The 144179-nt window shown below is 42.1% G+C and overlaps 2 protein-coding genes and 1 long non-coding RNA gene across 6 annotated transcripts; 2 read left to right on the plus strand and 1 right to left on the minus strand.

Annotated features, from left to right (window-relative positions):
• Positions 1-2947: 2947 nt before the first annotated feature.
• MCTS1 (MCTS1 re-initiation and release factor) lies at positions 2948-21578 on the plus strand. 3 transcript variants are annotated; one of them, XM_035008128.1, is made up of 8 exons: positions 3402-3891; positions 4430-4582; positions 5137-5234; positions 9742-9875; positions 12793-12860; positions 13851-14141; positions 15255-15316; positions 17618-21578. In XM_035008128.1, the coding sequence occupies exons 1-6, from the start codon at positions 3878-3880 to the stop codon at positions 13930-13932; spliced, it is 549 nt and encodes a 182-aa protein (XP_034864019.1). In that variant the 5' UTR covers positions 3402-3877; the 3' UTR covers positions 13933-14141; positions 15255-15316; positions 17618-21578. The 3 variants fall into 3 exon arrangements, with proteins under 3 accessions (XP_034864026.1, XP_034864019.1, XP_034864011.1); XM_035008120.1 differs by having other exon boundaries at positions 13851-15316; XM_035008135.1 differs by lacking the exons at positions 3402-3891; positions 15255-15316; positions 17618-21578 and adding an exon at positions 2948-3270 and having other exon boundaries at positions 13851-14059.
• Positions 21579-26071: 4493 nt separating this feature from the next.
• Positions 26072-29613, minus strand: C1GALT1C1 (C1GALT1 specific chaperone 1). 2 transcript variants are annotated; one of them, XM_035008147.1, is made up of 2 exons: positions 29493-29613; positions 26072-27448 (listed from the first exon to the last, which is right to left on the minus strand). In XM_035008147.1, exon 2 carries the CDS (start codon positions 27441-27443, stop codon positions 26487-26489), a length of 957 nt encoding a protein of 318 aa, XP_034864038.1. In that variant the 5' UTR covers positions 27444-27448; positions 29493-29613; the 3' UTR covers positions 26072-26486. The 2 variants fall into 2 exon arrangements, with proteins under 2 accessions (XP_034864038.1, XP_034864044.1); XM_035008153.1 differs by lacking the exon at positions 29493-29613 and adding an exon at positions 28284-28704.
• A 231-nt stretch (positions 29614-29844) lies between these two features.
• Positions 29845-57004, plus strand: LOC118012525. The gene is made up of 5 exons (XR_004679736.1): positions 29845-30124; positions 40737-40894; positions 51011-51143; positions 55184-55301; positions 55409-57004. It is a non-coding gene; the product is annotated as an uncharacterized LOC118012525 (long non-coding RNA).
• Positions 57005-144179: the final 87175 nt, after the last annotated feature.

Genomic DNA, 144179 nt, shown 5'->3' on the forward strand with positions numbered 1-144179 from the left:
CCCTTCATAACTACTAATTGCATGAATAAATGAAGTTCATTATTTTAATTTTTTAAAGATTTCATTTATTTATTTGAGAGAGAGAGAGATAGCCAGAGAGAGTACAAACAGGGGGGAGGGGAAGTGGGAGAGGGAGAAGCATGCTCCCTGCTGAGCAGGGAGCCCCACACTGGGCTGGATCCCAGGACCCTGGGATCACGATCCGAGCTGAAGGCAGATGCCCAACTGACTGAGCCACCCAGGCACCCCATTATTTTAATTTTTAAAAAGACTTATTTATTTATTTTAGAGAGAGAGAGAGCATGAGCGGGAGGGGCAGAGGGAGAGAGAATCTTCAAGCCGACTCGGCGCCCAACGCAGGGCTCAATCCCATGACTCCGAGATCATGACCTGAGAGGAAACCAAGAGTAGGATGCTTAACCAACTGCACCACCCAGGTGCCCCATTATTTAAATTTTTTTCATTATTTTAATTTTTGAAGAGGTTTAGGTTGGGGTGTTTCTTCTTTTATGATATATTGTTTGTTATAGCAATGATTTATTTGAGGATGAGTCCTTTGTCAGGAGCAAACCCCCAATTATAACCTTGGAAAAACAAAATCCACTTTATGATGATACCATTTACAACACAAAACCAGGAGCACGTTGCAGTGAAAATCAGGCCCTGCTTATGTATTTGTGTAGGTGGGTTATGAATGAAGGTATTCATGCACACATACAGAAGTAAATACCTCATTAATACTAATGACCTAACTTGGCATTTGTCATAATTCAGATTCAGTTTCTGTGATCATCTGAGTGTATGAAAGTGGATTAAAATATGTATGTACATGTTGCTATGTATCTATTCCCATGCATATACGATTTGTCATAATTTGGATAGAATATGCATGATTTTATTTTATTATTATTATTTTTAAAGAATTTATTTATTTATTTGACAGAGAGAGACACAGCGAGAGAGGGAACACAAGCAGGGGGAGTGGGAGAGAGAGAAACAGGCTTCCCGCTGAGCAGGGAGCACATGTGGGGCTCAGTCCCAGGAACCTGGGATCATGACCCGAGCCGAAGGCAGACGCTTAATGACTGAGCCACCCAGGCGCCCCGTGCATGATTTTATTTTTATTTTTTTTGTGTGTGTGTTCCAATAAAACTTTATTTGTAAAGAGAGGCAGATGTGGCCCACTGGTCCTAGTTTGCTGGCCTCTGCCCTACACAATATAAACACGTCATCTCCCCCACTTCTGATGTATCTTCTCCTTCTCCTTCTCTTTTTTTTTTATTCTTATGTTAATCCCCACCGTGCATGATTTTATAGAATTAAAAGTTAGCTATTATTTCTAGCACTGCCAATATTCAACTTTTTAATTATTACGTTTCTCAAACAATTTCAAGAAAGTAGAAAGTCCATCTAGGTGTTATTAATTCTGGGGTCTATCAGGTTAAATTTTATTCACTAGTGGAATATATAGTTACTACTATGCTGTTAACATGTACGGATTCAATGGGGTCTTTTTTCCATTCATCTCAAGCTACTTAATAACTGTTTATTGTTGTTATAATGTATTTATTGTTACATGGCAGGCTCCCAGGGTGATGTGCCAGATGAAGAAAGCTGTTTGGCAAGAAGCCTGACAGTGTAGCACCAACCACAGCTTGGGGTCTGGGCTTCAGTTTTGCATGTTCATAAACTCAATATTCTAAACGTCACAGAGTTGATTGATGCTGGGAATGCGGATTCATGCTAAGGACATTCACAAGAGACTGATGTATAAACCAGAATGACAATTCATTTACAAAGACAAACAATTGTTCATGAGGATTTGAATTGAAAATAGCAAATTTGGGGCACTTGGGTGGCTCAGCAGTTAAGCATCTGCCTTTGGCTCAGGTCATGATCTCAGGTTCCTGGGATCCAGCCCCCCCTTGGCTCCTGGCTCAGTGAGGAGCCTGCTTCTCCCTCTGCCCACCCCCCCCCCAGCTCATTCTCTCTCTCTCTCAAATAAGTAAATAGAATTTTAAAAAATGGCAAATTCTTGTCAGGGAGATCTTCATGGGAAACCAAAGTATAATCAGAAGATTGTCCCTACTACAGAATCAAGGCAAGGTGAGTTAGTTGTACAATTCAAATACATAATAGCGTTTGTTATGATTGCTCCAGACACCCATCTCCCCAATATAGAATATTTGCTCCCTGGAGAGAATGGTGTATTTGTTTTATAGGTGAGTGCTCATCCACTCCACTGCCTGGGTGGTGCCTGTTTGGTTAGGTTTTGTATTTTTCTATGGTTTCTTTGCTGATCAAAACTTTGGATTCGCTCTTTTTAAAATTACACTAGTAAAACGTGTTTCTTTAACTGTTATCTCTTCAGTCAGATTAGTCTTGTATAGCTTGCCTAGAGGCCATTCTATCGTCAGGGAAATTAGCTCCCTTGAGTTATAGCCCAACTTGTAGGTATGGTGAGGCAGGGGACAGCAACCTAGTGAATAATTCTATGGGAGCACCTCACTGTGGCTGGTGAATGTGGTTGTCAGATCAAAATACCGGATGCCCAAATACATTCAGATAACAAGGAAATTTTAAAGATATAAGTATGTCCCAAATATTGCATGAGGTATAGTCATACTAAAAATATATATATTCATTGTTTATCTGAAATTCAAAGTTAACTGGATATCCTGTATTTTTGCTTGCTAAACCTGGCAAGCCCAGGAATACATTAACAAGATGCCATGAGGCTTGCCTGGGTTCACGGTGGTCGGTAAGCACCGATCCACTCGGTTGTGTCAGGGAACAAAAATCGTTCCCATCAAAAACTTGCTCAGGTTAATAAGCAGGTAGCAACCAAACACGGAATACTCTTGACCCTTTGAGGAACCCGTAACTGACGCAACTGCCATAAATGCTGCCTTGATTGATTACCCCACCCCCTTCATTCTTCTCTTCCTGCAGCTAGAATGATTGCTCTATCTATCTCTTCTTCCTTCTCTAGTCCCGCCCTTCCAAGTCTCTCTGGAGGGGGAATCGGTAGCCCAAAAAGGGCCGGCAAAAGCGCCGACGTGTTCAGAGGAGCGGAAGTAGTCAAATTTCATTGAGAACCGTAAAGTGCGGCTGGCTGGCTCCCTTTCCGGATAACGACAACAGCTCCGACTGTCAGTGCCGGCCTTCCTCGTGTTAAGAGGGTCTGCCGGACCCTTGCTAATTCAATTTTTTCCCCATTCCGGGCCCTTCCCTATCGTCGCCCCCTTCACCTTGGATCATGTTCAAGAAGTAAGGACATGCTGTGGCCTCCATCGGCTGCTCACAAAGGTGGTGGGGGTGGGGGTGGGGAAGAGGGCGAGAGCAAAGATCCTCTTTCTCTCTCCCCCGCCCCTGCCATCCTTACTCCCCAAGGTCTTCTATAGTACTATGCTCTCACTCGCAACTTGCAACACTGTAGCCTTTCCATCCCTAATCTTCAGTCGGGTTTTGATCCTCCCACCCTCATTTTCTTTTTCCTTACCCCTCTTTCTCTTTTGCCCCCTCTCCCAATCCTATCCCTATTCCTAGGGTTCTACCAATCACAATCTTGCACCGTGATTTAAGGGTATATCCTCTTTAGCTGAGAGGAGAGCCCTGCACTCACTGCCATATGTTTATTAGTTATGAACTGAATAAGGGAAGGCTTGACTTCCTGGGTCATGGCAGTGAAGGAGTCTGGGTGACAGGAAGCAAGCGGCCTGTCATGCCTATTGCCTAGCTGCCAGATTAACCTTGTCTTGAAAATAGCGTGATTGCCCCATAGGCTATTCAGTGTAAGGAAGACAAAAATTCTTTGGGAACCCACCTAGTGGGTTTACCTTCCAGACTTGATAGACGCAAAAAGCAAAGGGGGAACATGGGCAAAGGAAGGTGGGTTTTGTGCATGACATTTTGAACAAAAATAAATAGAGATCTTAGAAATCATCGTCATCATCGCTTTAAAAAAAAATCTCAGCAGATTACATAGCCTAGCAGGGGTCAGTTTTCTGTGTTATATTTGGGTTGGTCTTTCGTGTCTCAGCGCCCGAGGGTTTTTTGTTTTGTTTTACTTTGTTTTTTCACACGGGTTTTGTTAGAGGTGGGAATCTGTTTCTTCCTAGGTAGAATTGAGTAGGGTTTTCCAGGAAAGACGTTTGTGTAGCTGATTACAGATTATAATGTGAAATATGCCTCATATTCAACCCCTCCCCGCCCCCCATTGTGTATACATGACAGTTTAATATTGTATTAAGACACTGGTTTTGTGCTGGACAGAATTAAAGGGAAATGGTATTTTAAAAGACAATATTTCATAATTATTTTAGACATCTAAATACTTGGGAATAGATGACTAATTAAAACAGTATCTTTAGCTATTTTGATATGTCTGCTTAGAAATGCCTTTTTTCTTGCAAAAATCATTTGACAGATTTGATGAAAAAGAAAATGTGTCCAACTGCATCCAGTTGAAAACCTCAGTTATAAAAGGTATTAAGAACCAATTGATAGAACAATTCCCAGGTATTGAGCCATGGCTTAATCAAATCATGCCTAAGAAAGATCCTGTCAAAATAGTGCGATGGTAAGTCTTTATTTTTCTCTATATAGAGCTCAGAGTAGCTGAATATTGTATGATTAGATTGCACTCACAATAAATGGAATTATTTTCACATTAACCATCGGTAGATTAATTATAGGAGTAGATAAATAGAATAACTCTAAAACATCAGTATTTGTATTTTCAAGTGTTTCTCTGTGTTCCTGAAAAATGTGACTTCGTGTACTGATTGTTTTATTAAAGAGTTAAGTGTTTTTATTCAGACTTGAATTTAATTTATTTCAGTTTGTACTGTAGATATTTGTTTATTGAATTAGCTAACAATGAAATTAAAATAATAAAATGTGAAATAAAATTGTAGTAGGTCATAATCGTCTTTTTTTCCTCTACTGGACTGGTATGGTAGGTGAAACAATTTAAACAATGCTTTTTTGCCTGGATATTTAATGAAGTTAAACAGAGGTTACTGTATCTTTGTATATATATGTTTCATATTTTTTGTTATTTAAAGGACGTTTGGCATATTCATTTTTGAAAGAAGATATCTAACTTGGTACTTTGTGACATTTGTCTTACAGCCATGAACATATAGAAATCCTTACAGTAAATGGAGAATTACTATTTTTTAGACAAAGAGAAGGGCCTTTTTATCCAACCCTAAGGTTACTTCACAAATGTAAGTCTTGTTAGAAAATATGTATTTGGGGATATGGAAAGATATAAAAGGAGTTGAAAGTGACTTCTGGTAGTTAACTTATTTATTAATACTAGGTGATATGGAATATAAAACTAAAATGAATCCCCATCTTGTGGTAAATCTGAAAAATGCAAATTTTCTTATTATGCATTCCAGAAAGGCCAAGAAAGAACATTCATTCATTCATTCAGCAAATATTTATTGAACTTACCATGTGTCAGGCACTGAGCTAGCTACTTGAGAATATGATGGGAAGCAAAGGCAGACATTGTTCCTGTCCCTATGAAGCTAACAGTCTAGTTGGAAGAATAGACAACAATTAGATAATTACACGGATATATATTCACAAACTGTGATAAGTGCTGTGAGCACTTCCTTCTTTTAAATTTGTATCTAGATTTGCCTCATGGAGATAACTCTATATAAGGGAAAGCATTGGCTAATTGTGGGAGTCCCATTATTGTTAGTTGAGTGCCAAGGTCAGGTGTTATAAAACGAAATAATGTTTATTACATACTTAACATTTGTATATTGTTAGATCGAGTACGTTACAAAAGAAAATCCAAAGGAGATACAATCCCCATGCACAAGAGGTTTTCAACTGTGAAGTTAAAATTTCTGCTTTTCAAACCAGTGTATTTCTGGCATTCTAGCTAAGAGGCAGAAAGGAAGGGAGCAACTGGAGGGCTCTGTAGATGGTAGTGGTAACTTAATGAGTTTGGTTTTTGTTAAGAGATCATTTTTGAGTTACCTGGTGGAGTGGAGGTCTGGAGCCGTAAGGCAAGTCTTAAAAGAGGTGAAGCACTTTAATATTTAGAAAGGATTATTTACAATTACTTGATTAAGTATTGATTTCCTCAGGTTAAAAAAGTACAAGGGAGAGAAACTAAGTCCTGATGCAATGGGAAAAGTTTAAAATGAAAATATTTTGGGGCGCCTGGGTGGCTCAGTCGGTTTAGCGACTGCCTTCGGCTCAGGTAGTGATCCTGGAGTCCCGGGATCGAGTCCCGCATCAGGCTTCCTGCTCAGTGGGGAGTCTGCTTCTCCCTCTGACCCTCCCCCCTCTCATGTGCTCTCTCTCATTCTCGCTCTCTCAAATAAATAAAATCTTAAAAAAAAAAATAAAATAAAATGAAAATATTTTGGTGACATTAGGACATTTTGATGACATTAATTCCTACTTAACTAAAAGAGGACAAAGACAAAATATTCAGATGTATTGCATGAATCTAGATTGGATCCTGGTTTGAAAAACAAAATTCAAGCCCTCCTCCCCTGCCTCAAAAGTTATAAAACACTTTCTTAGACTCTTGGGGGGGGAATTTGAATATGGTTTGGGTATAAGACAATATTGTGGAACTATTGTTAAGTTCTTAGTATGATAATAGTATTGTGGTTATGTAGGAGAATGACTTTATTTTTAGGTGATATGTACTTATTTATAGTGAAGCACTACATCTGAAATTTCAAATGTTGGAGGACAAAATGTGTGTGCATAGATAGAGACAAAGCGGGTAGAGCAAAGGGTTAAGGAACAGTTGTTCAATCTAAGTGGATGGTATCCAAGTGTTCATTGAACTATTCTTATGGTTTTCCTGTATGTTAAGCCTTTGCATAATAAATTGGAAGAGAAAAATGTTCCTATTTAATAATATTTTGCCAGGAACCAGCCTTTTGGACATCCTAAAGTTATTGATGTGCAAGAAGCAGGGTAATATAGTGGTTAAAACCATACTTGGAGTTAGGTACACCTGGGTTCAGTTCCCACTGCAGGTCATTTTTGCCAAGCCATTTAAACAGGTCAAGTCACTTAACTTGCTTAAGCTTTATTGCCTTATCTTTATTTTTTTTTAAAGATTTTATTTATTTGTCAGAGAAAGAGAGCGCATGAGCGCACAAGCAGGGGAAGTGGCAAGCAGAGGGAGAAGCAGACTCACTGCTGAGCAGGGAGCCCAATGCGGGACTCAATCCCAGGGCCCTGAGATCACAACCTGAGCCGAAGGCAGACACTTAACTGACTGAGCCACCCAGGCGCCCCTATTGCCTTATCTTTAAAAATGGATATATTGTCCCTGCGTCAGTCTCTGTGCTTAGCTCTGAGTCTCCTTGGAATCCTCTCTCTTTCCTTCTCCTCCTCCCCTGTGCGCGCTCGTGTTCTCTCAAATAAATAAGTAAATAAATAAATAGAATCTTTAATAAAAAGGATATATTGTATTATCTCCCAGGGTTGTGAGGATTAAATGAGACTGTGTATATAATGCATCTAACACAATGCTCAGAACACAGCAATGGCTCAATATATGGCAGCCATTGTAATAATGTACTAATTGTTCAAAAAATGTCCACTACTATTATGTATTACTGTCATCATCATCATTATTATTAAAGGGCAGGTATTAATGAGGATGGAGAACTAGAAAACAAATTATGTATAAATGCATTCGTTCAGGTTCCTTTTTTTCAGTAAGATGTTTAAATTTGGAGCCCTGTTTAATTTGTAGTCTTGGTAGGAAGAAGACTTACTTGTTCTCTGATTAGTGGGAGGGCTAGTGGTAAGACATTGAAGTGGATAAATTTTACCAGTTATTATTATTCCCAGAAAGCCCTGAGAGGTCTAAAAAGTTTTGAATCCTTCAGGGATCCTTTACTTCTTAAATTATGAACTATTAGTAGACACACATACACACACAAAAATAAATTTTTTGAGATTACAAAAGGAATTTATGTTCATTCTAGAGAGTTGGAAAATAGAGAAATGAAATCATCTGTATTTCCATGACCTAGAGATAACCATGGTTGGTATATCGGTGTCTTTCTTTCTTTCTTTCTTTCTTTCTTTCTTTCTTTCTTTCTTTCTTTCTTTCTTTCTTTCTTTCAGAGAGAGAACACAAGCAGGGGGAGGGGCAGAGGGAGAAGCTGACTCCTCGCTGAGCAGGGAGCCTGATGCAGGGCTTGATCCCAGGACCCTGGGATCATGACCTGAGCTGAAGGCAGAAGCTTAACCAACTGAGCCACCCAGGTGCCCTTATTGGTGTATTTTCATCAAATTATTTGCTATAATGTGTGTGTATAAATGTGTGTATTTTTTCCTTTTTAAATTGGGCTCTCCATTAAATAGTTTTTAATTAATAGAGTTTCTTTTTTAGGACAGTTGTAGGTTTACGGAAAAATGGGGCAGAAAGTACAGAGTTCCCATATACTTCCTACCCCCCTTCCCTTGTTATTAACATCTTATATTGATGTAATGCATTTGTTATGATTGATGAACCAACGTTCATTCATTATTATTAACCAAAGTCTATAGTTTACATTAGGGTTCATTCTTTACATTGTACATTCTGTGGGTTTTGCCAAATGCATAATGTTATGTATCCACTGTTACAGTATCACTATGTACTATCATAGTATCATAAAATAGTTTCACTGCCCTGAAAATCTTCTTCTTCACTTCTTTGTCCCTTCCTCCTCCCCCTCCCCTTCCCCTCAACCCCTAGCACCCACTGATCTCTTTGGTGGTTTTTTTTTTTATTGTTTTTTTCCTCTTAACATTATATTATGAACATTTACCAGGGTATTACATAGTCTCCAAAAATATGGTTCTATTTTATGTATATTATAGACATACCTTAAGTCATTTATCTCTTTATTGTTGGACATTTAGGTTGATTCCAATTTATTTCTATTATAAAGAGTAGTACTGCAATGAATATATTTCTACCTAAATATATTATATATCTCTAATTTTTTCATAGGATAAAGTCCTAGAAATAGAATTACTGAGTCAAGGAGTTTGAACCTTTTCAAGACTGTTGATACATGTTGCCAAGTAGTCCTAAAGAAAGATTGTACCCAATTATAAGCCTTCTAGCAGGATATAAGAATGCCAGTTTTCCTACATTAGCACTGGGAATTACTTCTGTTGAAAATATTTACCAATGTGGGGACACCTGGGTGGATCAGTCGGTTAAACATCTGCCTTTGGCTCAAGTCATGATCCCAGGGTCCTGGGTTCGAGTCTTGCATCGGGCTCCTTGCTTCTTCAGAAGGGAGCCTGCTTCTCCCTCTGCCTGCCGCTCCCCCTGCTTGTGCTCAGCCTCTCTCTATCTCTCTGTCTGACAAATAAATAAAATCTTTAAAAAACATTTACCAATTTGATAAGTGAAGGATGGTGTTTCAGTTTCATTTTGCATCTGTCAGAATACTGTAATTTGGGGGAAAAATTTTTTTTAAGATTTTATTTATTTATTTGAGAGAGAGCACAGAGGGAGAGAGAGAGGTAGAAGCAGACTCCCCGCTGAGCAGAGAGCCCAATGCAGGGCTTGATCCGGGGACCCCAGGATCATGACCTGAGCCAAAGGCAGACACTTAACCAACTGAGCCACCCAGGCGCCCCTGTAATTTGGGGAAATATTTGTTCACGTCCTTTGCCATTTTCTATTGAGTCATTAGTCTCATTAATTTATGTAATGTATTTCTTTTCTTCTAGATCCTTTTATCCTGCCACACCAGCAAGTTGATAAAGGAGCCATCAAATTTGTACTCAGTGGAGCAAATATCATGTGTCCAGGTTTAACTTCTCCTGGAGCTAAACTTTACCCTGCTGCAGTAGATACGATTGTTGTATCCTTCCCAGGCTGTAACTGTTGAAAAATGTATTCACAGTATTTTTGTCATTACTAAAAGATCTTTGTCCAAGAGAAGATTAGATGTACTTTTTGGAGGTTACTGTTACTGTTTTTTTTTTTTTTTTTTAAAGATTTTATTTATTTATTTGAGACAGAGAGAATGAGAGACAGAGAGCATGAGAGGGAGGAGGGTCAGAGGGAGAAGCAGACTCCTCGCCGAGCAGGGAGCCTGATGCGGGACTCGATCCCAGGACTCCAGGATCATGACCTGAGCCGAAGGCAGTCGCTTAACCAACTGAGCCACCCAGGCGCCCTGTTACTGTTATCTCATACCTTTCTGGTTACATTTCACAATGTGGGAAATAACATCATTTCTTGAGACTAAATTTTGTCCCATCTTAGAAGTTAAATGGGAACAAGTAATAAAAGAGTCCCAGCTGCATTTCAGCCCACTTATGGCCCAGGGTTATCAGACTCAGGACACAGTATAAAACTGGATTATTGGGGTGCCTGGGTGGCTCAGTTGGTTAAGTGTCTGCCTTTGGCTCGGGTCACGATCCCGGGATCAAGCCCCGCATCGGGCTCCCTGCTCAGTGGGGAGTCTGCTTCTCCCTCTGCCTCTCCCCCCCAACCCGGCTTGTGCTTTCTCTCTTGCTCACACTCTCTCAAATAAATAAATTAAATCTTTAAAGAAAATAATAATAAAACTTGATTATAAATGGAGAGGATATGTATGATATGATTCAATCACTTCTTTGGACATCAGCTTGCTACTTTTACCATTGGCTTACCCATCTACACTGAAGTAAAAGCACTCAAAAGGGAAAAGAGCTTAGGTACCAGGTAGAGTATTAGAAGTGGGTAGTGGGAAATATGGACAATTCCCAACTTTAATTTTAAAGTTCTTTTTTTTTTTTTTTTTTAGAGATTTTATTTATAGATAGAGAGCACAAGTAGGCAGAGTGGCAGGCAGAGGGAGAGGGAGAAGCAGGCTCTCCGCTGAGCAGGGAGCTGGATGTGGGGCTCGATCCCAGGACCCCAGGATCATGACCTGAGCCGAAGGCAGACGCCTAACTGACTGAGCCACCCAGGCACCCCTAAAGTTCATTTTTAACTTGGCTCTTTGGGCCTCAGAACATATTTTCTCCAAGAGAAATGTTTTTCAGGTAGTCCTTAAAACTCATGATGTGGCTGAATAATTGTGCATTATTTTCATTTCTAGAGCAGTGGTTTGCTATATTCTAGGTTAACTAGGTTTTTGTCAACTATCTGGACAGGAGGATATCTTTCCTTTTGTCATAGATAAAGTGGCCATTTGCTTCAGGTTGAGAAAATACTTGGTAGGAAGAGGGAAATCACTGTGGAGTGGAAAGGCCATTGGAGTGGGTTTAAGAGTGTGTCCCATGGGCGCCTGGGTGGCTCGGTTGGGCGACTGCCTTCGGCTCAGGTCATGATCCTGGACTCCCAGGATCGAGTCCCACATCGGGCTCCCTGCTCGGCAGGGAGTCTGCTTCTCCCTCTGATCCTCCTCCCTCTCATGCTCTCTGTCTCTCATTCTCTCTCTCGCAAAAAAAAAAAAAACACAAAAAAACGAGTGTGTCCTGTACTCGAAAGGACAATATCCTCTGTTGTGGCGGTTATATTTAAGGGGTAGTATAAAGTGTCGGTTTATATCTTAGGAACAGCTTCTATTGACATAGATACTGGTCACATAATAAGTGCTCAAATATTTTTGGAACATCAGATTGAATGTATGAATTGAAAGTACGATGGAGAAGATGGAGAATAGTATTCTGTAAGGACAGGGTTTTTTTTTATGTTTATGATTTTTCTAAGTGTTGTAGGTTAATAGTTCTGGAGTTTCTCTTAAATGGAAAATTTTCCTAGTACCTAGCCTTTGCTTTTTAAATAATTTTTATTTTGAAATAATTTATAGACTTTTAGACAGTTGCAAAACTAGTGCAGAGAGATACTGTGTACCCTTGAACTTTTACTTTGTAAAATATGTACTGCAATGTTTAACATTTTATTTTTTTTTTAAGACTTTATTTATTTGAGAGAGAGAGCGTGCGTGAGAGAGCATAAGTGGGGGTAGAGGCAGAGGAAGAAGCAGATTCCACACTGAGCAGAGAGCCCCACGCAGGGCTTGATCCCAGGACCCTGAGCTGAAGGCAGACGTTTAACCGACTGAGCCACCCAGGCGCCTCACAATGTTTAACATTTTAAATGCTTCAAGTGATAACCAAGAACATTTTGGTTGTTCTAGAAAGGTTGAAACTTACACTGAGTTCTTAAAGATAGATTGGGGTATAATTATTATTTTAATGTGTCTATTACATAAAACCACCATTCAGTGATTAAAACATTAGAACAATTCATATGTATTTATTTCACAGTTTTTAATACATGCAAGAAATTTTATCTCCTTTTTCGCATGACTTACTGGTTTTGCTGGCATTGGGTTATAGTATTAGCATTTAACTTTTTTAAAAAAGATTTTATTTATTTGACAGAGAGAGACACAGCGAGAGAGGGAATACAAGCAGGGGGAGTGGGAGAGGGAGAAGCAGGCTTCCCACGGAGCAGGGAGCCCGATGCGGGGCTCGATCCCACTGGGATCATGACCTGAGCCGCAGACAGACGCTTAACGACTGAGCCACCCAGGCGCCCCAGTATTAGCACTTAACTTAAAAACCAAGAATGATAATTAGATTCATTCATTTAGCATTTGTTGAATATTTACAATGTGCCTACAGACTCTGCTAGGTCCCTGTCCTCAAGGAGTGTTGATGGTCTGGGTGAGGATACAAGATGGGTTGAAAATGGCTTCACTAGTAATGTGATCATTGTCTGAACCCCCCTCTCTAAGGCATTTTGATAGATAAATAGTTTTCTTAGCTGTGTGTTTTCAGGCAATCATGGCAGAAGGAAAACAGCATGCTCTGTGTGTCGGAGTCATGAAGATGTCTGCAGAAGATATGTAAGTCTCATGTTAGTCCCCCTAAGCTTTTGAGGTATGGGTCACCTACTCAGAAAGCATCAGAATTACAGATGAAATTTGCTCTCATTCATACCACATCCTACAAATATTTAAGCACAGAAGCCTCATTTCTGATTTTTCCTAACTCTTAGGAAGCCATTGAAACCTATTTTGCCTCTGGGATTGCATTCTTTCTTAAGCACTCTGAAAAGAACTGTGTGCCAACACAGCTGTTTTATATGTATGTATGTGGTATTTTAGGAACTTCTTATTTAGTATGACTTAAATTGGGTGGGAGGAAAGATGTTTTGCTGTTAGTTTTTTTAAATTTTTTAATTTTTAAAAAAGATTTCTTTCTTTTTTAGAGAGAGAGAAAGAGCAAGGGGGGGGGGGACAGAGAGAGAGAGGGAGGGAGAGAATCCTTGAGCAGACTTCTCACTGAGCACGGAGCCCGACACGGGGCTCAGTCCCAGGACCCTGAGATCATGACTTGAGCCAAAATCAAGAGTCGGCCGCTTAACTGAGCCACCCAGGCACCCTGCTGTTAGTTTTTAAAACAGTGACATAGTTCAGTACCACACAGTGTTTATCTTCTGTTTTGACTTGGTGGTATAGAATATTAAGGAAATATTAAAGATATATTACCAAAATATAGTCAATATACTGAAAAACTTTGGAACTCATTTGATTACCAAATTATTCCTGTTAATTTTGTTTCACAGTTAAGTGTAACACTTTGATGTTCTCCTGGTATGGTGACATCATTACTTTGTTTCTATAGACTAGTTAGATCACTAGAATCACTTTAAGACAGGAACTGCAGCAGAGTAATGTAGTTTAATGTAGTCAATAATGTTAATGTAATATAAATAACTTCCCTACATGTGGCTCAATAATTGCAAAATAGCAATGCACTTTGAATTATATTTACCATAAGTAAGCCTATAAAAATTCATAACAATATGTTTATATGCTTTTTCCCTTCTATAGTGAGAAAGTCAACAAAGGAATTGGCATTGAAAATATCCATTATTTGAATGATGGGCTGTGGCATATGAAGACATATAAATGAGCCTCGGAAGGAATGCACTTGGCTAAATATGGATATTGTGCTGTATCTGTGTTTGTGTCTGTGTGTGAGAGCATGAAGACAATACCTCTGTGGTTATGCTGAATAAATTCAACAGATGCTAAAATTCTGTTGGCTTCAAACATTATTTTAATTTCTCTTAAAGTCAAGTTTAAAATTGGGTAGCGAACTTGGACATTAAGAGGTATCTGGTAAGTACTCAAACTCAGACAACTTGGTGTCCTTTCTTAGGCTAATGATGTAAAATGAAGGGCAGGACTTGGTAAATGAACTTGATAGTATATGGCTGGCCCCCAGAGAATCTGACTACTTAATGGGGCTGGAAGCTAGACTGGGAATTTTCTCCCATTACCCCCTGGAAATGCCCCTTCTCTTTTGTGTGTGTGTTTTTTGTTTGCTTGTTGTTGTTTTTAAACTTTTCATTATGGAAAATTCCAAACATATATGAAAGTATGTGGGGAATAGTATAATGGATCTTTTCTGTATCCATCACCCAGCTTCAATTCATGGCAAATCTCACTTCATCTGTATCTCATTTACTCCTTCCCACCCCACCCCACTCCCCAGTTATTTTGAAGCAAATCCCAGATATATCATTTTATCCATACTTTAATATGTATCTTTAAAAGATAAGTGGGTTTTTTAAAAAAAATCATCATACCTAAAAAATTTAACTGTTTCTTAATATGATCAAATATCTGGTTCAAATATGTGACAAGTGAACTTGATTTCCTCTTTTTTTATTCTTTAACCATTGGTTTGCTTGAAATTGGTCCCAGACAAGGTCCATATATTGCATTTGGTGGTTGTTTGTTTAAGTCCCTTAAGTTAGAAGTTCTCCCTTTGTCTTTTCCCCTTTAAATTAATGATTGAAGAAATCTGGTTGTTTTGTCTTACAGAGTTTTCTCCCCCATTCTGGATTTTGTCAGTTTCACTGTAAAGTAGTTTAACTTGTTTTTATGCCCCCCGCGTAACCCATAAACAGATAGGCTTGATGAGATTCAGGTTGAATTTATTTAGTGCCCTGTCTTGAAGCTGGGTAAACTCATGCTACACAGATGCTTAGAACTTCCAGATTTGGGTCCTCATGGTATCCCCCAAAGAACATGTATCTCCTATCATAAGTGTTATATGAAGGCCATGGACCTATTTCAGTAAGAACAGTAAGCTGTTTTGGGAATTAAATGAGAATTAAATGGGAATTTATATAGTGACAGTAGGTATTTCTTAATAACCTTGCTGTTCTAATGTCTCATTTTCATTTGGTTGTTTACAAATATATGACATGTGATTTTATTTTTCAGATGGATACAGACATTTACAAGATTGTGGTGACCCATGTTACAGTTAGAAGGTGGTGAGAAAGGTGAGGGTGGATAGTAAAAAGAGAGAGACCATTTGGCTGGCTGTTGCAGCTGGGCCCCCAAGATATAACATGGGTGAAGGTTATTGATCCAGGCTCTGACCCTCAGACTGAGAAACTATTTCCCACTACTGAAACTTGTAAGACTTGAGGAGTCCCACATTAGAATGTGAATGTGTTAATTTATGGTGGTAAGTCTGCTTAGGATACACAATCAGTAAACAGGAAGTTTCTTGGTGAACATGAATAAGAGTAAAGGAAGGTTGAAATTTGGGGGAATATTTCATCTGGGCTGGTGTAAGGCTTAGAGAATTTTTCCTACTTCATCATTAATTAGAATGCTTATGTCTGCCACAATCTTTCTTTCCTAGCCTGTAGAGGAACCCTGATATTTTTACTTCCTATATTCTTTTTAAGTTCTATGTAGAATATTTTCCTTTGTCATGACAGTTATATTCTACAACTTGGTATATTGTTATATTTTACTATTTATTCCTGATGGATAAAAGTGTAGTCTCATCAGTGACCCATTTATAAATCATCTTTCAGGGTAGGTTTCTTCAACAGTCTCATTTTGTGCTGACTTACCAGTTTCAAATTCAGATGTCTCCACTTGAGGGATGAGGCACCCTATTTGAGGCCTGTATCACCTTACATTCTTAAAAAGAGAATATCTGAGTCACTGATGTCAAAACCAGACTTTGAACATCTAGTTTTGGTACTAAGTTAATGTTAATCGACCAAGATTGCCTATGGAGTGTTAGCAATGAAAAACAAAGCACACACATATTAGAGTAGTTAAAACCTTTAATTGCCTGGTTTCTGAAATAATTTATCCTTATTTCTAACCACTGTTAACAGTGGGTGTAGGGAATACTTTAAAAATATTTAACACCATCATCTGTGCTTGTTTTTCCTACTATGCTGAGGTATAGTGACTGTTGCCTTGGTGATGTGGACTAAATATGTATGTTTTCTCCTTCCCCTGGGTCTGAGGCCTCAGGTCATGGTGTTAGTCAGGGGTGTCACTCTACACTGGGAGCCTGGTCAGTGTCTCAACATTAGGTCATGCAGGAAAGCCAATTCAAAGAGGTTAAACTAGCATCTCAGCCTCTTGAGGTCTTATGCTTTAAGGAAACCTGGTCTACCCACATTCCTGAAAGTAGGAATACAGGGAGAGCCTGTTTTCTCTAAGGCAATGTATCTTCAGTTCATTTTTAGTTTCAGAATTAACTTTGTGTCAAGCCTGCCTATAATGTAGCCATTTCTATGTATCTGACATACTCAGCCAAGGTCAGTTCAGCTCAGTGAACATTTTTTTTTTAAGACTTTAATTTATTTATTTGACAGAGCACAAGTAGGGCGAGAGGCAGAGTCAGAGGGAGAGGGAGAAGCAGGCTCCCCGCTGAGTAGGAAGCCCAATGTGGGACTCGATCCCAGGACCCCGGGATCACGACCTGAGCCAAAGGCAGATGCTTCACTGACTGAGCCACCCAGGCGTCCCCTCAATGAACATTTATTGAATACCTGCTAGGTTCTAGGTGATGTGGCACAAAGATGAATAATACACAAGTGGCCCTTGCCCTTAAGGAGCTTCCAGGCTCGCGAGTAAATTTATATTTTTAAAAATCTGGGTAATGGTGACAGCCCAATACCGATTTATAAAGCCACTGGGAATTACTAATACTTTTCCAATTTCGGTCACCAAACTTTGCAAATTACACATGAGCTAAATATAAAAATATTCCTTAGATTGTATCCAATGTGAGAAGGTTAAAAACATCCAGATGTCTTGGAGTTGCAATGATTCAGCATTCCAACTCAGATGGCTGACCCATTGTGCAGTAATAGAAAGGCCTGATCAGCCCTCTTCTAGCAGACTATTATAGTGGTTTGGTGGTGGTCTCTTGGCAGCTGCATTTTTCCTTTTCTTTTTTTCTAATGTTCTGGACCCAAAACAGACAGCTGGATTTATCCCAGGGGTAGTCATGAACATTTCCAATTCGAGGAATTTGATAGTCCCCAAACAGAAGGTCATATGCCATTTGTCAAACAATGATTATATCCAGCCAAGTTCCTCCTTTGGATACAAATCAGCTACTGAGGATACGGTACTTCTAAGCATAGTACTTCAAAAAATATAAGAATGGCAAATGACTCAATTTGCACAGGTATTTCATTACAATAAGTATTTTACTTTTTTGTTGTTCATGAGAATAATGTAGCAGTCATATATTAATGGGAATATGAAATGAATGTATGCCCAAACAAAATGTGGTAAATATTTTAACTTTGTTTATCTAGGTTCCTTAATTTTGAGAATATCTCTCTCAAGGCTCTTCACGAAACTCAAAATGTTCCAATTTCTAAAGGAGTATCCACTAGAACTGACTTATAATGAAAGGAAAAAAATGAAAATGTATGCATCCTATGTCAATATAACCATCACTTCTGAGGTCTCAAGCAATCAGAAACTTACTCAAGTAAGAATTAGGCCATTAAAATATATTTGGAAAGCCCTTCAGAACACTTATGTTTAGAATGTTACTAGTTGTGTTAAGGCAGTAAAAATTAGATTAAATATAATTGTTCTTAATATCCCAGTCTCTCAGCAATAGTTCCTAAAGAAGTCATGCCTGTCAACATGGAGACTAATGCATGTAAATGTATACTTTGTATTGTATGTTTTTATATTTTGTATGTATACCTTATACTTTTTATAGCAGGTAAAAGAATGAGTACATATAATGAACCATAACACTAATTTGTTTAATATTGTATTAAAACTAATTAAAGTACTTGTAAAGGACTACAACTCCATCAGAACAGGAGTGAATAATGTGATTGAGAACCAGTTTTTAATCTGTGTTGAGACTATTAAGCATGCAGGTTGGTTCGTTGATTGGTTGGTTTGCTTAAGAGGCTGGCCTCCTGGAGAATATAATTTATGTATGGGAAAACATACAGGAGATGATTCACTGGAATTCTCCTAGTAATACCCTGTTCATCCAAACTACTTAGTACTATTAATTTTTGTCTCCTGGAGTGAAAAATGAAAGGACACCAAATTTTATCCTTGAACACTTGGAGAAATAAAAGATCAATTAGTGAAATAATTTCTAATTAAAATCCTAATTGTTAACAGAGAATGACATGCTTCATTATTTTTCAATTCTAATTAAATGGGTTATCTTACACATTTTAAAATCTTTTTAAAAGTAAAACAAATTATGATTTCCACATCCTATTTTTTATTGCTCTTGTTCCATTCCTCAATTTTAAAGTACTTTAATTTCAGCTAATATGTGAATAGAGGGAACTTTTGGGGTATAATCATTCACTCCCTTCAGGTTCATTGTAAGTGTTCCCAGAACTCTACCATAGGGGGAAATAACTCTAAATTTAAAAGATGCACAGATTAGTTTTCTTTCCTTCTAATTTTAATTTTTTATCACAGGACATGATTGTGAATGATAACTGAACTTTCATTTAATCTGTGGTGAAATAAGTAATTTCTATTGATTTTCACAAGCATGTGAGCAAAAGACTGTTTTAATAAGCAATAAATCATGTAAGCACTTGCTTGGAAGAAGTGCCATTTCTCCCAACATATGCCTTGAAAACAAATCAAATTCAGTTCCCTTTTTGCCTTGGGGAAAGCCATATTGGGGAGACTTTTGAGGTCGGGCAATCTGTTTTTATTCTTCCCACTTTCTATTTCAAAAGGGGGCACTGTCTTTGTCACCAAATGCTGGGGTTGTCCTTCTATGCAGATGCATGATGAAACCCTGAGGCTTGGAAACTTGCACACTAATGAGATGATTTTGTGATGAAACTGCATGTTGGATTGATACTGCCCGTGAATGAGCTTAAATTTGAGACAACTTTTAAAAGGAGCAGTGCACTTTCTTCTAGTTTTGCTTCCCTATCAGCAGGGCTTGAAATGTCTGTTTCTGCATACAGATGTCTTACCAATAATTTTTCTCATGATCTGAACGATTTTGTATGTACTTCTTGGTCTGGATTCTGTTTTCATCAGGTCTAATGCTGATGAACTCATTTTGTAAAGCCAAAATTCACTGTTCCCTTAGACATCTGGACTAGATTGGGCAGGATGAGGAGGATGGGAGGAGAGTCCTTTTCGCCCTGTAGGCTCTGGAAGGTTTCTTGGAGAGTTGACTTATCCAGGATTAGGAAAAAGTACGCTTTTGCCTGACTAAGATATTTCTAAAAGTTGCTTGTGTAAGCATTTTAGATTTCAGAAAGTTCAACCTGAAATGTATGTGAATATAGAGTAGAAACAGTTTCACTTAGTGGGATAACCACTGTCTCTAGCCCGTCAAGTTAATGTGTCTCCTAAATGCTTTCCAAAAGTACAGGACTAGAAAATATTTTTCACTGGCAATGCTTTATTCTGTTTTAAAAATGGTAGGGGCTAAAAGTCTGGTAAAAACTCGGACACTTATACTGTACTGATTTTATATTGTGACTTACAAGGTACAAATTTTGTATTTTGTAAAATATTTTGAAAGAAGTCTACAAAGTAATTCCTCTTTCTTTCTCCCAAATGTGGAAGTCTGAGAGAAGGCACATGGCCCCATAAGTTTCTGGATGTTGTCAAACCCAATTCTCTCTGAACTACCAAATGCCCAGATACATTTACTGGGAATGCAGGAGTCTCATTTAAGCTGTGGTTTTTGCCTATGTAAAGAGAAACATCTTGATTAAAGTGTGAGGAGAGAGAAACCATACCGATTTGGGCAGTTTGGGCTCAATAATGTCTAATTTGCTGTGCAAGGGGAACTTGCTCTAAGTTAATGTTCTTAAAAGCAACTTCTGAACTTCTCCTCAAGAAGTATTTACTTTATAAAAAAACTGTTTGAGGAAGAGCTGTTTTATTGCATGGCACAGATTAAATGTACAGATGTTATCTTAAAACTTAAGGAGTTCCCTTATGAATTTGAATATTCAATACCAGCTGTTATTCACGTCAACATTTTAATATTTTACCATTTAGGTATTTAATAAAAGGGATTGGTGCATATTTAGCTGTGTAAAGTGTTAGTTAAACTTGTTCAGGTGGCTGAGAAGGAGAGGGAGATAACATTCCTGGAGCACCTACTATATGCACAAGCTCTACTTCCAGTATCTTGCTTCATCTTTAGTATGATTCCATGAGGTAAATTTTAATTCTCATTTACAAATGAGGAAACTAAGGCACCTGAGGGGTTATATAACTTTCCTGAAGATACATACAGAATTGGGATTTGGACCTAGGTCTGACTGCAAACCCTGTTTTGCAGAAAGTCTCCCTTCACATTTCAGAAAATAACCTCAGCCCACAGTCGTATCGCCATCTTTATTTCTGGGTTATTGGAGAGGAGTCTAAGTTGGCCACGCCTCTGATCCACAGTGGGAAAATAGAAGTAGGATTTGAATGTGGTTAAGAATGGGCTGCTTGCACAGGGTCTTATTTGTGCTTCTGAGGGAATGTTTTCCTGCTTCCCTCTTCATCAGTGGGGTATATGGAGAGAATCTTTTGAAACTGGACTCAGTCCTGAGGGCTGAACTTTTTCTATTGGTCACCTTCAAGCCAGGTGACTTGTAACCATTTAAAGGTTATGCCATTTAGGAGCCTTGGCTGATAACGCCATTTAGAAAAGGATATAAGGGGGAGAGTTAGTTAAATGGCGGAGATTATAGGGTATAATGTGCAAGGGCAGGGCTAGCAGCTGCTTTGTGACTATCAATATATCCAAAAGATAAATGGGGGAAAGGAGTAGTGAATATTAAAATTAATGACAGGAGCAGTTTGGTTCAGTTATAATCTAAGGAGAAAAGCTGAGGGGTCTAATCTATGTATTGCTCCAGATGCAGTGATTGAATTTTCAGAAAGAAGATCCAGTGATTTAATTTTCAGAAGGAAGGTCTAGTGATTGGACTCATGCAAGGAGATGGCCTGGGCCTGCTAAAAGTCAGGTTGCAATTTCCATAGCATTCAAGACAACCAGAATAATAAATAGGACTTTTAGAAGGAACTTAAAGTTTTCTCCCATTTCACATATTAGCCTTGGGGTGGGGGGTGGGGGTCTTAACATTTCTGAAGTTGGTTAGACCTGTGCTGTAACTCTAAAATACATACTGGATTTCAAAGACTTAAATAAAAAAGTAATGTAAACTATCACATTATTTTTTTTTTCTGCTGATTACATGTTGAACTGACAATACTTTGGATATACTGGGTAAAATAAAATACTAAAAGTAATTACACCTGTGTCTTTACCTTTTTAATATGGCTACTAGAAAATTTAAAACAACACATGCGGTTCACCTATTTCTGTTGGATGGCACTGGAGTGGAGACTGGGCAGTAGTCCCTGAAGCTTCCCTCTAGTGGTGAGTGCCTTAGAGATGTAAATATGGAAAAGGAGATTCCCAACGCCAGTACTCACTCTTCCATCAAGCTAGGACCAGCCTTTCCCTTTTCCCGTCACATCATATGGGGCTGGGTGTTTTGACTATTAGAACATCCCTGTTTATTCAACACTTTGAGTGCCTATGTGGATGTCTCCTAGTCACTCACTAGATCAAAGCATTCCATTTTTCTTTTTCTTTTTTTTTTTTAAAGATTTTATTTATTTATTTGAGAGAGAATGAGAGACAGAGAGCACGAGAGGGAAGAGGGCAGAGGGAGAAGCAGACCCCCCGCCGAGCAGGGAGCCCGATGCGGGACTCGATCCCAGGACTCCAGGATCATGACCTGAGCCGAAGGCAGTCGCTTAACCAACTGAGCCACCCAGGCGCCCAAAGCATTCCATTTTTTAAAAAAAATGCAAGCCCATCCCATTCAGGACATCCTTATTCCATCACTCCCATCCATCCATGCATCCAGTGAAAATCTTGAGTCTTATTTTTAGGTCCTGCTCTTCCTGTTAAGGCTTTTGCCAAATTGCCAAAGCAATAGCCTAATCAAATGTGGCCGTTCTTGCATGGAATCAGTGAAAACAACCAAGGAAATGAGAATTATGTGGGTTAAAATATATAGCATTTATCAAATTGAGGACTTTTTAACGCAAAAGGACCACCATATTCTTTTTTTTTTTTTTTAAGATTTTATTTATTGAGAGAGAGTGTGAGAGAGAGAGAGAGCACATGAGAAGGGGGAGGGTCAGAGGGAGAAGCAGACTCCCCGCCAAGCAGGGAGCCCGATGCGGGACTCGATCCAGGAACTTCAGGATCATGACCTGAGCCGAAGGCAGTCGCTTAACCAACTGAGCCACCCAGGCGCCCGGGACCACCATATTCTAATAATAAACTATAGCTTGTTCTATTGCTCATGCAGAGCTTTCATGAAGTGATTGTTTTGACTCCCTGTACGAACTGTATGAGTTTGGGCTCCTTTTGCTTTCACAAAATACCAGGCCTAGTGTTGAGCTCATAGATAAAAAATTTATACAAGGAATATTATAGTATACAGGTGCCATACAAATAAATTTGGATTTATCTTTTTAAAAAATTTAAGTAATCTCCACACCCAACGTGGGGCTCAAACTCACGACCCCGAGATCAAGAGTCTCACGCTCCTCCTACTGAGCCAGCCAGGAACCCCAGAAGTGGATTTATCTTTCTTTTAAAAAAATTATGGTAGAGACCCCAGATATATACCATCATTTCATACTTTCCAAACAAGTAGTTTTCCCATTGCTCTTTAAATATTTTATCCTTGATGATACTAGAATTATTGAGTGATTATTTTTTAATGAAACTTTGGGGGACTCCTTTGTGGGGAGGTTGGCAAACATTTCTGAATTTCTTTGTATGCCAAAAAAGCGCTCAACTTCTCCAAACACAATGCTCTTCACATAACCACTCAGACCTTCACTGAATTCATCATTCCAAGTCAGCTGGCACTAAAAGGAACACAATATTCTTAACAAATGAAGGGGAAATTAGTGGTACGTCATCACTAGACTCTGTACTGTCAGTAAATTTCCTAATACAGGTGTGCCCTGCTTTAAGAAAGCTCAGTAGATGGGTTTAAATGCATTACAGAAAAATCTGGCCATTATAAATCAGAATGGATACACAAGCAACCTTATAGCTACATAAAAAAAAAGCCAAGGGGTCTAATCTATATTTTCCTCCAAACCCAATGTTTTAATTTTGAGAAGGAAGATCTAGTGATTAAATTCACACAAGGAGATGGCCTAGGGCCTGTGAAAAGTCAGGTTGCAGTTTCCACTGCATTCAAGATATACAGAAAAATAAAAACAACTTTTAGAAGAAATTTTAAATTTTCTTTTTTAAAAAAATATATATTTTTTATTTATTTGAGAGAAAGATAGAGCTACAGGCTGGGGTGGGAGGGAAGGCAGAGGGAGAGGGAGAAGCAGATTCCCCATGAGCAGGGAGCCTGACGTGGGGCTCAATCCCAGGACCCTGGGATCATGACCTGAGCCGAAGGCAGCCGCTTAACTGACTGAGCCACCCAGGCACCCCTAAATTTTCTCTCACATCTCATCCAGTGGCTCTCACACTTCTGGAACTGGTTAGACCTGTGTTGTCCAATGTGGTAGTCACTAGCCATTTGTAAAATATATTCACAACCATGATTAATTTCCATTAACCTCCACTCTTTGCAATTCTTTCCCCAGTAACAGAGTGAGGTTAGGGTTACAGTTTTTGGCTACTGAATGCACAGTGACCAAATCTGTAACCAGGACCCCAATAGTACTATTTTCTGTATTACTGAATCAGATTTTATCTACAAGACTGGGTACAAATAAATTCAAAGAGACAGCATATTAAGACAAGTAACATTTTATAAGGGAATACTTGTGTATAAAAATACAACCAAGAGCATCAATTTGGTTCATTAAAAAATTTTTTAAAGATTTTATTGGGGCGCCTGGGTGGCTCAGTTGTTGGGCATCTGCCTTCGGCTCGGGTCATGATCCCAGGGTCCTGGGATCGAGCCCGACATTGGGCTCCTGGCTCGGCAGGGAGCCTGCTTCTCCCTCTCCCACTCCCCTGCTTATGTTCCCTCTCTCGCTGTGTCTCTCTCTGTCAAATAAATAATAAAATCTTAAAAATAAATAAAATATTTATTTGAGAGAGCATGAGCAGGGGGTGGGGGAGGGACAGAAGAGGGAGAGGAACAAGCAGACTCCCTGCTGAGTGGGGAGCCTGACAGAGGGCTAGATCCCAGGACCTCAGGGTTGAAGCAGACGCTTAACTGACTGAGCCACCCAGCTGCCCCTTAAAAACATTTAATCTCTACACACAATGTGGGACTCAAACTCACAACTCCAAGATCAAGAGTTACTTGCTCTACCAAGTGAGCCAGCCAGGCACCTCTGAAGAGCATCAATTTGGTTTAAAAAACAATTTCTACCTTAGCACCCACCAGGAAATCAAACAATGGAATGCATTCTCTGATATATTTATTACAATTATACCTCGATACACTAATGTAATTGGTTGTGATAAATGCATAGTTTTTTTTTTTTTTTAAAGATTTTATTTATTTGAGAGAGAGACAGAATGAGAGACAGAGAGCATGAGAGGGAGGAGGGTCAGAGGGAGAAGCAGACTCCCTGCCAAGCAGGGAGCCCGATGCGGGACTCGATCCCGGGACTCCAGGATCATGACCTGAGCCGAAGGTAGTCGCTTAACCAACTGAGCCACCCAGGCGCCCTAAATGCATAGTTCTTTAAAATATATTGTTGTTGGGGCAAGGTGACACTTATAAATTGGGTGTCACATTCAGGGAGATGCTGTTTATCATTGTACTTACACTCACCATGACCTGATCTGTATTAGTTGCATCTGAGACCACGTATTAGAGTGCTTGATAAAAAGGTTTTATTATTTTTTAAAATTAATAATGCTTCATTTTAACCAAAAGCCCCACTAAGGAAAACCAGGTAACTTTTTAAAAAGCGCTTTATGCACTGATGACCAATAATTTGAAGCCTGAGGCCCTCTTGAGGAAATTCTCTTTTTGGTTTGCAAAAGCTGTGGGAGACCATTAACAGCATGAGGCCAGTTACAGGAAATAGTGATCTTTAAAATGTCATGGTCTCACACCCTATGGGGGGGGGGGTTATGGATTTGACTTAATAGAGCATGTGCAGGCCCAATTATAGGACAAATCAGCAGCAAGTATTTCACACATTTATAAGCACAAGAGCTACTGTACTCACCCCTGGATAAAGCTTCTGGGCAGGCACTGAAATTAGGCAAATGGTATGGTAATCCAAGGTGAATGGTGAGGTTAAGGCCTCCACATCCCAAACCGCTGGATATGATGCAACTATGAATATGGGGAAAATCTCAGATTTTGAACAGGTAAACAAAGACCAGACTCCACTCAGGTAAGTAAAACTGCCAGACTATCAAAACAAGTTCTTGAAAGGAGACTTCCACAGAACTCATTTGCCTAGCAGAAGTAAAGAAATCTCAACTGATAATAGATTCTTCATAGTGACCACTCCAATTTCAGTGTCTGCACAGAGAAGTAGAGAGTTAAGACAACTTGTGTATGCTGAGGAATGCCACTAAATTAGCTCCTGGGAGAATTATTAACCTTTATAGGTAATTTTCACTTTTTCTCTCAGGGACAGAATTCAACTTTCACTTTAACATTAGTTGGGAACTAATTTCCTTTGTTGCTTGGTCGTGTATTTTGAGAAAGCAAATCCATGGGCACTTGCAGAGGCTTAGAACATATACCAGCATTACAAGTAATGGAAACACATAACTGAAAGTTTTACTTTAATCACAAATTCACAACTAGAGATTTTATTTGCATATCTTAGAAAGCTAAAAAGACATGTTAAATTTTTTAACCGATCAGCAAAAATATGTGCCACAGATTCATAATTTAGGATTTATCACATAAATATAATATTTATAAATATATCTTTTATTTGCAAAATTATCATTCTTAAAACATTTCTTTCCAACATGTTTGAAATTGTCACGTGTTTTAAGGAAAAAAACCCCACCCTCTTTAAAAATGTACCACTAAACTTTAATGTGCAACTAAACCAGTGCCACCAAACTAAAAAAGAAAAAGAAACATACTGTTGTGTTGGATATGTAGTCGTTACTACAAATAGTGACAATACCTGTCCTAGACGGTGATCGTATACATGTTTTTCTTTCACTTCTCAGTCATTGTCAGAACCATTTGGAGGTAAGAAAACCAATGCATCGTGGAAAATATGCCCAAATGCCCTAAGACGGTATACCCCATACATCATCACATGCATCTGATTAGGAGTCAGTCCATTAAAAGTAACAGCCGTATCTGAACAGCATCCTTCAACCACAAGGTTGGGGTGATTAGTCATTGCCTCTTTAATAAAAAGCCCAATGGATTTGGTATTAAATACATCTTTTCCTTCAGAATCTTCTGCATTTTCTGCAAACACTCCAGCATATTTCAGGCAGACTGCTAGCTGCTTATCTTCAGATATCTTCCAAATCATCCCTCCCTGTTCAGGACACTTTTCGGGGATACCGAGGAGGCTGTTAAGTCTTTTCATTGATTCTATACTTAAGACGATGCCTCCTTCTACACTCACATATTCAAGGTCTCCAGATTTTATACTGTGGCCTAGATAGAAAGGTTGTGATGGATCCTTTTTTAACAAAAAATACTTTAAGTTTTCAATAATAGCAAACGTAGTGGGGCGTGCAAGGAAGAACCAGTTGTATTGGTCTCTATATTTATCAAAGGCATATTTGTAAGCTTTCCTCATCATTAGCCACATGTCATCTGTTTCCATGTTAATTGACTCAAACACTTTAACATTTTCAGAACTGAAGAACTCTGCTTTGTCACAGTGTTTGGTCCAAGTCTCCCTCACTGCAGCCCAAAGACTCACATCTTTGGGTTTTACAAGGATGATACAGTATACCCGAAAGCTCTTACTGAGCTCCATACGTTCATCCTCTGAAATTTTCAAGATATCTTCTTTATTAGGCGCTTGCAGGTGATGATGCTCATGCTGGTGCATTCTATTTCCATGACCAATCCTAACGTGTCCTAGCATAGTGATCAAGGCACAGAAAATGCTTCCGAGCATCACACCCTTCAAAAATGAACTGCTTTCAGAAAGCATTTTTCCTATAAAAAAAGAAAAAGATCCTTAGGATACTTAATAGAGAAGGATTAGTCTAGCAATTTGATTTGGTATACCTTATATACTTACATTTTGCTCTTAACATTAAAATAAAGTTCCCAAGTTTGAAATCAAGTTAGTTGCATAGAGTACCAATACCAAGAGGTCTAAGGATCTTTAGCTTCCAATGGTATCTGATCACTGTTCTGTATAAACTGGAACTTTACAACACCTCTATGCACTAGAACTTTCTGGGAGGCCATTTTGCACTTCATCTATTAATTAACTAAATAATAAATCAAAACATTAACCCTAGAAACCAATGTTACAGAGGTTGTCAGTCCATCATTCTCTCAAGGAATTTCATTTCAAAGCTTGCATTTATATTATTTAAATACTTCCATAGATGTAAATGGACTTTACATCAAAACCTTAAATTGAACAGATAAAACCACCTACAATTAGCAAATCACCAATGGTATCTGTGCTGGCATTTCTGTTCTCAACCTAGTGCTTTATTTAACTGATGGCTGCTGTCTTTAGGTGTTTGAGTACATCACAGCAAATTTCTTGAGATTGATACCGTACATGTTAATATTACTCTTTCATTCCTAAGACTAAATGGTTTCCAATACAGTATCCCAACCAACTAATGTTAATAAAAGCCCATAATGAAAATAGTTAAATTATCTGGATGAGAACTGACTCAATATAGGCATATCTGGGGAACCATTAATGAACATTTTTATTTCCTCCAAAGGCATTTTCTTATTCTTTGGGGAAGTAAAAAGGGAAAAGTCTACACTTTGATTTCAATTAGAAATTAAAAGAAAAGCCAACCTTAAGTACAACTGTTGAGATTTCCCAATCTCCTCTGTATCTCCACAAGGAATGTTCTACTGAGCTACTTAGATTTTTCCCTTTGTCTCTTAAAAGTTGAAAGAAACCTTAGAAGCTACCTAATATCATTTCTCTCATTTTACAGATAGGGAAAGAGAGGGTCCACAGATGTTAAGTAACTGACCCAAAGTCACACAGTCAGTGGTAGAACTGAACCAGAAATCAGAGCTCCTGATATCAGTGCAATGCTCTTTCTATTACAGAATAATGATCTGAAGAGTGCTTCTACTCATATTGTTGAAAATTTAATAGATGAGTTACCGAATAACCTTGTTTTCCTACAAATGAAAAAAAAATGTGGAATCTGTTAATCATAATTGACATTTTGCACCCACCTTATCATCCTGCTATAAAGAAACCACCCCTTGGTCTTCTTCTAGAGGAAACGGACTTTGACTTCTATTAGAAGGCCAAGGTGTGGAATAGCTTGGCAGAATAATTGCTGAGTGTGGGTGGAGTGGGCAAAGAGGCAGGATGGTTTTCCTGTGTCACTCACAGAACTTGGTACAGAAGGAAAAGAGAACTAATAGGAAACAAGCTCTGTTTAATATCGGAATTACTAGATGCACTCTAAAAGTAATTTATATAGGACTTTGATTATTTCTGGCCCACATATGATAATTCACACGTGTCTCCTAGCTTGAGAATAGCATGTCAGAATTCTTCCTGATGGGGATACTACTCATGGATCATATGCGTAAATTACTCTTTTTCCATTGGAGGGGGGGGCAAAAAATTGTAACACTGGAGTTGTACATGATAGGATATTTGGTGCAGAGGAGAGGGAAACTTAAAACTGCACATGGGCACAAATGAGGCAAAAACTACCATCGCAGTGGTTTCTGCGATGGCATCTTTTTAGAAGGTGAAGGTAGTTAGGTGGAGTATGGAAGAGGAGAACGAAATGGAGAACAAAAATGAGAGGGAGGACGTGGTCACCTCAAAACCCCACTGAGGGGCCAAGGCAGCGCCTCTACGCAGGCGACTCTCACTCTCCCCCACTAACTACCGCTCCCACTGCACCTGCCCGGGTACCCCGCGTGAAGCCTGCTGGGACTGGGCCAAAGCCCAGGCCTTCCCCCAGGAGAGGGGCGGGGTCGGTCCGCTCCCGGGTCGGCTCAGGGTGCGGGCCGACGCCCCAGCACTCACCCGCATCTAGAACGGCTCAGAGGCGGGAAAGCGCAGCCGCGCACGGCTTTCCTCTCACGTTCGCGCGCCACCCGGTTACGCTCCTGGTCGGGCTGCTCTAGATGCAGGGGGTGTCCTCTCGTTGGTTTCACTAAAGGCGGGGAGGGCCAGGAAGTGAACGCCGCGACCGCGCGGGCAGCGGGGAGGAGCCGTCGGCCCGTGCTGACGTCGGAAGGGCCCGCACGCACGCCGCGCTCCCTTATTCCCCGCCTCCTGCTGAGTTCAGAGAAGCGCGTCTTGCTGGCGTGACCCGCGCGCTTTCCTGTACCCAATGGGAGGCATGCGTGCGTACGACCCGCTGACACCTCCCACCTCTTCCCCTTCTCGGCGTGGAAACCGCGAGAGCGAGGTAGAGCATTACTGCTTGCCGCGCTTGTGTCACGTTTCCCAGTAGTTTCTCTAACGTGCTACTGCATCGTTGCATCCTCATATCGATGAGGAGGGTGCGCCACCCAGTATTCCTGGGCTGGGACCAAAATGCAAGCCACTGAAACAGTCCTCGAATTATGAGGGCAAGGATTTTCTATGGTTGTTGGAATGGCATCTGAAGCCCCACTGACTGGAATCCAATCCTGTCTTCACCGCGTCCTTTGGTATGCTGGGAAAGTTACTTCACCTCGTTATGCCTCAGTTCCCTCCTTTGTAAAGTACAGAAAATATCACGGTAGTGCTCATAGGAGATAAATGAGAGTGCATAGGACTCCATTAGTAAAAGACCAAGCACAGAGTAAGCATTCATTAAATGTCGGCTGTTATTATTATTCATCCCTATATCACTAGCACCTAGCCTGTGCCAGCAAGCAGTAGACAGTACATACTTTTGGAATTTAATGAAGGTTAGAGCTACAGATGACCCCAGGACCAGAAAGGAAAGGAACTTCTTAAAAGCCACACGGTAATTAATGTTGGAAGTGGGACTAGAATCCAGGTTTCCTAATTACAAGTGCAGAACTCTTTGTTAAACACGTGATCTTTTAAAAATTCTTTTTTTTTGTAGTAGCGAGGTTTTTTTTTTTTTGCTAAAAAATACAAATTTCCCCAAATATTTAAAATGTACTGTCACTAGGTTCCATCCAAATAACACTGAGTGGTGACTTTCTTCGGGCCTGAATTAAAGATAAATGTTTGAGTATTGACAGTGACCCAGTTTAAGTAGACTGAAGGTTTCGGGAAGCACTGAAACAATGAACAAATAGATTTTAGCCAGTTACTATCCTGGCAGTACTATGCTAAATTCTGGAGTTAGAGGGGTGAGCAAAATTGGCCCCCTGCCTTCATGGAGTTCTTAGTCTCTCAGGGAAGAAAGACAGTGAACAATTCGTTACAAATAATTATAATGGTAGTATGTTCTCTGAAGGAATACAAAAATTTTAGAACTGGAAAGGAACTTAAGACTGTGGAGTATCTCCACTATATTTTGTTAAATACTAGATATTGTCATTGTCACATATATAATAAGTATATATGTATGTATATATGTACATATATAGTTGAGTGAAACACGTTGCAGAACAATGTATAGTATGATTATATTTCGGTGTAAACAAAATTTTACATATGTGATCTGTTTGTATGAGCAGGGAAAGTTGTGGAAGACTCAGCAGGCTGTTAATATTGATTATATCAGGAGGTTGAGGTGGAGGTGATGAGCTTTGTCTTTATACATCCTCATAGTGAATTGTTTCACTGGTTCTAACAAGCATTTGTTACTTTTGAATTTGAAGAGTAGCCAATAAAGGGATCTTCAAGATTAGAGGGACAAAAAGTAAAAGAGGAAAAGTTACTAATAAAAATACCTTTTGGGGGGCACCTGGGTGTGGCTCAGTTGGTTAAGCATCGGACTCTTGGTTTCTGCTCAGGTCATGATTTCAGGGTCGTGAGATCGAGTTCCTCCTCGGGGAGTCTGCTGGAGGTTCTCTCCTCCCTCTGCCCCTCCTCACTGCACTCTCTCTAAAATAAATAAATCTTTAAAAAAAATACCTTTTTGTTTTATTATTTTATTTTTAAAAGATTTTATTTATTTATTTGGCAGAGAGACAGAGAGCACAAGCAGGGGGAGCAGCAGAGGGAGAGGGAGAAGCAGGCTCTCCTGAGCAGGGAGCCCGACGCGGGGCTCGATGCAGGGCTTGACGAGGGGCTCGATCCCAGGATCCCGGGATCATGACCCGAGCCAAAAGCAGATGCTTAACTACTGAACCATCTAGGCACCCCTAGGCACCTTTTTAAAGAGTGCAGAGAACCAGTCTCTCCTTGCAAAAAAGGACCAAGAAAGGACAGATTGAAATGGCACTCAGAATTCAGAGACTGACAAGATGACAATTTAAAATGCCACTTCCTGATAAGGAAGGACCAAACTGGAAGTACAGCTACAGGATGCTCTGAAACAATAAACCATGGGATTTCTAATACCAAGGCACTGTTAATTGGAGGTTGTTGGAGAACCCAGTTCTCTACTTAAAGCAGAGCTGAAATATATTTAGCATTTGTAGTGAAGTTAGTAAGATGATTGACTTGTAGTTAAATAATTTTAAAAATGCAATTACCTATTTATTTTAAACAAAGATTTATTTATTTGAGAGAGAGAGAGCGAGCGCACGAGCCAGCATGTGGCGGGGAGGGGCAGAGGGAGAAGAGAATTTCAAGCAGACACTGAGCATGAAACCCAACGCGGGGCTTGATCTCAGGACCCTGAGATCACAACCTGAGCAGAAACCAAGAATCAGATCCTTAACCAATCATGCCAGCCAGGCACCCCTAGGTGATTGCATTTTTAGAACACCATTCCACATTGTAGCCCTAATTTAAAAATACATGCAATTAGTATCTATTAAAATTAAGAATATTTATACTCTTGGCCCAGCCAACGCACTTATAATCTCTCCCAGAAATTAAAGCACCAGAATGTAAGGCTAAATGTAGAAGGGTAAATGCATTGTTGTCTATAATAGCAAAGGTGGGAAACATCCATCAATAAGAGAAATGGTTGAATTAATTATAACATATCCATATAGTGGGATATTAAGCATAAAATAAACAGCTTATTTCACGTACCTACACTAAACACTTCACTAAACACAGTAGCCTGCCCCTTGTGCAGGAGATTGCTTTGGAATTTGGTTGTCCTCATGTACCCAGCACTTAAGGCAACACTGCATTTAAAATTGACAATACTGCATTTTTTATAAAGACCTCCTGTCAAGTGCATGCATTATTCAGCATGAGAAGTCATAAATTTCTAGTAACTGGCGATTTACTTGCATGTGAGCACTCAAATTTTCAAAATCTGTCCAAAGGCCTTTGGGAAATTAATATAGCTTTCCACAGCAGTTCACTGGAATAGTTAATATTGAAGAAAACCTAAGGTGGATTGTTTTCCGCATAACATCTTTTTGGAGGGTTAAAGATGTCTTATGTGTTTACCCAAATTAGGTACCTGTAATGTATGTACCTCTTCTGCCCAGACTTTCACAACTGTTCATCTTCAATAAACAAATTCCCTTGTCTGGGCAAATTCATTATTGTTTCCATTTGAGTATAGTTTGGTCCCTAAGTGAATCTCATTTGTGTTTTCAGGTATATTCATGCTTGTAATCTCATTTCCAGAATGTTTTTCCATTTGATGGCCATCTGAGAGCTTTCTTAAAAAAAAAAAAATTGCCTGCCAACAGATACGTATTAAGTATTTACAGTATGTCAGTCACTGTGCTAGGTATTGTTTCTTTTAAAAACTTTTATTGGAAATTTTAAACACACACAGAAATAGAAAAGTATAATGAAATCACATGTACTTTTAAGGAAGCTTCAACATCATGAGTTCACAGCCAGTCTTGTTACATTTATATCCCATCCACTTCCCTCCCTTCCAAATTATTGTGAAGGACCTTCAGGACATCATATAATTTCATCCACAAACATTTCAATGTGTATCTATAAAAGATAAGAGCTTCTTTAAAAAAAAAAACCCACAATACAGCTAGACAACTAAAAAGTTAATAATTTCTTAATATAATCAAACATCTAGTGAGTGTTCAGATTAGTACATTTCTCAGTCCTTTGTGTTTCTTATAAATGGTAGTTAGATCTAAAGTAGGATTGCCAGGGTGCCTGGGTGGCTCAGTCGGTTGAGCGTCTGCCTTCGGCTGGGGTCATGTTCCCGGGGTCCTGGGATTGAGCCCTGCATTGGGCTCCCTGCTTAGCAGGGAGTCTGCTTCTCCTTCTCCCTCTGCCTCTCCCCCCTGCTCGTGCTCTCTCTCTCTCTCAAATAGGTAAATAAAATCTTTAAAAAACAATAAAGTAGGATTGCCAGATTTAGCAAATAAAAATACAGGATACCCAGTTAAAATTGAATTTCAGATAACAATGAATACTTTTTAGTAAAAGTATGTCCCAAATATAATGCATGGGACATATTAAATATTGCATAGGACATGTTTATACTAAGAAAATTATTTGTTGTTTATCTGAAATGCAACTTTAATTGGGTTTCCTGGATTTTATCTGGCAACTGTAACCCTAATCTAAAAGCTTTGTTTGATTCAGGTTCGGTTTGGGGGCGGTGGGGTGCAAAACTAACTTCATAGATGGTGGATGTGTGCTTCATTCAGGAGCCATATAATGTCTGGTTGTCTCTGTGATGATAGCTGCATGGATGCTTAATGCCTAGATCTGTAATTCATTAGGGTTATGGTATGGTGATCTTCTAATTTTTCAGGCATATTTTTTTCCACTGTTTTTTTTTTTTTAATTTTTTTAAGCTCTAAGCCCAGTGTGGGGCTTGAACTCAGGACCCTGAGATCAAGAGTTGCATGTTCCATGGACTGAGCCAGCCAGGTGCCCCTCAAGGCATACTTTTTTTTAAGGGACTAATTTCTTTTTTTTTTTTTTTTTAAGATTTTATTTATTTGTCAGAGAGAGAGAGAGCACAAGAAGGGTGAGCAGCAGGCAGAGGGAGAAGCAGTCTCCCCATTGAGCAAGGAGTCTGATGCGAGACTCAATCCTAGGACCCTGGGATCATGACCTGAGCTGAAGGCAGACGCTTAACCGACTGAGCCACTCAGGCGTCCCTCAAGGCATATTTTTTAAAAAGATATTGTTTATTTATTTATTGGGGGGGCACGAGTGGGGGGAGGGGCAGAGGGAGAGAATCCCAAGCAGACTCCTGCTGAGTGTGGAGTCCAGCACAGGACTCGATCTCACAACCCTGAGATCATGACCTGAGCCGAAATCAAGGGTCAGACACTTAACAAACTGAGCCACCCAAGTGCCCCTTGAGACATATTTTTTTTTTAAAAGATTTTATTTATTTGAGAGAGAGAGAATGAGAGAGAGCACATGAGAGGGGGGAGGGTCAGAGGGAGAAGCAGACTCCCTGACGAGCAGGGAGCCCGATGCGGGACTCGATCCAGGGACTCCAGGATCATGACCTGAGCCGAAGGCAGTGGCTTAACCAACTGAGCCACCCAGGCGCCCTCGAGACATATTTTTAAGAGGAACTTTGATGTAGTGATTAAGAGGTCAGGTTTGGGCATAGGAAAGACTTGGCTTGAGCTTTGGCTCACCTGTTTCCTAGCTGTGTGACCTGGGGCAAGTTCATTAACTCCTCTCAGCTTCAGCTTCCTCATCTGTAAAACAAGGCTCATAATAGTACCTACCTCATGATTTTGAGGGGATCAAATGAGTTAAGGTATGTGGAGGATGTAGTTTTTTAAAGATTTTATTTGTTTATTTGAGAAAGAGAGTGAACATGAGCAGGGGGAACGGGCAGAGGCAGAGGGAGCAGCAGACTCCCTGCTGAGCAGGGAGCCCAACGTGGGACTCCATCCCAGGACCCTGGGATCATGACCTGAGCTGAAGGCAGACTCTTAACCAACTGAGCCACCCAGGTGCCCCTATGTGGAGGATTTACAACAGTGCCCAGCAGATGATAGATGCTCATTAAGAGCTAGCTAGTGTGAGACTTGAAGAATCATGGCCTTTAAAATTCAGCATTTTTTTAATATTAGAACTTAACCCTCCATTCAACAGTTAAGTTATAGTTTCACATTAATAAAAACAGTAAAGGTTTATTGAGTGAATAGCCTCTCATATTTGTCCAATACTTTGCAGTTAAAAAAGGCCTTCTTAGGGGCGCCTGGGTGGCTCAGTTGGTTAAGCAACTGCCTTCAGCTCAGGTCATGATCCCGGAGTCCCGGGATCGAGTCCCGCATCGGGCTCCCTGCTCGTCAGGGAGTCTGCTTCTCCCTCTGACCCTCCTCCCTCTCATGCTCTCTGTCTCTCATTCTCTCTCTCGCAAATAAATAAAATCTTAAAAAAAAAAAAAAAAAAAGGCCTTCTTCACGTGCATCCATTCTCATTGATCCTTACAAAGCCTTTTAATGGGAAGGACTGGTCTTATCCGTTTTTTACATCTGAAGAATGTTAGGTTTACAGATATGATTTGCTTAATGTGTAACATAGCTAGAAAGTTACACAGTAGAGCAGGGACTGAGTCTTAGCCCAAGACTCTTTTATTTTTTTAAGATTTTATTTATTTATTTATTTGACAGAGAGACAGAGAGCACACAAGCAGAGGAAATGGCAGAGGGAGCAGGGAGCCTGACTTGGGGCCTGATCCCAGGACCCTGGGATCATGACCTGAGCCGAAGGCAGACACTTAACCTTCTGAGCCACCTGGGTGCCCCAGCCCAAGACTTTTGTGATGGAAAACATTAAGTGGGCAAAATTGTGTGGTCCTCCCTCTGTGCAGTGCTTTCATTTCTTGGCTCCAGTGACATCACTATCTTGTTTTCTTTTCCAACTTTTCACTTCTTTCTCAAACTACTCCTATCCCCATCCCAGGAGGCTCTTTCTTCTCTTCCTGAATGTAGTTGTTCCCCAAGGTTCTATCCTTGGGCCATTTTTATTGCTATATTCTCCTTCTATGGTATCTACTCAGTAGCTTCATTTATTCAAATAGCTTCATCATTCCCTCTGGGAAGATGATTTCTAAATCTGTATTCCTGGCCTCTACCTCTTCATTGAGTTTTGGACCTGAAATTTCAGTTGCCTGCTTGGTATGTATACCTGGCAGTTTTAGACAGAATCTTACATTCAATGGGTCTGTTTATCTGGATCCTGATTTTAACCAGTCAACTATAAACAAGGAGACCGTTGAGGAAATTTGAATACTTACCGATGACATTAAGTATTTGATGATTAATTTTTTTTAGGTAAGATAATTGTATGTGGCTATATTAAGAGTATCTTTTAGAAATACATACTGAAGTGTTTATGGATGGTATCATGTATCTGGGATTTATTTCAAAATAATCCAGTTGGGGAAAGGAGGAATAGGTCGGATATTGATGAAACAAGATTGGCCATGAATTGATAATTGTTGAGCTAGGTAATGGGTACATGGGACTTCAGTATCCTATTTCCTCAATTCTTCTCTATGTTTGAAAATTTGTATTATAAGAAATTTCAAGGGGTGCCTGGGTGGCTCAGTCGGTTGAGCGTCTGACTCTTGGTTTCAGCTCATCTCATGATCTCAGGATCCTGCGATCGAGCCCCATGTCAGGGTCCACACTCAGCTCAGAGTCTGTTTGAGATTCTTTCCCTCTCCCTCTCCCTTCCCCTTTGCCCCTCCTCCCACTCTCTCTCTTTCTCAAATAAATAAATAAATCTTTAAAAAAAAATTTAAATATTAACTAGGTCCCAAGCCAAATTGATCAACCTTGCCTACGTCCATCTCCTGACAGTCATTTTCCTATTAATGTCCCTTATCTTCCCAGTCACTTACTATGAAAACCCAAAGCTCTCTTGGTCTCCTCCTCCCTGACCTCTGCACCCAATCAGTTGGTAAGTTAGCCTGAAACTCCCCTCACAGTGAATCCTGTTTATTCTTTCCTTTCCATTCAAACTGCTACCATTCTACTAAGTCTTTCATTACTTTTTGCCTAAATTAGTGTCATAGCATTCATAAATTTCTCCTCATTTCCGGTCCCTCCTCCTTTGGTATATGTAAAGCATCTAGCATAGTGCTTGGTACTTAGCCCCTTCTCCCTTTTTCCTGAATTGTGAATTCATCTTCCTTACTGCTGCCTGCTTAACTCTATGATAACATCTCCCTTCCCTGAGGAGACTGCTCCTCTCTCTTCTTTCAGCATTGCCTTTCTCGCTATCCCTCCTGGATCCTGCAACCTCACTGCTGCCCCCACTCCACCCCAGCTGCCATGCTTTGTGGAGGAAGCGTGGTGTCTGAATAAAGACTGATTTCTCAGTTCCAAAGTTAGATACAAGAGCAGGATTTTTCCTAGCTGTAGGTGAGTGGGCCTTTACATACAGACAAAACAGGCATACTAAGTGTGAGTAAAAGAGAAGCAGGTTTTAAAGCTGCCTCTCCCCCCTCCCCAGCTCAGTGTGGAAGAAAAGGGCAGATGTCCAGTCCAGAGGGATCAGCAGGGTCAGGTAAACGGTGATGGCAAAGAAGGAGCTGGGTGGGTAATATTGCAGCAAGCCAGGGGCTTCTTGAGGAAACACAGCTTGCCTAGTCTGGCCAAGGGAGGAAAAGCATGAACTGCCTCCATTGGATCTCAAAGGGGCAACGTCAGCAGTGTGGATTGGGTGAAGGTCATGTGGCTCAGGCCTGTCTGAGGAAGGTGGCTATAGAACTTTTGCTTTTGGTAGCCTGCCTGGGTGTATAGTTCTGTCTGTTTGGGCGAGCAGCAGCCAGGCATCCAGGGGCTGGGCTGATCAAGCACAAGGGATTTTCATCCTTTAAAAAGAAAATGCTATAAGTCAATCACATTCTTACATTTTAAGCATAACGCTTGCGACTAAAACCAAACTGCCGTATTATAATCAAGATGCATCCGCCTATTTTATATTTAAGGCCCACAGGCTTCAACTAATTTAGGGGACCATCTGGTGAGAAAGAGAGAAAGTCTCATTACAAAGTGGCATTTGTTTGCAGGCTGAGGCCTCAAAGTAGATTGTCTTGGGGACCCCGACAAATGTCCTGTGTGAGTGCCCAGTGCTCCCAAGCCTACCGCTTAGGTAGAAAGAGCACAGCTTTGGATTCAGGTAAGATTGAATTCCTCCTCCCAGCATTCACAGACTGGGTGCCTGGAGCCACAGGACTTCTGAAGTTTGAGTTTCCTCAGTTTCCTCTTATGTAAAATGGGAATCCTCAGTTTCCTCTGATGTAAAATGGGAATCCAATTGTACCTGAAGTTGTTGGGAAGATTAAAGGAGATAAGTGTCAGAGGCAGCCCAGAACTATTGCTTCCTTTCCCATGACCCATAACTTAGTTCTCCATTTTACTCCCTCAGAGCCTTGCTCTTCTTGCCTTCTTTGCTTAATACCCACTTTCTCATGCATAGACATGGCATGCTTTTAAACAGATCTTTTTTCTTTAAAGATTTTTTATTTTTTATTTGACAGAGAGAGAGTACAAGCAGAGGGAGCGGCAGGCGGAGGGAGAGGGAGAAGTGGGCTCCCTGCTGATGTGGGGCTCAATCCCAGGACCCCGGGATCATGACCTGAGCCGAAGGCAGACGCTTCACCGTCTGAGCCACCCAGGCGCCCCAAGTGTAGTATCTGTTCTTATCAGTTTAAACAGATCTTTAAAAAAAAACAGATTTATTTATTAGAGCACGTCCACATGTGTGCACAAGTGGGGGGAGGGGCAGAGGGAGAGAATCTTCAAGCAGACTCCCCTCTGAGCACAGAGCCCAACGGGGGCGGGGGCAGAGGGGGGCTCCATCTCAGGACCCATGAGATCATGCCCTGAGCCGAAACCAAGAGTCGAAAGCTCAACCAGCTGAACCACCTAGGTGCCCCTAAACAGATCTCTGAACAAAAGATATAAAAAATAAATTTTGTTCTAATTCTGTTATTTGTTCACCTCTCCAGAAGGTAAAGAGGTGAAATGGAATTGCCCTGGGATGCACGGGTCAGACAGCAATTTTGCCTCTTCTGCAGCATGCTGAACAAATGTATTCTCAAAGCCTCCCTGTCCTATGTTCCCGTAGTTGAAAGGAGACAGGATTAGATCATTAGATCAGTTAGCTGGGACAAATGCCGGTTGCAGCACAGGGGTGGGAGGAGGGGGAGTTGGGGAGCGGGTTGGTTAGAGATGGGGAATCTGGGAATGGGGATGCTTTTAGATTCTAACTAGATAACCGCTCCTGAGGTGGCAGCTTTATTTCAAGTGAGACTATGAATTTGGCTGTATTCCTAGTGAGAGCCCAATGCTCAAAATTTCCTCTAAATCAAGAAACAAAATTAAAAAGTGATGATGGAGATTGGCAGAATGTAATTGCTGAAGCTGAGTAATGGGTACCTGGAACTTAATTGCATTGTTCTCTATACTTTCATGTATATTTGACAATATCCAAAATTAGACATTTTTTGTTTATGTGGCAACTATGGGACAACAGAGGTGACTCAAGAACTGGGAATTTTGACTGTCATGTCAGAAAAGCTAGTAGAAGATATTTGGACCAAAAGAATTCCTTAGAGGAGATGTGATTTCAATAACACTTACCTAGTTAACTGGATTTATTTGAAGGATTAAATAGCATGCAGATAAAATATTCGGTGGATGTAATATAAATTGACCTCATGAAACTTTTGATAAGATGTCACAACCACTGTTTTAAAGGCAATTGAGTCACTATAGGACTGTGACCCTCTTTCCTCTGAGTAGATACTGCCTTAGAAATAGGAAACAAAGGTAGAGATAAAGGAGGTTAAGGATATAATTTTGACATTGCAAAAGCATGATTTCTTAGGGGTGGGGGGTAGCTAGTTTTTCAAAAAATATATCTTTACAAAAGATCCAAAGGGAGGAATGCACAGTGAAATCTCCAAGTGGAAGATTATATGAAACTGTTTCTAACAATGAAAAGCTTAGTTGATGGGAATAAACTATAAGGAAATCTCATGGCCACGGTCATGGGCTCATTACTGAATGACCTAAAGACAATTTACATAGGTAATGTACGCAAATGTGTTTGACGCTAGAGTAGTTGCTGCCATTGATTGTGTTACTCAGGAGAACAGGCTTTTCCCCTGCCAGGATCGGCATTTTGGAAGGTATAGGCAGATATTGTGAGGGACACCGGTAATCCATCCTGTTGGGGGCTGGGAGAGAGTGTAAAGCTAAAATCTAATAGGGAAGAACAACAGTCGGTCCTCAGAGGCTTTCCTTCCTCTTCCAGGGAGAGGGTTGATCAGCCTGCTGACAGTGGAAAAAATGAGTCCAAAGCCTCCTTGTCGAGAGGTTTTCCTTTCTGTGTGAAGGAAGGAAAATGAAAACAGCACGTTCTCACAGCAGTGGCGGTTGCGGACGTTTCAGGATGACAGCTGGAGAGGCAAGGTATACTCCTGACAGGGCCAGCTACAGAATCTGCAGCACCCAGTGCAAACTGGAAATGTGGGGCCCCTTATTCGTGAATTATTCAAAATTGCAAAATCATGACAGTAGGGTATTAAACAAAACAGGGGCTCCCGTAAGCCTGGAGCCCTGTGTACCACCACAGGTTGCGTGCACATCGAGCCCACTGTGCCCCTGCTGCCCAGGAGTGGTGTGGATAGCCGACGTTCAGAAGGCAGTCGTGGAAAACCAGGAGGCGAAAATCAAGATCATCTAAAATCCCACCACCTGGAAACAACCGTTGTTATCATTTTGCTATATATCCCCAAGATTTTTAAAAAGATCTTATTTATTTATTAGAAAGAGAGAGAGGAGAGAGTGTGCGCACAAGGAGAGGGAGAAGCAGGCTCTCTGCTGAGCAGGGAGCCCCATGCAGGGCTCAATCCCAGGACCCCGGGATCATGACCTGAGCTGAAGGCAGATGCTTTTTTTTTTTTTTTTTTTTTTGAAGCGTGGATTTTATTTTTATTTTTTTTTTTATTTTAAGATTTTATTTATTTGCGAGAGAGAATGAGAGACAGAGAGCATGAGAGGGAGGAGGGTCAGAGGGAGAAGCAGACTCCCTGCTGAGCAGGGAGCCTGATGTGGGACTCGATCCCGGGACTCCGGGATCATGACCTGAGCCGAAGGCAGTCGCTTCACCAACTGAGCCACCCAGGTGCCCATATTTTTATTTTATTTTTTTAAGATTTTATTTATTTATTTCACAGAGAGAGTGAGAGCAGGAACACAAGCAGGGGGAATGGGAGAGGGAGAAGCAGGCTTCCCGCTGAGCAGGGAGCCTAATGTGGGGCTCGATCCCAGGACCCTGGGATCATGACCTGAGCTGAAGGCAGACGCTTAACGACTGAGCCACCCAGGCGCCCCTCCCCAAGATTTTTCTGTATACATATGTTGATAGATATTCATGCAATTTTTATACGATGGAAATGGGATATCGTACATCATCTTCTGTAGCCTTAAAAAAAAACTTAACTCTATTTTAGAGAGCTTTTCATGTAGTAAATATAGATCATTTCAATCCTGTTGTATAGAGGTTCCATGATCCATTTAACCAAACCCTATTGTTGGGTGTCTGAGGAGTCTTGAGTTTTTCATTATTACAAATGATGCACATTGAATATCAATAAAGCTGAGTGAGAATTGAATAACTTAATCAGTGCAAAGCTCCTTACAAATGTTAGTGTTATTTTTATATTGTTAAATAGCCCTGTATAAAGGTGAACTAATATACATTCCCAACAGTAGGGTGAGGGGGCTTGGTTTCCCTAACTCCTTGCCAGTTGTTTCAATATTTGCCTTTTCATATTTCTTTCTCTGTGAATGGCCTGTTCATGTTCTTTGCCAGTTTTCCTATTGGATTTCTCATGCTTTAAAATTTTTAATTGATTTCTATATTGGGGCTATCAATCCTTTGTAATATGAATAACAGGTACTTTTTTCCCCTAGGTTTTTTTTTTTTTAATGTTTGATTTTGTTTGCTTTAACCTCACAGATATTTTTAAGTTTAGTATGGCTGAATCTTTCCCATCTTTTCCTTTAGGATTTCTGTCTTTGCTGTCCTCCTTTAGGAAGTCTTTTGCCACAGAACGGGTTTAGAATTCAGTGGTGAGGAAGGCTTTCCTGCCATAGATTAGCTCCAGCAGATTTCCTCTGAGGCTTTATTCTTCCGGGGCGTGGTTTTCCAAATTCTGTCAATGGAATTCACAACACTAGACTACTTTAAACGTATATGGGAGGGGAATACTTTTATTAAGTTTAAACCTACTTGTGAAGACACAAGATGTATTAAAAGTGAGTGTTGTCTATCTTCATCCAACCCAAAAAACACTTTTGCTCCTTTTACATTTTCTGCCTTTGTTTGCTTTCTATGGAGAGTTCTGTTTTTACTGGAGCTATTCTTTTTTTTTTAGAGATTTTTTTTTTAAAGATTTTATTTTTTGACAGAGAGAGAGAACAGTGAGAGAGGGAACACAAGCAGGGGGAGTGGGAGAGGGAGAAGCAGGCTTCCTGCCGAGCAGGGAGCCCGATGTGGGGCTCGATCCCAGGACCCTGGGATCATGACCTGAGCCGAAGGCAGACACTTAACGACTGAGCCACCCAGGTGCCCCTTTTTAAAGATTTTTATTTATTTGAGAGAGAGAGAGAACGAGCAGGGAGGAGGGGCAGAGGGGGAGAGAGAGAGAAGCAGACTCCCTGGGGCTTGATCCCAGGACCTGGAGATCATGACCTGAGCCGAAGGCAAACGTTTAACTGACTGAGCCATCCAGGTGCCCCTTTACTGGAGCTATTCTTTTGGGGATCCAACCAAAGAGAAATTGAGTTACAGATACATTAATTTGGGGTTAGCAGGATATATTTTATGTGGTTTGCTATTACTTCTGCATATAGTTAAGTTATGGGTGGCTGTACCAGTGTAGAAATGACTTGAGGGCCCTCAACACTTTTAAAGCAGTAAATCTAAACCTTATTTAAGAGTAGTCATTACATAAAAAACTTGACATAGTCTAAAATCTTACAGCTTATATATACAAGAAATGATAGAGATTTGATAGAGGTTTTCCCAAATTTGACAACAACCCAGAATATATACATGACATTAATCAGTGATGGGTTAGGAAACCGAAAGAAACTTTTCTAAACTCTTAGGAAAAAATTGTTTCCTGTTCTCTCTATAGACATTATAGTACAAAAGTGGTATCAGATGAAGAGGTGATCAAAAGATGCAGGCAAAAAATATAGAAAAGGTAGCAAGGAGTTGTACCAGTTAATATAAGGAAAAATACTGTTGCTTTTTAAAAATTTTGTGATGTTTGTACATTTTGTCAGTTTTTAAAACTTGTAGTTTCTTGTCATTTATTGTATCATTTTAAATAGATATTCAGGATTGTACCTAATTTTACACTTTAAAAAAAAACTTACTTAACCCAAATGGTATAAGCTTCGGGCCCCACAAAAGCTGGATCTGCCACTGCCTGTGTACTAAATATTGATGGTCACTGGGAGTGTTTCATGTTACAGATAAGGACACTGGCTTGCCCAAGCCAGCATAGATAGTGGGAGAGCCAGGATCCAACCCTGACTCTGTCTGGCTTCAGGGCTTTTTTCCCCCTCACTTTCCAAAACTGTCTTCTTTCAGATGAAAATGCACAGTAATCAACCCAAATTATAGTAATAATGATAATCTACTGGCCTCTTTAGGGCCATATTTACAGTTGTCACTGAGGGTCCATCGCATTAACCCTAAAGCAGCTGTGCTCTTCCTTTGCTCTTACCAGTCCTGCTTTTCTGGCAACACTACCTTTTTCTGCTTCTTTTGTTGATGTCAAATGTGGTTGTCAGCACCTGGACTGCCATGGTACCTTCTTCTTCAAGAAGGGTAGACCCCAGGGCATATACCTGGATCATTGCCAGTTCTTCCCTCACTTCTCAGCTTGGAGGAGAACAGGGACCTCCAGGTCACAGCCTTTCCACATTCCAGTATGAGATTTTAGCCTGCAGATCTCAGTAGGGCAGGCGAAGGCTGAAATAAGCATTTTGAGGGCCTGTGAAAAAATGTGAGATGGGGCTCGCCTTCTCAAGTTAGAGCTTACTTTGACTCCAAGCAAACTTAGGGAAACCATTTTGCAGGTGTCTTCTCAATCCTAGAGACTGAGCCTGTACTTGACTCCTTCCTCCCCACTCTCTGTACTCACTCTGAACAATAGTTCAGCTCTCCACCATAAAGGAGATGTTTTTCCAGGGTGGCTGGGTGGCTCAGATGGTTAAGCATCTGCCTTCGGCTCAGGTCAGATCTCAGGGTCCTGGGATTGAGCCCCGTGTTAGCCTCCCTGCTCAGCTGGGAGTCTGCTTCTCTCTCCTCACTTCTGCTCTCTCTCTCAAATAAATAAAATCTTAAAAAAAAAAAAAAAAAAAAAAAAAAAGAGATGCCCTTTCCTCAAACAATCAGTCCAGGTCTGACTTCAGCTCCAAGGCTCTGCTTTCCAGGACACCAGGTACCTGAAGGTGTTGTCTGTCATTGTCCACTTTGTGCTACAAACTCAGTTTTAAAAACTGGATCCCAAGTCTCACCAGCTGAGAGACCTCACTTGGCAGATGCAGTGGTTATCCTCACCTCTGTGTTTTTATGACATAGCACAGATCTCCAGTCTTCAAAACTGCTGTCAATTTATAAAAAGCCATGGCAGTGGAGGACAACACATGCTAAAACAGATCCCTGAGCCAGGCAGCCGGCCAGTCTCCAAAAGCGCAAGAGGAAGGGTGCATGAGAGCAGTTTGCCTGGGGGAAAACTGCTTTGTTTGCTTTGGGGCATCCCCCTGCAAGGAAAGCTTTATTTTCATATGCAACGTAGTTGTGCCCCATGCACAAGTCTTCCTAACTGCCAGGCCTGGTATTTTTTTTTTTAAAGATTTTATTTATTTATTTGAGAGAGAGAGAATGAGAGACAGAGAGCATGAGAAGGAGGAGGGTCAGAGGGAGAAGCAGGCTCCCCGCCGAGCAGGGAGCCCGATGCGGGACTCGATCCCGGGACTCCAGGATCATGACCTGAGCCGAAGGCAGTCGCTTAACCAACTGAGCCACCCAGGCGCCCCAGGCCTGGTATTTTGACCTGCCTCTCCTCCCTCTTCAATCACGTGTGTTCCGATTCTGATCTGATCACCCTGAGCTAACTCATTGAGGTGTTCTGCAATCTTTGAACAGTCCTTCAGCCAGCTCCTGTGGTATCTGCTGAATCCCCTTCATGTTTTAAAATTTCGGGGCCTGACCAGTCAGTGATATTCCAGAGTCTGCCCAGCCCCTGTTGTGACTTTATACATCCATCATATTTTATTGAGGTCTAGCAGGCCTGGCATTTGTCAGGGGACAGTTTTAGGCTATTTCCCAGGTGATCCAGTAATATAAGGAGCCATTGTTCGCCAAAGCTCCGCCAAACATAATTATGCCATCTAAACAAATAAGCACCTCTAGTTCATTCATATCACCAAATGCTTTTTCCATCAAACTCTTGAAGGTGTCTCTGGCTCCAAAGATGTGTGGAGCAGCCTTTCAAATAGGTAAAACCTAACAGAGCAGATGCAAGCTGTCTTGTTTGGCCCAGTCAGACGTAGGGATTCAGTAATAGCACTTCTCAAACATAGTGCTGGAAATCACTGATTCCCTACCATGCAGGCTAGAGGTTAATCTGGACACAGAAAACTCTGTAAGGTGGAGAAAAATAATAGAACATCAATACCCCTGTCCCGTCCCCCATCTCCTTGCTGTCTTGAGTCTGCTCTCTTCTATCATGAACTTTCCTTCTTCCCCTTTCCATATTTGTTTATCCAGCTAAATAGTAGTTCTTAACCCTGACTGCCTATTATAATCTATGGAGTTTGTTATAAAACATGTATCCTTGGACCCCACCCTCCCCTAGAGATCCTGACATTTTCTTTTAAGATTTTATTTATTTGAGAGAGAAAGCGAAAATGAGAGAGAGCACACAATCGGGGGGGGGGGGCAGAGGAGGGAGGGAGAAGCAAACTCCCTGCTGAGGAAGGAGCCCAATATGGGACTCCATCCCAGGACCCTGGCATCATGACTTGAGCCGAAGGCAGACGCTTAACCGACTGAGCCACCCAGGCGCCCAAGATCCTAACATTTTCTAAATACCTATTCTATGCTAGGCCCTATGTCCTGCCCTAGGAGTAGAGGCAATTTATTTGTTTGTTTGTTTAGTAAATTCTGCCCCCAACATGGGGCTTAGGAGTAGAGGCAATTTAGTCATGGTCCCTGCCGCCACATAGTTCATGGTCAAGGGGCAGAGACAAATACATTAAAAAGTATAATTCACAGAATAAATATGGTATAACTGCATGTTTTTTTTTACTCTCGCTTGTTTCTCATAAAACTGTGCCAGTATTAGTAAGGTAAACATAGATTAGTTCAACAATTTCTAGTATATAGGAGGAGGCGGCTTTCTTGGGTTCTTGGGTGACAAGTTAAGAATTAAAAAAAATAGTAAAATGTGAATGTCCATAGAAAAAATTTTTAAGTAATAAAAATTTATTGAGAATTCCTGAGATGATGGTTATCACCTCCCCACCTGGAGGGAGGAACCAACACTGTAGGAAATCACTTAGAAATCACACTGTCCCAACACCTCTGGCCAACACAGGCAGGAGCAAAATCATTCCCCCCAAAACTGGTCAGGCTTTGTTCATTCAAGAAGGCTTGGGAGGACAGATGCAGGAGGGACCATCACATGATGCTGGGGGTGGGATGGGGGTGTGCTTGGACCCCGAGCTGGCTCTTCAAAAACCAGAGGAGAAACAGATCCACTTCTTCTCTGGGAGTGGAGTTCCTGGTCACCAGGCTCATTTCTTCCCTTTGATGAGGCTGTCACTGCCCCGGGCAAAACTTTCATCCTGTAGGTTCAGGACAAGGTTGTCAGCAGTGAGATAGATAAGATTCTGTGATGTGGCAATCATCTTGGAGATTTTCTGAGCTGTCTGGATCTTGCACAGTTTGATATAGCCAGGGTTCTTGCTCAGGGCTTCTCCAAGGTGAGCAGGTTAGGGTTAAGGGTTCACACAAGGCCTGGTCACAAACCCTGGCCCCATCCTTACTACTCCAGCCCTTCTCTAGGCTGTCAGATCAGATAGCTCATACCTAGTCCCACTTGGGTCCCTTCCTGTCCATAGAAATTTTATTTGTAATAGCCAAAAACTGGAAATAGCCCAGATGTCCTTCAATGAATGAATGGTTACACAAACTGGTATATCCATACCTTGGAATACTACTTAGCAAGAAAAAGGAACAAACTCTTGACACCTGTGACAACCTGGATGAATCTCTAGATAGTTATTCTGAGTGAAAAAGGCTAATCTCAAAAGGTTACATTTTGTATGATTCCACTTACATAACATTTTTGAAATGACAGAATTATAGTGATGGAAGGATGTTCAGTGGTTGCTAAGGGTTGAAGAATTGGAGAGGGAGGTAGGTAAGTGTGGCTATGAAAGTGCAACATGGGGGAGCCTGGGTGGCTCAATGGGTTAAGCATCTGATTCTTGATTTCAGCTTAGGTCATGATCTCAGGGTCGTGGGATCGAGCCCCACATTGGACTCCACGCTCAGCGCAGGGTTTGCTTGTCCCACTCCGTCTGCTCCTACCCCACTCATGCGCGCGCTCTCTCTCTCTCGCTCTAAAATAAATAAAATCTTAAAAAAAAAGTGCAACATGAGGGATCCTTGTTGTGATGAAAATGTTCTAGATCTTGATTTGTGGTGGTGGTTATGCAAGCCTATACATCTGATAGAATTATATAGAGCTAAACACCCACCCACACACAACACCCAGACAAAATGAGTTCATGTATAACTGGTGAAATCTGAATAAGCACTGAGGATTGTACCAATGTCAATTTCTTGGTTTTGATATTGCACTATAGTTGTATAAGATGCTAACATTGGGGGCTACTGAAGAAACAGTGCATGGGACTTCCCTATACATTTCTTGCAACCTTTGTTGAATGTATAATTATTTCAAAAAAATAATAGGACAAGTTACTAACCAGAAGCCAAAAGGTTTAAAAAGGTTAAACACATTTACAAATGCAAAACTATAAATGGCTACATTAGGAGAAGCTGGGAATATAGTTACTCTTTGATGTTATGAGGAAGACAAGTAGTCCTTCTCAGGGAATATTACATTTTAAAAATAGAAAGTTTCATTGTTTTGTTCCCAATTAAAAAAGAATGTTTCTTGTGGAAAATTTAGAACAGGTAGCTCAAAAAAGGTCATTAATAATCCTATCATTTTGAGATAAACATTTTTTTCAACATTTAAGGTAAATCTTTTCAGTCTTTTTCTATGCATAAAATTAAAACAAAAATTTTCACAATCAACAATAGATTTTTCCTGTCTTTAAAGAGTCTTGCATTAATAGGACTTTAATGTACATACAATATTCTATCATATGGATAAAGAATGAATTATTTACCTAGCCCTCTATTTTGGATATTTAGATTGTTTCAGTATTATAAATAATGCTGCAATACACATCATTGCACTTGCATCTTTGTATGTATCTCTGATTACTTCCTTAGTATAAATTCTTAGGAGTAAAATTACAGGTCAAAGATTATGTGACTTTTTAAAGCTTTTTCTACGTTTGGCTAAAAAGCCTGCCAGAAAGGTTGTATGAATGTTCCATCTTGGTTTTTTCTTTTCTTTTTTTTTTAAAGACTTTATTTATTTATTTATTTGAGAGAGAGAGAGAGAGAGAGAGAGGCGCGTGCACATGCACGCACACACACACACACACACACGCAAGCAGGGGGAGGGGCAGAGGGAGAAGCAGACTCCCCTGCTGAGCAAGGAGCCTGCCATGGGACTTGATCCCAGGACCCTGAGATCATGACCTGAGCCAAAGGCAGACGCTTAACCAACTGAGCCACCCAGGTGCCCCATCTCTGTTTTTTCCGGAGTGTGTTCTTTGTTGATAATGTTAGCAACTGGGGAGTAGGCTGGATAAATCTACTGTGGCAATTTTTCTTTTTTTATAAAGTATTTTTTAAAAGATTTTATTTATTGGAAAGAGAGTGCATGTGCACCAAGTGTGTGAGCAGGGGGAGGGGCAGAGGGAGAGAGAGAGGGAGAGAAGTAGACTCTGTGCAGTGCATGGAGTCTGACGCGGGGTTCAATCTCACGACCCTGAGATCACCACCTGAGCCGAAATCAAGAGTTGGACGCTTAACTGACTGAGCCACCCAGGCACCCCAGTGGCAGTTTTTCTGTTCCTTAATACAGTGCTATAGGCTCTAGCCCAGTGCTGGGTTCACACTAGGCCCCTAAGAAATTTGCTGATTTAATATTCATCATAATACATTCCTTGAAACTCTTATGTGGGGCATGTGGGAAACAAAATCATCAAAATATTAGTGTGCCTGAACCCTGAATTATATCACTGACATCTAGTAAAGAGTATGGCCTTGAGGGAATAGACAGGTACATTTTGTTTTTTGTTTTTTCTTCAAGATTTTATTTATTCATTTGACAGAGAGACAGCGAGAAGAGGGAACACAAGCAGGGGGAGTGGGAAAGGGAGAAGCAGGCTTCCCACAGAGCAGGGAGCCCAATGTGGGGCTTGATCCCAGGACGCTGGGATCATGACCTGAGCCGAAGGCAGACGCTTAACAACTGAGCCACCCAGGTGCCCTAGAGAGGTACATTTTGACTGGGAGGAAGGACTTGGGAGAGGCTTTTTTTTTTTTTTAAAGATTTTATTTATTTATTTGAGACAGAGAGAATGAAAGAGAGAGAGCACATGAGAGGGAGGAGGGTCAGAGGGAGAAGCAGGCTCCCTGCCAAGCAGGGAGCCCGATGTGGGACTCGATCCCGGGACTCCAGGATCAGGACCTGAGCCGAAAGCAGTCGCTTAACCAACTGAGCCACCCGGGCGCCCTGGGAGAGGCTTTAGAGTGGAAAGTGTGAAGATAAAGGAAACCTTATTTAAAATGGAGTCAGCGGGTGCCTGGGTGGCTCAGTCGGTTAAGCTTTCCACTCTTGATTTCAGCTCAGGTCCTGATCTCAGGGTTGTGAGATTAAACCCTGCGTCGGGCTCTGTGCTCAGTGGGGAGTCTCCTTGAGATTCTCTCCCTCTCCCTCTGCCCCTACCACCATGCGTGCTCACTCTCGCTCTCAAATAAATAAAAAAATAAATCTTTTAAAAAAATTTAAAAATTGAGTCAGGAAGCCCTGAAGGGGGAGCTCTCACGTGTTACCACTTGCTTGTGAGAAGCGTATTTCACATTGCCCAAGAGGAAGCAGCTTACCTTATAATGCCCCAGCAGGAGGAAGAATTTCTCCTGGCCCAGCAACAATCCAGCCAGTAAGAACTCAGCAAAACAGCCCCTCCCAGCTTCTTCCTTTCCCCTCCTAAAAGGAAGCCCCTCTCCTCTGTTTTCGGGACTTGCCTGTGGTTCACTGTAGTTTTCCTGTCTTGAGTTGCAGTTCCTCTCCATTACCTAATGAAGTTATTTTGCTGGTAAAATAACTGGCTCTTTTGCTTTTTAAGGTCACCATGTACTGTTGGGACCCAAAGGAGATGAACCCCTGAGGAACTAATGACCCCCAGAACCGTGTGAAGTACCCACAGTTAGTGCCTTGTACTCTCTGCTTCTGTGAGTCATCTTCTTGCTTTTAGTTCGGTAAGTCTCCTGTCGGATCTGAGCTCCCTCCTTCTGGTTGAGCTCTCCGACTTTATTTGGGATCTGATTAATTTTTTTTTTTTTTTGTGAAAGTGTTGTCCTTCCTGGTGAGTACTCTTCTGTTTCCTGAACCTCTGGTTTTGAGTAATGGGTTCTCAATCTGCTAAATTCTCTCAGGAGGGTCCTCCTTCTGGGACCCCAGCCAGTTTTATGTTTAAAAACTATGGTTCCTCCTCATGTGCATTTTTAATTGGACCAACTTAACAAAAAATAACTTAGGACTCCAATGGCTGTTATGGGGAACTTTTGGTCTTCTCAAACTTGCTTTTCTTAGAACGAAATGAAAAGCTCTAAAATAAAATGAACTGAATGGGATACCTATTTCAATTAATATCTTGAAGCTTCCAAGAGTATCCAAGATTCTAAAATCATCTCTTTACAAAATACTATTTTAAATTAACCAAGGTGAACAAACAATTGAAAGAATGCAAAAAACCCTTTTCAGGCCTTTTTCTTCCTCCCCTGTCCTCTTTGTCTTTGTCCCCACATCTTTTATACCCTCTGCTTCCTCATTCTGGTTCTCTCAGTGGACTTCCCTTTTTTTCTGAACCTCTCCCCTCTCCCTTCTCTGAACCCATTAGAACCTGCCCCTTTAAAGTTAGACTCTTAGAGGATCCTGATGCTAAGCTCCTAATTTCCCATGTCCCCTGGACTACGGCTGAACTATGAGTCATAGTCAAAGATTTTCCTGGAGTTATTGAAGATCCTCATAGATTTGCCCAGGATTTTAACAGTCGTTCAGACCTGCCAACCAGGTTCCTCAGATTTGTATCAGCTAGTTGACATGCTTATTGAAGGCCAGGCCCAGCACTGGTTGAAAACAGCTAATTGGGATGATCCTGAAAAATCTTTAGAACTTTATTTTTTTTAAGATTTTATTTATTTGTCAGAGAGAGAGTGTGAGCGCACAAGCAGGGGAGCAGCAGGCAAAGGGAGAAGCAGGCTTCCCGCTGAACAAGGAGCCTGATGCGGGACTCGATCCCAGGACCCTGGGATCATGACCTGAGCCGAAGGCAGACGCTTAACTGACTAAGCCACCCAGGCGTCCCATCTTTAGAACTTTAAATGAGAGACCAACCCCATGCCTTTTTATATGATCAGGCTGGGCAGTTGCCAAACAACTTCACCTCGCAGTCCCTAGGGCTTTCCCAAGACCTGTTGATTGGAACAAGACTGAAGCTTGCACTCAGAAACCCAGTGAACCTGTACATGACTATTACTCTGAATTGTTTTTAAGGAAAATTCTGGCCTCCCTCTGGATGTTAAATCCACTCAGGTACTCTTCAATTCTGTGTTCATTAAAGGGCTGAACCGGGATTTTTCCCTTGTAGTTAAAAGGACTAGGATGGAATGGGAAACTATCCACTTCAGATTCAGTTAATTTAGCAAAGTGGTCTACCCACATCCCAGAGAATTCAGCTACAAGGAAGACCACTAAAATCTTTAATTTTCAACTCCAACAAGTGGAGGCCCCTAAAACAAAACCAGCCCCCTCCTGGTCTCTGCCATTATTGCAAAAACCATTATGGAAGAAAGATTGTTCCAAACGCGAGCATTCTAGGTGCCTTCAGCCCTCCAACCAGCCTTTCCAGTGCCCTCTGAACTCCCAACTACAGGACTCCGAAGAACTACAGGGGCTTTTCCCAGTCCTTCCTCTTTACCAGCTTGGAGAAAAAACTCTCCAGATTGGGGATGAATCTCTTTGTGTCCTTATCAACACTGGAGCTACACTTTCAGTGCATGACCCTACTGTTATTAAACAGCCCCTGCTCAAAGTACTGAAATGGTTCAAGTAGTGGGGGTCTCTAATAAACCTCAACAGGTTCCTACTTTAAACCAATTCCTTCTTGTTTCCTTTAAGAGATACCCATTCTTTTCTTCTTAGTTCCTCTGCCCCTATTCATTTTTTGGGCTGAGGTTTCTTAGAAAAATAACATTGGAATTTTTTTTCTCCTGAAAGGGGGAGATAATTCTAGAATTTGATAGCAACAACCAAAATTGCCAACTAGGTGAATCAGATGACCTTCAACATCTTTTATTTGTTCCATCAGATTTTTCGCTGTGATTGATTTCTCTGTGGATAAGGTCAGTCAATTACCTCTTTGCCTTTTGGGGAAGAAAAGCAGTGTACCTGGACAGTAATGCTCCAGAGTTTTGCTGAAAGTCCTTCCTACTTCTCCCAAAACTTAAAAGTGGATTTAGAAGATAGAAAGTTACCTGGAAGTTCTGCTTTATTAATACTTAGGCGACTTGCTTCTCTGATCCCCTTCTCAGGTGTCTTTGCAGGGACAGCATCCAGCCATTAAGCCTGTTAGCTTTAAAGGGACACAGAGTTTCCACGGAGAGACTGCAGTTTGCTCAGACTCTGGTTTGATATTTGCGGCACCTGAGTTCAGAACAAAGGCTACACTTAGATCCAAATAGGCTTCATGGCATCCTGAACTTCCCCCAACTAAGCCAATTATAAGGTTTTCTTAGGCTAGCTGGCTACTGTGCAAAACTGGATTCCAAACTCTTTGGCTGTAATCTTAACCCTGCCACCATTCTTCCTTCTCTGTGGACAATACTCTTCATGACTGTCTGACTCCCCATGATGGCTTATAGAAAACTCCTTTGGATAAAGCAGACTTTTTGGTGGTTTATCAGTAGTTCTTATTTAAAAGGCGAAAATGGTAAATATTATGTTGGGTATGCTATTACAATTGTTTTTGAAGTCATTAAGGCAGCACCTTTGCCCTCAGCTATTGTGGCCCAACAGGCTGTTCTTGCTTGGACCCACGTTTTAGCCAAGGGCAAAACTGCAAATATCTATACTGATGGTAGGTGGGCCTTTGGAGTAGCTCATGACTTCGGAATGCTATAGAAACAGTGAGGCTTCCTCACTTCTAGTGGGGACAAAATTAAAAATGGCCTTTATGTTCAGGAATTACTAGATGCCATACTCTTGCCAGATGCTTTGGCCAGTATCAAGGTCCCTGTGCATTCCAAACTGGATTCCTTGGAGGCCAGAGGAAACCACCTAGTTGATATTTCCACAATGAATGCTGTTCTCAAAGGAACCAACAGCCAAGCCTCTGTCATGGTCCAAAGGGATGTTCCCCTCCCCAAATGATAATCTAGAAAAAATGATAGTGATGCCCAACAATCAGCCACAGAAAAGGAAAAACAATATTGAAAACCTAATGACTGTTGGTTTGATTAAAAAAAAGAAAACTCTGGGCTGGGCCAAATAATAATCCAGTGCTGCCAGAGACTCTAAAATTCCCATTACTGACTACTGTACATGTATCCAGTCATTAGTCTGCTGATAAAATGAAAACCTTTGAGCCAATACTGGTGGGTAAATGTAAATAAGACCACAGAGTGCCTACTTTGCTTGCCCCACCTGCCTTTAAATATAATTCGGGAAAACCTGTCTGCACTGCTCCTGGACACTTTAAGTTGCCCAGAGGATCAAAGTTTGGCAGATGGATTTTATTCACCTTCCCCCATCTCAGGCATATAAATATGTCTTGGTAATGGTTTGTATGTTTTCTCACTGGACTGCTATTTTTGTGGCTAAAATCCTACTGGAAAAGATCATGCCTACCTGGGGAATCCCCCTCAAACTTCATAGTGACCCGGGAACTTGCTTCAGCAAGTTTGTGCTGTTTGGCTATTGTTACAACACTTCCACTGTGCTTACTACCCTTAATCCTCAGGGCAAGTCAAACACACTAATGGCATTGTCAAACAAAATTTGTAGAGGCCCTTCAAATACTCCGGCCAAAAGCACTGCCATTAGTTTTCCTACATCTTAGATCTACCTCTTTGGAACCTATAAACTCTCACCCTTTGAGATAATCACAGGATGACCAATGTACTTGGCTTCTGCTTCTTTCTGATCCACAAATGGTAAAAAGAGATATGCTTAAATATTGCAAAGGCCTAATTGCTTCTGTTGACAATAACCATGCTTTAGTAGAACAATCTTTCCACAGTGTGTTCCTGGGAGATAAAGATCTTAAGCATCATACCTTGCAGTCCAGAGATTTCATCTATTGGAAAAGACATCTACAGAAAGACTCTCTTCAACCCTGTTGGAAAGGCCCCTATCAGGTACTGTTAACTAACCCTTGTGCAGCCAAACTTCAAGGAATGACTCTTGGATCCATATGTCACATCTTTTTTTTTTTAAGATTTAATTTTTTAATCTCTCCACCCAGCGTGGGGCTCGAACTCACAACCCCAAGATCAAGAGTTGCACACTCCTCCGACTGAGCCAGCCAGGTATTCCCCCCATGTGTCACCTCTACAGAAAGCACCAAACCCTGATTAGATCTGCACACCAACTGAGTACCTGGAAATAAAGATTTCTAGGAATTGAAGCAGACGACAGCTGAAGGAGACAGATTTCCCAAGATGACTGGACCAGACCTGTATACCTTTTTCTTGCTGTTACTTCTTACCTTATTTCATCCCTTTCTTTCATGGTCTAATCTATTGCAAAAGGGGAACCTTTCTGACCGTTGGATCTGACACCAGAAACAGATTTGTTCTTCCCTATTTATTATTTGTTCCCCTGCATCCAAGGGAAATACAAATGAGCTAAATCCTCTTTGAAAGGCTTTTTTAAAAAAAAATATTTTTATTTATTTGAGAGAGAGTGTGTGCAAAAGTGAGCGAGCAGGGAGGGGCAGAGGGGGAGGGAAAAAGAATCTGAAGCAGACTCCACACTGAGTGTGGAGCCCGACTTGGGGCTCGATCCCATGACAGCAAGATCATGACCTGAGGCAAAACCAAGAGTCTGACACTCAACTGACTGAGCCACACAGGTGCCCCTGCAAGGCTTTTAGAAAAGACCCCTTTAGCCTTGCAGAAGTTCTGCTCATCTTATTCTGTATGGTCACTTTTTAAAAGATTGTATTTTTAAGTAATCTCTACACCCAATATGGGGTTCGAACTTACAATGCTGAGATCAGGAGTTGCAAGCTCTACTGACTGAGCCAGCCAGGTACCTCCTCTGTATAATTATTTTTTTTAAGTAGGCTCCATGCCTAGCATGGAGCCCAACACGGGGCTTGAACTCATGACCCTGAGATCAAGACCTGAGCTGAGAGCAAGAGTCGGACGCTTAACTGACTGAGCCACCCAGGTGCCCCTTTATAATCATTTTTAAGCTTTATACCTGTTGCCTCTCAAACCTTCATAGAAACAACGTGCCTGATAGGGTGATGCTAGCTCAGCACCTCGAGATGATCTTCAACATTTATCTCAGATGGGAAATGCCTGACCGTTCTCCCTCCTACCATTCCCTGTTACTCAAATGTGACCTCAGCGGTTTCCAGTCTACGCACTTTCCTCTGATGTGGGACATGACAACCAGGAAAGGTCCTTTCTGACACCAAGGGCACGAAACCACTAAATATGAAAACAACAACAACAACAACAACCCAACACAACCCTGACTTTTGATTAGCAATTCTTTTGAAAAAAGACTTTGATCGAAAGGGGGAGATGTGAAAATAAAGGGAACCTCATTTAAAATGGGGTCAGGAAGCCCTGAAGGGGGAGCTCTCGTGCATTACCACCTGCTGTAAGAAGCATATCTCACAATTCCCAGTAGGAAGCAGCTTGCTTTCCCCACCCCAGCCTGAGGAAGGAAGAATTTCTCCTTGCCCAGCAACAGCCCAGCCAGTGAGAACTCAATGAAACAGCCCCTCCCAGCTTCCTCTTCTCCCCAGTGAAAGCAAGCCCCTCTGTTCTCTGGGTTTACCTGTGGTTTGCCATAGTCTACTTGTCCTGAATTGCAATTCCTCTGCTCTTCCTGAATAAAATCATTTTGCTGGTAAAATAACTGGCTCTTTTGTTTTTTAAGGTCAACAGAAGCAGAAACCACCTGAGGTTTCTGGGAACAGACTGACAGGGTCTGAAAAATGAGGTTTGCTGGGAAGGGAGGTGGTGTCTGGGGCATTAAGGGTAATTGTTGGGGTGGGAGAGAGCAAAACTCTTGCCAGTTTACCCTGTTCCCACTACCCCACTCCTTTAAGCACTCAGGATGTTAATTCGCCTGGTGGTCTTTATGTAAAACATTAGTGTGCAAACTTCTCCCAGCAGAAATCTGGGCATAATTATACTGAATTGTGCTTTTATTTTTTATGGGGGGGGGGTACGAGTTTCATCTAAGTTTCCCCCTTTGTGTCCTCCATGCAGTATTACTAGTCAAGTGGGACCAGTGGCCAGAGGTCTGCGCTTCCGCTTCCCCTCATTGCTGCTCCATCCACCCTGTGCCTGAAATGTAAGTAGGGTGGGTAACACCCACACAGGCCCCAGGGCTCTCTAGGAGGAGCCCATCATGGTTTTAGAAAAGAACAGGCATGGCTGCCTTGATATAATTACCAGATGTGATTGATTAAATAATAAAAATATGTGAACATTCAAATTATACCAGACTCTTCTTGGGTGACTTTATGTCATCTCATTTAATCTTTCTAACAACCTGGTAAGATAGAGCCTTATTATCCCCATTTTACAGTTGAGGACATAGACTTAATTAACTTACCTGGGCTTGTATGTTGCAGATCTTGGATTTGAAATTGGATTTGAAATCTCATCCATCTGATTCCAGACAGCTGCTCCTAACCACTGTCTGATTTAAAGCACACAGGGCGATGTGCTCTTCCTGAATCCATTTCCTTCATTGCACGTCTTATTTTCTTAGATTCTACCCTTTGAGATTCAATCCTTTGGATCATGAAGGCTTTTCCTACCCTAAGATCCCTTTTTTCAAGGTATCTATCCAAAGGAGCAGCAATGGCTTAAGCACATTAGATAACATTTGAGTGGAGGAAAATTGGTTATTAGCTAAGTTCCCCAAACAAAGGACACGGACAGTTGTTTCCTCGAGGTAATCAGTTTTGGCAAATCAGGGACACAAAGGTCCAAAGAAGAATAGACAAGATCAAGTATGAATGTTGTATCGGTATCCTCAGACATTTGCTACTGCTTAGGAAGCCAACCCTTTGGGGCCTACTCCACTGTTTTTGCATTCCAGATGACTTATTATCACATAAGGTAAAGAGTACATTTTCTCAGAGACCCCCGGCTTCACCTTTTGAAGCCTTCCTTGCCTACTTCAAAGTTCCCTTTATTTCTCAAGATTACAGGAAGATTCAGTCAGGTTCATATATCCTGAGGGAGTTTTTCCCCCAGCAGGCTGAGATAGCATGCTGTCACAGGTCCTTTGATATTCTGCTTTCGGTGTACATTTTAATAGGTACTTGTTCAGATTCATCAACAATCTGTATGATGTAACAGTATGTTATCGAGTGCATATTATATTCCAGACTGTGTACTAAGCACTTTCCATGCATGATCTCATGAAAGCCTCATGAGTCTGAGAACAAACTCTATCCCAGAAAGGCCAACTTGTTTGAAGTCACAAAGATAGTAGCAGAATGAGGGTTTAGGCTGAGTCTGACTTCAGAGTCTCATAACCATGCCTGGTGGTAGCTATAGTTAGAAAATAATAATTGAGCTAAATAGAGAAACGGGCTCAGATAAAAGGTGGTAGGGTATTTACTGACCAACAACGTGGTCTGTGCTAACATTTTACTGGTTCCTGTAGGGATAATGATCAATGAAATGGCACATTTATAATAATTAAATAATAATAACAATTATTGTTAGTATTTTATTACTTGTAGCAGTAGCTAACACCTCCCTTATTCAATGAACAAATATTGAGTGCTTCCTATATGTGAAAGATTAGGCAAGATTCTGGGGATACAAAAGTAAGCAAAAAGTACATGTTTCTTACTTTCTTATGCTTTTTAGTTTAGTAGCAGAAACAGATATTAAACAATCGCTCTGATGACTATGTAATTACAAAGATAAAAGATCAGAAGAGAAAGAACATGGTTCTCAGTGGGCAAATAAGAAAAGAATGTGAAATAGATGGTGAGTTGGGATCAGGAAAGGCTTCTCTGAAGAGAAGTAAAGGTGTATGGGTGAGTTGGAATGAAGTAGGTGAGGGGTGGGTGGGAGTTGAGCTGAAAGGCACATCTCAGGGAGAGGAACGGCATTAGCATATGTCTTAGGGATTTGGTCTCTATGCTAAGAACACTTAAGTCACTGGAAGGTTTTAAACAAAGGCCTGCTGCGAGCCAATTTACATTTTAGTAAGATCACAGGAGTTGCTGCAGGGATAATGGATGGGAGGGGAGCGAAAGTGGAGGTTGGGACCAGTTTGCAATAGTCCAGGTTAGAGATGATGACTTAGACCAGGGTCGTGGCAGTGGAGATGGAAATGTATTTGGGAGGTGACGGATTTCTTGGAGGTGGTGCTGATAGGACTTGGTGATAGATTCAATAAGGAGGTGTGGGATGGGGGAGGGCGGTGATGCCCTTTAATCTTCACAGCTACCCTATGAGCGAGGTGTTACTATCCCTTTTACGAAGAAGGAAACAACTTCTCATGGCCTTTAGCATAAACACCATAGGCTTCCTAGGACCCTCGGGACATTCTCTCAGCCAGGCTCTATTGACTTACATATCCTGGTCTCTGCCATTATCCCCCTAGTTCTCTGTGCTCTAGCTACAGTTGCCTTTTAATTTTTTTATTTTATTTTTATTTATTTTTATTTATTTGACAGAGAGACATAGAGAGAAGGAACACAAGCAGAGGGAGAGGGAGAAGCAGGCTTCCCGCAGAGCAGGGAGCCCGATGTGGGGCTCGATCCCAGGACCCTGCGATCATGACCTGAGCCGAAGGCAGACGCTTAACGACTGAGCCACCTAGGCGCCCCTACAGTTGCCTTTTAGTTATTTGCTCTGCCAAGCTCTTCTTAGTCTTAAAGCCTTTTCATATGCTGTTCACTTGACCCGAAATGTTTTTTTCCTTTTCTTTGCCTGGCTCAGCTTTCCTTGGGGAAACCTCTGACCTATCAGACTGGGTTATGCCTTTAGGTTATCTGCTCTCCTAACACTCTGTACTTTTGCACTGATTACACTTGTATCTAGTTTTTTGTGTGATTATTTTTGGACAGTCCCTCCTACAAAACTGTAAGCTCCGGAGAAGAGATCTTGTCTGTCTTGTTTATCTCCCTATTGCCAATGACTAGCATAGCAATTTATCTCCCTATTGCCAATAACTTAACATAGAGTAAGGTGTTACATACATGTTTGTTGAATGAATGACTGAAGCTTATACAGTCTAAGCTAACTTGCCTACTGTTAAACAGTAAGTGACTGGTCCAAGACTTGGACTCAAGTCTACCCAACAGGAGAGCCCAAGCCCTAACCGCTATGTAAGACTGTCCCTGTTCATGTTTGCAACTGAAATGTCAAAGCCATTACAGCAGTTGCTAAAGAAGTAATAATCCATTTTCTTTTTCCTCCTCTGCCCTTTCTTCTTCCTTCATTCCTTCCTCTTTCCCTCCCTTCTTACCTTCCCACCTCCCTCCCTCCCTGCCTGCTTGCTTGCCTCCCAGTGTTTTTCTTTTATAAGATTTGGAAAGACTGTAAGAAGTCATCTTGTCCAAACGGCGCATTTTACAAATGATGAAACTGGAGCTAGACCAAACTGCCTGCCCAAAGGCCATAGTTATTGGCAGGCTCAATAGATATCTTTATTTTTTATGGTGGGCATCATTCTAGCAAAATCAATGGAGATCTAATTTATTTCAATCTTGTTTACCCAATATCCGTTTGTTATAACCAGGTTAGTCTCATCACTGACGTGGGCACATGTTTTGCTCATTTTTACTTCAGTAGCATGATCCACACTGGTCCCTTTGTTTGGGACTTAGTTTTTCTTTCTAACCTATTTATTCATCCTTCAAGCCCCAGCTCCGTTCTTACCCCTCCATGCAGACTTTCTGACTCACTGTAGTCAACAATAGTCTATATTACTCATTTGGCCTCTAATCATACAGTAATGTGTATTTTCTTTTAAATGTTCTTAGGTGTGTTTTTTCTTCTTTGCAGACTGCCCTCACCCCAAGCTTCTCAAGGGCAGGAACCATATCACATTGTTTGCCTCTTTTATAATCCTTTTGATCCCTAGAAAAGTACTCTACACATAGGAGACACTCAAAGAATAATTCTTGAATGAATGAATGAATGAATGATGTAAGCAAGAAAAAATGAAATGGTAAACTCTGCCATCTTGTGGCTATCAGTCTTCAGTGTTGCCATTTTCACTGTTTTTCGTGTTGAAATTAGAAAAATGGCACATGGTAATAAACAAAGGTGATGGTGGTGAGGTGGGAAAGGTTTCTTTTCCTTTTGCTCAATGTACCAACAGCATGGTTACTGAAATATAAGAGAAAACAGAGGGAAACTAAAAACCAAACTAACCATGTACTTAAGGACTGAGGAATATTGATCACATTTCCTCAGGTACAATTCCTGCTTTGAAAGGGACAAGTAAAAGAAATTGTCTCAACATGTCCAAAAGAGCTCTGATCAGATGACCAACCTACTCATTGAGGGGAATCTATTAATAGACCTTTTGTGAGCATTATCTGGTGAAGAGAATCTCTGCCTTTGAGTTACTGGCCCTAAGATCCGGTCTTCGTTATGCTGAACAACCTTGGGCGGATCAAACAACCTCTCTTGTCTCAGTTTTCTTACCTGTTAATTTACTGCCCAGTTTACTTCCAGGGCTGTTGTAAGACTCTGTGAAACCACAGGCACGAAAATTCTTAGAAACGTTTTTAAAATATGATACATACGTTTAACATTTTCATAAAAGAAAAAGAATGTTTTTACTTCCCATTTGTACAGCACCTAAATGTTCCCAAAGGGCCTGTAAGGCCATCGCCTATTTTTAGTCTCATGGCAACTCTAGGAGATAGGCAGGCAGGTATTATTACCCTCAATTTACAGATGAAGCTTGGAGATTCATATTCAGAGTTAATGAACCTACATTGAGGACCTGCTACATGTCAGGCCGACTGATAGATACTTGCACATGTTAGAGAAGTTAAGTTAGTTGCCCAAGATCACCTGACTGCTAAGTGGTCGTGTCTGTAATCTGATCCAGGTCATTTGGCTTTGGAAGCCCGTGCTCAAATGCCACTATATTTAGGTCAGTCAAATTCCTCTCCTGGGGCCATTGCATTTCTCTCTCTTTTGTAGAACGAAATATTTTGTTACCTGTTAAAAATATTTAAGATCTGAAAAGCAGACCTGGGTGCAGGTTACAAGCCTGTACTCTGCTTAAGGCAGTGGTTCTTAGCCCTCGTTGTACATTAACATCACTTGGGGAATTAAAAAAAAAAAAAAATTACCCATATCCTGGGCCCAGAACAGAGTAATTAAATCGGCCTTTGGGGGTGGAGCCCAGGAAAAAGGTTTTTTGTTTTTGTTTTTTTTTTCTTTTTTAAAGCTAATTCCAAGGTGTAGCCAGGATTGAGAACCACACTGCTCTAGCAGAAAGGTCAGCAACCCAACATTCTGACAGTCGATCCAACTTTATCAGAGATTGGTCCTGGCAAACATTAAGAGCATTCAATGAGGAAGAGGGAAGAGGAGTAAAGAAACACCTTAGCAATGTAATTTGTTGGGTCTGCTTTTAGTAGCGCAAGCGAACTGAACAGCAGTGACAGAGGTAAATAATTAGAGCTAAAGAAGAACCGGGAAAGAAAAGGACATGGATCTCACTTTGAGGTGAGAGGGATGGCAGACACTTCCTTCTCCAAAAGAGCAGACATTATAACCCCCTTTTCACCCATCCATCCATCCATTCATTCATTCACTCATAAAATACTCACTCATAAAGTATTTACTGAGCATCTGCGGTGTGTGAGGCACTCTTCCAGGTATTGGAGATACAGCAGTGAACAAGCCAGATACAGACTTCAGTCTCACGGAACTTTCATTCTAGTTGTGGGTATAGGGGAATGGTTCTGCCATGGTGTTCTTGTGACCTTGAACATCTCCCCAGAGGCCACATAGCCAAGGCTCAACCACGCTCTGACTCAAGTCTTGGAGGAATGCCCTGTAATCCTCTCTGGAATATGGCAAGATGAGCAATTGCAAGGAGCTGTTACAAAAGACCATTTCTTTTTAACGGGAGGCTGCCACGATGCAGTTTCTCATCTGCCTCCCTGGTTCTGGTGAGGCATAGGGCTTTCCACCATCATGCACACAACCCCCTTCAGTGTAGGGGCAGCATAAATGGTGTGGCTATAGTTTAGAGTTGGCTCCTCTACAATAGTGTCCCACTGTTATGTCATCTGTCATCCGGCCCCTCCAAGTCAATGTCATCCTGTGGGACTGGGGACATAGGAGTGCTGACACCATGATGATCTTACTTTGCTGCCTATGTAAGTAATAAGCTGTCCGTATGCATTTGGACTCATTGTCTTCTTGTTGGCTGAATCTATGGAAGTGTGCAGTAAGCCAGCCTAGCAGCTGCCAGTACCCTGCTCTTTAGGGACTGCCTGACCGCTTGATAGTAGTTCCAGACTGTATAATTTGATTGGAAAAACTTAGCAATTGGCAGAACCTTCACGTTGGCTGTTTGGCCAGTAGAGTAAGAGCTAATGTAGTAGGAAAGGCCAAATAGAAGCCTCAGAAACTCCTCACTCCCACCTACCAACATAATAAGTAAATAAAAGTTAAAAACCGTATTGCATCCCAGGGAGAATTGCAGAATTTAGTGCTCTCAGAGACTTATGCAGTGCATTCCCCCATCAGATACCTATGAAATTCACTAGTGTGGCCCCCCCCCAAAAGAAAAACCGATGAATCATGGCAGGTGACAATATGAAGTACCACAAATTTTACTAAGTAGTACCAACTGCTCTGTCAGGTGTGATATCTTCGTTCGAGCAGATTAACACAGCCATGTGTATGTGGCTGTTGATCTACCAAATGTGTTATTTTCCATACCCATCAGAAGGCAGATCAGAAAGTTTATGTTCACAGGGTAGGGCCGTCAGTGCATGTGGTGAATGCTGTAATGTGCCACCCAGATCGCCTTTCAGCAAGGAGGACATTATTCCTCCAGCTGCTGGGAGCACATCTAGATGGCCTTCAGGTGTCAGCCCTCTTTATGGGATGCCTCAGCTAAAGAAAACTGCTTCACCTAAGATCATGCCTCCTTCCAAGGGAAGCCCACATCCAATGACTAATAAGTTCAGGGGTATAAAGGCCCAGCCCTTTTAACCCAGTTTGGGGCAACCAGATATTCTAGTTCTAGAGCCTACCATGGAGTTGGCTGAGGCCTTCGTTGGAACTGTATCATGGCTTCATTTCTCCCTCTGCCCAGTGCTTTTCCTCTACCTCTTTTCCACAAGTTTTGATCCCAAAGGCACTCCCTAATAAACATCCTGTGCACCAGTCTCCATCTCGAGGTCTGTTTCGTGGGGAAGCCAGACCCTGTGACATTTGGTGCCAGGAGCGTGTGTGGTGATGGGACTTTGGACCTGGCCCACTCATTACCTGGCTGCCATTGAGAACCCCATACTGGTGGTAGGTGGAGCATGGATATTCCCTGACACAAGGCAGCAGTGCAGTTAAAACTTTCATTGGTGGGAGGGAATAAATTGGCTACTGGGATACATCAAACATTTGAGAAATATGGGGAGAATAGTAATCTTTAAGAGAATGGGATTTGGTGGCTATTCCTAAGTTTGATGGGCACTCTGGAAAAAGATAACAAAAAGCTGAAAGTGATTATCTGGCAATTTAAAGTTCAGTGGGTAAGTCACAGAACCTTCCTGGTAGCATCTACAGAGGCTTACCTCCTGCAGCAGGATGATAAAGAAAGTGGATGACTGGGCCCAGGACTTGAATCGTAAGAGTAGTCAGTCTCCAAGGGCGGTTAAAATCCCAACTAAGGCAGGTCTGCTATGCCAAGGTCAGGACTCTGGCTGGGAAGGAATGGGACTCTGACATGAGAGAGGGACTTCTAGGCCTAAAAAACCTTGAATTCCCCTCTGAGAAGTGGCCCATTCCTCCCTATTAAGAGCTAGCACACCCTGTTTGTTTGCACACAGTACAGAGGCCTCTCCCTTGCAAGGCAACATTTGCGTATCCCCTGTCCTACTCCTCTCAGACAGTAGGCCAATAACTAGGGTTAAATCACAGTGTCACCCAATGGGGGATGTGCTCGGCCTGCAAAGAGAGGAAAGGGACAATACCCTGATAAAACCGCAGCATCTAGTAAAAATGTCGCAGCAGGAGCTGAGACAGTAGGTATGGGCAAGAATTTTCCTTAATCAAGGGAAGTAGAACACAAATTTGGATAAAAGGTCATTTGTAAATATAGGAGTAGTCTCCCGGGATACAGGATTTAACAGCCTGGCAGAGAATCTGAAAGATGGTGCAGACATGCTGCTAGGATGGATCATAGCATGGAAAACAGGTTGGCTAAGTTGGGTTGAAATTACCTGAATTTTCATGACAGACAATGGATTAGAAGGCTTAGGGTGGAGTCTGCTGAGTGGATCTGTTATGTGAGGCCAGAAGATGTATTGGAGGATCATTTTGCACAGAGGTGCTCAGGGAACACACTGTTCACCAAGGCTGTGAGGTTTGTGCTGGTAGGAGAGGCACCAGCATGACAAAGAAGTTCATGTGCAGGCCACATGCAGGTCAGAGTGGACAGTAGGTGAAGCAGTCACAGAGCTGAGCTCATCACTAGCAATGGGGATGATGGGGAAACTGAAGGAACAGAGGCCAGGTGGCTATGGTCAACTGCCAGACGCTGGGTGGATGCAAGAATCATAATCAGGAGCTAGGTCAGAGTGGCAGCCAAGGGGGCCTGATCTAGAGGGAGTTATGAACGTTAATAGGATATAGCATCCCTAGGGGCGAGATAGATGGGCAGATGACAGGGACGCTGCTCAGTCTGCAAAATCAAAAGCAATCAAAGTTTGATCAGGAGGCTGAAGGTAGTTGCTCCAGTTCCAAGTCATGGCCTCTTGCTGAGTTGTCGGACATAAGCCAGTTTTCAGTCTTGGAACCCATGGACTAAATGGGGTCCAAGTCCCTCAGGAGGGAGGACCCTGCAGTAGCACTGTGAGTATGTGTAGTCATGATTTCTTCAGTCCTTGCCCAGAAGGACTCATGGCCATTTACTTGGGTAACTGTGCACTGGAGAAAGGAACTCAAACATTTTGAGAACCATCTGACTGATGGACATGGGGGTACAAAAGGTTATTTCCTCAAGTTGGTGGGGGGAAGGTAATACTCCATAGTGCAGTTCATACTCCAGAGGATCTTCATGGGATCAGACTGAGGCTAGTCTCCAGCTAAGACCAAATTCTTGCCTACCTTTTCTCCCTGGCCCTATCCTGCCTGACTTAACTCCCTTCTCCTGAGAGCACCTCCCCAGTAAATCATGTGCACAGGAATCATTGTTTCAGGCTTCATTCTGGCAAACCCAACCTGAGACAAACTGTGTCTGTTCATACATGAAACATTCATAACAGTGCACAGTATGATTGTGTCCTGGTACATTTAACCATTCTCCAAGTGGTGGACATTTGGGATTTATCTAGTCTTTTTCTATTACAAACAATGCTTCAGTGAATGTCCTTGCATCTGACTCTTTATGTCCCATATGTCCTCAAACCTTTTTATATAATTTGCCATCAGATAAATTCATCTGGGATTCCAGGTAGTCCCAAGAGGGCTTAGTTTTGTGGGCTGTGGCTATATCCAAGGAAACTAATTACCTGAGGTAAATCATGAAAGAGTCCGTGACTTCTGGGGCTACACAGAGGTATTTGTGAAAGGGTCACAAATTAGGGAAATGGAAAGGATGAAGGATGGTTGGAGAAATAAGTTGAGATAGAATAGTCCCGATAAGCTTTGAGGAAGTGGTTAAAGTAGCATTTAGGAGTCTTTTCACTAGAGGGAAATTCGAATTTGAGGTGAGGTAGGATTAAATGGCAAACCCAGGTTCGAATGTTCTGGTTAATTAGGAGACTGACGAGATAAGGCAAGGGACTAAAGTGAGGATCTTGAAGTACAGTATTGGAAATTACAGTCAAAATGGCTAAAGTCAACAGGTGTACCTAGGAATGAACTAGTAATGAATATCAATGCCTAAGAATCATTTTTCTTGAACTCATTGCTTGTAGTGCTTTTCTGAAAGAACACCGTGATCCTTCCCAAGCTTATTTTCTTTGTTTTGATCATCATTCCCCCCTCACTTCCTGTCTTCATTGCCAAGATCCAGGAGGCAAAGATAGGCAAGAGAGCAGGTCATGGACTATAAGTGGACAAGCTGTGTGACTCAAGAGGCCAAACAAAGGTTGGGGCATGGCAACCTTGCTTTGGCTATGCTCCTATACAAACGGGGCACCCGGCCTATTTTTTGTTAAATGTATCCATTAATATGACAAGGTGCATTTTGTGATTGTTCCATTCCATGTGTTCCAATGGCATACTGCTTTTTAAAAAATTTTTTTATTATGTTCAATTAGCAGACATATAGTACATCATTAGTTTTTGATGTAGTGTTCAATGATTCATTAGTTGTGTATAACACCCAGTGCTCATCGCCACCCATTATACCACTGTTTTCATTCTGACTTTCATTATAGTTAAACTATTTACTATTCTGAGCTCACAGAGTGGTGGCTTATCGGACACCTCTGGCCCATACATATGCTTCATTAAGCTAACACATGTTCACATTTAAAGAAAAATAGTTGCCAGTATTTCAAAAATAGGAGGGTTCATACAAAAATATGGATTCCTGACTTCTGAAAAAACAGAATCTGGCATACAGGGCCTCCATTTCCTCATGACAATGGGAACTGAGCAGTGGCTACTCTTATTTTTTTTTTTAAGATTTTATTTATTTATTTGTCAGAGAGAGAGCATGCACAAACAGGGGAAGGGGCAGGCAGAGCAGGCAGAGGGAGAAGCAGGCTCCCTGCTAGGCAGGGAGCCCGATGCGGGACTCGATCCCAGGACCCCAGGATCACAACCTGAGCCAAAGGCAGACACTTAACCGACTGAGCCACCCAGGCGCCCCGTGAATATGAAGGCTTTTATTAAAATTCTTTATTTGAGAAAGAGAGTGAACATGAGCAGGGGTAAGGGGCAGAGGGAGAGGGAGAAGCAGACTCCCCGCTGAGCAGGGAGCCAGACGTGGGACTCGATCCCAGGACCCTGAGATCATGACCTGAGCTGAAGGCAGACGCTTAACCAACTGAACCACCCAGGCATCCTGAGCAGTGGCTATTCTTGTTATTAACTTGACATTGAATCTGAAAGTCTGCTACCATTTTTCATGGACCAGGCATTGTTGTTCTTACAGTGACATTCAGAAGAAAGTGAAACGTTTTTCTATATCCAGTTTATATAAAATCTGGGAAAACGGGGTGCCTGGGTAGCTCAGTGGGCTAAGTGTCTGCCTTTGGCTCAGGTCATGATCTCGGGGTCCTGGGATCGAGCCCTGAGTTGGTCTCCCTGCTCAGCGGGGGGGCCTGCTTCTCCCTCTCCTTCTGCTGCTCCCCCTGTTTGTGCTCTCTTTCTCTGTCAAATAAATAAATAAAATCTTTAAAAAAAACCCTGAGAAAACAATAGCTAGGCTGAGAGGGGAGAAGACTATTGTGATTTAAGAATTAAAGGATGGAGGGGCGCCTCGGTGGCTCAGTCGGTTAAGCGTCCAACTTGGTTTCGGCTCAGGTCCTGATCTCAGGGTCATGAGATCAAGCCCTGCGTCTGGCTCCAGGATCCGTGCAGAGTCTGCTGGAGAGTCTTTCCCTCTCCCGCTCTGCTCTCCCTTGCCCCCCCCCCCCCCCCGCAATGTGCATGCACTCGTTCTCTCTCTCTCTCTCAAATAAATAAATAAATAAATAAAATCTTTAAAAAAAAAAGGATGGAGGTGGAGTGAAGACTGTTAGGCTAGCTTGGACAAAACTGCTGAGATGGAAGAGGGAGAAGGTAGAGGAGCTAGCTGAGACACTTCTCTTACCAGGCTTTTCATGAGGGAAACCACACCTAGGACATATTGTACTGTTTCTCTGCCTTCCACTGCAATTTTCATTGTCTACACTGTGCCAGGCTCTGGGGATACGGAGGTGAGCATAGGAGATGTAGCCCCTGCTTTCCTAGAGCTCACAGCTGAGTAGGGCAGCCAGACACTAATAAATACTATGAGGGAAGATAAGAGGATGTGAAGGAAACAAACACTGGAGAAATGCTTTTCTAATCTAGGGGATCAGGGCAGTGACACTTAAATTGGGGCCTGACAAGTAAATGGGAGTTAGTCAGGCAAAGAGGTGGGGATAGAGCTTTACAGACAGGGCAGAGCATGTGCAAATACCACAAGACAGGCAGAGTTTGGCACCACTGAAGACCCGACAGGAGGTCCGGTGGCTGCAGTTAGACAGGAGAGTGGCTGCGAATGAGGCTGGATCTTCTCTTCCGAGTGGCAAGAGTCACCAACAGGTTTTAAGCAAAATGCACCACGATGCGAATTTTAATTCTTACTTCGGCTACCCAGTAGCTAACATACGAGAGAGGGACTTCATTACTCCTTTAAAGGCCCTATCTCTAAATACAGGTACATTCTGATGTATCGGGGGTTTGGGCTTCAATATATGAACGGGGAAGGGGGGCATAATTCAGCCCATAACAATGAACCATGTGCTTTAGAAGCATCTCTGGTGCTGTAAAGAATGTTAAGAATCTTGTGCTTCGGGGTGCCTGGGTGGCTCAGTCGTTAAGCGTCTGCCTTCGGCTCAGGTCATGATCCCGGGGTCCTGGGATCGAGCCCTGCATCAGGCTCCCAGCTCCATGGGGGCCTGTTTCTCCCTCTCCCACTCGCCCTGCTTGTGTTCCCTCTCGCTGTCTCTCTCTCTGTCAAATAAATAAATAAAATCTTTTTAAAAAAAATCTTGTGCTTCATCCCAGATCCACTGATTCAGAATCTACTTGTCATGAGTCTGAGGACACGTGGGTTGTTCAACTCCAGAAGCCCTCGAATTTGCAGGACTTCACACTCTCCTCACCAAGAGTATAGACGTAGAATTCCACTCCTTCGTTGTGCTCCTCTTAACCTCTTGGCACAGATGAGACCTTGGTATGCGCATTACCTCTGCCTTGTAACCCTGGACAGAAACCCCCGCCCAACTTCCGCAAGATCAGAAGGCATGTACTATTGTCTGCTCTGTTTCAGTTGCTTTAAATAGACCTCACATTGTTACATATGTAGGAATATCAACAATAATAGTAATAGTAATAAAAATACTGTCCAACATATACTGAATGATACTATGTTTCAGGAATTACGTTAAACATTTTATATTATCTCATTTAATCTTTACAACAGAGCTATGGAGTTATAGTCATTTCCATTTTACAGAAGAGAAACAGAATCAGAGAGGTTGTTACTTAATGAAGGTAGCACAGCTAATAAATGGCAGACTCTGGACTCTAACCTAGGTCTGTATATCTCTAAGTACATGTTTTTCCACCATGATGGGGATCTTGCCCCTAGGTTCATGAGAAATGCTGGTCTGTAGTTTTCTTTTCTTATACTGTTTAGTCTGGTTTTGCTATCAGGGTAATGCTGGCCTCATGAAACAATGTTTGCCCTTCTACTGTTTTCTGATAGAGATTGTATAGAATTGATGTTATTTCTTCTTTAGATGTTTAGTGGTGAAACAGTCTGGGCCTAGATATTTCTTTTTTTGGAAGGTTTTTAAAATATGATTTCGGGGTGCCTGGGTGGCTCAGTCATTAAGTGTCAGCCTTCGGCTCAGGTCATGATCCCGGGGTCTGGGATTAGCCCCGCATCGGGCTCCCTGCTCAGCGGGAAGCCTGCTTCTCCCTCTCCCACTCCCCCTGCTTGTGTTCCCTCTCTCGCTGTGTCTCTCTCTGTCAAATAAATAAAATCTTAAAAAATAAAATAAAATATGATTTCAAAGTCTTTAATAGTTACAGGAATATGTAGGTTCTCTATTTCATCTTGGATGAGTTTTCGTAGTTTGTGGTTTTCAAGGAATTAGTCCTTTACATGTAAGTTTTCAAATTTCAAATACAGTTGTATGTAGTATTCCCTTATTTTCCTTTTAATGTCCGAGGCATTTCTGCTGATAGCCTCTCTTTCATTTCTGGTATTGGCAATTTGTATTATCTTCCTTCTTTTATCAGTCTTTGTCAGGTTTATTAATTTGATTGATTTTTTTCAAATCATTAGTTTTTATTTTCATTTATCTTCTCTATTGTTTTCAGTTTTCAATTTTATTAGTTTTTCCTCTTTATGATTTCCTTTCTTCTGCTTGCTTTGGGTTTATTTCATTCTTTTTTTCCTAGTTTCTTGAGGTGGCAGCTTAGATTATTGACTTGAGACTTCCCTCTTTTCTAATATAAGCATTTAATGCTGTAAAATTCCCTCTAAGGATTGCTTTCACTGCTTCCCATAATTTTGATGTTTTACTTTCATTTTCATTCAGTTTTATGATCTAATAACCCTTATTAATTTCTCCATCTTTTTTCTCTCTTATATAATTTTGAATAAAATCTATTGCTATTTCTTCAAATATACTCATTTTTCTTCTGCAATTATTTGCCTCTAATCCATCAAGTATACTTTTCAGATGTTGTAATTTTTCACCTCTAGAAGCTCCATTTGCATCTTTTTTATATCTTCCGTTTCTCATCTCATCATGCTCATGTTTTTCTCTGCCTTTTTGAACATATAAAGCATATTTACAATAGCTTTTTTTAATGTTCCTGACTTCTATTTCCATCGTTTTGGTCATATCTTGTTCTCTTTTTATTGACTTTTTTCCTTATTGGGAGTCATATTTTTCTGCTTATTTGTGTGCCTACTAACTTTATATGGAATGTCAGACATTGTTAGCTTTTTGTTATTGGTTGCTGGATTTTACTGTATTCCTTTAAGTACTGTTGGATTTATTTTTTCTTTTTATCTACTTATTTTTTTTTAAAGATTTTATTTATTTATTTGACAGAGAGAGACACAGTGAGAGAGGGAACACAAGCAGGCGGAGTGGGAGAGGGAGAAGCAGGCTTCCTGCGGAGCAGGGAGCCCAATGTGGGGCTCAATCCCAGGACCCTGGGAGCATGACCTGAGCCGAAGGCAGACACTTAATGACTGAGCCACCCAGGTGCCCCTACTTATTTATTTTTAATTTAAATTCAAGTTAGTTAACATATAGTATAGTATTGGTTTCAGGAGTAGAATTTAGTGATTCATCACTTACATACAACACCCAGTGCTCATCCCAGCAAGTGTCTTCTTTATCGCCCATCATCCATTTAGAGCATCCCCCCCTTCAGCAACCCTCAGTTTGTTCTCTATAGTTAAAAGTCTCTTATGGTTTGCCTCCCTCTCTGTTTTTATTTTATTTTCCTTTCCTTCCCCTATGTTCCTCTGTTTTGTTTCATAAATTCCATATATGAGTGAAATCATATATTTGTCTTTCTATGATTGACTTATTTTGCTTAGCATAATACACTCTAGTTCCATCTGCGTTGTTGCAAATGGCAAGATTTCATTCTTTTTGATGGCCGAGTAATATTCCGTTGTGTGTATATACCACGATTTCTTTATCCATTCATCAGTTGATAGACATTTGGGCTCTTTCTATAATTTGGTTATTGTTGATAATGCTGCTATAAACATTGGGGTGCATGTGCCCCTTTGAATCAGCACTTTTGTATCCTTTAGATAAATACCTAGTAGTGCAATTGCTGGGTTGTAGGGTAGTTTTATTCTTTTTTTTTTTTTTTAAAGATTTTATCCATTTATTTGAGAGAGAGAGAATGAGAGAGAGAGAACACATGAGAGGGGATAGGGTCAGAGGACGAAGCAGACTCCCTGCCGAGCAGGGAGCCCAATGTGGGACTCGATCCAGGGACTCCAGGATCATGACCTGAGCCAAAGGCAGTTGCTTAACCAACTGAGCCACCCAGGCGCCCAGGTAGTTTTATTCTTAACATTCTGAGGAAACTTCATACTGTTCTCCAGAGTGGCTGACCAGTTTGCATTCCCACCAACAGTGCAAGAGGATTCTCCTTTCTCTACATCCTTGCCAACACCTGTTGTTTCTTGTGTTGTTAATTTTAGCCATCCTTAGAAGTGTGAGGTGGTATCTCATTGTGGTTTTGATTTGTATTTCCCTGATGATGAGTGATGTTGAGAATTTTTTCATGTGTCTGTTACCCATTTGTATATCTTCTTTGGAGAAATGTCTGTTCATGTCTTCTGCCCATTTCTTAAATGGATTATTTATTTTTGGCATATTGATTTTGATGAGTTCTTTATAGATTCTGGATACTAGCCCTTTATCCAATAAGTCATTTGTGAATATCTTCTCCCATCCCATTGTTTGCCTTTTAGTTTTGTTGATTCCTTTTCCTTTGCTGTGCAGAATCTTTTTATCTTGATGAATTCCCAGTAGTTTATTTTTGCTTTTGTTTCCCTTGCCTCCGGAGATGTGTCTAGTAAGAAGTTGCTGTAGCTGAGATCAAAGAGGTTGCTGCCTGTGTTCTCTTCTAGGATTTTGATGGTTTCCTGTCTCACATTGAGGTCTTTCATCCATTTTGAATTTATTTTTGTGTATGGTGTAAGAAAGTGGTCCAGTTTCATTCTTCTGCATGTCACTGTCCAGTTTTCCCAACACCATTTGTTGAAGAGACTGTCTTTTTTCCATTGGATATTCTTTCTTGCTTTGTCAAAGATTAGTTGACCATATAGTTGTGGGTCCACTTCTGGGTTCTCTGTTCTGTTCCATTGATCTATGTGTCTGTTTTTGTGCCAGTACCATACTGTCTTGATGATTACAGCTTTGTCATATAGCTTGAAGTCGGAATTGTGATGCCTCCCACTTTGCCTTTCTTTTTCAACATTACTTTGGCTATTTGGGGTCTTTTCTGGTTCCATACAAATTTTAGAATTCTTTGTTCTAGTTCTGTGAAAAATGCTGGTGTTATTTTGATCAGGATTGCATTAGCTCTGTGGGTAGCTTTGGGTAGTATAGACATTTTAACAATATTTGTTCTTCCAATCCATGAGCATGGAATGTTTTTCCATTTCTTTGTATCTTCTTCAATTTCTTTCATAAGTGTTCTATAGTTTTCAGCATACAGATCTTTTACCTCTTTGGTTAGGTTTATTCCCAGGTATCTTATGATTTTTGTGCAATTGTAGATGGGATCGAATCCTTGATTTCTCTTTCTACTGCTTCATTATTGGTATGTAAAAATGCAGCAGATTTCTGTACATTGATTTCATATGCTGTGACTTTGCTGAATTCCTGTATCAGTTCCAGCAATTTTTTGGTGGATTCTTTGGGGTTTCTACACGGAGTATCATGTTGTCTGTGAAGAGTTAAAGTTTGACTTCTTCGTTGCTGATTTGGATACCTTTTATTTCTTTTTGTTATCTGATTGCTGAGGTTAGGGCTTCCAGTATTATGTTGAACAACAGTGGTGAGAGTGGACATCTCTGTTATGTTCCTGATACTAGGGGAAAAACTCGCAGTTTTTCACCATTGAGGATATTAGCTGTGGGTCTTTCATATATGGCCTTTATGATGTTGAGGTATGTTCCTTCTATCCCTACTTCCTTGAGGGTTTTTATCAAGAAAGGATGTTATATTTTGTCAAATGCCTTTTCTGCATCTACTGAGAGGATCACATGGTTCTTATCCTTTCTTTTATTAATGTGGTGTATCACATTGATTGATGTGTGGATGCTGAACCACCTCTGCAGCTCAGGAATAAATCCCACTTGATCATGGTGAATAATCCTTTTAATGTACTGTTGTATTCAATTAGCTAGTATCTTGTTGAGAATTTTTGCATCCATGTTCATCAGGGATATTGGTTTGTAATTCTCCTTTTTAGTGGGGTCTTTGATTTTGGAATCAAGGTAATGCTGGCCTCATAGAATGAGTTTGAAAGTTTTCCTTCCATTTCTGTTTTTTGGAACAGCTACAGAAGAATAAGAATTAATTCTTTAAATGTTTGGTAGAATTCCCCTGGGAAGCCATCGGGCCCTGGACTCTTGTTTGTTGGGAGATTTTTGATTACTGATTCAATTTCTTTGCTGGATCTGTTATGGATCTGTTCAAATTCTCTATTTCTTCCTGTTTCAGATTTGGTAGTTCATATGTTTCTAGGAATTTATCCATTTCTTTCAGATTGCCCAATTTGTTGGCATATAATTGCTCATAATATTCTCTTATAATTGTTTGTATTTCTGTGGTGTTGGTTGTGATCTCTCCTCTTTCATTCATGATTTTATTTATTTGGGTCCTTTCTCTTTTCTTTTTGATAAGTCTGGCTAGAGATTTATCAATTTTGTTAATTTCAAAGAACCAGCTCCTAGTTTAGTTGATTTGTTCTACTGTTTTATTTTTTATTTCTATATCATTTATTTCTGCTCTAATCCTAATTATTTCCCTTCTGCTGGTTTTAGGCTTTATTTGCTGTTCTTTTTCCATCTCCTTTAGGTATAAGGTTAGGTTGTGTATTTGAGACTTTTCTTGCTTCTTGAGAAAGGCCTGTATTGCTCTGGTCCTCTTAGGACCTCCTTTGCTGTGTTCCCAAAAGTTTTGGACTGTTGTGTTTTCATTTTCATTTGCTTCCATGTATTTTTTAAGTTTCTTCTTTAATTTCCTGGTTAACCCATTCATTCTTTAGTAGGATGTTCTTTAACCTCCATGTATTTGTGGTCTTTCCAAATTTTTTCTTGTGGTTGACTTCAAGTTTCATAGCGTTGTGGTCTGAAAATATGCATGGTATGATCCCAGTCCTTTTGTACTGCTTGAGGCCTGATTTGTGATCCAGTATGTGATCTATTCTGGAGAATGTTCCATGTGTACTTGAAAAGAATGTGTATTCTATTGCTTTAGGATGGAATGCTCTGAATATATCTGTTAAGTCCATCTGGTCCAGTGTGTCATTCAAAGCCATTTTTCCTTGTTGATCTTCTGCTTAGATGATCTGTCCATTGCGTGTGAGTGGGGTGTTAAGGTCCCCTGCTATTATTTCATTGTTATCTATGAGTTTCTTTAAGTTTGTTATTAACTGATTTATATATTTGGGTGCTCCCAAGTTGGGGGCATAAATATTTACAATTGTTAGATCCTCTTTTTAGATAGACCCTTTTATTATGGTACAGTGCCCTTCTTAATCTCTCATTACACCTTTTGGTTTAAAATCTAGTTTGTCTGATATAAATATGGCTACTCCAGCTTTCTTTTGATGTCCATTAGCATGATAGTTGGTTTTCCAGCCCCTCACTTTCAATCTGGAGGTATCTTTGGGTCTAAAATGAGTCTCTTGGGGTGTCTGGGTGGCTCAGTTGGTTAAACGTCCAACTCTTGATTTTGGTTCAGGTCATGATCTCAGGGTTGTGAGATCAAGCCCCATGTCAGGCTCTGTGTCAGTGGGGAGTTTGTTTGAGATTCTCTCCCTCTGCCCCTCCCCCTGCTCTCTCTCTCTTAAATAAATAAAAAATCTTGAAATGAGTCTCTTGTAAGCAGCATATAGATAGGTCTTATTTTTTTTTAATCCATTCTGATACCCTTTGTCTTTTGATTGGAATATTGAGTCCATTTACATTCCAAGTAATTATTGATAGATATGAATTTAGTTCCATTGTATTACATGTAAAGTTGCTATTCTTTGCAGATTGTCTCTGTTCCTTTCTAGTCTTTGTTGCTTTTGGTCTCTTTTTCCCCTCAAAGGGCCCCCTCTAATATTTCTTGCAGAGATGGTTTAGTGTTCATGAACTCCTTTGGTTTTTGCTTGTCTTGGAAAGTCTTTATCTCTCCTTCTATTCTGAATGACAGACTTGCTGGATAAAGTATTCTTGGCTGCATATTTTTCCCATTTAGCATGTTGAATATATCATGCCACTTCTTTCTGGCCTGCCAAGTTTCTATGGAGAGGTCTGCTGCTAACCTTAAGTGTCTACCCTTGTAGGTTAAGGACTTTTTTTTCCCCAGCTGCTTTCAGAATTTTCTCTTTATCTTTGTCTTTTGCAGGTTTCACTGTGATATATCTTGGTGTTGACCTGTTTTTGTTGATTTTGAGGGGGGTTTTCTGTGCCTCTTGGACTTGAATGCCTGTTTCCTTCCCCAGATTAGGGAAGTGCACGGCTTTAATTTGTTCAAATAAATCTTCTACCCTCTTTTTCCCACTCTTCTTCTGGGACTCCTATGATACAGATATTATTGTGCTTTGTGGAATCACTGAGTTCCCTAAGTCTATATTCCTCAATCTAATAGTTTTCTTTCCCTCTTTAGCTTCATTATTGCCCATAATTGTATCTTCTATATCACCTATTCGATCCTCTGCTTCTTCCATCCTTGTTGTGATTACATCCAGTCAGTTTTGCATCTCAGTTATAGCATTTTTTATTTCAGCCTGACTAGTTTTTAGGTCTTTTATCTTTGGAGCCAGGGTTTCTTTCTTTTTTTTTTTTTTAAAGATTTTATTTATTTATTTGACAGAGAGAGACACAGCGAGAGAGGGAACACAAGCAGGGGGAGTGGAGGAGGGAGAAGCAGGCTTCCCGCTGAGCAGGGAGCCCGATGCGGGGCTTGATCCCAGGACCCTGGGATCACGACCCGAGCCAAAGGCAGATGCTTAACGACTGAGCCACCCAGGCGCCCTAGTAGCCAGGGTTTCTCTGGTATCTTTTATGCTTCTTTCAAGCCCAGCTAGTATTCTTATGACTGTTGTTCTACATTCTTGTTCTGATACACTGCTTATATCTGTTTTGAGTAAATCCCTGGCTGTGATTTTTTCTTGATCTTTCTTTTGGGGAGAATTCCTCCATCTCGTCATTATGTCTAGGTTTCTGTCTTTTGTGTATTATGAAAGCTTGTTATGTTTTCTGCTCCTGAGAGTAATAGTGTATTAAGGAGGGGTCATACACTGTCTATGACGTGGTGCTTCAGGAGGTGTTTCTGGTGTATGCTGTGTGCACTCTGCTATTGTGTTTGGCTGCTCTTTCCCACAGGTCAGTCCTCTACAGAGTTCTTCTTTGCTTGCAGTGGGGAGTGTTTGGACCTTCAACTAGGTGTGCTTTGATTTGTTTGTTAATATAAGCCTGATTTTGAAAAAAAAAAAAAAAAAAAAAAAAGGCCTGATCCAAGAAAAGAGAAAAGGAAAAGGAACAAAAAAGCAGACAGAAAAACAAAAAACTATAAGCCTGATTTCAAAGAAAAAGGAAGAGAGAAGGAAAAAAGAAAAGAAAAAGAAGCCTGATTCAAAAAACAAGAAAAGGAAATAAACAAGCCAACAAATGAACAAAAAACTATGAGCCTGATACCAAAAAAAAAAAAGAAAAAGAAAATTTTAAAAATTAAAAACTAAAAAAAATTAAAGATAAATAATTGGTACACCTGGGTGTCTCAGTCGGTTGGGCATCTGTCTCTTGATTTTGGCTTGGTCATGGTCTCGGGGTTGTGGGATTGAGCCACATGTTGGGGTCTGTGCTCGGCGGGGAGTCTGCTTAGGATTCTCTTTCTTCCCCTCCCTCTGCCCTCTCCCCACCCTCTGCCCTCTCCCCACCCCCCGCTCTCTCTCTAAAATGAATAAATAAATCTTTTTTAAAAAAATAAATAAGAAGAAAGCCTGCTCCTGTTTCTACCAGAACTGAAGGTGACGCTTTGGAACACTCTGTAATCAGTAGACTTGGTATATGCCGGGAGCTTGTGTATTCGTCTTCTGAGAGGTCCACTTCGCTGGCTCACAGTCAGACATGTCTTTGCAAAAATGCCCCTGCTGGGTGCAGGGGATTGGGGTTTGCTGTAAGCAACTCCAGCCTCCACTGGAGACTGTGTTTCTCTCTGAAGTCTGACAGTGCTGGTGGGCAGGGATGGATGATGGCATCACACTGCCCTCTTGTCCCCGGGGAGGGCAACTCGTGGCACCCACTGTTCAGGAGGCCCTCACAGTAAAGCAAACAATCTCCCCTCTGTGTCCCAGGTTTTCGCCAGATCCCTGCCCTCAACCTGTCTGTGCCTGGGCTGTTGGCACGCCTGGTGCCACAGCTCTTCTGTGTTTTATCTCTGGCCTGTGGCTGGGATTCAAAACTCCAAATCTTAAAGGACCCATCAAGCGTGGACTTGTTTCTCTTCCCCCAGAGGAGAGCCTTGCAGTACACCTGGCACTGTTCTGTCCCAGAAAAGCAGTCACACAGTGTGTGCACAGTGGCTGGAGTCTATGGTGAAGCACCAAGCAGGTTATCTGTCTTCGATGCAAGTGTCTGTCCCCTGCTGCTGAATGGCTGTTCAACGGCTCCCGGCAAGCCTTTTGTCCTTGGAGAAGCAAAAATACCCTTTTCCAAATGTAATCCAGGAAGGAGAACGTTCTCTCCCAGTGTGACGTAGGGGATTCCCCACCCTACTGCATCCTATGCGAACCCTACCTGCTCCTGTCTCTCCCCCCTTCCCTCTCTCCCTGACTTCCCTTCCACAAAAAGGGCTCACTCCCCTTCGAGGCACTGTGGCTTTTCTCTCCCCCAATTCACATCTGCAAACCTCACATCTGCCATGTTCTCCCCTTCCAGGTGTGCAGATTGTTTTCTTAATCCTCAGATCGATTTCCAAGTTGTTTGAAATGATTTGATGTTGATCTAGCTGTGTTTGAAGGATGAGGCAAGCTCAGGGTCTCCCTACTACTCTGCCATCTTAAGTCCTCCCTTGGATTTATTTTTCTGATACGCAGTTAGACTTAGTTAAGACTTAGTTTGATCCTTTCAAGGCTTGCTTTTAAACTTTGTCGGGACAAGTTCAGAGCAGTCTTTATTCTAGGGTTAATTTTGTTCCACTATATCTTCTGAGGATTCCACTGGGTGGAATCCTCTGTGTATTAGGATATTTTTCTACTGTGTATTAGGATATTTTTCTACTGTGGCTGGTGAGGACATGAAGTATTACCAGCCTTATGTGAACTCTAAGTATTATTCTAGCTTCTTTCTTTTTTCTTTTCTTTTTTTTTTGAGTTGTTTTTCCCTGGCTCTGGGTGTTTTCCTGTCACATCTGTGCATATCAGTGCTTAGCCAAAGACTTAAGAAGACCCTTCTGCATATCTCTGGAACTCTTTCTCTGTGTAGCTTCCTCCTCTCTGGTCGTCTGCCCCACAAATCGTAACTGCTTTGGCCTCCCTGAACACCAGTCTCTGTCCCCTCAACTCAGTGAGTGCTCTTTTTGGGTTCCTTTTCCTTGAGCTGCATCCTGGAAACTGCCTCAAGGCAGTAACCGGGTACAATTTTAGGGCTCGCTTTGTTTATATACATTTGAGGTTATAGGCCTTCCCTGCCCAACGTCTGAAAAATATTCCTTCATAAGTTTTGTACTATTCTGTAGTTTCTAAGGTGGAGGGATAAATCTAGTCCCTCTTACTCCATCTTGGCTGGGAGCAGTTCAATTAACTGAACTTTTACATTTAAATTTTAGCTTTGTTTTTCTTATCTTGCTGTGCTTAGCTTTTAGTAGAAGGAGGCAAACAACACAAAACCAAGGCTGTGTCAGGGATTTATTTTAAAAAATCAATTTGTAGAGCATGTCCCAGGCTCAATCCACACTCAGCCAATCTGAGAACTATATGCCCTAGATGTCTAATTTTTCATAATTGATAATAATGACCCTTAGACTCTTAACCAGTAGAAAAATACGGTCTCACTTAGAATCTGCTCACTAGGAAAGAATGAGCTCAAATTTTATAAAATGGCTTTGCAAGAGTGGTGTGTGGTTGTGGGGAGTAATCCAAAGGGGTTTCTGCTTGACACTTAACTTGCTAGAATATTCTATTGCCTAAAAGAATTGCTCCAAACTTTCCAGGTAGTACGTGTTTTTCCTCTACTTGATATTTATTACCTAGTTTATCACTACATATAGCTGCTTCTTACCCTCTTCTGTTCTTCCTCACCATCAGTGCTTCTTCCCCATAGACGCCATTTTCTTCCTGGCCCCTGCAGTATGTCAGAAGCTGAGCTATGTCCCAACTCCTATGAGGCTTGATATAACTCTAGCTGTACTTTCCACTGCACTCCGCCATGGTCCCTCTACGGGCTGGCTTCCTCACTGACTTTTGACTATGTTGTATTCATTTGGAATTTTAAGTTCATGCTCATGCTGTTACCACTGCCTGCAATGTCCCTTGCCTCCACAAATCTTGGGCATCGTTCAAGGGTCAACACAAGTTGCATGCAGGGGTAAATGCTCAGAAGTCTGAGAGTGCAAACAAACACTCCACTTCTGGCTCAGGGCTTAGTGGGTAGGGCAACCGAAACTTATGTGGAATGGAAGTAGGAAAGGGAATCAGAAATTGACCTCTGCAGGTGGAGAGCCAGGGAAGGAGGTGAGGACATGGACAGGAGCATTTTACATCGCTGAACTCACTTGGGAAACTGCAAGAGACCATTTTCAACTACACTTGAGGAAGGAAGGCCAGATGGCTAATGGGCAATTCTGCAGGAAGGAGAAGGGGCAAACCTGGCTGGGAGGGGGCAGTAGCCAGTTCCTTTTTTAGCAGGGGAAGAAAGCCAGAGCACCAGGTGTGGCTAGTGACCCTTCAGTGACAGTGTGAGTCTTTGCAGCTTTGAAATCACCTGTGCACCCCCGCCAGCTCCACCTTCTGCTCCTTGACTCTTGGTGTGGGTGCCAGTCTCTGGCCTGAGGAGATGGACAGCTCTGTGGCCCGGAGCCCTGGCCCTTCTTTTGTGTCTCTGGCATGGCTGGCAGAGGTAGCCTCTGTCTGGGACTCCTGGCTCTTGGGAGAGGGTGGGGGGACCTTTCCTTCCTGGTCGGCTGCTCAGTAGTGCTGGCCTGACCTCACTCTCCCTTGGTGAGTGAGGCTAGAGACACAACATCTTCAACCTCTTTCCGGTTTCTCTTGAAGGCAGAGCCTCTATTTTTTTTTATATAGTTTTTTTCATGTTTTTTTAATTTATTCATGAGAGTCAGAGAGAGAGGCAGAGGCAGAGGGAGAAGCAGGCTCAGCAGGGAGCCCAATGCCCGGCTCCATCCCAGGACCCTGGGATCATGACCTGAGCCGAAGGCAGACGCTTAACCATCTGAGCCACCCAGGTGCCCCCAGAGCCTCTATTTGAAAGGCTCCAATAAGGGAATTATTTCTCTTCCTCTCCTCCTCCTTTCCTACCTCTCTTCCCTTCTCCTTCCCCTCCTTCTTCTCGTTCTTCTTCTGAGTCTCTCAGGGACTCTTTTGTGGACTCAAGAATGAAAGATTCTGGCTCAGTGGCACCTCTGGTGGCCTGGGCTGTCTCATCTGTCCTATTCAGGGTGAGGAGACCACCCCCCCCTTTGCCTATGGATGTTAAATCTTTACTGCTTTTCAAGTGGCCATTCTCCGGTCCTTTGTCCTTGGCGGTGGGGTGGAGGAAGTGTTCACCTTGCCCAAGGATGCCTAAGAGCTCTGGATGCTCATCCTGAGGGTTTGTTGGAGGATACTCACAGTCTCTCCAGACCCACACCCCTGGAGGGAGTCTGGTGCTTAGCAGAGTGGATTACTGAAAGAGTAGACTGTCAGGGGAGGAGCTGTGCCAGAATTTCTCATTTAATTCTTACAACAATGCTATGAGATAGATAACTATTGTTATCCCTTATATGAGGTTCATAAAACCAAGTCTCAGAGGAGTTTAGTAACCTGTCCAAGGTCACACAGCTAGTAAGTGACTTAAATTAAAACCCATGTGCATTTCTAGAGCCTGTGTTTTTAACCAGGATAGGTTAGGCTACTTTGACGGCAAGTCAGTAAACCATGTGAATGCTGGTATTGGCAAATATGACTTTTCTTGCTGTTGACTGTGGGTGTAAGAAGATGTATTCTCTTCCCCTCTGAATTGTGTGCCTTTGTGGACAGAGGCTGGCCCCACCTACAGTTCAGATGTTTGGCAGATGTGACTGGGACCTCTGAAGGGAATTGGAGTAGGTGTCAATTAGATGACCAAGTTCAAGTCACTGTGTCCTGGTCAATAGAGCCATGGGAAGTGCTGAAGGAGGCACAACCATTAGTTGTGCTCATGGAGGAGAAATCCGCACTGAAGCAGAATTCTCCTCACTTGCCGGGTTTCTTACCAAAGGGTAGCCTGATGAAACTTATTTGGACTTTGTGTGTTTTCTTGAGTGAGTCAGGTGGTTAGAATGCGGGCATCTGGCTGCCAGCATGGCTTGCAGCCCCCTATTGGAAGGTACTAGCTAGAGCACTCCTGTGAGTGCAGTAATTACTGAGCCATTATTGAAATGGGCTTTGGAAGAAAACTTGTTTAAAGGGTTTTATATCCTGGGAATTTTTACTCCTCCAATGTTATTAAAACCCAGTTGCTGTTTTCTCGGTTAGGCAAATGTTAGAGGAAATGAAATATAAACAGATGAATTTCTTCCCTCTGACGTTTGATTTGCATTAGTTCCAAGTTATGCTGTGTTCCTTTTAAAAGCTCTATTCTACAGACTTAATGTATGTATTTTTTTTCTTTTGAGATTGACAACGGACTTTAAAACTCCTGTTTCTAAAAAAACGGAGCTTCGATGTGACCTGCCTTTCTTTGCTTTATCCAAATGGTGTATTCTGGAATGTGTCTTTTTGGGCAGAAAATAGCCACCAAGTAGATCCCTCCACTCAGAGCTAGGTATAGTGTGAAGGAGGATGCAAAAGCTTCCATGGATGGCTCCCCACTGCCTCAGCCATCTTTCTTCACCATCCCCTTTCTGCCTCCAGCAGGCTTGCACCAGAGTGCTCACTCTGCCCTCCCACCCACTGTAGTATGCCCCCGCTTTTCCCTCTTTGTTTCAAGAATTTCACTCCCATCAAAATCTCCTCCCCCAGGACCTGTACTCTGCCCCCGGCTTTGTCTTACCATCCATTCTCTTTCTTCCATCCAAGACTGGGAACTGACTCCTCCTTACTCTTTCTCCTGGTCTGACTCCTACATGACTCTGGTTTCAACCTTGCTATACCCTACGCTATGCCAGAGGCAACAATAAGTATTTGTTGAATGAATGAATAGGTAAGTGAATGAATTTAAGTAATTCTGATAATTTTTTAAAGATTTTATTTATTTGAGAGAGAGAGAGAGCATGAACAGGGGAAGGGGTAGAAGGAGAGGGAGAAGCAGACTCCGCCCTGAGCAGGGAGCCTGACACAGGGCTTGATCGCAGGACCCTGAGATCATGACCTGAGCCGAAGGCAGATGCTTAACCGACTGAGCCACCCAGGTGCCCCAGTAATTCTGATAATTAAACAGATTATCAGATCATCATGTCAGATCCTTTACAGGTGCCCCAGTAATTCTGATAATTAAACAGATTATCAGATTATCATGTCAGATCCTTTATTATTTCTAAATCGCTTCAGTATGAACAATTTCAAATATACAGAGAAGTAAAGGAGTAGTATAAAGAACCTGATGTGCTTGTCACCCAACTTCTATAGTTATCAACATGTAGCCACTCTGTTTTCATTTTTACCCCATCTACCTCTTGTCAGGCCCTTTAACTGAGTGCAATTCAGGCGAGCAAGTGCATACTGGGAACACTTAAACGGCCACTACAGTATCTGTCCTTAATCGTCTGAATTCATTTAGATCTCCTGCTTGCTCCTCTGTTACTCTTTGTTTGGAACTTTCCTGGATTATTGTTTGGGCTTCTGTTTTTCACTTCTACCAGGGGTTCTTAATCCAGGTACACAAATTTCCAAAGAGTCCATGGATAAATCTGTCAATTATATCTCAATTTAAAAAAATCAAGGGGTCAGGGCACCTGGGTGGCTCAGTCAGTTGAGCGTCCGACTCTTGATTTTAGCTCAGGTCATAATCTGGGGTCCTGGGATCAAGGCTTGCATTGGGCTCTGCGCTCAGCAGGGAGTCTGCTTCTCTGCTTCTCTCTCCCTCTGCCCACCCCACTCCCTGTGCGCGTGCTTGTGTGCGTGCGTGCTCTCTCTCTCAAATGAATAAATTAATCTTTAAAAAAAATCAAGGGGTCAATAAATTTGTATGGGGAAAACACAGCTTTGTTTTCACTAGCCTCTAACTGAAATTTAACATTTTCTTCTGTCATGAGTATAAGCAACAAACCACAGTAGTATTCACAGTACCTGCAACTTTGAAGCTAGTAGAAATGTTTTTATTTATTTATTTATTTATTTATTTTTAAAGATTTTATTTATTTATTTATTTGACAGAGACAGCGAGAGAGGGAACACAAGCAGCAAGGCAGAGGGAGAGGGAGAAGCAGGCTTCCCACTGAGCAGGGAGCCCGATGCGGGGCTCGATCCCAGGACCCTGGGATCATGACCTGAGCCAAAGGCAGATGCTTAACGACTGAGCCACCCAGGCGCCACCAGTAGAAATGTTTTTAAATAAAATGACAGAAGTTGTAGAGATTTCAGAATACCTCTTATGCTCATCACTGCTTTGAAATTATGGTAGCTACTATACCCAGTACTAGATCTTATTATTTAATGTGTTAATAAAATAACACATATATTACTATATCATATAAAATATTATATAATTGTACAGCATTATATTTGGTTTCCTTTTTAATCCATTGTGTTTTATTTTATACATGTAAAAATATTACTCTCAAAAGAAACCCATAGGTTTCACCAAACTGTTAAAGGGGTCTGTGGCTCAAAAATGATCAGGAACCCCAGGTCTAGACACTTTGATTGATAACATATTTGAACTCCCTATTCTAAATTTGATTTGCTCCCTCCCACCACCATTCCCCCGCCCCTCTCCACCACACTGTTTATTGCTTGTTTTCTGCCTGATACACAGGAAGGAAGGACCTCTCTTTTAAATCCTGCCTGCAGGGCTGATTGCCCAGGGCCTGCTCCTTTTACTTTCTGCCAAAAGAAGAGCCTGAGCAACCTTGGCTGGCAACCCCAGAAAACGGATTCAGCCAATTATCATTTACTAGCAATAGGAGGGCCTGATGGATGACTTTAATATATTTTAGTTTTCTACTGCTCAAGTAATTCTCATAATTCATCTGGTTTCACATTATAATCTATTTTAGACCCTGACTGTTGGGTAAATATTTAATCTCTGACTCTTCCATGGTTTTGGCAGGCACCCCAACCCTTAGAATTGTAAAAGAAGAGGCAGGTTGGGTTGGGTGTCCCTCCATACTTTCTTTTATCAGTGCTTCCCCCACCTTTTCTGTTCCTTCTTGGCCGCCTTCCTTTTCACACTCCAAGACAGTTTCATTTCTTCTGGGCCCAGGTCTCTACTAGGTGGGCCACAGGCAATCTAGTGGGCCTCACAGTCTGATGGCCGCTGCACTGAATTTATAGGCCCGAATTGTAGGAGCACAGCTCAGGTTGAAAAGGGTGGCCATCCCAGCCTCTCTGCAGGGAGGCTTTGTCTCATTCTTTGCCTCAACTCCACCCTGCTGTCCCCATTTTCTCTACCTGCTATCACTCTTAGCCTTTAGGACAGTGACCAGACCTGGACAGTTACCACATGGGCTTGGTGACTCTGGAGGCGGGGCTTCCAGAGCAGGTACTAACACCCCAGGAGCATCTACTTCCTGTAGTTTTTGATTTCCAATACCTACTATCCAGTTGTCAACTGATAGATAATTACTGTCTCTTCCATTTCTGAAGTCCCTGTGCCTACAAGAAATTGTCCTCTAAGTTCTTTTTATTATGTCTGAGGGATGCTGCTATTTCTATAGATCATTTGCAGAGGAGAAAAGATTGACATGCCCTGATTCTCCCTTCTTCTGCTAACAGCTCCTGTCAGTTTCCAGGTAAGTTTTCTCCTTAAAAGGGAATGTTCTTAAAAGAATCTAATAACTGGTTTAGAATGTCAAAACACCTTAAACTTACTGTTCTTTTCAGACCTTTAAATGCAAAATCAGGCATGAGAATCCTATAAAAATCTGAGGCAGACAGCTCAGGATTAATTCAGGCTCATCCTAATTCCCTTCATGTGTTAGCTAGCTTCCCTGCATCTCTCCAGTTTTTACTTTCATACGTTGGTTTTACATTTCTGTTAACCCCTCAGACTTGGGGAATCTATGTTTTGGGCTCTATACCAACTTGCATCTTGGCGTCCTCAGGACTCTGCATTTGGAATGTGCTCCTTGGCTCCATCCATTGTAACCCTGGGCAACAAACACATTGGCTACACCCACCGTCCTTGGAACATCCTCTCCTCCTGCCTAACACAAATGCTGAGCTCATTCACTTTCCAGGGCCTCCAGAGATCTCTTGTATAGAGTCATGGATCACGCATCCCACCTTGCAGCTCAGCAAAACAGCATCTGATGAGAATGAGGCAAAAGTTGAACCAGCACATTGAACTACCACCGTCCTTGTGCAGAAACAAGATAGGAGTTGCTGGCACCATTCTCTTGGGCCTTCTGTTAAGATGCCCTTGAGCTGCTTCTGCTTCTGTTATGGCTTCTCATTTCAAATATGAGCATTAACACAAATAAAGCAATTGCTTTTTTCTATTGTGCTAAAATATATATGATGTAAACTTGGTCATTTTAACCATGTTAAGTGTACAATTCACTGGCATCAATTATCTTCACCATATGGTGCAACCATCACCACCCTCCATTTCTGAAATTTACATCACCCCAAATGGAAACTCTGTACCCATGAAACAGTAACTCCCCATTCTTCCCTTCATCCCATCCCCAGTTCCCTGGTAACCTCTAATTTATTTTCTGTCTCTATGAATTTGCCTATTCAGGCTGTTTCATATAAGTGGAATCCTGTAACATTTGTTCTTTGTGCCCAGCTTATTTCGCTCAGCATCATATTTTCCAGGGCCATGCTGCTATAGCATCTGTCAGTATTTCATTCCTTTTTAAGGCAGAATAATATTCTCTTGTGTGGATGTACCACATATTTTTATCCAATCATCTGTTGATGGACACCTGAGTTGTTTCTACATTTTGGCTATTGTGAGTAATGCTGATATGAACTTTGGTGTACAAATACCTGTTGGAGTCCTTACTTTCAGTTCTTTTGGGTATATACCCAGAAGTAGAATTGCTGGATCACGTAGTAACCCTATTTTTAACTTTTTGGGGGAACTTCCAAACTGTTTTTCACAGTGACTGCATCATCTTAACATCCCCATCAGCAATGCATGAGGTTCCAGGTACACATCCTCACCAATACTTGTTATTTTCTGATTTTTAAAATATTAGAACCATTTTAGGAGAAGTGAAGTGGTATATCTTTTTTTTTTTTTTAAGTTTTTATTTTATTTAAGTAATCTCTGTACCCAACGTGGGACTCAAACTCACAATTCCAAGATCAAGGGTCGCATGCTCTTCCCACTGAGCCAGCCAGGTGCCACAAAGTGGCATATCTTTGTGCTTTTGCTTCATACTTCCCTAATGTCTCATGATGTGAAGTATCTTTTCACGTGCTTTTTGACCATTTGCGTGTCTTCTTTGGTGAAATGTCTTTGCCCCCTTTTAAATTGAGTTGTTTGTCTTTTTGTTGTTGAGTTATAGGAGTTCTTTATATATTTTGGATATTAAACCCTTATCAGATGTGTGATTTGCAAGTGTTTTCTCCTATTTTATGGGTTGTCTTTTTACTCTCTGAATAATGTCTCTCGATGCACACAATTTAAAAAATTTCAATGAAAAAACTTCAAGTTTTTTCTTTTGTTGCCTGTGTTTGGTGTGATAATTAGGAAACCATGCCCAAATCCAAGGTCACAAAGATTCGCCCCTATGTTTCTTCTATGAGTTTTTATAGTTTTAGCTCTTAAATTTAGGTCTTTGATCCATTTTGAGTTAATTTTTGTATGTGGTATAAATTCCAGTTTACTGCTTTTGACAGTCTCGATTCCTAACTTCTGGCTCTTTCTCCAAATTTGGCTTCATACCATTGTTCTTACTATATTTATTATTATCTTTTTTTTAAGATTTTATTTATTTATTTATCAGAGAGAGAGAGTGAGCACAAGCAGGGGGAGCGGCAGGCAGAGGGAGAAGCAGGCTTCCCGCTGAGCAAGGAGCCCGACGTGGGGCTCAATCCCAGGACCCTGGGGTCATGACCTGAGCCGAAGGCAGATGCTTAACTGACTGAGCCACCCAGGTGTCCCAATTTTTATTATTATCTCTTAAATCTGCACCCTTGGACTGGCTATGCAGTTGGGATCTTAGACTCATCAAGTCTCTGCAACCATGAGTTTGTGTCACTCTACCAGTATGTCAGGGAAAGATACCAGGCATAAACATAGAGTACCAGGCAGCTGGTCACCAATTCTAAGAGAAGGAGATTTTCTTACATTAGTATGCAGGAGAAACATGTGCCTACCACACACCTAATTGGAGCCAATATAAAAGGATATTGTAATAGAGAATTCAGAAGGGTTGAGGAATCATAGATTGCCCTCAAAAGAGCTATGAGAGCTGAGATCTCTCTCCACGTTAGTCATATGACACAATCTCTGCTGCACGTTAATCCTCGATAGTAGAAAAATATCCTGACTCTTTAAAGAGTGAAGACCCTGCCGAGAGGATAAGGCAAACGTGACAGGCCGCTTTGGGGAGTCACCTTGGACAGGAAGGAAGCATTTTTTTGTGCTGCTACGTGTTCGCCACAACACGCTGCTGGCTCTTGACTGTGACAACACGGAAGGCCGAGGCCGTCTGGAGGAAGTAATGAATTTGCATCTAATGTGAGAGAAAGTGACCCTGGAATGAAAACCTTGCTGTGTCCCCACTCGTGCTGTAGAGGACAGCATCTCTCTCAGTTCCTCTACTGCCTAGGGTTGTGGCATCTGCCAAGGAAGGTTGAGAATCTCTTCTTCCTTCTCTTCTTGTGTAATTCAGTGAAATTTCATGGAGCAGTCTACTCTGGGCCAGGCCCTGCACTAGACTGGGGATTGATTGAAAGGTGGAAAAGACTTGGTTCATATTCTTGGGAGAATTTCCCCCCAGTCTTATCTCATTGCTGCCTTACCCTATTACTTTATGGAAACGTGAGTGCTTCAGTCTGTATTGGTTTCTGGGGACATTTGAAGGAGCATACTCAGGATTTTATGCTCAGGTTTCCATAGAGGAAATGAGCTTTGAGGGTGCACATAAGAAAGTTTTATAGATTTGACTGAGGGAAATAGGGCATGCTCCTAGAAGAAAATCTTCCCTCTGCCAACCACTATATAGTTGTATCTTCTTAGGTTGTTAGGCTTTGATAATGTATTAATTAATAATAATAATAATAATGATAATGATAAAAACAGTTAACAGCCGGCATTTACCTTTGGCAAGCACTGTACTTAGCATTTTACATGTATGAATTCATTAAATCTTTGCCTCAATCTTATGAAGTGGGTGCTTTTATCATCCCTATTTTACAGATGAGGAAAAAGAGGCACAGACTGATATCTACAGACAGCTGGTTTTGCTGTCTGTAGATTTATATAAATAAAGCAGCACCCCTGGAGATAGATATTTCCCTTTTGGGCAGTGCCGGTCCAGTCAAGCTCTGCCTGAATTGAGGTTACACTTATTCCCTGAGAATGTCAGGCTACCATGTTGATCCCGTTGGCATGGATGGTGTCCTGAAGGCTGTCTGAATCCTCTTAGAAAATCATGCTTCTTCTGCCTTTATCAGGAACTGCCTCTGCTTCTGGGGCAGTGTGACCAGACTGGTGAGGCTAATGCCAAGTCTTGGGAGAACCACTTGTTATAACTGACTTAACTTCATTTGAGAGATCTGTGACGTTAGGATTTTAAAGCCATGGGTACTAACTCTGCAAACCCTGATTAACCAAGCCAATTTCCCCCTAATTGTGGCTTTGGAACTTTTTACCTGTCAGATTTCTGTGGCTAGTGAATTTGTTAACTGTTAATGTTGAGTGTTTTTTATGTAACCATTGGCCAAAGGATATCTTTGAAAGTGTTTTTTTTTTTTTTTTTTTGGTTGGAGGGGGCTGAGTAACAAATCAAAACATTCCTGAAATAGAACATTCCCTCTCTATCTTCCTCCTTTCTATTCTCTCTCTCCTCTTTTCTTTCATACAAAAGCCCTCAGTCCCGTGCTTTCACCAAAATACACAATCTGCCTTTTAAGTGGATAGAAAGAAACTGTTTAGATAGCTCCCAGTCCCCTCTTCAGTTGTGATGAACAGTGAGATGAACAGTGAGCTAGTTTTGCAAATTGTGCCATATATATACACACACACACACACACACACACACACACACACACACATCAGGTAAACTACTTTTAAAGCGGAACAGAAAAAATAATTTTATCAAATCCCTGGTGCTGGAAATACAGTAATGGTCAGCAAGTATGTATATTTCTTTCATTTGCAGAGCTGTCTGTGAAATGCTATCTTGTAGGAGATAAAAGAAGAGTAAGACACAGTTTCTGCCTCCCACCAGAGGCTTAACCTCGGTCTCCCCTCTTCTTCACGAAATCTCTTGAATTGCCTGTTCTGCTTCATTCTCACTGCCAAGGTGGTAGTGTGGGCTGCTGTACCACCAGAGCTGCTTTGCCGCCAACAGTCTCCCAGCCCACTTCCATCTCATTTCAGCCTCTCTTGTACACCATTGCCAGATTGATCTTCCTAAAGTCGTGTTTCCCAGATTGTGCTTTGGGGAACATTAGCCCTGATACATGCTTCCTGTTCAAGAGAGAATTTTGTGCCAATGCAAGTTGAGGAACCAGGGAACATTCAGATCCCTCCTAAAGATTCACAGGGTACCTAGTTAGTATGTTAAAGGATCTGAGAAGTCCTGCAATAAAGAAACATCTTTTTAAGTTTCTTTAAGCCAACTTAATTGACCACAGGACTTCTTTGTCATGTAATATCAATTAATATTACATACACACTTTTGTCAGAAATGCTGCCTAAAGCATCATTTTAATCATGTCACTTTCCCAGTTTTAAAATCTCCAGTGCTTCCCCACTTTCCCATGGGAGAGGGCTATCCACCTTGTCAGTCTTATGTCAAGGACCTTTGCAACCTGATCTTAGTTTAATCCAACTCCATTTCATCTCTTGCTGCTTCCCTACTTGGACCATTTTTCCCCCAGTTAGACTGGTCTGCTCATCATTCTGTGCCGATCAACTCTTAATGTCCAGTTGAGGAGGTAGGCCAAGAATGATTGGGGACAGAGATCTGAGGCTTTCAGCAGCAGTCATTTGTGAGTAGGTTATACTTGGAAGGCCCGGCAGCAGGAAGCTGGGAGTGGGACAACCTGAGTAAAATGAAGTGGAGGTAGAGTCCAGGATGAGTAGGTGTGGGAATCCCCATAGCCGAAAATGGCTTATAACTTAATATAATCATGAGCATGCAGTGCAAGGGCAGATAGCCAGAGAAATGAACATCAGGAAAGGGCAGATTTCAAAAGTAAGTGCCAGGGGCGCCTGGGTGGCTCAGTTGGTTAAGCGACTGCCTTCGGCTCAGGTCATGATCCTGGAGTCCCAGGATCGAGTCCCGCGTCGGGCTCCCTGCTCAGCGGGGAGTCTGCTTCTCCCTCTGACCCTCCTTCCTCTCATGCTCTCTGTCTCTCATTGTCTCTCTCTCAAATAAATAAATAAAATCTTTAAAAAAAAAAAAAAAGTAAGTGCCAAAAAAATGAAAAGAAGCAGTGGTGGGATCAAGTCAACTATTTTCATGTGTAGAAACAGCTATGGTGCCTGCCAGGATGGGATCAAAAAATGAAAGCATCCTGGGTGCCTGGGTGGCTCAGTCCATTAAGCATCTGCCTTGGGCTCAGGTCGTGATCTCAGGGTCCTGGAATCGACACCCCACCTCTCCCCGGGCTCTCTGCTCAGCGGGAAGCCTGCTTCTTCCTCTCCCTCTGCCCCCCCCATTTGTGCCTGCTCTCTCTCAAATAAATAAATAAAATCTTTTTATAAAAATGAAAGCATCCCTAAAGACAGTGTGTGTGTGTGTACGCGCGTGCGTGTGTGTGTGCACCTTTAAGGCAGTGATGGTTGATATTCTTTGAGAATCTGATGGAAGTTATGAGGCTTCTCTTCAGAAAGATGCACATACACAGAGAATTTTGCATAAAATTTTAGGGATAGACTCTGAAATCCATGGGCCTAAGTTTAAGAAAACCTTTTTATTTAATGTTTAAGGGAGAGAGAAGGTGAGAGAGTGAGAGAGAAAGAGAGAGAGAAAGGGAGAGGAATCTTCCCAAACAGATGCTAGCAGGCCAATCTCTTAGGTATATTTTTCTCCGTTCTGTCTCCAAAGCAGCCCCAATTATAAAAGCTAGCAGCATGACATTAACCGAATTGTACTTCATTTCTGCTTATTGATTTACTCTGCTACTTCTAGAATTGATTCCGTGACCTGTTCTCTGTGACGCTTTTCCATGTCCCTGAGAAACCCATACTCTGTGACCTTTCAATCTGTGAAACACACACGTACACACTCACATACACATTCACACTCGCACAGAGTTGCTTAGATACCTTCATGTCTACAGCATCCTGGAGAGATGGAAACACATGAAAGAAAACAAGGTGGTTTATGAATCAGGTCCCCAGGGGACTTTAAGGAGAGGGAGTCTTCTGTGTGGATAAGGACAGGGCAGGGTGTGAATGAAGTTGCTGTGCTAGGTGAGTGATGAGGGTGGTGAAACTTGCTTCAAGGAATGAGTGTACTTGAGTGGTGCTCACATTAAAGTGTGAGGCTTGAATTTCTTATCACTCTTCTCCCAAAGCAATGGTTGTCAACCCTGGCTATGTATTAGCATCACTTGAAAAGCTTTAAAAATATGCCCATGTCCAGGCCCAAACCCCAAGAATTCTAATTTAATTGTTCTGAGGTGTAGTCTGAGCATAATTATATTTTATAAACCAAAAAACATTTAACTTAAAAATGCTACTCTACATATATTAAAACCAGCTCTTAGAAACACATGTAATGTATTCTGTAGCTACTGGTTTCCTTTGCTTAAAAATATTTTATCTATTATCTATCTAATCATCTAAGGAAACTATAAGTCTCACCTATGGAAAAGCCTGTATTCTATCACAAACGTGTATGGCCAGATTCCTCAGACTCCCCGCCCCCCACTCCCTTTTTGGTAGATATATTTTAGATTTTTATTATGATATAAAAGTAGACAGAACAGTATAAAGAACCCTTTTGTTCCTGTCACTCAGTTTAAATAATTACTAACCCATGGCCAGTCTTGTTATATCTGTATCCTCACTACTCCCTGTGTACTTCTGTCTTAATCTGTTTGGGCTGCTATAACAAAAATCCCATAGAGTGGGTGGCTTAAACAACAAACATTTGTGCTTTACAATTCTGGAGGCTGGGGAAGCCTGAGGTCAGGATGCTGGTAGGTTCTGTGTCTGGTGAGAGCCCGCCTCCTGGTTCATGGATGGCTGTCTTCTGCTTGTGGCTTCACATGACGGAAGGGGCAAGGGAACTCTCTGTGGTCTCTCTTATAAGAGAGGGCTCCACCTTCATGACCTCATTACCTCCCAGAGGCCCTACCTCCACATACCATCACATTGGAGATTCAGTTTCAAGATATGAGTTATGAATTTTGGGGGGACACATTCAGTCTATAGCAATATATATATGTGTATATATATATATATACATATATATATTCCTTCAGTTCTGTTCTTTTTTTTTTTTTTTAAGATTATATTATTTGACACAGAGAGACACAGCAAGAGAGGGAACACAAGCAGGGGGAGTGAGAGAGGGAGAAGCAGGCTCCTGGCTGAGCAGGGAGCCCGATGTGGGACTCGATCCCAGGACCCTGGGATCATGACCTGAGCTGAAGGCAGATGCTCAACGACTGAGCACCCAGGCGCCCCCAGTTCTGTTCTTTTTAAAAAAGATTTATTTATTTTTATTTTAGAGAGAAAGGGAGAGAGAGAGGGAGAGAGACAGAGGGGGGTGCAGAGGGAGACAGAAAGAATCCTCAAGCAGACTCCCCGCTGAGCGTGGAGCCTGACGCGGGGCTTGATCCCAGGACCCTGAGATTATGACCTGAGCCAAAATCAAGAGTCGGATGCTTAACCCACTGAGCCACCCAGGTGCCCTTCAGTTCTATTCTTTTTAAAATAGGTTTATTGAGATATAGTTTACCTTCTTTTACTGTAAGCATCTATTAAGTTTTGAAAAGCTAATACAGTTGTATAACCATCACTGTGATCAAGATATAGAACATTTGCATCCCCCCAAAATGTTCCCTTATGCCCCTTTTTAGTAAGCAGTCACATGGTATGGGTGTACCACGGTTTGTCCATTCATCCATTGAAGGACTTTGGGGTTATTACCAAATTTGACTATCATGAATAAAGCTGATATGAACATTTGTGTATAGGTTTTTGTGGGAACATAAATTTTAATTTCTTTTTGGTAAATATCTAGAAGTGGGGGGCCCCCTGGCTGGCTCAGTTGGTAGAGCATGCGATTCTTGACATTGGGGTTGTGAGTTCATGCCCCACATTGGGCATAGAGCTTACTTAAAAAAAATATCTAAAAGTGGAATTTCTGGGTCACATGGAAGGTATTTAACTTTATTATTATTTTTTTTTGGTATTTAACTTTAAAAGAAATTGTTGTCCTTATAAGCACTTGATATTGTCAGAGTTTATTATTATTTTTATTGTAGCCATTCTAATAGGCATGTGGTTTTAATTTGTATTTCTTTTTTTTTTTTTTAAGATTTTATTTATTTGCGAGAGAGACAATGAGAGACAGAGAGCATGAGAGGGAGGAGGGTCAGAGGGAGAAGCAGACTCCCTGCTGAGCAGGGAGCCTGATGTGGGACTCGATCCCGGGACTCCAGGATCATGACCTGAGCCGAAGGCAGTCGCTTAACCAACTGAGCCACCCAGGCGCCCTAATTTGTATTTCTTTAATAACTAATTATGTTGAGCATCTTTTTTTAAAAAGATTGATTGACTGATTCTTTGATTTGTCAGAGAGAGAGAGCAAGAGTGAGAAAGCACAAGCAGGGGGAGCAGCAGGCAGAGGGAGAAGCAGGCTACCCTCTGAGCAAGGAGCCCAATATAGGTCTTGATCCCAGGACCCTGGGATCATGATCTGAGCTGAGGGCAGATGCTTAACCGACTGAGCCACCCAGGCGCCCCTGTTGAACATCTTTGATGTGCTTATTTGCCATCTGTACTGGGTTGAATAGTGTCCCCTCTGAATTCTTGTTCACCTGGAACCTGTGAATGTGACCTTACTTGGAAATAGGGTCTTTGCAGATGTAATCAAGTTAGGATAAGGACATACTGGATTAGGGTAGGCCCTTATCTAATGACTGATGCCTTTATAAGAAGGGAGAAATTTTGACACATACAGTAGTCTGCCCTTATCTGTGGCGGATATGTTCCAAGACCCCTGGGGATGCCTGAAACCATGGATAGTACAAAACCCTCATATATGCTATATTTTTCCTATACATACATACCTATGATAAAGTTTAATTTATAAATTAGGCTCAGTAAGAGATTAACAACAATAGTAAAATAGAGCAATTATAACAGTATACTGTAAAAAAAGTTATGTGAATGTGTTCTCTCTCTCAAAATACCTTACTGTCCTGTACTCACCCTTCTTCTTGTGAGGATGTGAGATGATAAAATGCCTATGTGATGAGACGAAGTGAGGGGAATGATGTAGGCTTGTGACATAGCGTTAGGTTACTACTGACTTTTTGACACTGTGTCAGAAGGAGGATCATCTGCTTCTGGATTGTGGTTGACCGGGGGTAACTGAAACCATGGAAGGCAAAACCTCGGATAAGGGGGGACTATTGTACATACACAGAGGGAAGACAATCATGTAAAGATGGAGGCAGAGATTGGAGTTATGCTGCCACAAGCCAAGGTGAGCCAAGGATTGCTAGCAACCACCAGAAGCTCGGAAGAGGCAAGGAAGGATCCTTCCCTAGAGCCTTCTGAGAGAGCATGGACCGGCAGACATCTTGAATTTTGTACTCCTAGCCTCAAAAATTATGAGAGAATAAATTTCTGTTATTTAAGCCACCAAGTTTGTGTTGCTTTGTTATGGCAGCTCTGGAAAAGTAATAAACCATCTGTATATTCTCTGGTGAAATGTCTGTTCATGTCTTTTGGCCATTTAAAAACTGGATTGTTTGTTTTCTTATTGTTCATAATTTTTTTTTTTTAATTTTTTTATTCTTATGTTAATCCCCATACATTACATCATTAGTTTTAGATGTAGTGTTCCATGATTCATCGTTTGTGCATAACACCCAGTGCTCCATGCAGAATGTGCCCTCCTCAATACCCATCACCAGGCTAACCCATCCTCTCACCCCCCTCCCCTCTAGAACCCTCAGTTTGTTTTTCAGAGTCCATCGTCTCTCATGGTTCGTCTACCCCTCTGATTTCCCCCCCTTCATTCTTCCCTTCCTGCTATCTTCTTTTTTTTTTTTCTTAACATATATTGCATTATTTGTTTCAGAGGTACAGTTCTGAGATTCAACAGTCTTGCACAATTCACAGTGCTTACCAGAGCACATACCCTCCCCAGTGTCTATCACCCAGTCACCCCATCCCTCCCACCCCACCCCCCACTCCAGGAACCCTCAGTTTGTTTCCTGCGATTAAGAATTCCTCATATCAGTGAAGTCATATGATACATGTCTTTCTCTGATTGACTTATTTCGCTCAACATAATACCCTCCGGTTCCATCCACGTCGTTGCAAATGGCAAGATCTCATTCCTTTTGATGGGTGCATAATATTCCATTGTATATATATACCACATCTTCTTTATCCGTTCATCTGTCGATGGACATCTTGGCTCTCTCCACAGTTTGGCTATTGTGGACATTGCTGCTATAAACATCGGGGTGCACGTACCCCTTCGGATCCCTACATTTGTATCTTTGGGGTAAATACCCAGTAGTGCAATTGCTGGATCGTATGGTAGCTCTATTTTCAACTTTTTGAGGAACCTCCATACAGTTTTCCAGAGTGGCTGCACCAGCTTGCATTCCCACCAACAGTGTAGGAGGGTTCCCCTTTCTCCCCATCCCCGCCAACATCTGTCGTTTCCTGACTTGTTAATTTTAGCCATTCTGACTGGTGTGAGGTGGTATCTCATTGAGGTTTTGATTTGGATTTCCCTGATGCCGAGCGATATTGAGCACTTTTTCATGTGTCTGTTGGCCATTTGGATGTCTTCTTTGGAAAAATGTCTGTTCATGTCTTCTGCCCATTTCTTGATTGGATCATTTGTTCTTTGGGTGTTGAGTTTGATGAGTTCTTTATAGATTTTGGATACCAGCCCTTTATCTGATATGTCATTTGCAAATATCTTCTCCCATTCTGTCGGTTGTCTTTTGGTTTTGTTGACTGTTTCCTTTGCTTTGCAAAAGCTTTTTATCTTGATGAAGTCCCAATAGTTCATTTTTGCCCTTGCTTCCCTTGCCTTTGGCGATGTTTCTAGGAAGAAGTTGCTTCAGTTGAGGTCGAAGAGGTTGCTGCCTGTGTTCTCCTTTAGGATTTGGATGGACTCCTGTCTCACATTGAGGTCTTTCAACCATTTGGAGTCTATTTTTGTGTGTGGTGTAAGGAAATGGTCCAGTTTCATTCTTCTGCATGTGGCTCTCCAATTTTCCCAACACCATTTGTTGAAGAGACTGTCTTTTTTCCGTTGGACATTCTTTCCTGCTTTGTCAAAGATTAGTTGGCCATAGAGTTGAGGGTCCATTCTGGGCTCTCTATTCTGTTCCATTGATCTATGTGTCTGTTTTTGTGCCAGTACCATACTGTCTTGATGATGACAGCTTTGTAATAGAGCTGGAAGTCCGGAATTGTGATGCCGCCAGCTTTGCTTTTCTTTTTCAACATTCCTCTGGCTATGTGGGGTCTTCTCTGGTTCCATACAAATTTTAGGATTATTTGTTCCATTTCTTTGAAAAAAGTGGATGGTATTTTGATGGGGATTGCATTGAATGTGTAGATTGCTCTAGGTAGCATTGACATCTTCACAGTATTTGTTCTTCCAATCCATGAGCATGGAACGTTTTTCCATTTCTTTGTGTCTTCCTCAATTTCTTTCATGAGTATTTTGTAGTTTTCTGAGTACAGATCCTTTGCCTCTTTGGTTAGATTTATTCCTAGGTATCTTATGGTTTTGGGTGCAATTGTAAATGGGATCGACTCCTTAATTTCTCTTTCTTCTGTCTTGTTGTTGGTGTATAGGAATGCCACTGACTTCTGTGCATTGATTTTATATCCTGCCACTTTACTGAATTCCTGTATGAGTTCTAGCAGTTTTGGGGTGGAGTCTTTTGGGTTTTCCACATAAAGTATCATATCCTCTGCAAAGAGTGAGAGTTTGACTTCTTCTTTGCCGATTTGGATGCCTTTTATTTCTTTTTGTTGTCTGATTGCTGTGGCTAGGACTTCCAATACTATGTTGAATAGCAGTAGTGATAGTGGACATCCCTGCCGCGTTCCTGAGCTTAGGGGGAAAGCTCTCAGTTTTCCCCATTGAGAATGATATTCACTGTGGGTTTTTCATAGATAGCTTTTATGATATTGAGGTATGTACCCTCTATGCCTATACTCTGAAGAGTTTTGATCAAGAAAGGATGCTGTACTTTGTCGAAAGCTTTTTCTGCATCTATTGAGAGGATCATATGATTCTTGTTCTTTCTTTTGTTAATGTATTGTATCACATTGATTGATTTGTGGATGTTGAACCAACCTTGCAGCCCAGGGATAAATCCCACTTGGTCGTGGTGAATAATCCTTTTAATGTACTGTTGGATCCTATTGGCTAGTATTTAGGTGAGAATTTTTGCATCCATGTTCATCAGGGATATTGGTCTGTAATTCTCCTTTTTGATGGGGTCTTTGTCTGGTTTTGGGATCAAGGTAATGCTGGCCTCATAAAATGAGTTTGGAAGTTTTCCTTCCATTTCTATTTTTTGGAACAGTTTCAGAAGAATAGGTATTAATTCTTCTTTAAATGATGGTAAAATTCCCCTGGGAAGCCATCTGGCCCTGGGCTTTTGTTTTTTGGGAGATTTTTGGTGACTGCTTCAATTTCCTTAGTGCTTATAGGTCTGTTCAGGTTTTCTATTTCTTCCTGGTTCAGTTTTGGTAGTTGATACATCTCTAGGAATGCATCCATTTCTTCCAGGTTGTCTAATTTGATGGCATAGAATTGCTCATAATATGTTCTTTTTTTTTTTTTTTTCTCATAATATGTTCTTATAATTGTTTGTATTTCTTTGGTGTTGGTTGTGATCTCTCCTGTTTCATTCATGATTTTGTTGATTTGGGTCATTTCTCTTTTCCTTTTGATAAGTCTGGCCAGGGGTTTATCAATCTTGTTAATTCTTTCAAAGAACCAGCTCCTAGTTTCGTTGATCTGTTCTACTGTTCTTTTAGTTTCTATTTCATTAATTTCTGCTCTGATCTTTATTATTTCTCTTCTCCTGGTGGGTTTAGGCTTTATTTGCTGTTGTTTCTCCAGCTCCTTTAGGTGTAGGGTTAGGTTGTGTACTTGAGACCTTTCTTGTTTCTTGAGAAAGGCTTGTATTGCTATATACTTTCCTCTTAGGACTGCCTTTGCTGCATCCCAAAGATTTTGAATAGTTGTGTTTTCATTTTCATTGGTTTCCATGAATTTTTTAAATTCTTCTTTAATTTCCTGGTTGACCCATTCATTCTTCAGTAGGATGCTCTTTAGCCTCCATGTATTTGAGTTCTTTACGACTTTCCTCTTGTGATTGAGTTCTAGTTTCAAAGCATTGTGGTCTGAAAATAGGCAGGGAATGATCCCAATCTTTTGGTACCGGTTGAGACCTGATTTATGACCTAGGATGTGATCTATTCTGGAGAATGTTCCATGGGCACTAGAGAAGAATGTGTATTCCGTTGCTTTGGGATGGAATGTTCTGAATATGTCTGTGAAGTCCATTTGGTCCAGTGTGTCATTTAAAGTCTTTATTTCCGGGGCGCCTGGGTGGCTCAGTCGTTAAGCGTCTGCCTTCGGCTCAGGTCATGATCCCAGGGTCCTGGGATCGAGCCCTGCATCGGGCTCCCTGCTCCGCGGGAAGCCTGTTTCTCCCTCTCCCTCTCCCCCTGCTTGTGATCCTGCTCTCACTGTGTCCCTCTCTGTCAAATAAATAAATAAAATCTTTAAAAAAAAATAAAGTCTTTATTTCCTTGTTGATCTTTTGCTTAGATGATCTGTCCATTTCAGTGAGGGGGGTGTTAAAGTCCCCCACTATTATTGTATTGTTGTCGATGTGTTTCTTTGCTTTTGTTATTAATTGCCTTATATAATTGGCTGCTCCCATGTTAGGGGCATAGATATTTACAATTGTTAGATCTTCTTGTTGGATAGACCCTTTAAGTAGGATATAGTGTCCTTCCTCATCTCTTATTACAGTCTTCGGTTTAAAATCTAATTTGTCTGATATACGGATTGCCACCCCAGCTTTCTTTTGGTGTCCATTAGCATGGTAAATGGTTTTCCACCCCCTCACTTTCAATCTGGGGGTGTGTTTGGTTCTAAAATGAGTCTCTTGCCGACAGCATATCGATGGGTCTTGTTTTTTAATCCAATCTGATAGCCTGTGTCTTTTGATTGGCACATTTAGCCCATTTACATTCAGGGTAACTATTGAAAGATAGGAATTTAGTGCCATTGTATTGCCTGTAAGGTGACTGTTACTGTATATTGTCTGTGTTCCTTTCTGGTCTATGTTGCTTTTAGGGTCTCTCTTTGCTTAGAGGACCCCTTTCAAAATTTCTTGTAGGGCTGGTTTTGTGTTTGCGAATTCCTTTAGTTTTTGTTTCTCCTGGAAGCTTTTTATCTCTCCTTCAATTTTCAATGACAGCCTAGCTGGATATAGTATTCTTGGCTGCATATTTTTCTCATTTAGTGCTCTGAATATATCCTGCCAGTCCTTTCTGGCCTGCCAGGTCTCTGTGGATAGGTCCGTTGCCAGTCTAATGTTTCTACCATTGTAGGTTACATATCTCTTCTCCGAGCTGCTTTCAGGATTTTCTTTGTCTATGAGACTCGTAAGTTTTACTATTAGATGTCAGGGTGTTGACCTATTTTTATTGATTTTGAGAGGGGTTCTCTGTGCTTCCTGGATTTTGATGCCTGTTTCCTTCCCCAAATTAGGGAAGTTCTCTGCTATAATTTGCTCCATTATACCTTCTGCCCCTCTCTCTCTTTCTTCTTCTTCTGGGATCCCAATTATTCTAATGTTTCATCTTATGGTATCGCTTATCTCTAGAATTCTGCCCTCGTGATCCAGTAGTTGTTTATCTCTCTTTTGCTCAGCTTTTTTATTTTCCATCATTTGGTCTTCTATATCACTGATTCTCTCTTCTGCCTCATTTATCCTAGCAGTTAGTGCCCCCATATTTGATTGCACCTCATTAATATCCTTTTTGATTTCTACTTGGTTAGATTTTAGTTCTTTTACTTCTCCAGAAAGGGTTTCTCTAATAACTTCCATGCTTTTCTCAAGCCCAGCTAGTATCTTTAAAGTGATGATTCTGAACTCTAGATCTGACATCATACTAATGTCCGTTTTGAGTAGGTCCCTGGCAGTCGGTACTACCTCTTGTTCTTTTTGTTGAGGTGATTTTTTCCGTCTTGTCATTTTGTGCAGAGGAGAATAGATTAATGAGAGAACAAAATGCTAGCAGAGTAACAACGTCCCCAGAAAATATACTCTATAAACAAATCAGAAAAGACCTGAAGCAGTGGGAAAAGAAAGGGAAAGAGAGAAAAAAGAAAAAGAAAGAAAAGATAAAGATAAAAACAAAAACAGAACAAAACAAAACAACAACAACAAAAAACCAGAATGTGATCAAATATGATCAGGCTGGTATATAGATCAGTGCCACACACTAGATTTTGGGTGTATTTTGGTCTGTTAGAAGAAAATGCCTCCCAAAATTTTAAAGAAAGAAAAACTTATATATGTACAAAAATAAGGGTTGATGTGATGAAGGGATGGAATATGACTGTAAAGATGGAAATTATAATAAATTTTATAAAAGGAATTGATAAGAAGTTGTTTGAAAAAAGAAAGAAGAGGATTTAAAAAAAAAAAGAAAAAAAAAGGGAGAGAATGTGATCAGGCAGAGGAGTAGGAAAAAACCATACACTAGAGATTTAGGGTATATTTTGATCTGTTAGAAGAAACTATCTCAAAATTTTATTTTTATTTTTTTTTAAAGATTTATTTATTTATTTGAGAGAGCGAGAAAGTACATGAGAGGGGGGAGGGTTAGAGGGAGAAGCAGGCTCCTCGCCGAGCAGGGAGCCCGATGCGGGACTCGATCCCGGGACTCCAGGATCATGACCTGAGCCGAAGGCAGTCGCTCAACCAACTGAGCCACCCAGGCGCCCCTCTCAAAATTTTAAAGAGAGGACAACTTATATATATATGCCAAAAATACGGGTAACTACTATGAAGGGATGGAATATGACTGTAAAAATGGAAAATAAAAATGTTTTTTAAAAAAGGGATTGATTAGATGTTGGTTGAAAAAGGGAAAAAGAAAAATTCAAAAAAAAAAAAAGAAAAAGAAAAAAAGACAGTTAAAAAAAAATTAACTTTGAAAGACTAAAGAACCATGGTAAAAAAGCCATGAATTCTATGTGTAGTATTCCCCTAGCGCTGGAGTTCTGCCAATCTAATTGATCGGTAAACTTGGTCTTGGCTGGCTGTTCTCGCTGATCTTCTGGGGAGGGGCCTGTTGCCGTGGTTTCCAAATGTCTCTGCCGGAGGCGGAATTGCCCCGCCCTTGCCCCCTCCCGGCTAAGTAATCCGCTCGGGTTTGCTCTCGGGAGCTTTTGTTCCCTGCGAGCTTTCCGTACAGCTTTGGAGGCGGAGAGTGAAAATGGCGGCCTCCAATCTCCGCCCCGGAGGACCCGAGAACTCGGGGCCCCGCTCCTCAGTGAGCCCCCAGAGAAAAGCAGTCAGTCACTCCCGTCTCCCCGGTCTCCGGCCGCACTCCGTGCTCACCCGGCCTGTGACCAAGCGTTTCTATCTCTGGCACCCGACGCCGGGTGGAGTCTCCAAACCCAGCAGATCCCTGCGGTGCCCTCCCGCGTGGCTCCTCCCGGGGGAGGAAGGTGAGTCTCCCCAGATTTGCCGCTTGTTGGGTCCCTGCTGGAGGAGCAGTGGCCCGACTGTGCCACGGATCACGGTTTATGGCAACCCCGAGCTGAGAGCCCGCACCTGGGCTCCGTCTCTGCAGCCGGCTTCCCTGCTCCGATACCTGGGAGCTCTGCTGCACTCAGGCACCCCCGGTCTTTCTGTGACCCCGAGGGTCCTGAGACCACACTGTCCCGCGAGGGTTCCACCCCCCACTTAGCCACTGGAGTGACGTCCCTCAGCGGAGCAGACTTTTAAAAGTTCCGATTTTGTGCTCCGCGGCTCTATCACTTGCCAGTAGCGGCCCCCGGAGGCCCCTCCCCCGCCGTCTATCCTCCCGAATATTGCCTCGGATTCACTTCTCTGCATGTCTTACCTTCCAGAAAGTGGTCGCTTTTCTGTTCAGAGAGTTGTTGCTCTTCTTTTCTTCGATCTCCTGTTGAGTTTGTAGGTGTTCAGAATGGTTTGATCCCTATCCAGCTGAATTCCTGAGAGGAGACGAAATCCAGGTCTCCTACTCCTCCGCCATCTTGCTCCGCCCCCTTATTGTTCATAGTTTTGTTCAACACTCTACTTTTGGGTAGCAGGGAAACCTATATATCTAAATTAGTCTTTAATATAATCAAATATTCACGTATAAATTTCCAGTTATCTCATAAATGTCATATTTTTTCTGTTTGCTTGTTTCAATGCAAATAAGGTCCATACATGGTAATTGGTTGATATGTCTCTTGTATTCTTTTAATTTATAGGTTCCTTTCATATCTTTTTTAAAAAAGATTTTATTTATTTATTTGTCAGAGAGAGAGAGAGAGACAGAGCACAAGCAGGGGGAGCGGCAGGCAGGGGGAGAAGCAGGCTCCCCGCCAAGCAAGGAGCCTGATGCAGGACTCGATACCAGGACCCTGGGATCATGACCTGAGCCAAAGGCCGATGCTTAACCGACTGAGCCACCCAGCCATCCCCCACTCCTTTTTTTCAAGATTTTATTTATTTGTCAGAGAGAGAGAGAGAGAGAGACGGACCTTTCATATCCTTTTATTCTTTGCAATTTAACTGTTGAAGAAACTGGGTTCTTTGTCCAGTAGAGTTTTCCACAGCCCAGATTCGCTGAAAGCTTTCCCATGGTATTGTTTAACATATTCCTCTGTCTTCTATATTTCCTGTAAATTCATAGTTGGATCTAGATGCTAACTCAGGTGTAGGTTCATTTTTTTTAGCAACCTCAATTATGAAATACTCGTATCAAGCCATAAGCAATATAATTGCAAAACAGCCCTCCACACATTTCACATTTCATCAATTCTAGTATTGTAATTGCAACCCAACAACTCATGAATGTACAGAAACAGGCATCACGAGGAGCAAGAACTATCGTTCACTGATTTTGTAGATGAGCAGTGTGCAACTCTTGAACGACAGTGCTCACTTCACTGAATCTGTGCACTTTTCATTCATCTTGCGTGAATGATGGGGTGACTTAAGCTCAAATGCAGCATATAAACATTTTCTTGCCAGAAAAGCACAAGTTAAAAACAAAATATTTGCATCATTTACTATTTAACACCATAAAAAAATTGCCTTGACTAAGCTCTTTCTCACTATATTGAGCAGGCTAATAGGGCATGTTAGGGCATGATAGAGACTCTCCTATCACAGATGACTCACAGGTTAAACTCTTTAAATAAGACCACCACGTATGCTTCACCAGCTTTCTGAAGTACACTATGGCTGCCCTCAGGAAGCTCAAATCTATTTTGAAATCCTGGATAATTGCCCTTACCAGATTCTGGAAAGAAAGCTTTTGGATTGGAAGCTCTATTGACTTCCAGCCTGTACAACAAGACTTTTAAGTCTCTGTCTGCGTTAGTGACCAGCTATTTTCATGGGGGTTTTCCAGTCAGTGGATTTGTGAGCACAGTGCTTTGTGTCACCATTTCCTTTAACCTAATACCAAAGTCTTGGGTTGCTTCTGTGTCTTTCTTTGCTGCTATACCATTCATGTGCTCTAGTAACCAAGCTAAGGAAAAAAAAAAGTTGCTCTTCAACCAATACCTAACCTTTCCACTCTCAGAATCATTGTCTTTTTAAAAAGTTTTTTATGTATTTATATGGGTACACACACATAAGTAGGGTATGTATGTGTAAGTGTGTGCATATGTATGCACACAGATACATATGTAATTTAAATAACTTTTTAAAAACGAATAAGGACTTTTAAAATATAACTGCAATGACGTTATCACTTCTAACAAAATGAACAGTAGTGTATTAATATGATCTAATACCCAGCCCATATTCAAATTTCCCTGGTTTTCTCAAAAAGTGGTTATTTTGAGTCAAGTTCCAAACAAGAGCCACACAATTCATTTTATGGCCATGCTTCTTAAGTCTTTTTTATTCTACAACAATTTCCCCTCTTCCTTTTCTTCCCATGTATAATGGCCTGAATGTTTGTTTCCCCCCTCCCCAAAATTCATATGTTGAAATCCTAGCCCCCCGTGTGATGGTAGAGGAGGTGGGGCCTTTGGGAGGTGAGTAGGTCATGAGGTTGGAGCCCTCATGAATGGGATTGGTACCCTTATAAAAGGGACCTCAAAGAGCTCTCTCGCCCTTCCACTATGTGAGGACACTGCAAGAAGTTGGCTGTCTGCAACTAGGGGGCAGGCCTTCACCAAGAACCCAATCGTGCTGATCCCTTGATCTTGGACTTCCAGCCTCTAGAGCTGTGAGAAATAAGATCCTGTTGCTTATAAGCCACCCAGTCTATTATATTCTGTTAGAGCAGCCTGAACTGAGTAAGACACCATGCTATTGGAGAAACTGGGCCATTTGTTTCTCAAAGTGCCCCACTTTCTGTGTTTGGCTGATTACCTCCTTCTGGTACCATTTAACTTGTTCCCCTATCTCTTTTATTTCCTATACTGGTGTTTAGATCTAGACTAGAAGATTTATTTGTTTCAGGTTCACTGCTTTTGGCAAAAATGCTTTGTAAGTGGTGCTGTGTGCATTCTATTGCATCAATCAGAAGGCACATCATATCTGGTTGTCTCACTTTTATTTTTTTTAAGATTTTATTTATTTATTTGAGACAGAGAGAATGAGGGAGAGAGAGAGCACATGAGAGGGGGGAGGGTCAGAGGGAGAAGCAGGCTTCCCGCTGAGCAGGGAGCCCGATGCGGGACTCGATCCAGGGACTCCAGGATCATGACCTCAGCCGAAGGCAGTCGCTTAACCAACTGAGCCACCCAGGCGCCCTGGTTGTCTCACTTTTAGTGATGAGATTTATTTTGCGGTGAGATGGGGTTGGCCTATTCCTTGTTAAACTTTTAGCTAATAGGTTTGGCATTCATTGATGCTTTTTGCCTAAATCCATTCGTTCATTAGGAGTTGCAAAGTGGTGATTTTATAATCCTCTCGTTCCTTTTGCATCAATTAGTGGAATTCTCCGTAATGAAGAACTTTTCTTATCAATCTTTTTAGTGACCCTGAAGTACTGTTTGACCAGGAAATGAAGAATCAGTGCTTAATTCTTTACCTTTGTTAATTTTTAATGTAATGAGTTGTTGCTCTAGAAACTTCCAATGATGATCAATGAGTTTTTTTCTTGAGAGTCCTAATGAACTTATACAATTTTATGTATTTGATGTGTTTCAGTCAACCACAGTCATTTTTTAAATGCTCAATTTGATAACCTTTGGCCAGGAGAAGCCCCTTTAAGTCAGCTCCTGAGTCTTGATGTATCCTCAGTAGCCTTTGATAGTGTCCTTGCTTTTTGGTATGACAACATGCCTGAGGCTCATCTTGAATTCCCTACCCTACACCTGGAATCAGCCATTTCTCCAGGGAGCCATGGATCCTTTTAATGGGAAATGCAATGAGCATAAGTAATTTGGGGTTTTTTGTTTTTTTTTAATTTTATTATGTTATGTTAGTCACCATACAATACATCATTAGTTTTTGAAGTAGTGATCCATGATCCATTGTTTTCGTATAACACCCAGTGCTCCATGCAGTACGTGCCCTCCTTAATACCCATCACCGGGCTAACCAATCCCCCCTCCCCCCTCCCCTCTAAAACCCTGTTTGTTTCTCAGGTCCATAGTCTCTCATGGTTCATCTCTCCCTCCAATTCCACCCCCCCCCATTTTTCCCTTCCTTCTCCTAATGTCCTCCATGTTATTCCTTATGGTCCACAAATAAGTGAAACCATATGATAATTGACTTTCTCTGCTTGACTTATTTCACTTAGCATAATCTCCTCCAGTCCCATCCATGTTGATAATTTTGTTTGTTTTTGAAATAGACTTTATTTGTTAGAGTAATTTGGGGTTTCCAGAAAAATTGAGCCAAAAGTATAGGGAATTCCCATATATCTCTTCTTCCCCTCTTCCACAGTTTCCCCTATTAACATATTGCATTAGTTGGGTACATTTGTAACAACTGAGAAACCAATATTGATACATATTATTACTAAAGTCCATAGTTTACATTGGGGCTTACTCTGTGTTGTATAGCTCTATGCATTTTGAAAAATGTATATTTCATGTGTACACCATTATAGTATCATACAGAATATTTTCACTGCCCTAGAAATGCCCTGTGCTCCACCTGTTCATCTCTTACCCCCCTCCCAGAGCTCCTGGTAAGCACTGATGCTTTCACTACTGCCACAGTTTTGTCCACAAATATTTTCAAAAAGTTCTATCAGATGAAGGAAGTTCCTAAAAGACCAAAAGTGAGGATGAAATGTTACCCAGAGGAGACAACTGAAAGACCCAAGTCCCTGCAGAGGCAAGAGCAGATGGAGTCTAGAAAGGATTAGCTCTGATAGAAGCAGCTACAGGCAGAAAGAATGTGGGTAAGAGTTAAGATCAGAGGACAACTGATCCTGGGGGCTACTACTACCACCTCCAGGTGTTGAGTGGGGCACAGATCCCAGATACTCTCAGAACCTGCCTCTTGCACCTTTGTGTACCCAGGCTCAGGAGACCTAGCCCTTCCCTCTTTTTCCCTCAGTCCTTCCTTTCCTCCACTCTTGGAGTCCCCTACTTTTAGGCAATCCAGTTCTACTACTTATCTCAAGGATAGCTGTGAAGCCTAAGTGAGATAATACGTATAACGTGCTTTACACACAGCAAACAATAATAATCAGTTGTCCTTGTTGTTGTTTTTACTGAATTAAGGCCCCAGAACTTTCAGATCTTGAGGTTCTTCACCCTTTTATCTGCTCTCGGGTTTGATTAGTACCAGGGCTTGTAGGATTTTAATCAGCATCAATCTGTGTGATGAGGCCTCACCCAACTCCCTTACTTATATTTATCTCTGTACAGTACCCATATTTGAGGACCCTTTTGCTTAGGGCCCAGGACAAACGACCACTGCCTTCCTCCTACCCTCCAGGTTTTGCAAAGGACCTTCAGAGTCCCGAATGCCTTGTCTATGGTGAGAGTGTAGGTGAAACTTCTCTTTTACAGGACGTAGGTCAATGAGGCAGCCAGGCTGGCCATGTCAGCTATAAAGCAGCCTCACAATTGGCTGAGTTGTATTTGAAAGGCTGTCCTTTGGGTATATGTGTGGACAAAGCTATGAGTATTCTAAAACCCACCGGAACTTCTCCATTCCAAATATGTACTCCATCCCTCAAGATCATCCAGCAGGCTGAAGATGAGGGAGTGTGGATACTTGTCCCTTCACCATCACTTATTTAGGCCTTGAGCAGTAGGGTAAAACTGGGGCAAAACTAGAATTTTCTGGGATTTTTTTCTGTCTCTGAGAAAGAGTAACTTGCTTTGAGGAGATCCAGGCCAATGGTACAGTTTTAGCCCCTTGGGAAACGATGGCTGAACATCCAGTCTTGAGAGTTTACCCAAGAGGAAGACATGGAAATATCAGACATCATGAGTCCAGTTAGGGTGGGCAGTGCTGCAGGCCACAGGCTGTGTGGACAGAAGTCAGCCAAGATGAAACCTACACTGCTCTTCAGAGCTCCAGGTGCAGACCTAGAGCCAGACCTTTAGCAGGTACCAACATAGGAAATAAAGGATAGCTGTTCTGCCTGTTTCCCTACCTGGGTGCCTTAGATTTTCAAAGGCAAGGTCTAGGTCATCTGAGTCCCTGCCAGCAGTGAGGAGATACTCCTATGGAAGTACTGTGTGCAGACAATACCTCTGGGGCTGTTTCTGGAAGGGTGGGGCTTTGTGTCTACAGGGCCAAATTTTGCCAACCACATAATAGGCTGAAGCCATCAGCCAGAAAGTGGTAGCTTCCTCCCTGAGCTCCTATGATAACTAGGATTGGGAATGACAGAGTTGCTGTGAACTCCTCCAGGAGGTGCCTCTAGCACAAGTAGCTCATAGAATGATGTCTAGGTCTGGCCAGTGAAAGCTTGGGCAAGCTGGGTAGAAGGGCCATTTTGGAGGGAAGCATCTGAGTAAAAGCATATTGAACTCCAGGTCAAGCTGGATGGGTAATGCCCAAAGTGTTAGTGAGGTGGCGATCCAAAGTTAGGACTCCATTACTGGCCTCAGTGTGATGAGCTTCTAGGTCTGTAAGCTCTCCAGATTAGAGACTTTGCATTGCCCCAAACTAGAGAGGAGTTAGAGCTGAAGGCTGAGGGACAAGGCTACTGAGATTTAGAAATCTGCAGGGGAGGAAGCTAGGTAGGCTTGAACCTAGTCTTTTTGGGCATTCTTCCAAGAAGCATTTAAATGGCCCAACTGGCATCCTGAAATCTAGAGCCCCTTCTGTTACCACCCCTCCTCCCTTCTCTGGGCAACTAGTTATTTAATAATTAACAATGGGTTAATTGCTTAGAAATGTTTATTTGACTGAGCCAAGATTTAAACTTGCTTCCAGATAAGTATTTTGGGAGGGTCAGAAGCCTACAAGGGGTAGTTGGTTGCAAAATGGGAATTAGATGGAGAAGGGATCCATCTTGAGGATGATGATGATTTTAGTAATCTCTACACCCAACATAGGGCTTGAACTCATGACCCCAAGATCAAGAGTCTCATGCTCCTCCAACTGAGCCAGCCAGGTGCCCCAGGATCCATCTCTATTAATCTCCAATTAAGTAGACTTGTGAAGAGAGCTAAGAACTTCATTGTTCAGTGCCATCAGGAAGTCACTTATTTTATTCTCTCTTCAGTAGTTACCTATTAATTAAGTGGAAATAAAGAGGAGAATAATTGGAGATGGATTTGCTCAGACTGTCTTGTGCCTTGTAGAGTCAATATTCTTGGCTATTAATGAGATAGGGATAAAAGGAAGTAGGTGCAAAGGGAGGCAACCAGCTAGAGGTATTGCCTGGCTAAGAGCAATATGATGGGCTAGATGGACTCAGAGTATTCTGCCTCTTCTCCTAACTTTTTCAGTGATCCTTTGCTCTGGGTTCTACAACAGGAGTCCCAACCCTGGGGTTATTCCACCGCTATAGACAGAACCCCCTGATTTCATATATGATGATTAGGAGTATGGGTTTGGTGTCAGATCTGAGCTAGAATCCCAGCATGGCCATTTACCACCTGTGTGACCTTGAATAAGTTACATAATCTCTCTGTTTCCTCAACTGCAAAATGGTAGTAATAACAATACTTACCCCTTGATTTCTCAGAGAAATATATGCATTTATTTATTTATTTATTTATTTATTTATTTATTTATTTTAAAGATTTTATTTATTTATTTGAGAGAGAGAGAATGAGAGACAGAGAGCATGAGAGGGAGGAGGGTCAGAGGGAGAAGCAGACTCCCTGCCAAGCAGGGAGCCCGATGCGGGACTCGATCCCAGGACTCCAGGATCATGACCTGAGCCGAAGGCAGTCGCTTAACCAACTGAGCCACCCAGGCGCCCGAGAAATATATGCATTTAATGCACATAAAGCACTTAGTATAATGCCTGACAAATAAAAGGTACTCAACAATGAATACTTGTTTCTTTTCATGCTTTCTCATACCAGTAATCTAGTGTGGTGGAAAATCCCAATTGCTCTGATGTTGATTTTTTTTTTTTTAACACATATTTCTTCTGATAAGGCTGCTACCAGTGGAGGCTTGATGAAGCCCTGGGCCCTACTTAGGGCCATGACCTGGCAGCCCCTCTGTCTTTGACAAGCCCATCTCTACTTTTTCCAGTATGGTATAATAGTTCTGAGTGTGGGCTCTGGAGTTAGATCTGGTCTGGAATCCCAGCTCAACTATTTCCTGGCTATATAACTTTGGGCAAATCATTTAACCCTTCTATGTCTCAATCTCCTCATTTATAAAATAATAATAATATTAAGTTATCTCATAGGGATTGTTGGGAGGACTCAATGAGCTGATGCATATAAAGCACTCTGAACAATGTCTGGCACCGGATGCCTGGCTCAGTCGGTGAAGCATCTGCCATCAGCTCGGGTCATGATCCCAGGGTCCTGGGATCGAGTCCGCATCGGGCTCCTTGCTCAGCAGGGAGCCTGCTTCTCCCTCTGCCTGCCGCTCCCCCTGCTTGTGCTCGCTCTCTCTCTTGGACAAATAAATAAATAAAATCTTTTAAAAAAAATGTCTGGCACATGGTGAGTGCTCAAAAAGTGGTAGCTGTATTGTTGTCTATATTATTATTATTATTTTTTAAAGAAAGATGATTTTTTAAAAGATTTTATTTATTTGACAGAGAGAGAGATTACAAGTAGGCAGACAGGCAGGTAGGCAGGCAGAGCAGGCAGGGGAAGAAGCAGTCTCCCTGCTGAGCAGGGAGCCTGATGTGGGGCTCGATCCCAGGATGCTGGGATCACGACCTGAGCCGAAGGCAGACGCTTAACAGACTGAGCCACCCAGGCACCCCTCCTAGACGTATTTCTTTATCCTCACTCCCATTCTCTCAGAGACCTGAGGGGTGTCGAGAATTCATCTGGCAAAATCATATAAGCAGACACTCAATGGTTTAAGTGCCCCCTCTTCCACTACAATGAAACCAAAGACACCATTAACTAGTGACAGGTTATGAGTCCTGAGCTATGCCATTTTATTTTTATTTATTTATTTTTAAAGATTTTATTTATTTATTTGAGATAGAGAGAGAGAACGTGAGCAGGGGGAGCAGCAGAGGGAGAGGGATATAAGCAGGCTCCCCGCTGAGCGGCAAGCCTGATGTGGGTCTCAATCCCAGGACACTGAGATCATGACCTGAGCCAAAGGCAGACACTTAACTGACTGAGCCACCTAGGTGCCCCTAAGTTCTGCCTTTTTAAAACATGGCTCTCTCACATTTTTTATACTTCTCTGATTGAGTGGTGCTATCTAGTCCCCTCCCCTTGAATCTGGGTTCTGTGAATGCTTGGCTAATAGAATATGACAGAAGTGGCACTGTGCCAGTTTCTGGGCCTATGCCCCAAGAAACTGGCAGCTTCTTCTTCCTGTCTCTAGGGGTGTTTATTCTTGGAATCCAGTCACATGCTGTGAGGAAGGCCAAACAGCCCATGGAGAGGCATCTGTGGAGAGGAACTGGGGCTCCTGGCCCTCAGCTCTGGCTATGCTCTCAGTTGACAGCCAGCACCAACTTGCCAATGTGAGTGAGCCATCTTGGACGTAGATCCTCCAGCTCCCAGTTGAGCTACCCTAGCTGATACCACATGAAGCAAAGATCAACCCACCTTGCCAAAGCTTGTCCATTGTTGTGACCAGTATGAATGTTGTTGTATTAAGCCACCAAGGTTGGGTTGGTTTGTTATATAGTAATAGATAATCAGAACACAGATTATGGGCAGCTGACCAATAGGTGGGAGAGATCTTTTGGGGCAGGCTGTTCCATGTATTGTGAGCTCTATCTTGCAAGTGGTAACTGGTTTTATCTATGTGTAGGGCTGGCCTTTGGCTGAGTTATGGAATGGAATTGTCATGGGATGTGGTTATTAAGTTTAATGCTTCAGTCTTAAAGAATAAACAACAAACACAAAATGTTTTTACCAAAATTGTTGGACAGCATTGCACTAAATATTGATCTTCTCCCTGCCAAATCTATTCCTCCCCCATACTCCATATCTCAGACATGATATCATGTCCCATCCAGTTACTCAAGTAAAACACATAGGGGTCATCCATGAATCCTCTCTTTCCCTGACCCCTCAGTCCAGTTCATTAGAGAGTGCTGTTGGTTCTATCCTCAAAATGTATCCTAAATCTGTTACTTTTCCCCATCCCCACCGTCACAACTCTAGGCCAAATTATCCTTTTGTCTTACTTGGACTAACCTGTATAGGACACAAACTGCTGGTGCATCTTCTCAGATTCTTTCCCAAGGTTCTACCCACTTTCCAAATTGTGCTGCGGCCATTCCATGTTTTGGCATCCCTCCTGAGCTTTCAGAGCTACAGGGTAGTCTAAATTGAAGCCCTGCACCTGCCTGACTCTCATGTCCTATACACTGAGCCTGTGAGTGCCAAGGTATCACACCATCTATGGGGCTGGGGTCAGGCTTTGTGAGAAGCTGCCAAGGGACCAAATGATGAAACTCGGGAGGGGGAGTCAGCATCTTGCAGTATGAAACTGGACTAGTGGAATGAGGAGGCATGAGGGTTCCCAGCAGATAAATGTCTCTGACTTTCTCCCTTTCTGCCCCAACTCTGAAATGCATGCACGCCTTTTCTTTTCAACCATTTGGAGCAAACATACCCGGCAAGTGACCTGCAGTTGGTGACGCAATGTCCAGTGAGGTCATGCATTGCATCACATTGTTGTTCTACATCGTTCCTTGCCTTACTTACCCTTTCCCCTCATCCATGTTGCTTTAGGCTTGCACAACTCCCCAGTGGTTAGGACTTGAATTCCTGGCTCAGGCTCCGTTTTAGAAAAACCAGGCTAAGACATTTGGTGTTAGAAGTGGTTCTAGGAATCACAGACCTGTACCTCTGAAACAAATAATACATTATATGTTTAAAAAAAAAAAAAAGAAACAAGAAGATAGCAGGAAGGGAAGAATGAAGGGGGGGAAATTGGAGGGGGAGGCGAACCATGAGAGACTATGGACTCTGAGAAACAAACTGAGGGTTCTAGAGGGGAGAGGGGTGGGGGGATGGGTTAGCCTGGTGATGGGTATTAAAGAGGGCACGTACTGCATGGAGCACTGGGTGTTATACGCAAACAATGAATCATGGAACACTACATCAAAAACTAATGCTGTAATGTATGGTGATTAACATAACATAATTAAAAAAAAAGTGGTTCTAGGAAACAGACTATCAGGATGGGGTTTTGGAGTTGGATTGTTGACCCGTCTAAAAGTAATAGGGACCCTGTGGGTGGTGTTAAGTGTATGGAAATAGCCCCTGACGCGAAGTGCCATTGCAATTACTTGAGCTTTCACCTGTGGTGTGTGGTATTTTATTGGTATAATGTGGAGGTGCAGGGCAAGATATGGAAGGTCAAGTGGCTGTGGCACTTAATCGATATACAAACAATGTTATTTATAAAGATCTTGGAGTAGAATGGCTGCTTTTGACGGCAGTAGAAACTCTGCCTCTATGCAACTTTAATGGAGATCCTTATGTCCCGCAACTGCAGGACAGATTGGACTGAAAATCAGGCTCAGGATCTGATAATAAGGGTGGCAGAGATGTAAAAAAGACAAAATATACAACCTTATAGGGTCTGTTTTTTCAAAATCAGATAGGGAATGAGTTGAACCTGGAGATCCAGGATGGTTATTTGGGTGAGTGAATCCAAGTATTAATGAGCCCTTCAGTTTCCCCCTGGACTTCTCTTGGTGGCAGAAGCATCCCCCTTTTCCCTTGCCAGAGGAGAGTAACTTCCCTTTCATGGAAGCCACATCATGATTTCACCTGAAGCAGTTGCCTTGTGAGATGACATTTTTTTCCAAGATGTGCCCCACCATCCTCATTACTTCCAGGTCGCTAACCAGAATCATATCTCAGGACAGCTTGGATAGAGAAGTACACATCCTGCTCTGGAAATTTTTATGCTCATTAATAGGGAGAATCAAAAGCAGTTCACAACTTCAAAAACATTATTTGCATGCAAGAAGCCAGATACACACAAAAATACAGACTGCATCGTTCCATTTAAATGCCTTCCAAGAACAGACAATACAAATCTATGGAGAAAGAAATCAGAAAGTGGTTGCTTCTGTTTGGGCATCAGGGGATTAACTGGAAAGTAAAGGAGGAAACTTTCTGGGGGTGATGAAATGTTGCATATCTTGTTTTGAGTGGTGGATACATGGGTATGAACAACTGTCAAAACTAAGGTCTCCGGGCACCTGGATGGCTCAGTCAGTTAAATATCAACTCTTGATTTTGGCTCAGGTCGTGATCTCAGGGTTGTGAGATCGAGCCCTGCGTCGGGTTACGTGCTCGGCGTGGAGCCTGCTTAAGATCCTCCCTCTCTCCCTCTGCCCCTACCCCGCTCCCTCTCTGAAAAACACCCAACAACTAAGGTCTCTATTTTTTTGTATGTAAATTACGTCAATAAAAAATTAGTTTACCCTTATATGGCAAGGACACGCTCACTTGGGGCTATTTTAACTCTCATGCTTTTTTTTTTATAAAGATTTTGTTTATTTATTTGTCAGAGAGAGAGCAAGCACAAGCAGGGGGAGCAGCAGGGAGGAGAAGCAGGCTCCCCGCTGTGCCGGGAGCCCGATGTGGGACTCGATCCCAGGGTGCTGGGATCATGACCTGAGCTGAAGGCAGACGCTTAACGACTAAGCCACCCAGGTGTCCCAACTCTCATGCTTTCTCTAATAATATTGCATATAGGAAACTTAAACATCCTCACACTCTGCAGAATATCACACTAGCCCACTTCATTGAAGAATATGTTTGCATCATGAATTTCTTTAGATTTGGGGGTCTGGGGCAGAATATCCTCTCTAAGACAAAGGACAAAATACTGTACTTTGCACTCCCTACCACTAAGAAGGTGGCACAGCACTAGCAGATCTTTGGGGATTTGGGATATAACACATGGGAACACTGCTGTGACCCATTTATCGGATAACCTAGAAGGTTGCCAGTTTCAAGTGAGGTCCAGGACAAGAGAGGGCTCTGCAGCAGGTCTAGCCCACATTATAAGCTGATCTGCCTCCTGGGTGATGTGATTTCTCAGATCCAATGGTGCTAGATTATTAAGTGTCTGGCCAACCCCTAGGAAAGTCACAGTGTAGATCTATTTGGTTCTAGAGCAAGGCCATGGCCTTGGTGGCAGAAAACTGTTCTTTTTTTTTTTTTTTTTAAGATTTTTATTTATTTGACAGAGCACAAGCAGAGGGAGAGAGAGAGAGAGCGAGAAGCAGGCTCCCCTCTGAGCAAGGAGCCCGATGTGGGACTCGATCCCAGGACCCCAGGATCATGACCCAGGCCGAAGGCAGCCGCTTAACCGACTGAGCCACCCAGGCGTCCTGAGAACTGTTCTTTTAAAACCACCTCCCATCACCAGAGTACAAGCAATCAGGTTTACCCAGTTCCCCCATAAGCAGTTGATTAAGGAAACTTTCTCTGGAGAAATTGAACAGCTCAGTGATGTTAACACTTAAGGGAACCTATCAAAACATGCCAGAAGGCCACATGTTTGTTCTAACATGCAGCCCACCATTTGGCAAACTCTGCCCACACACAGAGATTCCATTCAGCATTTAGAAGTTCAATTTATTTTTTTAAAGTTTTTATGTAAATTGCAGTTAGTTAGCATACAGTGTGATATTAGTTTCAGGTGTAAAATATGGTGATTCAACACTTCAATTTAAAATCAAATGAGCAACTGAGAAGCAAATAAAAAGAACAAGAGATAGTTCAAAAATTTAAGAAAGCTTCAAAGAGACTCTAACACTCTTAGAGTGGTAAGATATTCTATCCACTAAACTCGAACAGGATGCTATATAAAAGGAACAGAGAACAAGGGACTTTGGAACTCATTCTGGAACACAATTTTGGTTTTTGTCTTCTAGTCATACACACCGTGGTGGAAGGTAAGAGTGCAAAGTTGTGAACCTGAGTACCATACCGAAAAGAGGGGACGTAAGTGGCCAAAATGTGGACTGAATATTATATGAAAATACATTCCTACATTTTCTATTATAAACAATCCATGTTGTTTCATTTTCTTTAAATTGTGTAAGGAAGAGTATAAATTGTCAGCCAGACGTAGAGCTTAGGGCCTTCTCAGCTATCTTTCTGAACGTGCACCTAGTCCTGAGCATGAGTGTGGTCTAGAGTCCCAGGAGTACGTGGAAGCTTTTCAAAGCCCTTATCCTCCAAAGCATCTCATGGCCCAGCCTTCCTGGGTTGGTCTGTTTTTTGCCCCAACTGTTATCCCTTGACCCAGGTGGTAGCAAATAATTTGCTTGTTCAGATGTTTTTGAGAATCACCCCCTAGGTTGTCTTTAGTCTCAGCCCTGGGAGAGTTCTGAGTTAGGCTAAATACTTTCCAGGGCAGGGAGTCAGCAGGCAAGTCCAACAAACAGACACAATTCTTTGAGAATAGGTCTGTTCTGCTCCCTCCAGGACTGGGTACTGGCTACTGGTACCAGGAATGTGGGCTGTTGTCTTCAAGGTCGCTGCTAAGCTGGGGAGCAGGGTATAGGTCAAGGTAAGTTAAAATGCCACAGAGCCCTCTTACCAAGGTCCAGCAGCTTTTTCTTGATTGAGCATACCCCTGTTTCTGCAAGCTTTTGATTAGTATCCAGAGTTCTGAAAAAGTTCTTTTTTTTTTTTTTAAAGATTTTATTTTTAAGTCATCTCTACATCCAACATGGAGCTCAAACCCACAACTCCAAAATCAAGAGTTGTGCAATCCACCGACTGAGTCAGCCAGGTGCCTCTGAAAAAGTGAATTCTGATTTTTTTTTTTTTGCCAGTTTATTCATTGCTTTTGTGGGGGGAGGGACTTTTGGAGTTCCCTACTCCACCATTTGCACAGATGTCACCTGGAATATTTCCTTGTCTTTGATGGCCTTGATGGTTTTGGGGAATATTGGTCAAATATTTTTTAGAATGCCCCTCCATTAATATTTGCTCGTTTTCTCATAATTATACTGGGGCTGTGGGATTTGGGAGGAACACCATAGAAGTAAAGTGCCATTCTCACCACCACATTATATCATAGGTATATACTCTCGACATAACTTGTTATGGTTAAGAAGAACAGAATTAAAGTGTAGTGGTTTAGGGGTTTGGGCTCTCAAGTCAAACACAATAGAATTCAAATCCTGGCTCCTCCAGTTGCTTGAATAAGTGATGGGACTTTTCTAAGCCTCAGTTTTCTCATATGTGAAACAGGAATAATAATAATAGTAGTTACTGCATAAGGTTACTGTGGAGAGTCAAATGAGAAAATGCATGTAATTAACATAATGTAATTAACATAATGTCTGGCACATAGTAAGTGCTCCATATATGTGAACTAGTGGGATAAGAGGATGTGTGTATATATGGGTATACACAAGAAAAAAATTAAAGATAGTATCAAGAGAATCTGAAGTGATTTTTATGATATAAAAAAGTGCCGTAATTTCTCAGAAAGATTTGATGGGAAACCCAGAGTTCTGTGGAATTAGGTATGTTTGGATAAAATGGGAAATTTCATTCATGGGGCATTATTCCTGAGGGCAGGCAGATGACTACCTTGGCTGGAGCTCCTGGGTAGCCAGAAGCTATTGTAAAAAGCCTGGCAGTTGTGGTCAGGCAGGGACCCTAGAAAGAAAGGAAGGGGTGAACACTATGTAGTAGTTAGAAGCACTTCTATTGGAATCATACAAACCAGGGATCAAATCCTGACATTCCTTTCACGGGCTCTGTGACCTTGGGTAAAGTGACTTGATTTCTGTCAGCTGAAGTTTCCTCATCTGTAAAATGGGGATGATAAATTGAGGATTAAAAGAAATAACCCATGTAAACAGCCAAGAACATTCCCTGTCACATAGTTAGTGCTGTCTTAGCTGGTCTTTACTACCTAACAATGGTGACTTGGTCAGGTCGGGAGACACACCATAGTAGTCTTAAGTCTAAGTCAGGGAAGGCATTTTGTGCCAAGAGGTGGCTTTAGGAAGCTTCGCCTTTCAGTATGGAGGACGTTTTGGGCTCCTACCCTTTCTAATGGTCTCGGTCTCTTGCTCAGGCCTGTGGCAAGCTGCCCCTAGGGGCAGGGTGCTTTTGTGATATTTGTGGTGGCTAAAAATCTTAAAAAACAAAAGACTTCCATGTACAATCAGAAAGAAAATGGAAACCATATGGAAAATTTAGGCCATTCCAATGTGTTCTTAGTCTCCCATTCTACATCCTGCTAGGCCCTCTTCTGCAGATGATGGCTGAGACTATCCTCTTTAGAGTAATAAATCACAGGAACATTAAATGCATCCTTGCAGCTGCACCACGGCTAGTTAGAGGCCTATTCAAGAAAAGGGCTTATGTGGAGGGGTTTTTTCCCTCCTCCTTTTAAAAAGCCACCTGTACCATTTTTGTCTTGGTTTTTAAGTGGAAATGATTTTAAGATGTAATTTTCTTCCTCTACTTGTGTTTATGATGTACAAATAGTTCTTTGTTAATAGGAAAAGAAAAAAAAAAAAAACAACCCCAAATCCAAATGCCAAACCTAATTAAGGCTCTTTAGAGAAAGTGTGCCTCTTTAACTTTCCAACTTCCTTTCTGAGTTAGTAATTTAGGGACTGGACAAGATGCAGGTGGAAGGAATTGCTTCCTTGACAGCTGGCCCTGAATCTTTCAAATTCCTGGAAGTGTACCAGTTCAGGGGTACAGAGCTATCTGGGAGAACTAGGGCTAGTCTGGAAAGAACACATACTGTAATCTAAATCCTTTTCCTGTTGATTGGCAAAATCCCAAAAGTTCTTTGAGGCTAGGAGAGATAGCTTTGAGGAGAAAATTGGGACCAGATAATCTAATCCAGATGTCAAAAACCAGGCCTTGAGGGGGGAAAAAACCTTTTTATTATAAACTAGGCCTTGAGGGGAAAAAAAATCTCTTCTTTATAAACTAGACCTTGAGGAGGGAAAATCCTTTCATTATAATCATATCAATTCTAGTTAGATTCACATAATGAGGTTAGCCATGCAATTTGGTGAAGATGATGATCAGCCATGTAGAATGATTTAAAGAGTTCCAGAAGGGCTCCTTCTGCACAATATAATCATCCTTACTCAGGTTCATAGTGCCTGATATTTCTTCATCAGTGGTTCTTAACCCTTTTTTGGTTAAGGACTTGCTTTAGAATCTGGTGAAAGTTACTGACCTTTCCCCCAGAAAAATGAACATGTGTATTCACACACCAGTGTGCATTTTTATAAGGTTCACAGACTCCTGTGAACTGCCCCAGGGGAGGGTGGGTTGGATGGCCAGTGTTTTTCATAGTTGATTTTTAAGAGCTATGTAATGGACACCCTGCCCACACATAGACCCTCATTGAGGTAAACTGAAAAGAAGCTCCACCACATTTTTATCACCATTACATTAAAATATTTAAAATATTATATTTAATAATAACTTCATATCAGGGAGAAGGATGGTATTTAGGGGCAATAGTTCACCAAGGTATATGTCTACCTTGGTGATGCACAGCTTAATCACAGATCAGCTTCCATTTTGAGTTGGTTTCTTTCCTATTTCTTGTAACTTTTAAAAAATATCCAAACTTTAAAATACTTTAAAATACCCTGGGATGGAGGGGCCTGGCTGGTTCAGTCAGTAGAGCATGTGACTCTTGATCTTGCGGTCATGAGTTCAAGCCCCATGCTGGGCATAGGGCTTACATAAATAAGTAAGTAAGTAAATAAATAAATAAATAAATAAAATAACTCTAGGATAGATAAAATAAAAATGACAAAATTTGATAATTACTTGTCTTAGATCCCCCCCCAAGCAGCGTCTGAAGCAAGGACTTGGGTGTAGTTAGGTATGTTTGGGGTGTTGCCCCAGGAAGCAGGAGTGAGGTAATAGGGAGAAGTAGAAAAAGAGGAAAAGTCAATGCAAGGGTGCAGCATGAGGTTGCTACATTGGGCAACAAAGGCTTGATTCTGGTCAGACTTCCTGAGAACGATACAGAACATCTCCCAGAACTGTTCCCCTGATGGATGAGAGCTCTCATCCACTGGTCCCTGTCTCCCACTGGTTGAAGGCTATCCCCAAAGGTATTATCATTCCCACACTTCCAGGCTGTGCTTTCATGTGGACTGGTTTGGGAGAAGGCCCTGGAGCAGAAGCAGAAAGAGAGAAGCTTGATCTCGAAGTAGTAGGTTGTCAGTGTGATGTGAGTCCGAGCTTGCATGGAACTGTCCACCAGAGCTCTGGCTGAAATCTGAGGTGGACTGTTGGGCTGTGAGGTAGGGCATCAGAGGCATTTGCTACACTACTGAATCTGAGTAGTGGGTACATGAAGGTTCATTATCGTGTCCACTCTACTTTTGAGTATGTTTGAAAAATTTTCATAACAAAAAGTTAAAATTCCTAACTCAGAATTATAAGTCACTGGGAACTGTCTCAAGTATTTAGTGGCTTTATTATGTAGTTTTGGGGGTTTGGAGCAAATTACAATGACAGTTCCCTGATGACACTTTGAAGCACTCTGTCAGATGCCAAAGTCCTTGAGCAAATCACACTCAAAGGCTGGAAGGTTGAATAGTTCAACTTGGGAAGTAGATGGATGAGGATCCCTAATCACCTCTTTAATTGCATTCAATTCTAGAAAGCATGGTGGCACCTTCTACTGAAAGACTTGGATGTGATGTTTAAATATATTCAATAATACGTAGTCCATTTCTTTTTGTGAGAAGTGAAGAAATCTCCACATGTTGGGGAAGAATCAAATTCTTAGTGATAAAGCTGCATCATAGTTTGGTCTTTTTAAAGAAACTCTGATTATTTTAACATTAAATACAGTGATTTTACCACTGAAGTAATTACTTGTAGCCTCTTCAAGACTGAATATATGGCTATGAAACACCTCTTGAGCAACACATTTAAAATCTGAGAAATGATCTTTAGTATCATTAACATTGTCATAAAGTCTTTGTTTCCCATCCCTTGTTTTGGTAACTTGTGGGAAAGTGGTTCCTCTCACCACTCCTGCTTAGAGTGGAAAAGTGGAGTTTGGTATTTGCTGCTTGTTTTTTTGTACAGCAAACTGTGAAGACATACCCTTAGGGACCACAATTTGATTATATTCACAATTTTTCATTTTTTTCAATACTGAATTGCGATCAGCAAACATATTGCTGATCGTTGTTATCAGTGACTCAAGCAGCAAGTGGCTTGGCATTTGGGTGCAACCTCTATTATTTGCATAGCAGCCTATTTCTGGGCTGCGCTCATGGGTAATTCTCCTCAGAATTGATCCCAGTGTTCCCTTTGCGATCTACTTTGTGATTCACAAAAAAACATGTTAAAAAAATTAAAAACCTTTCCTCTTATGGGGAGAAACTGGATCCTTCTACCTTGGTGAAAATGTAGAATGACACAGCCATTCTGGAAAATAGATGGACTTTTTTTTTTTTTTTTAAAGATTTATTTATTTATTTTCGAAGGAGAGGGAGGGAGAGTCTTAAGCAGACTCCGCACTGAGTGCAGAGGCTGATGTGGGGTTTGATCCAATGACCCAGAGATCAGGACCTGAGCCAAAACCAAGAGTCAGGCGCGCAACCAACTGCACCACCCAGGTGCCCCAATAGTTGGACTTCTTAAAAATTGAAGTATAAAATAAATAAATAAAAATTGAAGTATAGTTGACATACAATATTATATTAGTTTCAGGTGTACAATGTAGTAACTTGACATTTAGGTACATTATGAAATGTTTACCACGATAAGTATAGTTACTCTCTGTCACCATATGAAGTTATATTCCCTATGCTGTACTTTACATCCCTGTGACTTATTTATTTTATAACTGGAAGTTCGTACCTTTTAACCCCTTCACCTATTTTGCCCATCCCCACCCCTTCCCCTCTGGCAACCACCAGTTTGTTCTCTATATCTGCCTGTTTCTGTTTTGTTTTGTTTGTACATTTGTTTTGTTTTTTAGATTCCACATATAAATGAAATCATACACTGTCTTTGATTTATTTCACTTGGCATAGTACCCTCTAGGTCCATCCACAATGTTGCAGATGGCAAGATCTCATTCTTTTTTATGGCTATTTAATATTCCTCAGTGTGTGTGTGTGTGTGTGTGTGTGTGTGTGTGTGTGTACTTCACATTTTCCTTATCCATTTGTCTACTGATGGATGCTTAGGTTGCTTCCATATCTTGGCTATTATAAATAATGCTGCAATAAACATAAGGGTGCATATATCTTCGAATTAGTGTTTTTGTTTTCTCCAGATAAGTACCCAGAAGAGGAATTACTGGACTGTATGGTAGTTCTACTTTTAATTTTTTGAGGAACCGCCATAGAGTTGGGCAGTTTCTTATAAAACTAAACATGCAACTACTATACAACCACCAGCTGCAGTAATGGGCATTTATCCCATTGAAATGAAAACTTATGGTTACACAAAAACCTCTACACAAATGTTCCCAGCAGCTTTATTCATGATAGCCCCAAACTGGAAACAATTCAGATGTCCATCAACATGTGAATGGTTAAGTAAATTGTGATGCATACATATTGTGGAATACTATTCAGCAATATAAAGAAACAAATTGAAGTATAGTTGATACACACAACATCTTAGGTAAATCTATAAAGAATCAATAAAGAATTATACTGAGTCAAAAAAAAATAATGCCCAAAGGCTACATACTGTATGATTCCAAACATATAATGTTCTTGAAATGACAAAATTATGGAAATGGAGAACAGATTAGTGGGTGTCAGGATTAAGGAGCGGGTGGAAGTGGGAGTAGTAGAGGTGTCTATAGAAGGACAACATGAGGGATTTTTAAAAATTTCATTTCAAGTTAGTTAGCATCCAGTGTAGCACTGGTTTCAGGAGCAGAATCCAGTGATTCATCCCCCACATACACCACCCAGTGCTGATCCCAACAACTGCCTTCCTTAATGCCCATCACCCATTTAACTCACCTCCCCTCTCTGCAGCCCCCCTCCCCTCCAACAACCCTCAGTTTGTTCTCTATAGTTAAGAGTCTCTTATGGTTTGCCTCCCTCTGTTTTTATCTTATTTTATTTTTCCTTCCCTTCCCCTATGTTCATCTATTTTGTTTCTTAAGTTACACATATGAGTGAGATCATATGATATTTGTCTTTCTCTGACTTATTTCGCTTAGCATTATACCCTCTGGTTCCATCCACGTTGTTGCAAATGGCAAGATTTCATTCTTTTTGATGGCCCAGTAATATTCCATTGTATATACATACCACATCTTTTTTCTCCATTCATCAGTCGATGGGCATTTGGGCTATTTCCATAATTTGGCTATTGTTGATAGTGCTGCTATAAACATTGGGGTGCAAGGACAATGAGGGATTCTTGTGGTGATGGAAATGTTCTGCATCTTGACTATATCAGTGTTAATATCCTGGTTGTAATATTGTACTATAGTTTCACAAGACACTATGACTGGGGAAACTGGGCAAATGGCACATGGTTTCTGTCTGTATTATTTCTTACAAGTACATGTAATTCCACTTGTATCTCAAAATTACAAGTTTAATTAAAAAAAAAAAACAACCCTTTCCTTGGGGCACCTGTGTGGCTCAGTCGGTTATATGTCTGACTCTTGATCTCAGGTTAGGTGTCAATCACACGGTTTTGAGTTCAAGCCCTGCATTGGGCTCCATGCTGGGTGTGGAGACTACTTAAACAAACAAACAAACAAACAAAACCCCTTTTCCTCTTATGGCATGGGATTTCAGGGCCAAAAATGCAAAAAAGCTGTGGAGCACTTCTCCCTTGTACATATAACACTCTTATGCCAAGATTTTGTGTATCAGTGGTTCTTTCTGATTCTAAAGTAAAATATCCGCTAGTGTCCACATATGTTAGTAATTGTCCTTCTGCACTGTGTGCTGTAGATTTTATGGATGACCAATGATGTTGTTTGTTACAGGAATTCTGCCAATAGCTTGTTCTGCTTTTTCTAAGTCATTTGTCGTTAGTGTTGTGCTTGGTTTTACAAGCTTCTTGACAATAAAGTGGCCTGTACCTGTTTTGCCAAGAGGTCTAACAACTTTGAAGACTTACCCCTATAGCTTTAGTATCTTTTCTCACAATATTCATCAATTTCACACAGCAAAGGATTACTTTATGCTTGTTCTTGAAAAATCCCATTGGTTTACCACAGAGTTCACTGTACTTTGTTTAATAATTACGTTAAAGCTTTGATGACTTCATGCTACAATTTTCAATATGTCTTATTACAGATAGCATGCTGGAGACTTGTGGCAAATGGATGGCAGGTCTAATAAAGTCAGATTTCCATATATTTACCTTCTTCCTTCATATTTGCATTTTTGGCTGCTTGTGTAATTTGTCACATGCACAGATTTATTTGTCCCAGCACATACAGATTCACATTCTGTATTTATACTGGAGTCCTGTTCGCTATTTATGTACATGGTGTTGTAGCATTTAATTTACTATTTTTACTACTACTTTAATATTCAGTGAACCATTTTTGAGTGGTTGATTTGGTTGGGGGATATAATGGTACACAACAGTCATAACACAAAATGCAAATTTAATAAGTATAAGCAATAACATGCAAAAGGCACAAATATATGTTAACAGAGATTAATTGTACCCTGATATGTGAGTATTGACAGACACAAATACAGTTCTTGTTCATTCCCAACCTTTGAGAATGTAAGGATTGTTAAGAAGGTAATGCGATTGCTGTGGAAAATAATAATTAGCCCATTTCAAATAGGTGGAAAGCATGTGAAAAAATAATCTCATTACTTTTTCCTCTGCCACTTGCTAGGTTTCTAGGGGACAGTTGGTGGCCCTGGACCACCCAGGGTCCATGCATCACACTTTGAGAAACAATGCCTAAGGGAAAGGTCTATGCTGCACATTAAACATATTTATTCATACGTTAAGTTTTGATTCTCTTTAGGTTTGTTGAACTTGATTGAATTTGATCGTCAAGTTTCCACTCTGGGTAGGACATTGTGACAGAACATATGCTTTTTCCTGATAGGAAAGAGGTATGGCATCTTTCATAATAATAGACTTGTAGCTGGGATGAGGCTGTCCTCCTGGGTACTACATTTCCCAGCCTCCTTTGTGGTCAAGTGTGGCTAACGGCATGTGAGCAGAAGTGATGTGTGCTCATTCTAGGCCCGACCCTTTAAACTTTGCACATGCGCTCCTCTATGCTTTCTTTCTCTTTCTGCGTACAGAAACACGGATGGTCCTGAAACACAGCTTCAGTTGGGCAGATGAGACTGTCACCCTAGTGCAGAGTGGGGAAACATGATGGGATGGAATGAACCCAAGTCCACTAATGACTGAATGGAGCCAAAAGGCCCACCTGTTCACCCTGGACTGTCAGATGCACAGAAACTTTGTTGTTCTTGACCCACTGTATTGTTGGGTCTTTATATTATAGTAGCTTAGCCCTTTAATTCTGATAAAGAAGGGGAAATCATGGAGGTCTGAAAGCCCTGGTTGGTAGGTTGTTGGAAGTGCAGCGGGAAAAGGGAATCAGGACTTGGCACAAGACTACCCACTATGGTAGGGGAGTATGGCAGGTGAGTGCCCACCTGATTTTGAATGCTGATTCTGATAGTACTGCCAGGCAGGGGAGACAAGAAACAAGGGATAAGCTTGGTTGTAAGTCGTGCAGAAATGTGGCGGAAAAGGATGACTGACTTATGGGAACTAGTGACACTCAGAGTCACCCTGTTTAGGATTAGAAAGCAATAACACCAAGGGAGGCACATCAGGCCAGGTCATCCCTGGGCCATCTGTTGCTAGATCCAGTAGAGTGACAGTTCTAAGCTCCCTGAAGGGTGACTGGGAATCTTGATTTACTTTAGCCATGGTTGCTATAAGAACTGCTGTGGAACTGGGTCTACAGGTTGTGGTTTCATGGGTGGCTTCAGCTATAAAGATTCGGGGCTAGGAGCAATCAGAACAAAAATCTCTTTTACCTTACAATTTGATCTACAGCTCATCTAATGCCTCAGCCACTAGGTGCTAGGGCACCTTTGAATAAACTAGAAAAAGTGCCCCTTTTTCTGGGCACATGGCCTAGGCAACATACAATATATTAAATTAGGAAAAGAAAGCATGGCTTGCTGAGTGCAATGCATTTTGGATTTTACATTTGGATTTTGCATCTGACTCCCATGACTGAGCATCTTTGTGCAGTAAACGACATGCACAACTGTACATGGTGGCCTTGCAGGCCACCAGAAGTACAGTGAGAGTGGAGAGTGAAATTGGAGAGTGAAGGACCAATCCAGATGTGACTCCCTGACCAGGAAAGGTAAAAGGAAACTATTTTGGGGATATAAAAAGTGAAGGGTGATTTTAAAAGCTTTAAACTGGGAGCACCTGGTTGGCTCAGTTGTTAGGTGTCTGCCTTCGGCTCAGGTCATGATCCCAGGGTCCTGGGATCGAGCCCCGCATCGGGCTCCCTGCTCCGTGGGAAGCCTGCTTCTCCCTCTCCCACTCCCCCTGCTTGTGTTCCCTCTCTCGCTGTGTCTCTCTCTGTCAAATAAATAAATAAATAAATAAATAAATAAGTAAATTTTTAAAAATCTTTAAAAAAAAAAGCTTTAAACTGCTTTGCAAAGGGCTATCCCCAAATACGCAATGTATTTTCTTGTATCAATACCTTTGCTCATGCTGTTTTCCATCTGAAGCATCCTCTCTGGTTATAAAGTCCTTACACATGCTTCAAGGCTCAGCTCTAGACTTAATTCTCCTAAAAGTCTTCCATGACCTCTGTAGCCCAAAGAGATCCCTCCCTCCCTCTTTCCGTTAGACCCTGACCATAACACTTATTTCTGCCCCATATTTAGTGCCTTAGGCTGGCCTGCTTTCCTTTTTGGCTGATGACCTCCTGTCTGAAGCCCTTCATGCCTTCTCGTGTGCCTCCTCTATACCTACAGGAGTTTATTACACTCATTTGTTTGCACGTCCATCTCTCCTTAGTGGATGCTAAGCTCTCTAAGGACCGGGACTGTGGTTTATTATCTCTGTCCCCACCTAGTACAGGGCTCAACAAATGTTTGCTGAATCAACAGATGGGTAATCCGTGCTCAAAAAATGTCTATCGGTTTGAGTGACGGAGTCTGGAAGACTTCTTCTCTGGTCCCAAACAATGTTTATTTCTACTCGGGGAACCTCCAACGAGCTCTCCACAGCAAGGCACGGGGACCACTTGTGACCAGTCAACTTAAAATCTTTCCCCGGTTCAGACCCTTCTTTAACAAATCATTGTAGTGGCTGGAGCTCTGGGCTTATCGCCTGGTTCTAGGCCAGTGTTGCTATAAACTAGCCATGTGACTTTGAGCAAGTTGAATCAGCTCACTTGCCAGCCTTAGTTCCCTACCCTGTAAAATGAAGAAATAGCTCTAATAGTCTACCATGTTGTAAAGCAACACAATAAACAATGTGGTAATTGAGCTGAATGGAGAATATGTATTAGTATCTATGGTAATACCTAACTTCTAGCTCAGCCTGAAGCACTTTTTCTTTGGTGGTAAAAGGTCACAAGATTTTTCTATGTCCGATGATGAACAAACAGCTGTAGGAAACTTAGGGAAAATATAATTCTCCCTCTCAGCCTGTGTAATTTTACTTGTTGTTATAATGGGTTACCACCACCTCATCTCTCTCCTGCAGGAAGTTTATTTGTTCCTTCATCCATTCTACTTAGGGTTGACAGATTTATCAAATAAAAATACAAGATTCTTTCCTTTTTTAAATTTTTTAAAAAGATTTTATTTACTTGAGAGAGAGTGAGAGAGAGAGAGCACAGAGGGAGAAGCAGACTCCCTGCTGAGCAGGGAGCCTGATGCGGGGCTCAGTCCCAGGACCCTGGGATCATGACCTGAGCCCAAGGCAGATGCTTAACTGACTGAGCCTCCCAGGCGCCCCACAAGACTCTTTCATATTTGTTCAGTACTTCACAGGTTATGGAGGGGCATTGCAATGGACTAGAAGGCACTAAGGCAGGAAGAGCCTTGCTATCTGAAGTGTGTCCCCCCAACTGGCAGCCTCAGGATTACCTGGGAACTTCTTAGAAATGCCAACTCTGGGCCCCACCCCAAACCTATTGAATCGGAGTTTGCATTTTAACAAGGTCCCTAGGTGATAAATTGCACATTCCATTTAGCTCGGGGAGCCCTGGGCTATTTGCTAATCTCATCCACCATCTGCTCAACAGCTGTCCCCAAACTCTGGAGTGGGGAAGAGGGAGAAGGGTTGCCTAAAATATGAACTCTTCAGTTGGCCTCTGCATCACAGGGACTGTGGCAAATTCAGTGGTTTTGTAGGGCAGTGCCTACTAAATAGCAGGTAATGTTGAGTTTCCTGTCGGGGGGCCACGTGCTTAAAATGAAGTCAGAAACCACATTCCCAGGATGATGAGAGAGCCCTAGGCAGGGCTGGACCTGGCTCAAGCTGTAGTCTGCCTAGCCTGCTCTGTCTATGCCTGTGAGTACTCTTGAGCTCCCCCTTTTGGCTCCATTTTGTCACCTACAAAGCCCTGTCCCTTTTCCTCTCAGGTGCTGGGTGTCCTCCCCAACCAAAGTGAACACCGGGGAAGGGGGTGCTCTGGTGTAAAATTAAGCACATGTTTCTCCTCCCCGGGGCTCATTACATTCTCAGTTGTCTTCTTCTTTGCAAACCCCTTTTAAAATAAGGGACTTCAGTCCTCAGCTAGTATTGGAATAGGGTATTTGGGGAGGGGTGGGTCAGATACTCCTGAGAATAAGGACAGCTCTCCTAGGCTCTCAGCCCCAGCCCTACCCATAGTCCAGAATCTCTCCACTTGACTGGCCTCTCACACAGTTGCCCCTCTTGCCTTCACAAGTCTCCCTCCTCCTGTCCCCTCCCAGTTTGGGCTTCGGTGGGCCATGGCTGAGGCTACACTGAGGATGGCTAGGCCCCAGAGACCAGTCAGGGACACAGAGACACTAAAGCAACTTGGGGATCCCCAGGAAACCAGAGTGTTTCAGTGCAAGAAGTGCAGTGAAGTAGGCATCATGTGGTACCCGTGGGTGTAATAGGAGGGAACTGGGGATTGGGATTCCCAGGCAAGAAAGGCTCCAGATTTCAGGACATTTAGGGAGTTGGCCTCAGATCAGGGAACCTGACGTGCTGACTAGGGATTCAGGGAACAGACCGAGTCATGACTGGGCAACCAGTGATTAACAAGAAACCAGGGAGTGGACAGAGGTTCTGAGATCACAGAAGAGCCAGGGGTTGGGATGGATTTGGACCTGTAAGTGGGGTTGGTGGCTCCAGGAGTGAAGACTTGAGTCCTGTGCCAAAGCCCCACCGTTAGCTTTATTTGTTTGAGTGACAGACCTGGGCATTACAGAGCCGGGATTAAGAAGGTGGGCTCCGGAGCCAGACGGCTGGGGTTTAATTCCTGGCTTCACCCCTTAGCAGGGGTGTCCTTTGGCTAAGACATTTAATCTCTCTGTTCCTCTGTTGCCATCCTCTGAGGGAGGCTGTGAGGATCAAGCAAGACAATACATAGCAAACCCTTAGCACAGTCCTGGCCTGCAGTACCTCCTGGATAAATGCTATGCATTATTATGATTAACGCTCAGACTTCATGCCGCTATCTGCTGCCCCTCAGGCTCACCTATGGTCATTGGTACATGTTCCCTCTGCTTGGATGCCCTTTTCCATCAATTCCTTTTCATCCTTCAGGCCTTAGTTCAGACATCATTTCGGTAGGAAAAATACACTGTTTTCCTCTATTCTCACACATACGGTACTTCAGACATCAGATGTGTGGGTTTTCCACACCAGGCAATTCTCCGATGTCAGCTGGCTGTCCTACAATTCAGTTCAATTCTAATGCTAACCCGAGTTATCACAGACCCCACAGGTTAAGGGCTCAGCCCCACAGGACTGCCTGCGTCCACCCACCTCAGGTGCCAGTCAAAAGTCCAGTTTCTCATCTGTGCTTCTTACCAACCGTCTGTAAATAGGAGTTTCCCATGACCCCCCCGCCCCCGGGTTCAATCAGTTGCTGAAATAGCTCACAGAACTCAGGGAAACACTTTACTGGTTGATTATATAATAAAGAATATGATCAAGGATACAGATGAATAGTCAGATGAAGACATATATAGGGTGAAATCTGGGAGGGTCCTGAGCACAGGAGTTTCTGTCCCTGTGGAGCTGAGGCAAGCCACCCTCCTAGCATGCAGATATGTTCACCAACCCAAAAGCCCCCCAAACCACATTCTTTTGGGACTTCTCTGGAGGTTTCATCCTGTAGGCATGATTGATCATTACCTCAGTCTCCATCTCCTCTCTCCCCTCTCTAGAGGATGGGGGCGGGGTGGGGCTGAAAGTTCCAAACTTCTAATCATGACTTGGTGTTTCTGGTCACCAGCCCCCATCTGGAAGCTATCCAGGAGTCCACCAAGACTAACCTCATTAGAACAAAAGATACTCCTATCACCCAGGAAATCCCAAGGGATTTAGGAGCTCTCTGTCGGGAACCAGGGTCAAAGGCCAATATTAGAACAAAAGATGTTCCTAGTCCTCTTATCACTTAGGAAATTACAAAAGTTTTAAGAGCTCTGTGCCAGGAACCAGAGCAGAGACGAATATGTATATGTTTTCTGTTATCTCAGAGGGTCCCTTCCCAGACCCTCTTGGAAAGGGTGAGGCGCTCTCCTTCACGCTCCGACGGCACTTGCAGTTCCAACATCATGCATTGTAATTGCTCGTTTCCTTGTCTGCCTCTCCCAGGAGGCCCTCAGCTCCATGAGTTTTTGGATTGCATCAGTTTTTCCATTGCTGTATCAGCAGTGCTGACACACAGTAGAGATCCATTAAATGTTTGTTGATCAAATGAAAAGATGGTGAGAGACGCCAGGCTTAGGTCCTGTGGGGAGCCATAACCAGACAGCATTTCTCCATTAAAGCTTAATCTCAGGGCAGCTAACAATTGTGGAACCACGACCCCAAGGCCTAACGTCCCTTTCAGATGAAGTCCCTTTTAGGAGGTGGCAGTGAGACCCACCTGGGTACCTCCTTACCTGTCTGCCTCCTGTGTGCCGTGTGGGCCAACAGTAAGGTTGGGCAGAGGAGCTTTCAATTCGAGAGTGCCCTACACACCCTCCAAGCTACAATGGCAGCCACCATCTTTCCCAATCTTGTGTGCGTAATGGCGCCTGAAGGCTAGCAAACAGAGAATAGCCCAATATCATTCAAAGCATTCTGGGAAGTACAGTAAGTATGCTCCTGCTTCTGGCACGTGAATATGTCTTACTTCATCTGAGATGCTGCTTTTCTGAGTATTCATAAACTCTTGCTTTAAACTTACTGTAATAGGCCTGTCAGTCTGTCTTTGTGAGCAAAACAATAGCCTCCATCAGCAGAACTACTAGAAGGCGGCAGGGGCCTGAAGAGACGGGCTTAGAAGTCACAGGGCAAAGGCTGGACAATAGGCCCCTTCTCCCTCCTCCTAAACTGTGTGATTCCCCACCAGGGAACAATCACAGAACATTCTCAGGGCCTCTAAGTGACTGACCATCGCCCACTGTCTCGTCATTTGTAGAGACATTCTACACATTTCTCTAAAACTGGCAGGTGGTAAGGTGCACCCAGGAAGAATTCATTTTGTGTGAGAAAAGGGGACAGGTATCCCAGAACAAGTGAGAATTGGAGCCAGAGAAGTTGTCAGTTGCTCTCAACACGAGAAAACTAGCCTTGTGTATTTATTGCAGGGTTGGGGCACTAGGGTTAGGTCTGGAGAGTTTGGTCCTCATTAGATAATTTGGGAAAAAAAAGCACACAAAAACTTTGGAGACCCTGATTGATTTCGTACCCCATTTTCAAAGGACAATGTAGAGTCACATTGCTGCTGTAGGATCCCTGCGTAGAGTTTGCTAAATCTTCCAGATTTGCCAGATTTAGCAAATAAAAATAAGGGATGCCCAGTTAAACTTGAATTTTGGAAAAATAACAGGTAACTTAAAACTATTTATATATTCGGAGCACCTGGGTGGTGCAGTCGGTTAAGCTTCTGACTCTTGATTTTGGCTCAGGTCATGATCTTAGGGTCGTGAGATCGAGTGCTGCATCGGGCTCCATACTTGTCCCTCTCCCTCTGCTCCTCCCCCCGCTCGTGCTCTCTCTCTCTCTCAAATAAATAAATAAATAAATAAATAAATAAATAAATAAAATCAATCTTGAAAAATATTTATATATTCCAAATATTGCATCCTGTAATTTATCTGGTAACCCTGTTCTGAGGCCATTATCACTTGGGGCACCATCCTGTTGGTCCATTTCATAAGGCAAAATGCCTGAGAAGCCTCCTGCTACTGGGGTGCCCTTAGCAGCTACAGTCAGTTCACCTCCCCCAGCACTGCTGGAAGCTCTGAGAGGCTAGCAGAGCCCCTAATGAGTTGAACTGTGTGTGTGTGTGTGTGTTATCTTAATTAAGCCTCTGCTACTGGCGTATATAAAGATGGGGTTGGATGGAACAGCTGGTCTTTCAACAGCCCTGTCCCCCACTTCTCCTCTTTTCTCCTTGGGGTATGCCTTGAAAACCCTACTACTTCATTCTACTCTAAACCCCTTTCCCCAGCAGGCAACCCAAATCAGTCAAGGCTCTTGAAACTTTCAGCCTGAAGTCGACTTATCCTAATAAACAGAAACCACAGGATTCAGAAGGAAGCTACCGCATGTGCAGTAGTCAATGGGAGAAAGAACAAAAAGGACCCTTGCTGAGAGTCCCCAGGTCTGTTCACATGGAAACCATTCAAATGTAGGAATCTGAGAGGGTTACTGGCCTCCCCTGGACACTGAAATAAGAGAAATGATGCAGATTCAAGTGAAAGACAAATCCCACTGGAAGTGTTAGGCAGCAGTGGCTTGGGGACCAGTGAGCTGCAGGGAGGAGCTGTTTGCTTCCCTGCAGATGTCTTGCGGGCTCCTTTAAGAAAAGAACTTTCCCTGTGTGTTCTTTGGAGTTGGGCCCAGGAGGGTTTATTGCTAAGTGACCTGTCCTAGCCTGTTCCCGGCACTAAAGGGCAGTTTGGCACCCTTAAGACTGAGGCCCCTGGGAAGACTCATCCTACCCTCCATGGCCCTTAAGTCTTCTTTCCAAGGTCTTGAGCTCAGGTTGCTGTTTGAGAGACACAGGCCCCTGGGTGGTTTTATGGGCAGGTGAAAAGAAGGGGGTGGGGTAGGGTGGGGATAATTTCTGCCCTTCTGTTCAGTTCTCAGTGCAGCCTGGGGTGCAGTGATTCTGAGACACTGTTAGGCTACCTGAGGTAGAAATAAGTTGTCTTCTCATCTCAGATGATGAGGGCTGGGTTGACAAAGAATGGTACACGTAAGGCTTAAGAAGAAAGGCCTGGTGGGGACTGAGCCAGACTGTCGGCCAGACTGGGGTTAAAGACTCGTCAGCACTGTCAGACCAGGACACTCTGACATGTAGCTAACCACCTGTATTTAGGGCTGGAGGACGCTTAGCTGGCATTTGGGCAGCACTTTATAAAGTGATTTTCCACACGCAGCTATCAAATCAGCCCTGGGGTCCAGGGCGAGCCCTGGATCAGCTCTCATGGAGGAACTTCGCCCTGGCTGCCTTGTTCTCCAGGGCAGGACAACTCCAGCCTCTTAGGTGCGTCACCCTAGGCTTTCAAGAGGGAAGCCTTGGCCAAATCTGGGATAATTTGAGGACTGAAATAATTAAGTACACTAATGAATTATAAATCACTGGAAAAAACTGGAATCCCTGAGCCCATACTGACAGTAAAGAGATGAATAAACGGGGAGGAAGGGAGGTCTCTTGGTTACAAGAGTAAGCAGAATACTCAGGGCCCAGTGACATGTAAAAGAGTGCTCAAGTTGGAAAATCATCATTTTGCAGCCATCATAGTAAATACTGGATCAGGTAACAATTAACAATGGATGCTAACTCTAGGGGAAATATTTTATGAGGAGCAGGATATTTGCGTGTTCTTAAAGTGCTTATTACTTACCAAGGAGAAAAACTAAGTAATCACACGGTGGAGAAATTGGACAACACCTTGGCTGGATAATCAAAATTAATACAACCAGTGAAGAACAGATACACATGGTGTGTCTCCAGATGTGATACTGTTGAGAAAAACATAACATCACCTATGCAGTTTTCCAGTTGGGAATGCACAATCTGAATCTAATCAGGGGGAAACATCAGACAAACCCCCAATGAGGACTGTTCTATTTTTTTTAAAAAAGGGAAGGGACTTGGGGCGCCTGGGTGGCTCAGTCGTTAAGCGTCTGCCTTCGGCTCTGGTCATGATCCCAGGATTCTGGGATCGAGCCCCGCATCGGGCTCCCTGCTCAGCGGGAAGCCTGCTTCTCCCTCTCCCACTCCCCCTGCTTGTGTTCCCTCTCTCGCTGTGTCTCTCTCTGTCAAATAAATAAATAAAATCTTTTAAAAAATAAATAAATAAAATAAAATAAATAATAAAAAAGGGAAGGGACTGTATTTTTCAAAAATGCCAGTGTCCTAAAAGACAAAGAAAGGCTGCATCAACCAACAAATTTGAATACAGATGGTAGATTACATAAAATATCGTATCAATGTTGAACTTACTGAAGTTGATTATTATATAAGAGAATATCCTTATTTTTAGGAATACACACTGAAGTATTTAGAGGGAAAGGGCTATGGTATATATATAACTTATTTTCAAATAGGTCAGAAAAAACTGTGTGTATGTGCATACACACACACACACACACACATAGAGAAGATCACCTAATTAATATTAGGTGAATCTGGGTAAAGGCTAAAGAATATGTGAGTGTTCTTTGTTCTTTTTTTTTTTTTTTATTCTTCCTCCTTTCCAAATAAAAAGTTAAAAGAAAGAGTGGAGCCTGGAAGGTAGGTGTTAATCCCCACAGAAGGATCCATGAGTCTGCCCCTCAGGCCTGTGATTCAAGGAGGCAGTGCTACCTCCTTGGGGCAGTTTGGAGGCTAGGGAAGAAGGCTGGTTCCCCAGGAATTTGGCTCCTCTCTCTCTGACCCCCAACTTGCCCTAGGCCAGAGAAGGGGGCTTGTATGGGGCCTTGACAGTCTCTCCCTCTTCTCTTTCCCTATGTTCCTTTTGTACTATCCTTAGCAATAGTGGTTAAGAGAGCAGACTCTAAAATCAGACTGTCCAGGTTTTTGTTTTTTTTTTTAATTCTTTTTTTTTTTTTTTTAAGATTTTATTTATTTGCGAGAGAGAGAATGAGATAGAGAGAGCATGAGAGGGGGGAGGGTCAGAGGGAGAAGCAGACTCCCTGCTGAGCAGGGAGCCCGATGTGGGACTCGATCCCGGTACTCCAGGATCTTGACCTGAGCCGAAGGCAGTCGCTTAACCAACTGAGCCACCCAGGTGCCCAAGACTGTCCAGGTTTGAATGCTGGCTCTGCCATGGTGTGACTCGGAATCTATTTCTTAACCTCTCTGACTTTTAGCTTCCTCACTTATAAAATGGTGTTTATAGGGCTGGCATAAGGTTGTTTGTTTTTTTTTTAAGATTTTATTTATTTATTCATAGGAGACGGGGGGGGGGGCAGGCTCTCCGCCGAGCAGGGAGCCCAATGTGGGACTCGATCCCAGGACCCTGGGATCATGACCCGAGCTGAAGGCAGACGCTTAACCATCTGAGCCACCCAGGCACCCTGGCATAAGGTTTAAATGAGATAATACATATATAACACTTAGAAAAACAAGTGTTCAATATACGTAGCTATTGTTTCTTCCTCTTTCTTACAAAAGACCTCATGTAATGAATTGGGGGAGGAAAGAAGGGTGAGGAGGAAAAGAGGACTTTTAGGGCATGAAACTGCTCTGTATGGTATGTAATGCCATCCATGTTAATACAATACATGTCATTATATATTTATCCAAATCCACAGGATGTCCAACACCAAGAGTGAACCCTAATGTAAACTAGAGCTGCTGGGTGATGATGATGTGTCTGTGTAGATTCATCAGTTGTAACAAATGTACCACTCTGGTAGGGAATGTTGATAGTTGGGGAGGCTATGCACTATAGGGGCAGGAGTTGTATGGAAAATCTCTGTATCTTCCCCTCAATATTGCTCTGAATCTAAAACTGCTTTTTTAAAAAGTCCATCAAAAACAAACAAGAAAAAAACAAAGGGAAATCCCATATAACCTTATTATTATTGTCCATAATCCAAAGGAGCACCTAAAAATGGGAATTCCATGCTCATAGGTCAGCAGAGGAAATGCCTGGAGATAGAAGAGTCTCATGGAAGCTCCTCACTTGCCAATGGATAGAGTCGTATCTACTACTCAAAGCAGTGTGGCACAGTAGTGGAGAAAGTCAGGATTCGGAGGCTGACAGGTCAGGGCCAAAATCCTACTGCCACTTCCCAGTGGCCTGGTCACAGGCAAGCTACTTGACCTTGCTGATTCATACTCTTCATCTGTAAAAAGAGATGATGATAGTACTTATCTCATAAGTGTTAGGAAGATTAAATGAGATACTGTATATAGAAACCTTAGCTCAGAGCCTTGTAGGTGGTAAGCACTCAGTGAGTGTTAGAAATGAGTAATATGGGCCCAGCACTATGCTAAGCACATCTGTGTCCACTCGACATCAGCCAGCTGGTAAGTGGTAGAGCCAGCACTGGAACCCAGGTCTGTCTGACTTCATAGATCAAGCTTGAAACCATGACCCCATCATTTCTCAGCCTTCAGTCTCTCAAATACCACCTTCAGGATTTTTGCCATATCATGCACTGTCTATACTATTATTTCCTTGATAGTTTTGAGTCAACCTGCTTTTTAAAAAAATTTATTATTATTATTTTTAAGTAGGCTGTACGCCCAGCATGGGGCTCAAACTCATGACCCTGAAATCAAGAGTTGCATGCTCTACTGACTGAGCCAGCCAGGTGCTCCAATATTTTATTATTATTTTCTAAAGTAATCTGGGGGCACCTGGCTGGCTCAGTGGGTTAAGCGTCTGCCTTCGGCTCAGGTCATGATCCCGGGGTCCTGGGATCGAGCCCCGCGTTGGCCTCCCTGCTCAGCGGGGAGTCTGTTTCTCCCTCTCCCTCTGCCTGCCACTCCCTCTACTTGTGCTCTCTCTGTGTCAAATAAATAAATAAAATATTAAAAAAATAATCTGTACAGCCAACGTGGGGCTCGAACTTCCAACCCCAAGATCAAGAGTCACATGCTTTACCAATTGAGGCAGCCAGGCGCCCCTCGACTTGCTTTTTTTATATATAAATAAATTTTTGTTAAAAGGAAATGTTACTATCATAAAGTGAAATCCAGTATCAAGTGCCCTAAATAAAACTGTAATAATAGACCTGTAACTGTTAATTATAAAGGTTCATTTGGGTATGACTAACAATTGTCTCGCATCTCACTGGTGGTTTGCCTAACATACTTTGGGCAACAGTATATTGTTCTAAATAATTTCTCCATCCTCAGGATTATAACACTCCTTGAGGGCCATTTACTGAACCTCCCTCCCTGATCCAATCCTGAAATAGCCTACACAGTCTTTCAATTGATACTCTCCTGCCTCATCTTGAACGTCTCTTATAAGATGGAAAACCTTTTGCTTCTGACCAGAAGCTGCCATCACACATTCTCCTGTGCCCTTTGAAGTTGACATAAGTATACAGCCTTTGAAGAACTCAGTACTAGTGGAAACCAGACATAAGGCCGCGTGGGTGTCCCCACCTTTGCACTTCCTTCTTTCTCCCTTCCTTCTCTTTTAACTTAGCCCTTGTAGGGAGAAGGAGAAAGGAGTTGCATAGGTGATGCTGGTGTGTTGAAGAATATGCACAGGATTGGATTTGGCTTCACACCAAATCAAAAACCAGGTACAGTGAGCTGGACCTACCAAGAAATCCTTCAGGGTGCCTGGGTGGCTCAGTCGTTAAGCGTCTGCCTTCGGCTCAGGTCATGGTCCCAGCGTCCTGGGATCGAGCCCCGCATCGAGCCCCGCATTGGCGCCCCGCATCGCATCGGCGGGAAGCCTGCTTCTCTCTCTGCCCCTCCCCCCGCTTGTGTTCCCTCTCTCGCTGTGTCTCTGTGTCAAATAAATAAAATCTTTAAAAAAAAAAAAAAAGAAATCCTTCTTCTTGGGAGGAAAGGGGACATTCTGCATGCAGATGTGTGTGTCTCCTAGCCCAGCTGCCTTTCAAATCCTTTCTGAATCTTTTGAGAAAAAGGAAGTGGAGGAGAAGGGAGGAGTCGCTAAGGAAAACCCAACAAAACCTTAGTAGGACATCAGCACATAAGCAAGCAAGCGTGCTTGGTTTTCTGTAGCAAAGGGTATCACAAAGGGAAGAGGCATTCTCCTTCATCTACAGGAATGCTTGGCATGGCGGCTTTGGCATTTCAAGGGCCCCGGGCCTCCGCTGTAGCAGCAGATGGTCATGCCCGGCAGGCACAGAGGGCCTTCGCACCTGAACCAAGGATCGCAGTGGCAGCGGGCCCTGGTGGGGAGCGGATAGCCCCGATGCGCTAATAATATTCAGGCTACGTTCTGCGTGAGAGGTCAAGGCAAGAGCTTGTAACATTTGGGAGCTGACTGGTAGTGTGACTTTTTATACCCCCACAGGCTGCCAAGGCCCGGGGAAGCTCAGGTTCCATGTGGCTCAGGGGAAATCTTGGTGCCAAGGCAGACTAAGCCAGCTCCAGACCTCACAGAACAAGGGGTACATGCCCTTATAATGAAGGTCTCTTTCGAAGCTCTCAGAAAGGCCTTGAAAATATAATACATGGAAGCAGAGCCTGCAACACAGACATGAGGTGTCCGGCGCCATCATTATTGTGAATTAGCCACTTGATCACCAACCATCGCTGGAACACAGTGCGTGCTGCGAATGGGTCCGAGTAATTGGAGGCCGGCTATTTGTTCCCTAGGGAGACAGAACTATCAGAGTGATGTCTGGGTGAGGTATTGACAGGGAGGGATGCATTCATGGAACAAAATGGGTCCTCAACATAGTTTCTGTGTGATGGCTCCGAAAGAAACCCGGGACTCAGGCCCTTTACATGGCCGAATTACCATCTGCTAATGTCTCTTGCATCTTGGCTGGAGTGGGGTCTGTCAGTGAGCTTCGTGTTGACACAGATGCTGGGGAGAGGCTGGGGAGGAGGAAATAGGCTGGAAAGGCTGCTGTCGGGAGCGGCACCAGGGTGGGGAGGGGCTGGGGGAGGGAGCGCAGCTGCTTTGGGGTGGTAGAAGCGGGAGGAGGGGCGCAGAGGCTTGCTGTGTTCTGTGTGTCCGCATGGACAGTGCTCACCAGCCCAGCTGAGCCCAGCTGGGCCCTGCGGGCCCTGGATAAGGCAGCCCTGGGCAGCAGCTGGGGGGAGACAGCTCTCACGAAGCACAGCAAGAAGCCACTTTCTTTCCTCATCTTCATGGGGAGAAGGAAGGAGGAATAATAGTGAAAATCCCTATTTGTTGACCTTTCCGTGAGCCAGGTAGTCACAATGATCTGGATAAGTAGGTATTAATGCTGGCCCTGTTTTACGGATGAGGACAGCGAGGCTCATTTACCCCTGTTTATTTTTTGCAGAACACCGATCACAATCTCGAATCCTCTTGTTTATTTGTACCCTTGTCTGTCCACCCCTGTAGAGTGTATGTGCTGGGAGAGAGGACTTTTGTCTCTTTTGTTCACTGCAATGTGTCCAATGCCTAAAAGTGTGTGTGGTACATCACAGCTTCTCAGGTCTTCTGTCAGGTCTGGGATTTGATTTTACCTGCTTACAAACTCATAATTTAGCCTGTTGCTGTTTCATGGGTGCTGGAAGAAAATAGGAGACTCCTGGATCAGAGATAACAGACTGTATTGCTCATAGCACAGCAAGCGGCATGGTCATTGGCCTGTCTGTGACAGTTGCCCTTGTCACCCATTCCCACAGGGATAACACAGAGGGCCCCATATGCATGCTTTACACATAGTCGGTTTACATCACAGCTGCGGGGCACTGAGCTTAGGGAACCCAGCATTTTATAGCAAGCGGTAAGCCTGCCTCCTCTTTGTCCCAGGGGGTGACATTAACTCCTTCCACAAAATTGCCAGCTGCAATACATAACCCTGAGAAATGTCCAGGTAAAGAGTGGTCAGGCCCTTGTCTGTTTGGCATAGCCAGCGAGAAATACAGGAACACAACAGACCCATGGAGGAGTGTCTCCCAGCATCCTCTTCCTCCTTGGACTTCTGAACCACGTGTGGGCACTTGGCAGAACTACCTCGTATTAGTCTCTCTTTCATGCATAGGCCTCGTCCCCGTATCTGGTTCAGACTGTGAACGTACTGAGGACAGTCCCCCTGTGTACTTACCCTTTGTGGTCTTCAAAACTGTCTGCGTGATTTGCATACAGCAGCTCCTTAGGAAACAAGGACAATAACAGTACCAGCATCAGGCCTTGGAGTCACAGACTCAGGTCTGACTGTCAACTCTGATTCACACTCATTTTGTGACCTTGGGCAATTTGCTCCACTCCCCTGAACCTGTTTCCTCATCTGTAAAGTGGATAAAGGTACTTAAGTCAGAGGGTTCCTGTAACTTAAATGAATTTATCCAAATTTGGGGAATGGAAGAGTGCTTGGCATGTAATAAGTATTTCATAAGTAGTAGCTATTTATTGTTGATATTATTATTGAGCCTCCATGTGCCAGGTGCTTTGATATTCAGGTTTTTAAAAGTATAATCCTTCTCATACTTAAGCACAATAGATGCTATCCCTTTTCTGTACACAAAGAAATGGGCGGAAAGATGAAAGGACGTCTTACACAGAGTGGCAGAATGGAGTTTTGAGTCCTCTACGCTACTTGTGCTCCATGAGTTGAATGGTTTCATCTTTTCTGAAGGAGTGGAAGGGTGAGCTTCCCCACTTGGGCCATTTCTTTAATGAAATGCTTCAACCCTGAGCCACCAAGGATCTTACAACGTGCGTGCCCCCAGAAACCTGGCCTGGGGGAGTGGAGTCAAGGAGAAGCTGAGAGGAAGAGAGGGGGCTGGCTTTCTGGGGAGCTGAGGGTGAGAACAGTGTGTTGAGGGAGAGCCAAAGCAGAATTAAATCCAAATGCAGGTGATTTCACTGAGGCCAGGAAAAGAACAGCTTTCTGGCAGAGAAGAGACACCCGCCCACCAGAGGCCAGCAGGGCCGGTTCCTAGCAGCTGGGAAGACTTTTGCACTCCTTAAAGCAGCTAGTTCTCAGGGATCCAATGTATGCTTCTCCCTCCTGGGACTTGTGCAGAGAGAGCTGTAGGGAGGGGTGCAGAGCAAACAACCCAATTCAAGGCCAAACAGATGCTCTCTTCTTGAGGATGTTCAGGGTGACTCGATCTGCAACAGGGCCCCCTGTCACCCCTAATTTAGGGGCCTCACGTTGAAGGAGAGCTCATCCCCTTCTCCTGGGACGTGAGCCTGCTAGGATAGATGCTTCACTAAAAGACATGTGTGCACTTTGTCCCGGATCTGAGTTCACTGTGAAGGGCCTTTGAACTCATCAAGCAACTCCAGGAAGTGGAAGAGGATCAAAGAGCACAAGAGAATCATGCTTTAAGCTTCTTTAAATTCTAACCTGGCTATGCAGTGAAGAGGGAGGAGGCATCTTCCTTGCCCAAGGGCATTCACACACAGAGGAGAGCTGTGAGTCCTCACAAAGGACCACTTGCCCCGTAAGTACCCAGGCAGAGGGGAAGTGGGGCTTCTGACATGCAGATTGGGCTCCCCTTAGACCCTCCAAATCAGAATCGCAGGAGTTGGGGCCCAGCAGTTAGCATTTC

Source organism: Mirounga leonina, unplaced genomic scaffold (assembly GCF_011800145.1).
Source record: "Mirounga leonina isolate KUSES-001 unplaced genomic scaffold, KU_Mleo_1.0 Mir_101664, whole genome shotgun sequence".
In the NCBI taxonomy this organism is placed as follows: domain Eukaryota; kingdom Metazoa; phylum Chordata; class Mammalia; order Carnivora; family Phocidae; genus Mirounga; species Mirounga leonina.

What these genes read in the sequence shown, in the direction of transcription:
- MCTS1 (XM_035008120.1), top strand. An exon ending in CCTGTCAAAATAGTGCGATG is followed by an intron (nt 4,583 to 5,136) that starts GTAAGTCTTTAT and finishes TTTGTCTTACAG; the next exon opens with CCATGAACATATAGAAATCC. An exon ending in CCTAAGGTTACTTCACAAAT is followed by an intron (nt 5,235 to 9,741) that starts GTAAGTCTTGTT and finishes CTTTTCTTCTAG; the next exon opens with ATCCTTTTATCCTGCCACAC.
- C1GALT1C1 (XM_035008147.1), bottom strand. Translation starts at nt 27,443, where the DNA reads ATGCTTTCTGAAAGCAGTTCATTTTTGAAGGGTGTGATGCTCGGAAGC.